Source organism: Kogia breviceps, chromosome 2 (assembly GCF_026419965.1).
Source record: "Kogia breviceps isolate mKogBre1 chromosome 2, mKogBre1 haplotype 1, whole genome shotgun sequence".
Taxonomy (NCBI): Eukaryota; Metazoa; Chordata; class Mammalia; order Artiodactyla; family Physeteridae; genus Kogia; species Kogia breviceps.
In genome coordinates this window covers 26309687-26450772 of record NC_081311.1, presented here as the reverse complement: position 1 = coordinate 26450772, position 141086 = coordinate 26309687, and the positions used below count along the sequence as shown (strand labels likewise).

Sequence of the window (141086 nt, the reverse complement as noted above, 5' to 3'; positions counted from 1 at the left end):
CACCCCAAAGGCTTGCTCCCCTTTCCAAGGAAGAATGTATTCACTCTCTGTTTGAATTCCTCCAGTGACGGACAACCTCGAGACACCCCTTCCACAATGAAAGCTCTTACAAAGAACCAACAGAAATCTGGTGGGTAGAGCTTTGGCCTCTACCATATTCTCCTGTGTATGAGAAGCACATCCCCTGAGTGAGGGAGGCCTTTACGAGCCCAGGGCTTCTTCCCTAAAATCCCCTGTCCCTGACATTTATGATTCAGGGACTTGGCAGTGGACTTACCCCAGAATTTTGCACTGGGAGTCTGAATGTTTCCTCCACAGGTGACCAGTTTTCCTTAATTGCTGTGTGGTAAATTCCTCTCAACTGCAGCATACTGGGATATTTATGACTTCTCCTTGCACTAGATCTTCAACAATGAGGTCTTTCTTGAGAGAGAACCCATAGGCTCAGGGCCATAGGTTATTTCTCACTATTTACATTGAGGCAAGAAGAGGGTGACATGGGGGGTAGGGTGCGGCATAGTTTTCAACAGTTTGTAGAATAGGGTCTAGAGGTGGTATGGGCAACATCTCAGAATTGCAGGTAAGAAGTGGAACGAGGGAGCAGGCCTCCAAGAACTAAGCATTAAGGGTGGTGTGGACTTCTAGCCCACCTGGAAAAAATGGCAGTGAGTCACTTGACACATGGGTGCCCTGGCTGCCTGGTTGTGAATTGGATGTTGTCATCGGACACTCTCCATATGTGTGCCTGCTGCAGGGCACTGAGCAAATGGGCAGCTCATGGCCTAATGGATAGGGACTCTCCAACCACACCAAATGCCATCTCTACCAGCTGCAGCTCCCCGGGCTCCACCCATCAGATCATAGGCTTAGAGTCAGTCCTCCAGCAGCCCGTGTGGTTCCGTGCCCCAGTGGCTCTGCTGATTCCTCTGCCTTGATTGCCTGCCGAGCCTCAGAGTCTCACCTCCTCTGTGCATTCTTCCCTACCCTCTCCAGAGGGGGTATGAAGAGTAATGAATGATGCATGTGAGATGCCAGGATGGTGCTGGCATAGGCTGCTTTCGGGCACTGATAGCTATCACGATATTTGTGTTCCTTTGGGCCAACCTCACTCCCATGCACTTAACGCTCTCACTTGGAATTTTAACTAATTGTGTCAGGTTACAGGCTGCATGCCCAAGTAGCCTTGTGCCCCTGGAGGACATGAAATATTAGTCATTTTTTATTTTTCAGAGCGTAAGACGTTACCTGTTTCATTCATTCACTGATTCATTCATTCAACTAATAATTACTGATGTCCTTCTAATGCTGGCCTCTATTCCAATGCTGGTGATACACTGGTGAACAAAACAGACAAACTCCACCCTCTTGGAGCTAATAACTTAGTGGGGAAAGAGACAGCTGACAAACAAGAAATCAATAAATGTGAGCTGTTGATAAGTACTATGAAGGGAAGTAAAACAGGGTGAAGGGGATAGGGCTTGTCAGTGGGGGTGAGGGGGCATGGCAGTTTTTATAAATGGAGGTGGTCAGTGAAGGCTTTGCTGAGAAGGTGACATTGAGTGGAGAACTCAAGAATGTGAGGAGGCAAGATCTGGGGATATTTGGAGCAAGAGTGTTCCAGGTAGAGGGAACAGCCACTAAGGCTGGAGCCAGAAGATGCTTGTTTCAGGAAGACCAGTGGGCGAGTGGCTGGAAAGGTGGGTGAGGGGCAGAGCAGGGCGTGGTGAGGTCAGAAAAGCATGAGTGAACAGGCCAGGACATGACGCCCTGTAGGTGCTCTGCCTCCGCTCAAGAGATATCTGCCGAAGGAATGAATGATGGATGGATGAATGAACGCCAAATGCCTGGGCTGTCAGGGGCTCTGAGTTTTACAGGGGAGCCCTGTGGGCTAGAGGCTACTGGGCTCTCTTCCTGGAGAGGCAGGACTTGAATCATGCCCTAAAGGAGGGGTAAGCAAAGCACAGGAGGGAGGGTAGACACCCCAGGGAGGAGGTCGCTATGAGCGCAGGTAGGGAGATAAAATTGTGGGGGACTTGTAGGGGGACAGCGAGGGTAGCTCATCTGGAGCTCGGGGTATGTGTGAGAGCCCATGATTGACAGGTCCACAAAAAAAGATTTGAGGTTAGACCAGAGCGGCCTTCAATGACAGGATAAACAGTTTGACCTTTCGTGTCCCACAGCAGCGGTGCCTCTGCAGGCATCTGAGCAGGGGAACTGAGTTTTAGAACAATGGCTCTGAGCATTAAGGGCCTGAGCCGCCCGGCAGTGGTGGGCAAGGGGGCCAGCTAGGAGGCAACAGGAGGTCCAAGTGAAAGAGGGGGCGGAGTGGGGGGATCAGGGTGCAGGTTGGCCCCAGCCCTAGGAGCAGGAAGGACCGTGGCTAGGCTTCCACGTCCTGCTGCTCAGGCCGTGGGATGGAAGGCGGCATCAGGCCTGCTCCTTCCCTGCCAGCCAGCCGCGGCCCCGGAGTCAGCAGAAAACCCTGGCCCTCGGGAGGAGGCGGCGCAGAGCCAGAAGCTGCTGAGGGAGCACTGGCAGCAAGATGCCATTGTACGTCTGCAATCAAGATACTTCAGAGGAAATCAAAAGCACCAACTGGGGAAATGATGTGTGCACTCTCTTCTCTCTCTCTCTTTCAAACACACACACAAACTTCTGCCTCCAAAATGGGTCAAGTGAAGGCTGTGGGCGTGGGCTGGGGAGGGAGGGCTGGAAGGAGAGGAGGCCCAGGGCCCTGAGGAGCCTGGGCGCTCGTGCCCACTCACCCTCCTGGCATAGGGGTTGGCAGCAGCTGCAGGGTGGGGTGGGACGTGAGGATAAATATACACCTCCCCATGCATATGGATAATGCACACAGCTGCCCTGCCTGCTTTGCGCTCATTAGGACCAACTGTTTCAGGAGCGGTGGCAGGCGGGTGGGAGGGGGTGATGTGCCCATTCACAGACCGGGGGTAGGGGGGCTACTTGCAGCTGTGCAGACACCTCCCCCCCGGGCCTGGATCAGCATCCCAGCCACTGGATGCCCCTTCCTCCCTCTTTTCCTTCCTCCCAACCTGCTGCTCTGGCAGATCTGGAGGTCTCAGGGTAGGAAAGGGGCCTAGGGAGTGAGTCAGGATGAAATCCAGGCTGAACCCACACCAGAGCTGGGGGAGTTGAGGGGAAGCTTGGGCTGTATTGCATCCGCTGGCCCCGGGGATGGGCTGCTGCGTATAAGCCAAAGCTCCTTATCCCTTTCTCTCCAAAGGCCATCTGTAGCATCCAGGCAGGAAAAGTGCTTCGGCCCTGTCATCTGGAGGCTCCAGGGAAGCCCCCATTCATACTGGAGAGCCCTGTGCCCCCAGACAGAATCGGAGGGGCTTGGGAGTGATGTGCCAGCATGATGGCACAGGATTCTGCCTTCTTGGCGGCAAGGGAAGCTGAAGAAAGGAGGCTGGTGGGCACCAGTTCTCCAGAGCAGGTCGTCCAGGAGGGACAGGGGACTGGGTTGGGGATGTGAGTGTTGACAGCCCGGCCCAGGGAGAGGTCTGGCTGATGTAATAGGCAGGGCCACCAAGTATGGCTGGACAGCTTGTGCCCAACACAAAGCCACCAGGCTGAGGGACCCTCAGCTAGTGCCACGGCTTGCACCCCGGTGCGGGACATCCTTTCCCATATGGGTCAGCAGTGGCCCGGGTGGCAGGCTTGTCCAGTCTTAGGAACATGCATTTCGTTAACAAGGCAAAGAAAGACAGGGCGGGCATTGTCAGTGTGTGACTCGGCAGCTGGCCCTTCCTTTCTTTCGCCCCTCCAGCGTCGTAAGTGGGCTCCCAGAGCTGCTGCCCCTTCGCCGCAGCCCTCCCTCTCCTCCTTTTGGGCCAGGGCACTGGTTGGGGCTGCAGAGCCCTGGGGGAGAAGGGAGGCCCAAAGGGCGACTGCTTCCCCAGCCTCTTTCCTTTGTTGCCGGGGTGGAGCCAGCCACCACCTGCCCCCCCTGCTGGTGGCCTCTAGAGCAGCAGCCACCTCTGGGCTCTGCAGAAGGGTCTGGTGGATCGTGAAGGGGCGGGTGGCAAAGTGAGAGGGAGAGGTAGGCCTCTGGCCTGGTCTCCAGGAGCCCCGCTCCACGCTGCTCCCTGCTGTTCGGGGCCCTGTGTTTAGTCAAGATGGTGCCCTGGGGAAAGATGGTCTTTCTAACTGATGAGAACCCAAGCTAAGCCATTTCCTAGCTGTGTGATTCTAGGCCAGTGACTTAACCTTTGAGAGCCTTGGTTTCCTCAACTGGGAAAGGGGTAGAAATGGTTAACCTGTCGGACTGCTGAAGGGATCCAGTCAGTGAATGAGTGACAGGAGTAGCAGCTCCCGGAGCTAAGTGGTAGTTCTGCCCCCAAGCCTCGCAGCTCTCAGCTTCAGGTATCCACACAAGTTATCTCACAAAACTTGCCCCTCCTTGACTCAGCCTGCTCTCTGCATTTCTGTCATTAGGACTTCATTTCTTTAGCGAAGGCTTTTTGTCGCTGGGACACTGCTACTCACTCTGGGAAAAGAAACCTCTCCCTGCTCCTGTGTGCAGGAGGATTCCTCGGCTCCTTTTCTGAGCTCAGAAGCCAGAAGGGGAAAAGGTATCATGGTATGAGCCTGGGGCCCAGCAATCAAACAGGCCCAGGTGAAAATTATGATTCTGCCCCATTCTTCTCGTGTGATCTTGAGCAAGTGATTCAGATTCTGTGAGTCCGATCCTCAAACTGCGTGGTAATGGCTACAGTTATCCATGTTGTTACAAGGATTAAATAAACGATAACTGCCAAATGCCTGGTACAAGTGGGTGCCCTGGTCTGACCCTGCAGGGGCCTGGTTGTTGGCTGTATCCCCACATACCCATGTGTGTCTGGTTCTAGACACACACACACACACACACACACACACACACACACACACACCCCACACACACACACACACGACACAGTGCTGGACCAGCAGATTCACTGCAGGGAGCAGGAGCTCTCCTTTTCCCTCTTCCCTGCCCGGCTCCTGTGCTGCAGCTTCTCTGTGTTCTGCAGTGTTGGAAAAGGAAATTACTGAACAGATTGCAATTAAAGGGGGAGGTGGAGGGGAGAGAGACAGAGGCCCTGAAATGCAGCTTGACTGAGTGCTAAACTGTGTTTTTGCCTGGAGCCAATCAGGAGCCTCTGACAAGAGCCTGTTCCCACTTACAAATCTAATTGCAGGAGGTGTGGCTGCAGCGGCCCTGGGAGCCCCAGAGAGAGGAGGGGGCTGCCAGCGCCGCCAGGAAGGCTGTTGGCCCTTGCAACATGTGGGAGGGAAGGTGGGAGGACGGAGGTCTTGGGGCCTGGGAAGGCCTGGACTCCAGAATGTCTGCCAGTTATTATAATAGCTACAAATGATTTAGCACCTACTCTGCACTGGACATCCGTAATTTCATCTAATCCTCTGAGAAACGCCACAGGGTAAGTGATTACCTCGTTTTACGGGTGAGAAACTGAGGTGCAGTGTCCCTGTTATGTGCTAGCTATTGCCCTACATCTACCTCTATCGACATTATATCTCTTTTAAATCTCCCTACCACTTTAGTCCCATTTCACAGATGAAGAGGCAGGGAAACTCCAAGAAAGGAAGCAACTTGCCCAAGATCACAGAGCTGATTTATAGATGGGCAAAGATAGATCTCTGGGTCTGACTCCGGAGAACACAGTTTGATTGTATCTCACTGTGCCTTTATGCAGCAGAGCATTCTGGGTAGAGTTGCCAGATTTAGCAAAACAACAAAAACAAAAACTGGGATGGCCAGTTAAATTTGAATTTCAGATAAACAATGACTTTTTATGAGTATTATGTCTCAAATTTTTTTTAAAATTTTGTTTGTGTTGGGTTTTCGTTGCTGCGTGCGGGCTTTCTCTAGTTGCGGTGAGCGGGGGGCTACTCTTCATTGCGGTGCTTAGGCTTCTAATTGCTGTGGCTTCTCATTGTGGAGAACTGGTTCTAGGTGCGCAGGCTTCAGTAGTTGCGGCACGTGGGCTCAGTAGTCGTGGCTCGGGGGCTCTAGAGCGCAAGCTCAGAAGTTGTGGCTCACGGGCTTAGTTGCTCCACAGGATGTGGGATCTTCCTGGACCAGGGCTCGAACCCGTGTCTCCTGCATTGGCGGGCGGATTCTTAACCAGTGCGTCACCAGGGAAGTCCCTATGTCTCAAATATTGCATGGGACATACATTAAAAATGATTGTTTATTTGCAGTTCAGGTGTGAGTGTCCCACCATTTACCTGGCAGCACTGGACTTTCTCTCTCTTCCTGTCTCCAGCTCCCCTCTATTCTGCCAACAGCTTGGCCCGTGGGGCCAGCCAGGCTGGTATGTCTCTAAGGCCACTGAAGTGAGGCTGCCAGAGGGGAAGACAAGCTCTTCTCCTGAGAGCAGAGACCTGGACTGGAGTCCACTCTGCCTCCTACTGGGTGGCTTTGGGCAAGTCTACTCCCCTCCCTGCACCCTCTCTAAAAGGAAAATTCAGTATTAGGTACTAGGTAATTGCCAGCATCCTTGCCAACAGCAGCTTTCCTAACTTCTCCCTTTTTTCTGTCTGTGCAAAGCATGGTACAAAATCTTCGGCTGTGCTGTGAGGACAGAGGACACCCATTGCTTGGGACAGAGACCCCCCACCCCCGGCCTCCGTAAGGAACAGCACTGATCAGAGGAGACCCCTGGTGTGGGCCTGGAAGGCCAGAGACTGAGATGGCTGAGAAAGGGGCCGTTATTGTCTTTGTCCTCTAGAGGAGGCAACTTGCTGCGGCCTTCAGACCTAGGGTCCTGCCCTGCCAGCACTACTGGCTCTGTGATAGTGGGTGAATTCCTTAACCCAGGCCCGTGCCTCAGTTTGCTTAACTGTGAGGTGGGACTAATACTGCCCCATGATGTAGATGAGAGGTCTGGTATGTAGGAGGGGCTTAACAAAGGGTTATTTTTATTGTTGGTGGTGGTGTTAATGTTACATCCTTCTGATGAAAGCAACTTGAGGGATGCTAACCTCTGAAAGGACAAGCACACCGCAGGCCCTCTCCCCTCTCCAGCAAAGGACACGACACTTTCCAGGCTGCCTTGGTTTCAGCTAAATTTTATTTGTTGGATTTTTGACAGACGTCTAAATTATACATTGAATTTTCCACATGACCAAATACCACGTCCCTTCCTTTGACTATCATTTTCAAAAGAGACTATAAAAAAAAAGAACTTTTCGATGAGCAGGCTGAACCCTGAAACCACATGGAGTGCAGAGCTAAAAATAAAAGGAAGTAAGAACTGGCCTCTGAGAAGGAAAGAGAAATCAAAGGAAACTCTGATGGGAATCAAGGGACGAGTCCTGGCGAGGGTGACATGGTGTCACCCTCCAGGCCAGGCCGGATAAGGCGCGGCCGACAGAGAGGGTGGGGCATAGAGTGGCGCAAAAATAGCCACTGCTTTAGCCCGGAAGGGAATAAAGGAATTCGTCAAAAGCCAGGAGAGGGAGAAGCGACAGGGAGGGAGGGACGGGGCAGGACGGCATCCTTCCCGCAGTTTGGGAGCTGCGGACCTTAACCCTGGTACATTTCTACCCGCCGGCATAATCGCTGACTCTCAGCTGTGCGCCGACATGTTCCCCAGCTCAGCCCACATCAATGACACCCTTGTTTCCATAGTAACCAAGGGAGAGTGAAGGGGAAAGGGTGTGCTGCCCTGGGCACGGGGAAGCCATCCAGAAGGAGCCGCACGGGGGAAGTCGGGAGGAGGGGAAGGGAAGGAGTTTTTCCCACAACTGGTCTGAGCACACACCCTGGGGCCCCTGTCCCAGGCCCTGCCTGCCTTCTGGCCCCCAACCCTCTTCCCGGCACATTCAGATGCAGTCGTGCCCAGAGCAAGTCTCACCACTAAGACTCACTGGGAGCGGTTGGATGGGAGACCGGGAGTCCCCTTTCTAGCTTCCAATTCTGTTCTCCAAGTGGGGGAAGCGGTGGCTGGGGAGAGGAAAGGAGTCTTTAGAAGCATTTTGTTTTTACAAATGGGAGCTTTCAAACTCTGCATTTTTCAGGCTCCTCTCATCTACCCTGCGAGCCCCGGGAGGGTTCAGTAGGGCTGAAAGGGAAGATGAAAGCGTGTGACATCCACAATGTCTCTGTGTCTTTAGCTGAAAAGCAAATCTGAACATTCACAGAGGCTGTTATCAGAGGAAGGCAGTGGCTTCTGCCTGCTGGCTGAGGCCCTGGGGGGCCCTTTCAAACAGTTCCCTAAGTTGGTAGTAAAAGAACAAAGATATTTCACAGACCATCCACTGCCAGAGTCCAAGTTCCACATCTCAGTGTTCCCAAATCACAGACCTCAAGGCAGGCATTTTGCCCCTCAGATAACATCCCTGATGCACTATTTGGAGGGGAAAAAAATATTTTCAAGTGCTAGAGCCACATTTCCAGTCTGATAGAAAGGGGATTTCTGGTTTCTTATAATTCTGTTTTGCCTCTGTTCAAAGGGCGAGAGGCGTCTGGGTAAGACAGACAAGCCGGGGGAGGCTGCAGGGGGCAACTAGCTCACAGTGGTTTAAAAACCCTCACCTTCTTTTTGTTTTGCAAGTACTTACAGGTCTGTTCCTGTAAGTACTTACAACCCAGGGCACCTGTCTGGCCTTGTTAATGACTTTCACCCCAGACCACCCTTGAAGCGGACCATGCTTCGGCCTCCTCGGCACAACTTGGTCCAGAAAGGCTGGGTACTCAGGGCCAGGGGCTGGAGTGACCCCTTCAGTTTGCTCACATGCCTTGGTGGGTTCGGGAAGGAACACCTCCTGGGATGTAAAAGTAGCTGCCCTCGCGGGACCCACCAGCCACTGGACAGTTTCTTATTCAGTCTCTGAGAACCCCAGTGCTCAGGCACCAGAACATAGTTCAGTTCAGGAGCCGGGGTTGCTCTGGCCTGCTTTCCCTTGCTTGAAGCCAGGGATCTCTTAAGGCTCAGGGAAGCAAGCTCTTTTTGCAACACGGGGCAGGAGAAGTCGCCCACCATTCCTCTCCAATCAATCACCAGAGGACACATTTTGCTGGAGAGAGGCAGAGGGGACCAGAAGCTGGGGTGACTCTGGCTTCCCCAGGCACGGCCCCTGCAACCATACACACCCACGCTCTTCCCAGCAACAAGCCCTCTCCCCCACGAGCAGCCCACACCACCAAGTTGCCAGCACTGTAAAAATTGATCTCTTCTAAAAATCGATCTGCCTGGCTTTTCTCAGTGGAGCAGGTTCACGGTAAAGCTGCATTTATTTTTAAAATCTGATAGCAGCAGCCTATTGTGATCATTTAAACACAGAATTCTTTGAGCTTTAGAAATCCCTTCTATAGGACAGCCATGGAGAAGCCAGCTAATTTCAGAGTCAGCTGCTCACTGCTCCACTGAACTGGAGAAAGCCTGTTTACGCTAGCCTGAGCCCTCCGTGTGAGGGCTTTTTAGGGACCTTGTAATTTTTCTGGAATTAAACCTCCCACCTCTCCTTACATTCCAGATGTCATTACAGTCAGTAAGACTCTGATTCCCTGTGTAGCTGGCTGTGGGCCGGGGACAGGGTATGTTTCTGTGGTGCGTTGTTTGCAAGAAAGGCTTTTTTTTTTTTTTCTCCTTTCCAAAGGGTGAGGATTACATACAGTCTCCTACCTGCATGACAAGATGGTTTAATCATCTGCTATTCACGCTCCATCCCCCCAAGCCCAGCAGCTTCCACCCAGACAGGCTGCAACCCTGGCTCAGTGGATGATGGTAAAAATCACTGACCAGCACCATCAAACACTGTCTTGGTTTCAACACCATGGGGGAATGTAAGGACAGGTCAGGAAATGAATGACCGCAGTCTAAGCTGCTTCTTGCTCTTCCTCTCCCCAGCACACCCCCACCCCCCCTTTTTTTTGAAAGAAAAAAGCCCACTGGAATTGCCTAAACTGCAATGCAATCTCTTGCTCATTTAAAAGATCTCATTTTCTAATCATGTGCTTTGAGACATTTAATACTATTTCAATTATGCAGAGGAAATAATATAATTCCTTTATTTGAAAAATGATACTGAACCTCAGAGATCATGTTAAATCTACTGCTGGAATGGGGATTCTTTTTAAACTGTGTTGTTCCCTCGCTTCACACAGCTGTAGCTGTACACAGATGGAAAAACATTTGGTCAGAAAGCAGCAAATTAGTGTTTTTCAGGACAGAATTCAGCTCCCGCAGCTCCAGCGTCTCCATTCGTCAAGATTTTATTTCTTCTTTGCATTGACGTTTTTGCAGACCCAGTTCATGCCGTCCTTTGAGGGAAATGGGCAGAGAGAGGCAGCGTTAGTTGTAAGAAAGGCACCACACACTCCAGCCCCAGAGGGGAGAGGGCGAGGGTCCTGGGTCCTCCCTCCTCAACCACCAGCTCAATGGAGCTTGCCTTCCCCAGGGGCCCACCTGGGTGACCAGGGACAGTGACCTCCTGGGGAGAAGGAGGGAGGCCTCTGAGAGCACAGGAGGGAGATGGGAGGGGGAATGTCCAGAGCCCGAACTTGAGATGGGTTCTCAGGAACTCCCTCTGAAAAAATAAACACATCTGCCTGGATCCAAGGCCTGATTGAGGAGCTATCAGGACAGATTCCAGCCATTTTTGGCTTTTTCTAAAAGCTGACCTTTGCTAGGGCATTAAATTCAATAAGCCACCTTTCTGGTGCCCCAGTGTGTTTACAGTGTGACAGTGTACACTTGCGCTAAATTAAATTTCTTTTTGGAAAAACAAACCAACTGCAGTGCATGTTACTAGACACACACTGGGGCAATGTGCATTTATTTCTCTTCGTGCAGCACCAGGGAAGGTTTAAAGGGGCCTGGCCTGGTTCTTGCAGCTTTAAGCACTACCAAGCAGAGGGACTGGGGAGAAGGTTCCCTTAAATGCACAGCGACCTTGAAAGTGTCCTCTCTTAGGAGGCTGGAGAAGGACAGAGGTAAAAACCACACAATACCTACAGCCACTTGGCAGGTGGCATAGTATCTCGTGGATGCCAGGCCCGCCAGAGATGACCTATTTCTCAACGCCCTTTGCAGCCATCCCTGAATGCTCACCTTTCCCCAGAGTCTCTCTGACCCCCAGGGGTGTACAGAGGTCTCAGAAGCCCAGAACAAAATCAAATGAGGCTCCTGCAATGCACCGCACCCCTTTCCCCTGCATGTGTCAGACATGCACATCTCAGGGCATACATGACATTCAGAGCCCCACATTTCCTATGACCAGGGAGCTAGCTGTTGAACCTGAACAGCTGAGACAGCTTAAAGTAATAAACATCAGCTGACACCCTTGGCCATTACGAGCATTAATCCCATAAACAATACATCACTTCAAAACAACCAGCAGGCATCCTATCTCTTGGCTAATCTGACCATAACCTGAATTTACAGTGATTAAAACTCTGCCAGTTGCCATCAGAACGCTTGGGTGGGAGAATCAGATAATCTGATGGCTGTCCCAGAGCATACTTTAGGGCATGTGCCAAGAAGAGGCTGGCCACAGCTGAAGGCACAAAGGTGGACAGCACCTGGCAGCAGTGGGGATGAGGGTGGGGGAATGCTGAGGTGGGAGAAGGTGGACTCCGAATGCATCTCTGATTACAACTGGGTCAGCTACTTACTCTGAAAAGCTGAGGCCAATTTTAAGACCATTTTATGAAAAGGAATAATTTAAAGAGAAGCATGTTTAATTTTAGGAGCTAATTGGTTTCCAGGAAAAAAAAAGATCACCTGCCAGGAGACAAAAAAGATTTTACAAATAAAAGAGGGATGAATAAGATAAGCATCTTCCCTTTGCATTCGAAGCTGAATAGCTCAGCACTTACCTAGCACTTTCCATCTTCAGGAACCCGCACAAACACCATCAAAGGTGCGTACCTCAATATTTCCTCCTCTGTAGAGACTTGCAACATTTTATCAAATCATCTTCTCAGAGAAATCAAGAAGAGTGTTCCCATACTATACGAATGCCATTTTCCCTCTTGTTTTACGGCTGATTATAGAGGGGGGTGGGTTTCTTTTACTTCATGTAACTCAACATGAATGCACTCAAAGAGATAGGAAAAATATTTACTCAGCTGCAGGAGCCCAAAGAAGAACATGGAGGGTGAGGGGCAGTTTTCTCCTGGGTATCTTATGGAGGCAGAGGGGATTTAAATGGGGGAGCCCTGCCGAGGGGCAGTGTCCTCCAGATGTGTGTGAGGGCCCGCGGTGACAAAACCCTTCCAGCCACAGTCCTGCCAGCAGAGGGCGCTCAGAGGTCGGGCCCCCACCAGCTGACCCGCTGGCCCCGGGGCTCTGCAGCTGCCGCCTGCAACCTGGAGTGTGGGAAGCCGAGGAGACTTCAGCTGCTCTGGCTCGGGAAAGCCGCCCTGAGCTGAAGTGTCTGGAGGCTGGGGATTGTGCCTTTCCTGTTATTACCTAGAGGAGAACCTGAGCTGGAGGTGGGAGGTGTTGGGGAGGCAACAGCCAATGACGATGGTAGCTCTTCAATAAAAATCAGGCACAAGCTGTGCCGGGGTGCCCACGGGCAAGGAAGGACTCCTGAGGGAAGGGCCCATGACAGGCTGGCTTGAGGTGGTGTTTACGGAACTTAGCATGGTGGCTGGCCACACACTTGATTTATATCTTTTAAATTAATCCTTGTAACAACACTGTGAAGTAGGAACTCATGGATGAGGCAATGGGGGCACAGAAGAGTGCGTGGCAGAGGCAGGCTGTGAACCCAGGCAATCTAGCCCCAGCATCTGCTCTCGATGACCATTTCTCAGTGACTGAGGGCAGCTGCTCGGGGAGGAGCTCTGCCTCAGGCTTAGAGAGAAGCTGGGGCTCATGCCCAAGTTGGCAGAGGGGGCAATTCCAGTCTTTTCTTCGTTACGACTTCCAGCTGAATACAGGGGCATGAGACGGAACAGCCCTACCCAAGCACCCTGCGTGGCTTTGCTGCAGCTCTGAAGGTGCCAGAGGCTGTTTCTGGCCACTCAGCTCTCAGGATTCCCGGGCTGCCAGGTATCGGCATGTGTGGAATCCTATGTGTTTACCTTGCTCCCCCGGTATTAACTCTCTGCGAGCCCGCCACCTCCAGCGGGATCTCTCTCTTTAGAGACAACATCATTGCAAGAGGAGGACCCTTCTGCTTCTCATGCTTAAATCAGCAGTCACAGCACTCTGGCCTTCATCTGGCAAGCCTTTGATTTTTTTAAAAACAGAGGACTGGGGCTTCCCTGGTGGCGCACTGGTTAAGAATCCGCCTGCCAATGCAGGGGACACGGGTTCGAGCCCTGGTCCGGGAAGATCCCACATGCCGCAGAGCACCTAAGCCCGTGCGCCACAACTACTGAGCCTGCGTTCTAGAGCCCACGAGTCACAACTACTGAAGCCCGCACACCTAGAGCCCGTGCTCCGCAACAAGAGAAGCCACTGCAGTGAGAAGCCTGCGCACCAAAACCAAGAGTAGACCCCTCTCGCCGCAACTAGAGAGAGAGAGAGCCCGCGCGCAGCAACGAAGACCCAACGTAGCCAAAAATAAATAAATAAATATATTTTAAAAACCCCAAAAAACAAAAAACAGACTGAGAAAAGGTGATCGTTTACTGATCCGAAGTAGGTTACGGCTCTGCCTCCAAAGAAGGAAATGAACTCATAGGTTCGTTTAATGGTTGAACCTTTATTGTCAAAAACTGGTTTGACCAAATTTCTGCCTGCGTACTGGATCTTCCTCACAGAGCTGACAATCTTATGGCATAAGCAGTCCTCCCTTTCTTCCTCCACCGCACCTCCCCTGACCAACCTCGCTGAAACTGAATTTGAATTGATTAGCTTCAATTCAATACTAGAGACTGAGGAGAGACACTGAACCTCAAATACTGAGCTTTGTTTGGCTTTCTGGAGAGGAAATAAATTTTACCATGTCATGATATTATTCCCTATTAACTGCTGGGAAAAATATAAGACGGCCCCTAACCATATGGGTGAAAACCTACTGATCACAGATCTCTCCGTTTCGGGATTAAAGGCATAACGCCCTTTCTACGGGAAGAGTGGTCTCCGACTGCACTCCTCTTTTTTTTTTTTAATATCTTTACTGGAATATAATTGCTTTACAATGGTGTGTTAGTTTCTGCCTTATAACAAAGTGAATCAGCTATATGTATACATATATCCCCATATGTCCTCACTCTTGCGTCTCCCTCCCATCCTCCCTATCCCACCCCTCTAGGTGGTCACAAAGCACTGAGCTGATCTCCCTGTGCTATGCGGCTGCTTCCCACTAGCTATATATTTTACATTTGGTAGTGTGTGTATGTCAATGCCACTCTCTCACTTCATCCCTGCTTACCCTTCCCCCTCCCCGCGTCCTCAAGTCCATTCTCTACATCTGTGTCTTTATTCCTGTCCTGCCCCTAGGTTCTTCAGAACAATGTTTTTTTTTTTTTTTTTTTTTTTTAGATTCCATATATATGTGTTAGCATATGGTATTTGTTTTTCTCTTTCTGCCTTACTTTACTCTGTATGACAGACTCTAGGTCCATCCACCTCACTGCACTCCTCTTAATTTGATCTCTCTGCAATGCATCCATCACTGCTTGATGGTTGGAACTGAGCAGTGGCAGCCATGGTTGGGTGGGCCTGGTTTTTAATGCCATGAGGACTACACGGTCACATCAGTAATTGCTTTAAGACGACGGAGCTCAGACCCTTGCTGAGCAATGCAGCCTATCCCATTGTGCCACTGGGCCCCCAGGGTCAAGGAGCAGCTGGAAGCAGCATACATAAAATATTGCTTTGCTATTAATACTTTTTCTGGTGACAAAGGGCACTGCACCAGAAAGGTAGCAGAATCGCATGTCCCAAGCTTGCTTCCTTAGTCTACAGAGAGATCTGAAAATTTAAAAATAAACCTGAGGTCTGACTTGCAGATAAGCAGTTCCATACACACTGGGAGTTGAAAATAACTGATTCAGGCCTAGAAAGAAGTTGTAAATGTCATTTAAAAAAATATATTGAAATTCTGTTGGCGTACTAAGGGAAAGGTCCCCTGGATCAAGGAAAAAGAAACAAAAACAAGAACCTGGGCTAGTGAATGTTTACTGTTCACCTGCAAGGCACTCTGAAGGACAGCTCACACATCAGGGCTCAGACTGGTAGAGGCCCTTTCTGTGTAGGTGAGACCTCTGTGAGCCGGATCATGGCTCCTGCTTGGTGAAGGAAGACAAGGAATGTGGAAGCTATGTGAAAAGAAGGGATGAGCATGAGGTAGGGGCATGGAGAGCGATACCCAGGAGAACCTTCTGCTAGCTCAAAGCTACTGGTGTAAGCATGTCTCTGTTATGACTAAGGTTAGAGACCAGGGTGAAACTGCTGATCTCTGCTTTGAAAGGAAATTCCAATGCAGTGTAATTTTAATTAAACACACACACACACACACACACACACACACACACACACACAAAATGTTCTAGGGAGGAAATGTCTTCAAGCACCTGAACCTACAACAGCCAAGGAAAGCTGTGGTTTGGGGTTCACATTCAGGTCTGCAGGTGGAAGAGGGATTGATTTCTCTATATCTTTCTCTGGCTCTAAGCCAGATCTTTGTTCACTATTTTCCAGACACCCAGGGAAAAGAAGAGAAGAGTCGCAGGCTAGATGTTGGGCACTAGGAGAGGCCCTAGCAACCCTGGCCTAGCCCCAGGGTGCAGAGGGAGGCCGCTCCATGTCTGCAAGGCAGTCTGCCTGCAGGGGCTGCAGGTTTTCCCTCCCAAACATTGTTTAGTTTCTCCTCTTTCTGCCTTCATCCACTTGACATAACTGGGTCTCCTCTGATCACTCCTCTGGACTATGGGACTCTCCATAGCCCAGAGTTTCCAAGATTGATGTTCTCCTTCAGCTTTTAGTGCCATTTACCTATGCTCTGCTCTTGATAGTTTCCCATGAAAACTTGCTTTAATTACGTGATGGGCTGCCTCCTCGTCACCATTAATCAGGCAAAGAAAGACCTGTGCCAAACTCTTTTGAAGCCCTCGAAAGCCCATTTCCACACCCAGAGCAGGGGATTGCCTCTCCTTGTAGAGACTGCATGTATTTGCCATCAGAATATCAGGCAGAACAAGAACGTGAACTCCACCCCAGGAATCACTAACTTCCATAATGTCAAATCATATGTTTAAGCTACTTGGCTAAGGAGAAGTGATCTCCCTTGCCCAACTACTCCAGAGGGCATAGCTCCCCACCTAGTGGATCTGTTCCCTTGACTCACCCACTGGATGGTTATTTATCAGTAGAGGACAGGTCTCTCAAATGCATTTTGATTAAACACACACACAAACACAATGTAAATAGAGACACTGTTTTTAAACATCTGAAACAGTAACAGAAATTCCAGGTCTTTTTTTAACCTCTGTACACTTTCTTTCAGGGTCATTAGGGCTGTGGTGCCAGATACTTGACCCACTTCACATCTGATCATTTTAGCAGCTCTGCCCATTACTGACCAGCTCTCAGTGGGTAGTGGGTGGGGAGGGTGGAATGGGAGGATGAAATAGGAATTTAGGGAATTCCAGTAACTTTTACACAGAATCTCTGAAAGTGACATTTTTCTATTGAAGTCTTTCATTTTTAGGAATAGTTAAAGTCTTAATTAACAAGAATCTTTAAAAGGCCTGCTCCTGAACTAAGCAATGCAGGGAAAGAATTCCACCTAAGTGACTGTTTTTAAAATGAAAACCAAGAAACTGGCTGAGAGGGCAAGAGCTTAGGTCAAAGGTATTACCTGAGAGGGACACGGTCAATCAGTGCCTCACAGTGAAAAGTGTTTCCACGACCTTTCTCCAGTCCTCAGAGGTTACCATTAAAGGACAACAGACAGCAGACTCCCTTCTTAATTAACATTTTTATTAAATAACCTATTTCAAATAATGGTTAAATTCTCTAAATTTATATCATTCTATTAACCATAATCTAATCTCATTAACCTTGAAATCCCAGTCTTAACTACCCAATTCTATACACCATGGTACTATCTCCTAAACTATGTGACCTTCAAACTATTTCTTCTCCACATAAAATCATGATTTTTCTTGCTCACGGTTCTTTACTGGATGTCTCATGATATCATTTCCTGTGAACCTGGTTGCTGAGGTTCCTGATCTGGGAAGAACTTTCTAACAAGATCAAACCATACAGGACTGTCTCACCTGATTCCTGCCTGCCCCCACCCTCTGTCTGTCTGGTAGGCTCACAGCCTCTTTTTTGGCCCAAAGATCCTGTGACTTAAAGGGAACTTCATTTCTATGGCAGCTCAACAGCTGGCAACAAGGAGTCTGTCCTTGTCATCTCTGCCTGGCCGAGCAGGAGGGGTGGGGACTGGAAAGACAATGACCAGAGCTCCCTCCCAACTCCACGCTCCTCTGAGGAAGCACCCTTGACTTGAATGCCATTCCTCTAAGGAGATGACCCTAGTTCTTCCTTTTTATATCTCTAAGGCTGGCTGAAGAAACCAGAGCCTCACTGTTAATTCCAGATTTGCTTTTTCTTTCTTTCGACACTCTGGCCAAGAGTGAAAAAAGATCACAGAGCTGTCAATTCCTAATTTCTTAGGAGTATGCATACAGAATGCATTTCTTTTCTTTTTTTAAAAACATGATTTAATTTGCATTTTTTTTTTTTTTTTTAAATCTTTTGGCTGTGCCACATGGCATGTGGGATCCTAGTTCCCCGACCAGGGATTGAACCAGCATCCCTTGCATTGGAAGCGCGGAGTCCCAACCACTGGACCGCCAGGGAAGTCCCTGCATTTATTTTCTTAAGGCCCCACCTTTAGAGTCCCCAAACTCAAGATGTTCTCTATTTTCTATACTTGGGTTCTAAACCATTTAGAGAGACAGAGTCCTCTTGCTGAAGTGGGTTGTACAAACACAAGAAAGCTACTCTCTTTTCCTGGGCCTCATCCTCACCAAAATAACCTGAGGCCCCATGAGTACCATCTTTGGCACAACTGAGGGAAATACCTTAGGCAGAACTTGATTTTTGTTTAAAAGTGAGAAGCTAAATAAAATGATCAGAGTTTACCTACTCAAAAACATTCTGGGTTGTAACATACTTGGTGGACCAGCTGAAAATCGCCCAGTTAACTCAAAACCTGATAAGATATACATAATCACATAAGTGATTGCAATTTTATAGAGAAGACCTGAGAAGAATAAAACTATTAATGGTAGTTTCTTTCTTGAGTGGGATTAGGGGAAATGAAAGAACTTTTTAGTTTTTAATTTTATGTATTACTTTGATATGATTAAAATGAGAATACATTGCTTTATAACCACATTCTAGGAAAAAAAAAAAAAAGGAAATAGATGAGACTTAACACCTGCCCCCTCCCTAAACCTACACCTCACAGAGACTCGCAGGGCCCCAGCTTCCCTTTTGGGGACACAGCCGAGGTAATCTCTGGCTACTTGGGAGCCTGCACGACACACACATGTGCACCAAGGGCTTCTGAGGGGCAGGTATCAAGGAGTCTGGAGCAGGAGCGCTTGTTCCGTGCTGACTGGTCTGCCCTCAGATCAGAGGCCAAGCACAGAAGGGGCCCTGGCTCTTTGTGTAACAAAGAGGGAAAAACCAGGCAGCAAACAGTTGGAACAGGTGAGATAATTCTAGGAAGTGATTATTTGCTTCAGATAAAAATGGTCAGGCAGTTTTAAGACAAATCAGTGTCAAATGTCTGAGAGAGGGGGAGAAGAGTATTAGAAGGGAAATGGGAAGAGGCTGCAGGACAGTGATGGAGAAGCAAATCTCGGGCTCATCCCCCAACACACCAAGTTCACAGAAAAGCAAACTGGTCGTGCCACCAGAGATACATGTCCTATGGCAATGAGGGGAGATGCCATTTTTCTAGATGCCGTTGATCCCCCAAAGCATCCGAGAGCCGTGCTGTCTGGTTCTCACAGCACTGGGTCACCTCCCTGGCAGGTACACCAGATGTTGAAAATGAGGCGCGTAGAGCACGCTGGGGGCTTCAGAATCAAGAAGTGGTCCTAGGGGGCTGACCCCAAGGGTCAACTGGTTTGAGGCTGCTTGGTAGGAAACATCAGAGGTGAAACTATTGATCATTCTTTGAGCCTTTCAGGTGTCTGGATTACAATCGTTTTCTGCCCTAAATTAAGATCACATGAGGGGGAGCTGCTCTTCGGTACACAGTTCCTCAGTGCAAAGCCTAAGGCTTTCGGCCGGCAGAAGCTTCTCCATGGGAAACCAACCTGAAGTAGCATGAAACAGGCCCCAACCCTGACAGCAGTGGAGACAGCCAACAGAAAAGACAAAACACTTCTAGGATAGCTAGTGCGTTGCTGATGGCTCTGTTACCTTGGGAGTACAAGTATTTAGCATCCGTAATACAAGACGCCAACACAAAACCCCCAGCCCGATCACCAAAGAATCCTAGAGTCGGAAAGCGTTTTTGAATTCTTCCATGCCGAACCTCCTCCCCAGTGAGGTAGCTTGTCACTGGTGGGGGGTAGTTTATCTGTGGTTTTCTTGGAACAGTTAATGATATCGGATTGGTTGCTAAGTAGAAAAGAATCAAACTCCTCCAGGCCTTTCACATCCTGGAATGGTTCATCTGCCCATCAAAGGCTATTTGTTTCATATCTTTTTCTATCTAGATCCCCCCCAACCAATGAGACAGGCTACCTCGGTTGGCTGCCGTGTTGCCAGGTGACCGAGCCCTCCAGTAACCTCACCTGAACGCCCTCTCCCGTGAGAGCCGAGCAAGACTGGATCTGCCAGACTCGGTCGCGGATGGTGTGCAGGTTCAGTCCTTCTGCAATTTCAGAGGCAGGGGCTGCTGTGAGCAGATCCTGCTTATTAGCAAAGATGAGCACTGGCACACAACTGAGCTTTTCTTCTTCCAGTAATTCAGCTAGTTCCTGGATCATTTTGGGAATATATGGGGAGGGGAGGATGAAATCTATGATATATAACCATGCATTTCTAATTAGAAATAAATAAGTTAAGCTGATCAACTAGCAACTTCCTTTTTTTTTTAAAGCAACTTTCAAGGGCAGTGGTTCTCAAACTTAAGCCTGTGGAAGAATCCCCTGGCAAATTCCTGGGCCTGCCCCAGAGATGCTGACTTTCGAAAGTCTAAGCCAGGGTCCAGGGATTTGCATTTTTAACAAGTTCGCCAGGTAGTTCTTTTATAGGGGATTCATAAATCATACTTTGAGAAATACTGTTCAAGGGGGAACGCAAATTGTGGTTAGACATTTAAAACTTACCCAACGTTACTATCTGCAAGTAACTTTCAATGCATAGATACGCATACATATACATATATATGTATGTATATGTACATATACATATATATTTTAAAATTTGAACTAAAAATGACAATTGCTTTAGAGACTATAATTCTGTTTCATCCTCTCTGTCTCCAAAACATGCATGCATGTGCATTATACTTCATTAAACCCACATCCTAAAGTAACTGCATTAGTCCATCTGGCAAGGTCTCTGATTTTTAGGTTATTGGTTGGGATCTAAACTGTATGTTGATTCTGCCTGCAATAAGTACAGGAGAAGGTATATACTTAGCTAAATGTCAGGATCCACCTCTTCCCCACTCAACCCACATTTTAGCTACTTAAGACACTTGGGCTGTCAAAGAGAACTGGATGGTTCAAGAGGCAGATCTCCATCTGACACCATTCACTTCCAAACTCATGTTTAGCATCGCTTCACTTGAGTGATGGTCTAGAAATCATCAAGGTATAGAAGGGAGAGGGGCTGTCTCCAGGAGTCTGGAGAGTTCTCAAACTAATTTCCAGGGAAAAGGAACTTAAACATGGGGACTGCTACCTTTGGAAGGCCACGTGCAGTAGTTCAGGACACAGGCCAAGGACTCCGCAATAAAATGTAAAGGTGCTTCTCCAAAGAGGTCCATGATACTACTCACTTCTTATCAGTGCTCTCAGTCTGGGTAAAATGGTCTATGCCCACAGCTTCTCTATTTAAAATTGCATACACAGATTGCATCGTGTAATCATGTTGACATGCAGTCTGCATTTGAAGTTATACTTGGGTTCAAAGTATACCTATCTCTTCGCTTGGCAAGAAGAGCAGCTTAGTCTTGGCTTGCACATTTCTTCCCATACCTTCTAATTTGTCCAAGTTACCCTCAGATCAATTAAGTTGGTATTGAAAAACGTACACAGAAATGATAAGTGAATTGTTCCTCAGGTTCACTTCTTTTTTTTTTTTTCCTCAGGTTCACTTCTATGTGGCCTGGGAAGAGCTTTTGGGCATGGTGGTAAGTTCCGTTTGCTTATATCTTATTTATTTAATTTGATTAAAACTAAAAGGCTTTCAATGAAAAATTGTTTAAAGAGTTCTCAACCAATTTCTTTTTTAGGCAAGTGGTATTTTGCCTGCTTGCCAGAATGACTGTTTTGTTTAAACTGCAAAGGTTAAACAAAAATACTTCCCTCACTCTTATACATTTACAAAGTAGATTAATGAATACCCAATTATTTGGGAAATACCTCAACGAACAATTTTTTACCTGACCCGTCTCTTCAAATCTTTTTCTGTCTGCGCTGTCAATTACATATATCTGTAAAGTAAAAGAAGAAGGCTACTTCAATAAGCAAATATGGAAAAAGACAGGGCAACTTCTAGGGAAGGAGCAGATGATTCCGAATCAGCAGATTTTTACATTAGCACAGCATCCTGAAACTGAGCTGGTAATTCTTATCTACGGATGCAAAATAAACTAATTAATTAATTAAATGGAGAGGCCCAGAAGATACCTCCAGCAAAGTTCCAAAGTAAGAAGTCAGGAGAGCCAAGCAGGATAAAAATTGATACATTTAACAGGCATTCACTGAACATTCTTACTAGATTTACCCTATTAATCCTCGTTATCACTCTGTGAGTTAGATTTCATTTTTATCCCATTTTATGCATAAATAAACATAAGCCCGAAGAAGTTAAGTAATTTACCCAAGTTACGTTTGGTACATGACAAAATGGGGATTCAAACTCAGGCATACCTGACAGTAAAGTCCCTAGTTGCTCTTAAGCACTCTGCTATACTGTGTCCCAAATTGTCAGGAAGGGATAGTGTTTTGAGGCATTTGCAAATCCTATAGCCCTCGAAGATCATCGTTCTGAAAGTACCATTTTCAGTATTAACAGTATGCTATCTTCAGGCGCTGGGAGGTTAAGATCAAGTACTGGAAATGGCAGGGGCATAGGCTTTGCCAGAGTAAGAGAAGTTTTGAGATTTACCGTAAATTACAAATCCCAAGCTTTCTTTCCCATCACTGAATTTTATTTATTGTATAAACAACATCCTATAACAATGGTAAGGGAAATTAGAAAAGACCAAAGAAGAAAGAAAAATCACCTATAGTTACAGAACCCAAGCACATTAATTATTTTCATTTCCTATGAAAGTTCCCTTCTAATTCTTCTTCATATGGAAATTTAAAAAGAAAATCAGAGGACTTCCCTGGTGGCACAGTGGTTAAGAATCCGCCTGCCAATGCAGGGGACATGGGTTTGAGCCCTGGTCCGCGAAGATCCCACATGCTGCAGAGCAACTAAGCCCGTGCGCCACAACTACTGAGCCTGTGCTCTAGAGCCCACGTGCCACAACTACTGAAGCCTGCGAGCCTAGAGCCTGTGCTCCACAATAAGAGAAGCCACTGCAATGAGAGGCCCACGCACCGCAACAGAGTGGCCCCAGCTCGCCGCAACCAGAGAAAGCCCAGGTGCAGCAACGAATACCTAACGCAGCCAAAAATAAATAAGTAAATTAAAAAGAAAACCAGAGATATCATTTTGTAGTCATTAAAAAAAAACACCAGTTTTTTTTTTTTTTTTTGCGGTACGCAGGCCTCTCCCTTTGCGGAGCACAGACTCCGGACGTGCAGACTCAGCGGCCATGGCTCACCGGCCCAGCCGCTCCGCGGCATGTGGGATCTTCCCGGACCGGGGCACGAACCCGCGTCCCCTGCAGCAGCAGGCGGATTCTTAACCACCGGGCCACCAGGGAAGCCAAACACCAGTGTATTAAATGTTCTCCCAGTTGCTAATCTTAAAAATTATCAAAATTTCAAATTTTCTTTAAAGAAATTAGAATTGTTATTAAATTAACGGTATAATGGAAAAGCTCTTTTAAAAGAACGTATCATTGAAAAACAACAATGAAAAACAATCTTGAATTCCCACCTTTACGTGCCTTAAAATTCTGTTCTACTCTGAAAACTTGCTCTCTTTTGAAAGGAAAAAAACCCCAACAATTAAAATTCCTTTGCTTAAGTTAATGCACTCTCATTTAGAGTCACTAGTGCTGGGACTTCCCTGGCGGTCCAGTGGTTAAGACTCCGCCCTTCCTCGGCCGGGGGGGGGGGGGGGGGGGGCAGGGGGCATGGGTTCGATCCCTGGTCGGGAACTAAGATACCGCACGCCGCGCAGCACGGCCAAAAAATAAAAATAAAAAAATAAAAAAATTTAGGGCTTCCCTGGTGGCGCAGCGGTTGAGAGTCCGCCTGCCGATGCAGAGGGCACAGGTTCGTGCCCCGGTCCGGGAAGATCCCACATGCCGCGGAGCGCCTGGGCCCGTGAGCCATGGCCGCTGAGCCTGCGCGTCCGGAGCCTGAGCTCTGCTACGGGAGAGGCCACAACAGTGAGAGGCCCGCGTACCGCAAAAAAAAAAAAAAAAAAAAAAAAAATAGAGTCACTAGTGCTAAATATTATACCAGGGACCAAGTCCAGCCTTTCCTCACCTGTGTTTCCTTCATGGAGAATCACAGGAGAAAGGATGGATGTGTTTGGTCTCAGTATTTTTTTGTGGCCTTGTTATTGTTAATATTACTCTGACTCAATGTCAATGCATACCACAGAGACACAAAATTCTATACTGTCTGATAAGTCAGAACATGGTGGCATCTTAGTTTTCCACTGGTGGGTGTCACATTATATAGTAGCAGGCATAGTATAAACACAAATGTAGAAAGAAGGAATGCAATGTTAGAGTGAACCTGAATACAAAGGACAGGATTAGAACTATTTGGTAGTCTATAGTGGATTAGGATGATCTTCACTCAGGCAAGAGTGGGACATGATGTGAGGGAGGGGAGAAGGGGCAGGTGATCCCTGGGAGGATATCCTGGGCTCAGATTACAAAGCAGGAAAAAATGTGCTTGGGAGCAAAGGGTATGAGTGAGAAGGTAAATGTAGAAGAGGCTGAGAATACAATTAAAGATAAAGTTAATGGGAATTGCCTGGCAGTCCAGTGGTTAGGACTCGGCACTTTCACTGCCGGGTCCCGGGTTCAATCCCTGGTTGGGGAACTAGGATCCCATAAGCTGCGTGGTGCAGCCAAAAATAAAAAGAAAAGAAAAAGATACAGTTAAGAAATTGGTGTTTGATATGATGAAAAACAAACAGTTGGGAGAGAATAATTAGGAATGGAAAGATAGTTTTAATAGTAGACAAGAAAGATGATGACTGAAATACCAAAGAATCCAGGGGCTGAAAGTCAATAAGAAAGTTTTAACTTTTACTTTAATTACTTGCTAAATTACTTGCTACTTATTGCTTTGACATTAAATTTCACAAGGAACATTTTCATTAAGAGAGTCAAAAGGGGGCTTTTCCTAAACTGTACATAAATTATTCCTATCATTTAGTATTTTTCTCACATAACTTTTATAGAATTTGAAAATTATTGTACAATAATTCCAGGAGGAAGGCTATAAAACAACTGCCCCATTTATTAAAAGGGTCAAGTGAAAAAGTCCTAAGAAAAACCAGTCTCTGGTGATCCCACAAATCTGTTTTTCTATGGTGGCACACGATTCTCCTGGTTACCCCCTCCCCAGTGCTGCTCAGTTTCTTTCTGTTTGCTTGCGGTCAATAGCTAAGGATAAGGATAGCCTCTTTTTCTTCCTTTCTTTTTCTTGTTAATAACATAGGTGTTAATCTCATCATGCAAAAACCAGTTTTTAAACTTTATTTTAATTTTTTAAAATTAATTTTTATTGGAATACAGTTGCTTTGCAATGTTGTGTTAGTTTCTACTGTACAGGGAAGTGAATGAGCTATACGTATACATATATCCCCTCCTTTTTTGGATTTCCTTCCCATTTAGGTCACCACAGAGCACTGAGTAGAGTTCCCTGAGCTACATAGTAGGTTCTCATTAGGTATCTATTTTATACATAGTATCAATAGTGTATATATGTCAATCCCAATCTCCCAATTCATCCCACCCCCACCCCTTCCCCCCTTGGTGTAACTTTTTATTTTATATTGGAGTATTGTTGATTAACAATGTTGTGTTAGTTTTAGGTGTACAGCAAAGTGATTCAGTTATACATATACATGTATCTATTCTTTTTCAAATTCTTTTCCCATTTAGGTTGCTACATAATAGTGAGCAAAAAAATGAATCCAAAAACAGATTATCAAATAAAAAATACTCAGAAAGTATTAAAGAAAGTTAAATATAGTGCTTTTGACTGGTCTTAAAACACTATGGATCTTCAAAAATTAAGTTTCATAAACCTATTCTAAAATAAACTTATAATCCATGGCACTCAGAATGAGAATGATGCTTTAAGCAGAGCCAATTCACACCTTCATTGGCAACTGCTTGGAAATTTTTATTTGGTTGTGGGAGGAAGACCTAGAGAAAAAGATTTTTTCTGGATGGAAGTTCAGCCAACTTTGGATTATCCGGAGACTGATTATCCACCATGCGAATGGAAGGCTCTTTGTTTCTCCTCTTGCTTCTGGTCCTCCTCCCTCCTGCTGCCACCTTTTGGCCATTTTATTGCTCTTAAGTATTTCTCCACCAGAGGGGTAGACAGAGACAGAAGAGATGACACTAAAAAGTGTGGCTTTTTATTGATAGCTTGAGCAAAAGTCTAAAAGGAGGGTGAAACTGACAAATAAGTTTTCTGGATAACCTGTGGTTTTTCAGTTATTTGTACTCTAGTAGTACTGACGCTCAAGTGTGAGTGATATTATAGAGATAATACAAAAGATGGTTGTTTGAGCTCCATCTCACTTGATGTCCTTTGGATATGGAAATGATGGCAAATTACCTTAAATTATGTTGTGTTTAAACACAAAACTAATAATGATAATGTAAATGGAGTTTGGTATTATTAATATTAATATATACCTTGAAAAAAATGATGTGTTTTTATCTATCAAAAGGCTGTTAATTCCTGGCACAAGAGAAATGGAAGACATCCTATCCCCTCCCTTCTATCATATCTCAGGATTAATTTCTTAGTCACTTCCCCCAAATTAATAAAGCTGAAGTCATGTTCTCAGTGTCATCATCCCTGAGAATAACTGCACTTTTAGGAGTTGCTTTGATTCTTTCAAACCTCTAGAGAAACATATAATTTAAAGTGGGGGTTGGTACCCTTTTTCTGTAAGGGGTCAGGTAGTAAATATTTTAGGTTTTGTGGCGCATTCAATCTCTTTCACAGCTATTGAACTTTGCTGCTGTAGTGCAAAAGCAACCATAAAAAATACATAAACAAATGGACGTGGCTGTGTTCCAACAGAACTTTATTTACGGACACTGAAATTTGAATTTCATATAATTTTCATGTGTCATGAAATCTTATTCTTCTTTTGCTTTTTTGTTCAACCATTTAAAAATGTCAAAACCATTCTTAGCTCACGAGACACAATAACAGGAGGCAGGCTGGATCAGTTTGTCGACACCTGCTCTAAAGCAAGACTGTATTTTGGCATTCTAGAGAGAACTGAAAAGAATTAACCAGGCAACGAAATGCATCAAGCCTCAACCCTGCTCTTCTAGGCAGCGTGGAGTCTACTGTAATACGTCTTTTCAACCAACAGCCGAAGACTATTAAATACAGACAAGCAAACTAATGTAACCCATCCACCACTGTCTCTCCAAGCTGCTACAAAACGGGCAGATAGGGCTAAGAGCCCCAAGGCCTTAGAATCTAACCATGGGGACTCAGCTGCTCCTCAAGACTTGTTTAATCTCAAATAGCACTGGAAAATAACAAAAGGTTTGACTCAATCCAAAATATTGTCTGATACTGGCAGCATAATATAGCTGGAGAAAGCTCCTCTAGGGTTACTGTGAACTGATTTTTGCTTGATTGTCCAATAATTCCTAGGTGCTCTCAGCTAATGGGAAGTGTGGAATCCAGGGTCATATTACAACTACCTTGCAGTCTACCCTCAAGATGTTAGAGCTTATGATTTAAAATTACCCTGATCTGTAGACCAGAAAGTTTCTGAGACCTCCTCATGGAGCCTTAAGGCATTAATGTCCTTATATACAGCTCTTTTTTTTTTTTTAAAAAAAAGGAATTTATTTATTTATTTATTTAGGCTGTGCTGGGTCTTAGTTGTGGCACGTGGGATCTTCATTGTGGCATGCGGGATCTTTTTTAGTTGCAGCATGTGTACTTCTTAGTTGTGGCACGCGAACTCTTAGCTGTGGCACGCATGTGGGATCTAGTTCCCCGACCAGGGATTGAACCCGGGCCCCCTGCATTGGAAGTGAGGAGTCTTATCCACTGGACCCCCAGGGAAGTCCTTATACAGCCCTTATTTGGACATTTCTTTCAAAGTACCTAATCCAGCAGATGAACAGATAGAATTGTGATTTCTCTCAATTGCTTGGTTCTTCCCAACTCTTGACTCAAAAAGTAAAGGAGAATCTATAGCCTTTTCTTCCCCCAGTTTTATTGTGATATAATTGACATACAGCACTGTTTAAGGTGTATAGCATAATGATTTGGCTTGACTCTATAGCTTTTGTATATTAGCCTTATAGCCTGCAAATTTGCTGTAATCACTCATTAGTTCCAGGACTTTCCTTGTTGATTTTTGGGATTTGAAAGACTTTTAATGTTCAGTTTTTCTAACACGTAGTTTCATACAATTTAGAGACTCATCTCTACATTTCAAGTATTCGTGAGTGAAATAATATGATGGCTTGGATTTGCTTTAAAATACTTAAAAAAAAAAGTGGTGGTAGGGGAGATGAAATAAGATTGCCAAAGCTGAAATTAAGGAAGTCAGATGATGGGTAGGTATGTGGGGTTTCATTACATTATTTTTTTGACCTCTATATAAATTTGAAAATTTCTAAAATTATATTTCAAAACCAGACACATTATTTGAGATAAGGGAAAATTTTTCTTTTTTCCCAACATTTCTCTTCTGTTCTCCTAGAAGGTATATAATACATTTTGGAAGAATAACTGGTTGAATAGATGGATAAATGGATGGATGGATGTGTCTCATCTTTTTGTTCTCAACCATTTAAACCTTCAACCTGACATAAGGAATATACCTGAACTTACCTTCACCATGGGCCAGAAATATTATGAGCCCATGTGATGGCCAACTTGGTACCTCACATGTGTTTATTGATTTGATGATAGTACAATTTTATATTTTGGTATTATTCCCCATATAAGAATCATGATAAATAAATTCATTACTTCTCATAAACCCTCTATGAAGTAGATGTTCCACCCAGTTCATAGAATTAATAAGCCTCTGGACTTGACCACAATGATACAGAATCATAGAACCTTAGAGTTGGAAGGGAATTAGAAGTTATAGAACTCCACATTCTACCTAATGTTGGAATCCACCTATAACAATTATCCATTTCATTTATTTGGTGCTTTTCTAAGCACTGGGGATACAACAGGTTAAAAAAAAAAAAAGTAAAGTTCCTGTATTCATGTAGCTTACATTACAGTGGGGGAGAAAGGTAATAAATAAAAATATGTCTGAGGTGAGGGACTACACCATGAGAATATCTAAGGAAAAAGAATTCTAGCATTGGAAATAGTGATGACAAAGGCCCGGAGGTGGGAGCATGCCTGTGTTCCAGGAATAGCAAGGAGGCCAGTGTGGCTGGCACCAGGTGAGAAGGGCTTGGAAGAGGAGTCAACAGGTAGGGGGCTTCGTGGACCACTGTAAGAACCTTGGCTTTAACTCTGAGCTGGGAAGCTTATGTTTGAATAGGATCAAAATAGCTATAGTGTTGAGGAGAGACTTGAGGGAGGCAAGGCAGAACTTAGTAGGCTAGTTAGAATGATACTGCAATAATCAATGCATGGGGGGCTTCCCTGGTGGTGCAGTGGTTGAGAGTCCGCCTGATGATGCAGGGGACACGGGTTCGTGCCCTGGCCTGGGAAGATCCCACATGCCGCGGAGCGGCTGGGCCCGTGAGCCATGGCCGCTGAGCCTGCGCGTCCGGAGCCTGTGCTCCGCAATGGGAGAGGTCACAACAGTGAGAGGCCCATGTACCACCAAAAAAAAAAAAAAAAAAAAAAAAGAAGCAGCCACCTGCCAATGCAGGGGGACACGGGTTCGAGCCCTGATCTGGGAAGATCTCACATGCCACGGAGCAACTAAGTCCGTGTGCCACAACTGCTGAGTCTGTGCTCTAGAGCCTGCAAACCACAACCACTGAGCCCGCATGCCACAACTACTGAAGCCCGTGTGCCTAGAGTCTGTGCTCCGCAACAGGAGAAGCCACCGCAATAAGAAGCCCATGTAGCCCCCGCTCACTGCAACTAGAGAAAGCCCGTGCACAGCAATGAAGACTCAATGCAGTCAAAATAAATAAATAAATTTTAAAAAATAATAAATAAATTTTAAAAAATAATCAATGCACGGTAGCAGTGGCGATGGAGTGAAGTGGGCAGATTCTAGAAATATTTTGAAAGTAGAATTGACAGGATTGGCTGATGGAGAAGATGTGGGGAGTGAAAAGGAGCCCAGGATGAGTCCAGTGCTTCTGGATGAATGGGACTGTTACTGAGAAGACTGGAGAAGATTTGGGCAGGGGTGGATGAAGATAGGAATTCGGTTTTGGACATGTTGAGGTTGAGGGGACTTACTAGCCACTGGTGTTCAGGTGTCAAATAGGCAGCTGGCTGTATATGAAACTGAGTTCCAGGTTGGAGATAACAGTTTGGGATTCACTGGCATGTAGGTGGTGATTAACGCCTTGAAATTGGATGAGGTCATCTAAGCAGCGACTTAGAGAAGAAAAGCACAGGCCTGAACTCTGGGGTACTCCAACATTTGGAGGTTGGGAGATAAGGAAAAAATAGCAATGGAGATTGAGGAGTAGCAGCCAGTGAGACAGGAGGAAAACCAAGATAGAATGGAATTCTGGAAGCCAAGGAAAGACAATGTTTCAAGGACAGCACGACCAACTCTGTTAAATGTGCTGACAGGTCAAGTGAGATGAATAATGAAACCTGAACATGGGACTTGGCACTGTGAATTCTCTGTGAGCCTGAATGGAGGGTTCCAAGTGCCTGTGGGGAGAGGAAGTGAAGACAGAGGGCACAGAAAATTCTTTTAAGGAGTTGTAAGCGAGGCTGAGGAATGGGACAGTATCTAGAGGAGGATGTATAGGAAGCCAAGAGTTCTTTGTTTTAAACGAGAGCAACTATAGGATGTGTGCATGCTGATAGGAGTGAGCAGGTAGAAAGAGACACCTAGGAAGCAGCAGCAGAGGGAAGAGAGGGAAGCTGTCTGAGATGCAAGGTGAGTTCTATTGGCAACGAAGATATCGACGTGTTTTTGCAGCTTACTGTCTAGGGTCATAGTTAAAGTAAATTCAAACTTTCAGTTAGAGGTTAACAGAAATATCATGCAACATTTTTTCCTATCCAAGTTCATGAAAGGCCCTGGTTTTATGGTACGACCATGGTGAGTGGCTGAGGTGGGGTGGATGGCAAGCTCGCTGGAGGGGAGGTGAAGGAACTGAGAGGCTGAGGGATTGGAGAAATCATGCACCTGGAGAGTAAAATCTCCAAGAATCCTAAAACAGTAGTCCTAGAGAACTTGGCAGTGAGCTGGGAGCTCAAGTCTCAGCCTCTGCCTGCGTGAATGCTGCGTGAGCCAGGAATCCCAGTGCAGAAGGAATCCCAGAAGCCTGAGGCAGCTTCTACTTCTGGAAAGTTACGATTATAGGAAATTTCTTCCTTATTCTGAGTTAAACCCTAATACTCCCCAAACTGCTCCTTGCCTGGTCCTCTAGAACTATTCACAATGAAGCTAATCTCTCAGACTTAAGATAGTTCCTGAAGCAACTAGAGACAGTTCCAAGCATTTTCTCTTCCAGCAAGGACATCGTCAGGTCTTTCAACCATTCCTCATACATCATGGTTTCCAGGACCTTCACTTTCTTGGTTGCTCTCTTTGGGATATACCTGATTCGTTGATTTCCTTGGGTTGATGGAGTCAATGGCACAATCTTCTGACTTGTCTTCTGCTGTTCAAATCACTATGGTAATTAATAAATACTTTATTTGCCAAGGTGGGTGTGGGCACAACATTGTTACTGAGCAACAGAAAAACATCTTATATAAATTACACAAAGCTCCACAATCTGTCTGCTAGCTCTAAGTTCAGAGTGATGAAGAGCAATGTTACGGCAATGGAATTATTGACAAGAAAGACAATTATAGTGTAAATGTTAGTAAGACAGGGCAGAAGAGATTATGAATTGATGCATCAGAAGGAGTACTTACGAGAATATCAGTGTTTTCAAAATAATTCCTCCAGTATGGTCTGATTTTCCTCTGTCCACCAATGTCCCATACATTCAGTTTAAAACCTTGTGATTGTACACTTTTGATGTTAAAACCCTGAAACAAAAAACACCAAGTTTTACTAGGCTTTGAGATCAATTTCTGACAGTTACATTTACCAGCTATGTTATTTATTAATTCTGAGGTACTCTGCCAGATGTGACACAGATGATACTGAAAACAGTTTGCTCTGATAGGGAACAAAAATGTATCTACATGTGCTTCTGTCACTCAGGTTGGAGTCAGTGTTGATGATGTCATGCTGAGTGCACACACACATGGAACTGCTGAGGATGACTTGGTATGAGAACAGCTCTGCTAAGCAACACAGACCCCCACCCACCCCATGAGTCCTCAGCATGGTGAAATTTAACAGGACATTACATGTAACTAACAAAAAAACAAAGCTGAATCTGCAGACTCAACACAACAGAACAAATGCTAAGTTTAAAAAGAGGCAAGGGGCTTCCCTGGTGGTGCAGTGGTTAAGAATCCGCCTGCCAATGCAGGGGACACGGGTTCGCGCCCTGGTCTGGGAAGATCCCACATGCCGCGGAGCAACTAAGCCCATTTGCCACAACTACTGAGCCTGTGCTCTAGAGGCCAGAGTCAACTACTGAAGCTCACGTGTCTTGAGCCTGCGCTCCGCAACAAGAGAAGCCACTGCAATGAGAAGCCTGCCCACCACAACAAAGAGTAGGCCCCGCTCACTGCAACTAGAGAAGGCCCTTGTACAGCAATGAAGACCCAATGCAGCCAAAAAAAAAAAAAAAGAGGCAAGAGCTACAATCTGGAAGACTGGATGCTATAAGAGCAGCTCAAAATGAAAGAAATTTCCTCATATGCATTGATCAAGAAAAGGAAGGAGCTGAACTCAGGACACGAAGGGGGAGGCTGGTTTGTAACTGGAGTAGCACCCCTCATACAGGTGGTGATGAAAACAAACAAGTGGGCATTTGAAACTGTTCTTTTTAAAAAATTTTTATTTATTTATTTATGGCTGTGTTGGGTCTTCATTTCTGTGCAAGGGCTTTCTCTAGTTGTGGCAAGTGGGGGCCACTCTTCATTGTGGTGTGCGGGCCTCTCATTATCGCGGCCTCTCTTGTTGCGGAGCACAGGCTCCAGACGCGCAGGGTCATTAATTGTGGCTCACGGGCCCAGCTGCTCCGTGGCATGTGGGATCTTCCCAGACCAGGGCTCAAACCCGTGTCCCCTGCATTGGCAGGCAGATTCTCAACCACTGCGCCAACAGGGAAGCCCTTGAAACTGTTCTTTAATAGGTATCTCTGATGAACTTGAAAAGAAAGTATTCATTTTCAGGACAGTGACACAAGGTGGAACTTTGGGGAAGGTAAGCCAATCAGGGGCAGGCAGAAGGGTGAGCTGGGAGTTCATGTGCAGAGAAACAAATTAACAAGACTTTTGGGGTTCGAAGAGAAGGCATTTTATGTGCAAGATTAAAAAAAAATCTTCTTGCAAGAATGACATCATGAAATCAGGATCTGAAAAATCCGATCAACAGCCTGCTCCCACAGAAGTGACATTTCATCCAGAATAGCTGGAGTTAAGTGGGTCTGGGGATGCCTCCACAAACATTTGCCTCTTCTGGCAGCTCCCCAGCACTACTGCCTCACACAGGAGAAGGCACAGGGCAATGGTATGGGAACACTGCCACCCAATTTCCACCGAGGACAGTCACTAGAGGACAACAGGGGATGATGCTTACTATTGCTCCTTTAAAATGCCAATGACTGAATAAATTAGAAGTTTTAGAACTCCTAAGGGAAGTGGCTTAAGCTTATTGTAAAAGCGCACTTCATTCTGACTCATTGACAAAACCCCTTTTATGCGTTTAAAAGTTCTACACTTAACTACAGTAGTAAATGTCAGACCCAGCAACAACAAATTCTTTCTGGAATGAGGGAATAAATAAGTGTAAATCCTAGAATTTGACCATATGTGTCAGCTGCCTTAAAAGTCTGTAAGTCACCAGACCCGACAAATCTACTAAGAAATTATTCTAAGGAAATAATAATGAATGGGTGCAAACATCTAGAGATGTGTATTGTATAAGTATTTACATACAGAGCAACGTAGAAATATGTTCAAGATACGTTATTAAGTGAAAAAGATGATACAAAACAGTATACTCTGTATGAGCCATTTTTACTTTCTATTTTAAATATACCCACCGTATATGGGCAAAGAAAAAAACCTGAAAGGATACATTCTTGAATGTTAACAGTGGTTATGTCTGACTGGGCATTATAGATGATTTCTAGTTTCTCAATTTTACCTATTTATACATTCTAAGTTTACTACAATGAGCATCTATCACTTTTTCTAATATAAAACAAAAACACAATAAAAATGTGTTTTAAAAGACTAAATACAAAACCTTGACATAATAACAGAGTCACCTATAACATAACAAACAGAGCCTGAAAGTTAGAATTGGAGCTTTGGGTCCATAACTAGGATTTCATTTCCCTGCTCACAGTGTGGATGTCCTCATTTTAGTGGTGCTCTTGAGAGAGACAGCCTCTCACTAATACGAAAAAAACCCCTAGCCCTTCTTTTCCTGGCAGAAATCCTGACACACTAATATGTGTTTTCAGCCCTTCTAGGCTAGACTACTGTAATTTGCTCCTCCTCAGGCCATACATTAAATTTGTTCAGAAGCTGTAAAATTGCTCATTTGGTAGCAGTTGAAATGACTTTTCTGCAAAGAGCTGCAAATCAGTAAGACTCGCTGGCCGTGAAGTACACACACCAGCACAGCCATTCAAACCTGACACCAAGCTCTTATCACAGGACAGTGACAGAAAATGGTAAATAACTCTGGTTTTGCTAAAACCTCTAATGCTCAAACGCTTAAAAGTAAGACCAACAGGGCTGCCCCTAGTTAGGAAACCCAAAGGCCTGGCCAAAGGTCAAGCTCTCTCAGGATTTCCTGCAGGGAAGGAGGCCTAAAGAAACCCACTGGAGTTCTTCCAGGCAGGACTTGTCTCCAACATCCATGCTGGGAGCACCACCATCCTTGTGCTTTGCTTGCTTAGCCCTATGAAAGAGGAGGGTCGATGAGGCTGGATTTAAAAATACAGGTAGGGCTTTCCTGGTAGTGCAGTGGTTAAGAATCCGCCTGCCAATGCAGGGGACATGGGTTCAAGCCCTGGTCCGGGAAGAGCCCACATGCCGCGGAGCAACTAAACCTGTGTGCCACAACTACTGAGTCTGTGCTCTAGAGCCCACAAGCCACAACTACTGAACCTGCGTGCCACAACTACTGAAGACCACACGCCTAGAGCCCGTGCTCCACAACAAGAGAAACCACGGCAATGAGAAGCCTGCGCACTTCAACGAAGAGTAGCCCCCGCTCGCCGCAACTAGAGAAAGCCTGCGCGCAGCAACAAAGACCCAACGCAGCCAAAAATAAATAAATTTTAAAAAAATACAGGTAATTTTTTTTTTATTTAAAAAATTGAGGGACTTCCCTGGCAGTCCAGTGGTTAGGACTCCACACTTCCACTGCAGGGGGCGCAGGTTCCATCCCTGATTGGGGAACTGAGATCCCACATGCATGCCGTGTGGCGAGGGCCCCAACCCCCGCCAGCCCCCCCACCCCCAAAAATAATCTAAAAAATTGAGGGAGTCCCCTGGTGGCCTAGTGGTTAGGATTCTGGGCTCTCACTGCTATGGCCCCAGTTCAGTCCCTGGTCAGGGAACTGAGATCCTGCAAGCCACATGGTGTGGCCAAAAAAAAAAAAAAAAGACATATTTGTATTTATTAAGTATAAAAATACACACTAAAAGTGTGTAAAAAAAAAAGTACTGTTGGGCTTCCCTGGTGGCGCAGTGGTTGAGAGTCCGCCTGCAGGTGCAGGGGACGCGGGTTCGTGCCCTGGTCCGGGAGGATCCCGCGTGCCGCGAAGCGGCTGGGCCCGTGGGCCGTGGCCGCTGGGCCTGCGCGTCCGGAGCCTGTGCTCCGCAACGGGAGAGGCCACAACAGTGAGAGGCCCGCGTATCGCAAAAAAAAAAAAAAAAAAAGTACTGTTTTTTTTCCTTTATGCTCTCTCTGTATTTTTCTACATGTATTAATTTCAAAATCAGAGAAGATAAAGCTATTTCTAAAAAGGAATTACTTAGATCAGAGGGAACTGATTGTATCTTGCTATGTACAGACATATAAATTTATATTATTATTTTTTTAAAATTATTGTAAAATATACGTAACATAAAATTTACCTTTTTTTTTTTTTTTTTTTTTTTTTTTCGGTACGCGGGCCTCTCACTGTTGTGGCCTCTCCCGTTGCGGAGCACAGGCTCCAGACGCGCAGGCTCAGCGGCCATGGCTCACGGGCCCAGCCGCTCCGCGGCATGTGGGATCTTCCGGGACCAGGGCACGAACCCGTGTCCCCTGCATCGTCAGGCGGACTCTCAACCACTGCACCACCAGGGAAGCCCAAATTTACCTTTTTAACCATTTTTAAGTGTGCAGCTCAGTGGCGTTAAGTATATTCACTCTTGTGCAACCATCACCGCCATCCATCCAGCCCCTGGGTAACCACAGTTCTCTCCTGTCTCTATGAATTTGACACTCTAAGTATCTCACATAAATGGAATCTCGTGATATATTTTGAAATCTGAGATTATTTTAAAATTGTATAGACTTTTCTCAGTAACAAAACTTACAAATGGACAAAACTCTATCTCCCATTTTGTCTTTCATATTGCTATTACCATCTTCCACGTGTCACACAAGCACTGGGGGCAAGGCAGCGCTCACCTGTGTAGGTGTGATGTGGCTGATGTCTTCAGATGCCAGCTGCTTCAGAAGAGTGGTCTTACCAGCATTATCCAAGCCCAGGAGAAGGATTCTCACCTCCTGGTCTGGCGCACTTTTCAATTTGCGCAAAATTGAGAGTAAGCCCTTGAACAACCATGAAGAACAGAGATTACTTTGGAGGCACTGACTTTGATATTACTGGGTATCAGAATGCCTTCTCCTCCTTGAAAAAAGTTCTTGATTGGAGAGCTTATAGTACTATTTTCCACTTTAATGTCATTTATTCCATTTGCTTATAAGTTTTGGCAGAAATACTTTAGTAAATTCAGCAACTTAATAAATAGCCTGGCTTATTCCTGCTCCTTCTATTAATCCAGCTTAGCAGTCACCCCAAATCTCCTGGAAGTGTGTACTACTAACCAACTCCCATTCCTGAAGCCCGACTGTAGGGAATTGATTTTTGTATTTTTCTCCTTTATACTAGAGTGAAGTTTCTTGTGCATAAGGACTATAGATAGCTTCCATCTCCCACAATGCCTGGCGCTTATTAGACACTATATGATAGCTGTTGAAATAAACAGAATTATCCACCCAAGTTAATGTAAGATTTTAAGGTACTAAGGTACTATTCAAAAGGTTGTAGAAAATTGTACTTGGGCTCTCCTTTAAGACTTTATTTTAGTTCTTGTTTAAGACTCCATCATTCAAAATACTCTATCATCTTCTAACTTTCACATGACCCTTACAGTATAGCTGCACGGTATAGATGATCTATGTTTTTCAGATGAAGAATCTAATACAACAGAGAAATTAGGGAATTGAAAGGTCATTCCGGAAGCAAAAAAACATTAAAGTTTACCCAGGGTATTTTTGACTAGTAATCTAATATTTCTGTTTCTTGTTTGCATTATTCTTTTAATGGATGGAAATAAGCCATGCTGCTTTTTAGCTAAGAACATAAGAAAAATCTTATAAGATAGTTATTTGTTCTGTCTTGCGGCTGACAATCATTTTCCAATGAGGCATGGTTACATCAAGAATCAAAGAATCCCAGAGTTTAAAGGGCATATAATCTAATCTCCCAGCCCAAGTGGAAATTCCTTCAAACTGAGTCTTAGAATTCTATAAAATGGTTATGTTTTTTATCCGCATCGACCCAGGAAATAACTCAAACCAGTCCGTTCACTAAGATCAAATGATAATTCTGTGAAATAATTTTCAAGAGTTGAGACAATGATATGCAAATATGCATAATTATAAGAATTCCCTTCTGCTTCAGAGGCCTTTGTTTACCACTTTTAGTACTGTATTCGCACTGACCACGTTAACCTCTCTATGCCTCAATTTCTGTCAGCAATAAAATGTAATGTTTAGTTTAAGACAGACAAATTCTATCGGAAAAGATTTGGAGAAGAGAGAATGAATAGATTTGAAACAAACAAACAAACAAAAGATTAAGCAAGTCTTTTTTTTTTTATGGCATATTTTTCTTTTGTTTTTTTATCTTCTCCAGCCTTGAATTATTTGACACCATTCCTTTTTAAAACTCTGTTTATGAGCAATCTCCCTGCTTCTATTAGCTACACTGCAATCACTCATTTATAATACCACCTTTCAGAACAGTTAAAATTAGAATTCTGAGATCCTTAGGGGACTGGTGATACAAAAAAGGCTAAGAACAGGCAAAACACATTGTACTACTCTTCCTGAGTTCCTGATTAGATGTCCTCATTATCCTTTCCAATAAAATTCTAAAACAACTGGAATTTATCACATTTGTACATTAAACAACGGTACAGGTAAAGAAAGTTCTTCTCATGCATCATTTACTAGTGTAGACATTGTCAAAGAACGTCTGTTTTCTATAAAATATTTTCAAGGTTCAAAATAAATGTTTTAGGTTTTTCCTCATGTGTCTCTTTCAAAAAAAAATCAGTATATACAAATACTGCTTTCTGCAGGCTGAGAACTTTTACACATTCATTATATTTGAAATTGAATGATTAAAAAACCATAATTTCTATTTGTCTTAAAAGGAGAGAAGCAAAACACAGATAAGAAAGAAAACATTCTAACTACAACTAAACTTTATAAACCTAATAGTATAAAAAAATACTTCTACATTTCCAATGAGCAATTTTCCTCATCAGGAAACAATAACTTCACATGTTGCACCTTTAAATGAAATTACAGAGAAATGGAAAGTTCAGCTAATATTTTCTTCCAGCAAAATAACAAATGGCATCTCAAGCATGGTCTAGGCAAGACAAATGCAAATACAGTACAGCATCACATTAACCCAACTCCTGAGGACAGGGGATCACAGGATTATTAGCATTTGCTAAATAGGGAAGAGGATATTTATAGATATCAGGGTTCTGCCTGAAAGGTACAAAGTAAGCTGATTATTTAAAAGGCTGGACAAAAGAGCAAAATAAGTCTACTCTATGCTTCTATCCATATATGTCTATAGTTAATGTCAAACGAAGGGAGACAGCCATTAGAAGTTAATTTTATTATGGGGCTGAGTTTTGCAGTATAAATACAAGGAAATGAATTTTTAGTGTATTTTTGGTCAAAACATCCATTCATTCATTTATATTAAACACACATAATGTGCTCCAAGTACAATGGTGAGCAAAACAGATATGATCTCTATGTAGGATGTGTACTCCTATGACATTAAATAAAGGCAATTTAAGAAACCAGAACTTTAGTTAATTGTGTATCGTGCGTTATCAGCATGCATGCACACAAGTTATCTGCACCCTGGTGGACAGAAGTGGTCTGACTCAGCCACAAAACATTTAAACAAACTTTTCTATAGGCAAATCATGACTAGCCATGCTGTTGACTATGGACATTTTATCTGCCTCAAAATCAGCTTAAACTCAACTACTGGCTCAACTACCAGCAGAGGCATGGTACACTGACCTAAAATGATACAAACTAGGTCATTCAAAGAAACTAGGGTGGTGGAGAGGGAGAGAGGAATATGTTGGTATATGGAAAATATATGTGACTGGAGGAGCAGCTAAAATTTAAGTATTAAAATTAGTAAGCCAACTGTCAAGTACTTGTACTCCCCATACCTAGCTTAAATGGAACTGCCTTCAATTTACTTTTACCTCACCAAAAAAAAATTGGTGCTGCCCAGTGAGATGTTATTAATTTCTAGGAATTCGTATAGCTTTGTGTGCGTGTGTGTGTGTTTGCAGTTCAGGAAATCCACAAGAGAATCCTTTATTCTGTATGCAGTGAATGGTCCATTCGAAAATAAAAGAACTTTCTAAGATGTTGTTTTTCCATTTATTGTTCAGAACGTCATTTTTATACCTTTGCATTTCTTACTGTTCAAAGCCAAGTCCTGTGATGTACAGGGAAGCAGCTGATTGATTTAAAGTTGGATCATGTGATTCAAAAACCAGTGGCAGCTGATTGATTTAAATCCTGGTCATATAACCTGAGGAGGGGGTGCTAAAAACTGCTTTTTTATCTCTGGCTCAGAATATCATAGTTATAGCTTGGTTTTTCTTATGATTTAGAAAGCTTGAGCTGTCTCTCCTTGGAATCAGCAGGAGAAAAATATAGTATTTCAGGTTCTTTTTTTTTTTTTTTTTTTGCATATTTGTATAGCTTTGATAGGGAGGACCTCACCCAAATTTTGTCTTCTTTCTCCTTATCTCTCTACTAAATAAATACAATGTTTCCTGAGGAACAAAATAGGGGCACCTCCTCAGGAAGAGTGGGTTCACACTTCATCAGAGTCCTAATGAAAAGAACATTATGGGCTTTAGAGTTTCATAGACTTTTATTCAACTTCCCTATGTGTAACCTCTGGCACAGTTCCATCTAGAAAATGGGAACAGTATTTATATCTCAAGAAAAATGCTATGAAGATTAAGTGAGATGATGTATGTAAAGCATGCACATAGAGGGCACTCAAAACAGTAGTTGTGTTTATATTTTTCACTGACAATTTTTGACCGGAAATCATAATCTTGGGAACAATCTTCAAGTATTAAAGATGCTAGATAACTACCACTAGGTTCATATATACAGAATTACTCCATAAATAATTCCTAAATGGAGGACTCATCTATTAAATAACAGTGATTAGTTATGCACAAAAATTACTGTCATCTTAGTATTTCACCAAGGACTTGGTATCCTAAGGCAGGGGTAAGACAGCTGAACCTCTAGGGGCTCAGAGAAACCAATAATAGGTTTTTGTTGCAGTTCTCCAAATTAAAAAAAGAATAAATATGTATTAGTCATAGCTAAAGGACTAAAAAAATAAATAAACCTGGGACTCACTCTTTACTAGCACAGTTACCACAGGGGCTCATGGGATACCAGATGTGACACACTTAATCATACCACTGACCGTTTAAATTCCATGTTCCACTTACAGTTCTAAGAATAGCTCACACTTTTGGAGACAGAAAAAAAATTGCATTTCGGAAATCAGATAAAGAATCCTGAATAATTTGTCCTAATTTCTTATTGTTCATAGTAGGAAAAAAATAAAAAAGAAAAACAAAATCTCTCTTGATCACTGAATACAACAGTCGTATACAACAGTGTTGTATACATTGTCAATTTGTTGTATACAGTGTCAATCTGCACCTGGAAACAGGACAGTGGTTAATTTATTGTGACTTGTAATTATAAATTAAACAATCATGAAATTACACAGTCCACTACATTGATAAACAAACTGGGAAAAGTTAGCCAACTGTTTCTCATTTATGATGCAATCTCTTTCTCTCTTGGTTTAGCATGCCTTTTTTTTTTTTAGCATGCCTTTTTCATTTCAATTCTAGTTATTTTCTGTGTAAATATTTATGTTTGTACTCATTTGTTGAGAAAAACTTAGCCTTTAAATGGACAGCTCATGTATAAACGATTAATAAAAAGCAAACATGTAAAGATCTGTTTAGCCTGAGGTTAACAAAACTGCAATGTAGCAAGTGTTGAAATATGATTGTGGCAACTTCAGATCAAATAATTCTACTTCTTTACCGATCTGACAATGTTAAATCAATTGCAAAAATTTTTTCCTATCAAAATTTACTCATTGGATTATCTAAGCAAATGTACATGTATTTTTTCCTTGTGAACATCTAGCTTTTTCTTACTTCATAAGTCAACAGAAGTGGTTCAACATTTCTAAAAGTCAAAAAGGGTCTGGAGTTGGGGCAGGGAAGTAACTATAAGCTTGAGTGTTAGCTCTTTTCAGCTGGTAAGCCAACCAACCTGCTTTAAACGCTCCAAAATCAATTTTTTCTTTGACTAGTTCTGAAACCACTCAATTCCATTTTAACACCCTCCAACTAACTACAGAGAAATCAACAGGGAACAGAGTGTCAAGAATCAAATACGTCACATATCATAATTTACAATTCGGGAAAGCTTTAATCTGGTCCGACAGAGAAAAGGCTTGCCCCAAGTGAATGGCCACCCTCCAGTTTTAATCTGCTCCAAACTGACATTAAGGCCTTTGGTTCTGGTGTGGTCAGATGCCAAGGAAGGTTGCAATAGGTCCGAAGGAAATACTAAGGACCGGGCAGCAAATCTGCCTCCATCGACATGGATTAAGTATTGAACGGGAAACTGGTCATCACCAACAACCAGACCTTGAAGAACTGTCAGCAAATAAATAACTCGGGACTACAGAAGCGCGCCCGCCACGCAGACACCAAGACGGCGTAAAACCCACTAGGCATCCTTTCCAAGCGGCACCTCTTTGTGTCCTGGGATTTACACCCTTTCCCCCAGAGGCCCGCACATCGCGAGGAAGAGGAGAGCTAGGCTACCATCTCCCCTGGTACCGCCGGCGCGACCTCAAAGACAGTAGCGCTGGCCCTCCCCCCGTTTCTGGCCGGGCACTGGCGAACCCCACTTTTCTACGGCACAGGGAGGCCGATTCCCCGGGAAGATCTAAGCCTGCGTGCAGAGGCTGCTCTCTGTAGCTCCTCGGATCCGCCCTCATCTCATCCCCAGAGTAATGATGGAGCCCTGGCTCCGTACGGGACAACCACGCACCCTTCCACAGCCCCTTCCGGCCCCTTCCCCTAGTTTCGGACCGGTTGCAAGCCCCGCCTTCCTGCCCAGGCCCAGATCTCCCTCCAGGGCCGACACTCGGGGCTTTCCGCCGCCCCCCGAAACCAATCCAGGACCCAGACAGCAGGCTGAGCGTCAATCCATTCCCTCCTGTCTTTAAGCGCAGTGCTCTGCCTTGGGCCTGGGGAAGGGAGGCGGGTGACCGACCAGCTCCGGAGGGACCCAGGCCCCACACTCACCATCCTCCCGCCGAGTCCCTCCTCCTCCTCCTCCTCCTCCTCCTGCCTCCCCCGTTACCAGGGGCAACTTCTGCGGCACCGCCCCCGACGTCCCCCGTACGCACAGCGGAGGAGCAAAGCAGCAGGACGGGGCGGGGCCCAGCACCTCTTTTCCCAATGTGCGCAAGCGCGCCAATGTGCACTCCCACTGCGCAGGCGGGCTGCTGGAGCGGCTGGAGGCTGTGGCAGGCTGGTGGAGACCCAGGGAATGGTGAAAACTCGCCCACGTGGCTGGCGGGGGCCACCCGGCCTGTGATTGGTACAGAAGGAGAGGCGTGGGGGCGGGGCGAGGGGCGGTTCCCGGGCCGAGGCCAGAAGCCAAGCTGCCAACGCGGGGTGCATCTGGTAGCGGTTGTCTCAGTGCTTTCCTCACGGGACCAGGTAAGGGGTCTTGGGAGGAGTCCGCCTGCCACATATACCTCCAGTCCCCACATCCCGGAGGGAGCTTGCATTTCTGTCCTGACTCTGCCCAGGCGGGGCTGCAGCGCGGGCTGGGCTTCCACCTGCCGAAGCCACGTGGCAAGAGAAGGTCTACCTGTGGACCTCTCCTTTACGGCCCCCAGCACCTTCGTGTGCCGGGCTGAGGGGCGGGGGAGTCATGGGTTGCGCACCCATCTCCACACACCTGTGTTAGAATCCGGGCTGGAGGACTCCTGGTGGTGGGAGGCTGCCTGTCGGAAGGCAAGAAGCTGCTTGAGGACTGGCCCTGAGGGCTGGGGTGAGCTGATAGCGGGGGTGAAAGACGTTTTGGGAAGGATAGTTTCGTTGAACTGCGTTGGACCGGTCGGTGAGCCGTCTGCAGCCCCGGAGGAGGCAAAAAGGGGCCTGCACTTACAGGCAAGAAACAGTGGGAGGGATTCTGGGTGCTACCTCCCACCCCTTCCCCGTGCAGAGGAGAGAAAGAAGAGTTGCAACATTTGTGCCAGGTCCTATTCCAGACCCTGGAGACACAGCAGGGGGCTAAATCTGCCCCCGTGGAAATTACATCCTTCCTAGTGAAATGCTTTTCATACTGATAACATTTCATTCTCACAACCCTAGAAATTGGTTATTTTAAGCGATAAGAGTGGGGACTTGAACCTAGTACTTTCTGACTCTTGAGGAATTATTAAACACCATTATTGTATTGTCCATGTTGGAGGAACAGAGTGTTTTATACCTGAGATGTAAATCCAGAAGTTTTTAAGAGCAGATAAAGTGTGGGCATGGATGATACACCTGGAGGTTTACAGATGTGTGTGTATGTGCCTCTTACCTACCTCATTGGGTTCTTGTGAGGATTATATGAATTATTATATGTCAAGTACATAGAACATTGCCTGGCTCGTAGGAAGTGCTATATGGGGCTTAGTTTTTATTTTTTTATTTTTTGGCCGCGCGGAACGGCATACGGGATCTTAGTTCCCTGACCAGGGATCCAACCAGTGATCCCTGCCTGCAGTGGAAGCGGGGAGTCTTAACCACTGGACCGCCAGGGAGGTCCCATGGCTTAGCTGTTGTTAATAGCTTCATCCAGATTTTGGGCTTTGCTGCTTTAATGACTAGCAGGCTTTTCAGCCTAGTTAAGATCATTGGAATGAAGACAGATTTTCCCTGAATGGTCCTTAGCTTTTTATGCATTCAAGTAAAGTATTTTAAAAAACATCTGCTACCTGCGTACCTGCTTCAGATGCTTGGAGAGAAAACTCAGTTCAGAACCTTGACTAAGGAGGTGCAAGGTGAATGGTTAATTCAGAGCATGTACTCTTTCAATCCACCCATCTCTAGCCTGTTGGTTCTTTTGTGAAAGAGGCAAAGCAGACTTCTCTTTCTAAGTTGCCTGGTGTCTAACATCATGGTTGCCTCGGAGTCACATGATTGTACAAAAGCATATACTACCAGGGCCTGCTGGTTTAATTATTAGTCTCATTCTCCAACTTGCTCTAGGCAGCCTTGACACTAGCCCTCGCCATCTCAGTGGTCTTTGTGTCTGAACTTCTTTTATTTATTTAATTAATTATTTTGGCTGCGTTGGGTCTTCGTTGCTGCGTGCGGGCTTTCTCTAGTTGTGGCGAGCGGGGGCTACTCTCATTGCAGTGCGCAGGCTTCTCATTGAAGTGGCTTCCCTTGTTACAGAGCACAGGCTCTAGGTGCTCGGGCTTCTGTAGATGTGGCACGTGGGCTCAGTAGTTGTGGCTTGCAGGCTCTAGAGCGCAGGCTCGGTAGTTGTGGTGCATGGGCTTAGTTGCTCCACGGCATGTGGGATATTCCTGGACCAGGTTTCGAACCCGTGTCGCCTGCATTGGCAGGCGGATTCTTAATCACTGCTCCACCAGGGAAGCCCTGTGTCTGAACTTCTTGAGTCTTTGACTCCCATCTTCCTCTGATGGGAGTACAAGCTATGATATTTTGTTTTTCTCCCTACTTGGGGATTCAAATAGGAAGATCTTGGGTACTTCCCCCGCACTTGCAAAAGGTTACAACAGAAGAGGTTCCGAAGCCTGTTTTCCAAACTCTGATACTGTCTGCCAGAGAAAATCAATCAGCTCTCCCTGGAAGGACGAGCGTTACTTCAGGAGAGGTAGTAGCTTATATCATTCTTTTAACCTTTTCCCTTCCCTCCCTCTCTTTCTTTCTCTTTCTCTTTCTCGAGACAAGCACCCTGTAGTGGATAGAGGATCTATCTAGGTGACCCTAAGCCTTGTAACCTGTGGTGGTTTTTTTTTTTTTTTTTTTGGCACCGCACCCTCAGCAGTGAAGGGCAGAGTCCTAACCACTGGACCTCTAGGGAATTCCTGTCTAAGCCTTGTAACCTTGGGAAAATATGGCCCTAGCTGTTGTTAGATCTTTGGATAAGGAGGACTGGATCTGTTTCCTATTCACATTTATATCTGCCACAGTGCAGGACCACATGTGCCACAAATGCTCACCATGCTGACTCAATCCATGTGAACCTTCCTAGGCATCAGTTTCCTCATCTGTAAGCTGAGATCCCTAATGCCTTTGAGCTGTGACATTCTCTAATCCTGGAAGGAAAGGGAGGTATTGGTTAGTCACCTGTTTGATTTCCACCGCCCCCTGTTCCCTGTAGCGGAACCCTGGATGTAACAGTCACCTTTTTAGGAAGTAGTAGGTATGGTTCGTGTAGGAAGAGGGATCATAACTGTTGAAGGAAACTTAAGACCAGTAGGACTCAGTATAGGAGGGGTAGACAATTTGCAGCTTCGTGAAAGAAAGCTTCTGTAACCAAGGCAGGTTCTTAGTTTGACAAAAAAAAAGGGGGGGGGACATCCTTGATGCCCAGAGAACCCAAGAATAAGTTGGAATACATTTCAGGCAGGCAGTAAGTTCTTTTAGAGGGCAGATGAGGGCTATAGCGTGAACCTTATAGTATGTTAGGGGAGGCAAATTTTACAGTGATAACTGTAAATAACAAGAAAGTGACGATTACAAAAACCCAGCTTGCTTCAAAGGAGGACAGGATGCTATGGGAGTATGTAACAGAAGGGCTTGAGTTTGCCCTGAAGGAGTCACGGAACTGCCCCCATTGGGGGCCATTAGCGTGGGGGGAAATGTTGAGACATAGAATTTAGATTTTTTTCCCTTTATGTTTTACATAAGACAGGAACTGGGCAGTTCCTATCCTGACCTTGGTAATGAAGGCAAAGGTTCTTGCATGATTTAGCAAATGATTACCCCCTCATGGTAGAAATGCTTCCATTGTGAAAGTCAGAGGACTTTCCAATGTTGGATTGTTGGGTTGAGGGTGGAGAGGGTTGGCTGAGAAGTGTGTGTGTGTGTATGTGTGTGTGTGTGTGTGTGTGTGTGTGTGTGTGTGTGTGTGTGTGTGTTGAGGGGGAGGCATAGCATTTGGGACTGTCTATATCCGGTGCGAATGTGGGTCTCTGTAAGCCAAGGCCAGCTCCTTTTCCTTTCTGTAGAGTGAAGGAAAGTGAACTCTTTCCCCTCCTCCCACCCCTGGCTTCAGTTGGGACTGGGTGAAATGTCTTTGGTCTTTGGACCAGCCTGCGGGAGCCGAGTCAGCCTGTCCCCAAAGGTCAGAGCCCGGAGCTTTCTCGTGGGCTCTGTGGTGGGGTGTGAGAGGGGGAAGCCGGAGTCCTGGCAGTGGGCTCTTGCTGCGGGCCGTCTGACTTCCCCTGAGAGGCTGCCACAGAGTCACTGAGCCAGGGCCCCCCCAGGGGTGCTGCGGAACCACCCACCGCAGTGGGCCTCTCCTCCCTCCTGGGGAAGTGGCTCACCGTGAGCCATCAGCTTGCTGAAGTCTCTCCCACCCTAACAGACAATCTAGAACTTGATCGCCTCTCTTGCTCTGCCTCATCTGTTGACTTCTCCTGCCTGCCACCTCTCTGGTGGTTCTTTCTCATCTTTTTGTTGGGTTACCTCTTAAATATAGTGGTTTTTCAGGGTACGTCCTTGCTGCTGCTCTTCCCAGTATTCTCCTTGGAAAACTTTATCTTAAACTACCCGCCACCCCTGTGCTGCTCCCTCACTGTTTTACTTCTAACCCAGATCTCCATGCTGGGTTTTAAGCCTAAATATCCAAATGCTGACCGACGGGACCTCTTTTTTAGCAAATACTCGAATTCTTGTGCTAGGCGTTGAGGCAGTGGTGGTGAGCAAAATGGATGCAACTCCTGGCTTCAAGGAGCTTATGGCCTAGTGGGGGAAGGTGGGCATTAATGTAAAACCACAGAGTATCATGACAGACTGGCATGGCTCTGAAGGAAAAGTATGGAGCTAAGAGGGCTTATAGCAGAGCAGCAGATCTAGTTGCATGGGAGGGAGGAAGGGGGTCCTTCAGAGGATTCTCTGAGGAAAGGAGGTGTGAGCCAAGATATGAAGGACAGGTAGGTGCTTCCTTGCAGGTCACTCAGACTGTCTCTGCAGAGCAAAAGGCTACTATTTTTGGGGGTGGGGGGAGCCCTTGAAATTATTTGCTAATGCACCTGCTTTGAAGGCTGCCGTTTATTCTGAGGTGTACTTCCTTTGCAGCTGTAATAACCCATGGGTCTTTATTGAGGTAGTGGTCTTGGGTGGAAGTTTCCTTCCATTCTACTACTTAGTATAAAACATTTATTTTTTACTAGGTCTGCAGCTTCCATCAGCAATATGTTTCCTTTCCCTAATATGAAACACTGGCTTTGTTTGCTCAAGTCTGTGAGTGCTTTTGCATTTAGATGATTGTATAAATCAAGAAGATAGCTTTTTTAAAAACATGTTAACCACTATCATTTTCACTTTAGCACTGAATTATTGCAAAAATTACTTCTGTAATTTAAAAAGACAATGTTTTCAGAATGAGAAAAACAAATGGCCAGAAACTTATGAAAAGATGCTTAATCTCATTAAGAATCAAGAAAATACAAATTAGGGGCTTCTCTGGCAGTCCAGTGGTTAAGACTCTGCACTTCCCCTGCAGGGGGCACAGGTTTGATCCCTGGTTGGGGAACTGAGATCCATTATGCTGTGTGGTGCAGCCAAAAAAAAAAATTTTTTTTTAAATTAAAAATAGAAAATACAAATTAAAACAACAATATTGATTCCGCCCATCAAATTGGCAAAAAAAGAAAAGATTTATAATACCCATTTTGGTGAAAGTTTGACTAAAGCAGCATTATCATACACAACTGGTAAAAAATCAATTTGTATTATAAAGACTTAATTTAAAACATGTATATCCTTTGATCCAGCAATTCCACTGCTAGAAATCAATCCTAAAGATATAGTTGCCATGGGGACTTCCCTGGTGGCTCAGTGGTTAAGAATCCGCCTGCCAATGCAGGGGACCTGGGTTCGAGCCTCGATCCAGGAAGATCCTACATGCCGCAGGGCAACTAAGCCCGTGCGCCACAACTACTGAGCCTGTGCTCTAGGGCCTGCGTGCCGCAGCTACCCAGCCCAAGTTCTGCATCTACTGAAGCGTGTGTGCCTAGAGCCTGTGCTCCGCAACAAGAGAAGCCACTGCAATGAGAAGCACATGCACCACAACGAAGAGTAGCCCCAGCTTGCTGCAACTAGAGAAAGCCCTTGCGCAGCAACGAAGACCCAACACAACCAAAAATAAATAAATTTTTGTTAAAAAGACAGCATTAAAAAAAAGATACAGTTGCCATATACACAAAGTGATGTGTGTAAGGGTGCTCACCGTAGCAGTGAAAAACTGAAAATAACCCAAATGTCTATCAAATAATGAAATTAAGGCACATGGAATATTATATAATCACTAAAAAGAATGATAGAGTTGTATATCGCAAATGGAGAATTCTCTAAGATGTTAAACGAAAAAAGTAAGTTGTGTATCTGTGCCAGATAGTTTATTGCTCCTTAGCTCCAAATCTACCCTTCTTTGCCCTGTTTTATGATACTTGGTGTTGTAAACATTTTTCCTTTGCCCTCTGAGGTGATTTTAAGCTCTACCAGTAGAGGGCGCTGGAGGAACACTGATGAGGAAGGGGTAGTCTTCCAGGTGCCTGGATGCTTGCCTATTATCAAGTTTCAACAGCACCCCACCAGGCAGCTTCCCAGTGAGTTTCAGCAGCACCCGTGCGGGTGTCTTCCCATTGAGTTCCCTCAGCATCCCTGTGAGCAGCTTCCCAGAATCTCAGTGGCTTCCTGGTGAATTTCGTCAGTCCTCCAACTCAGCTCTCCAGCACATCCAGTTTCCTGCCTGCCAGCCCTTCAGTGGGCAGCAAACTTTGAAGAGGATAGCTTTTTATTTTTTATTATTTTTTAAACATCTTTATTTGATTATAACTGTTTTACAATCGTGTGTTAGTTTCTCCTTTACAACAAAGTGAATCAGTTATACATATACATATGTTCCCATATCTCTTCCCTCTTGCATCACCCTCCCTCCCACCCTCCCTATCCCACCCCTCTAGGTGGTCACAAAGTACAGAGGTGAACTCCCTGTGCTATGCGGCAGCTTCCCACTAGCTAGAGGATAGCTTTTTAAATCTTGCTCAAGGTGTGCCTGCGAACTTGCAATTCAACATATATGGAAAATCCTCAGGTGATTTTTTTTTTTTTCCCCTGGTACGCGGGCCTCTCACTGTTGTGGCGTCTCCCATTGCGGAGCACAGGCTCCCGACGCGGAGGCTCAGCGGCCATGGCTCACGGGCCCAGCCGCTCCGCGGCATGTGGGATCTTCCCGGACAGGGGCACGAACCCGTGTCCCCTGCATCGGCAGGCGGACTCTCAACCACTGCGCCACCAGGGAAGCCCCAGGTGATTTTTTTTGTCAAGAAAAAAAAGACAAATGACACAGTAGTAGAAGATATAGAAGTAAATCTGAAAATTATTCCTTAAAAAAAAAAGGATGAGCAGGTGTTATTTAGTGAAGAGGGGAAGGAATAGCATCCTGGACTAGCATTTACAAAGGGACTGAGACAGATGGTAGCCTCGTGCACTTGAGAAAGTCTCATAGCACTTGAAACTCAACACAAGAAAAGTCAAACTCACTGTTTTCTCCCTTAAAGCCTATTTTTCTATATTCTGTCTCAGCACGTTATTGCCCCAGTCAGAAACCCTGGTATCGCTCGCTCTAGGTATTTGTGATGGGTCAACTGGGCTAGGCCAGAGAAACTCCGCAGGATACTCTCTCTGCTATATTTCCAGTTGGAGGGGCCTCTGTGGGAGAAGCAGCCAATTTGTAACAAACACACACTTACTTTTAGTTATTAGACCAAACACTGATTTAGCTACCTGGTGAAGGGATTTTGCAAATGTAATTAAAATCCCTAAGTGGTTGGCTTTGAGTTAATCTAAAGGGAGATTATCCTGGGTGGCCTGACCTAATCAGATGGAATCCCTTTAAAAAAGGGCTGCCGCCCCCCCTGAGGTTAGAGATTCCAGAAGGGAGGTAGGTGGGTAGATAGATTGATTGGTAGATGGATAGATAGAAAATCTCCTCTTGGTTCTGTTTCTGTGGTTGAGCCCTGACTGATAGAATATTCCTCCTATACCCTATCACTTAGCAAATCCTCAGATTCTGCTGCTTTAAAAGCTTCTCTTCTTTTGATCCTCCTCCCAGTTCTGCTGCATCTGGGTTCATTTGAGCCCCACTTCTTCTTGCATGGATTGTTGGGGGTTTGCTTCCAGCTGGTATCTGCCTCCTGTGAGGTCCTGCCATACCCTATTTACTTTCATATGATTTCCTAGATTGTTCTTTCTTTTTTTTATTAGTAAATTTATTTATTTATTTACTATTTTTAGCTGCGTTGGGTCTTTGTTGCTGCGCGCGGGCTTTCTCTAGTTGCGGCGAGCGGGGGCTACTCTTTGCTGCTGCAGTGTGCGGGCTTCTCATTGCTGTGGCTTCTCTTGTTGCGGAGCATGGGCTCCAGGCGCGTGGGCTTCAGTAGTTGTGGCACACAGGCTCAGCAGTTGTGGCTTGCGGGCTCTAGAGCGCAGGCTTAGTAGTTGTGGCGCACAGGCTTAGCTGCTCCGCGGCATGTGGGTTCTTCCCGGACCAGGGCTTGAACCCACGTCCCCTGCATTGGCAGGTGGATTCTTAACCACTGCACCACCAGGGAAGTCCCCAGATTGTTCTTTCTAAAGTACACATCTCACCTTGTCACTCTTCTTGAAATCTTTTAATGGCTTACTGAAATTTTCAGGCAAAAGTTCAAAAGCCATAGCTTTTTTTACATTTTTGCTCCTCTCAGCATATAGATCATACTTCTTTTGAAATTTTTTTTAGTGGTTGCCCTAGAGTTTGCAATATACATTTACAGTGAATCCAAGTCCACTTTCAAATTATACTGTCCCACTTCACTGGTAGTGCAAGTAACTTATAATGGAGTCTTCCCAGTTCCTCCATCCCATCTGTTGTAGCATTGCTGTCATTCATTCACATATTGATAAGCTGTAGTCACTGGACACTTCGTTGCTACTTTGAATATATTGTTATTATTTTGAACAAATTATCTATCTGTTAACTGTTAACAATTAGAATAAGAAAAATAAATATTTTATTTTACCTTTAATTATTCTTTCTCTGACACTCTTTGTGTAGGTCAGACTTTATGACCCATATCATCTTCTTTCTCTCTGAAGAACTTCTTTTAACATCTTCCATGTCAGGTCTGTTGGTGACCAATTCCTTCAGTTTTGTTTGTCTCAGAAAGTCTTTATTTCTACTTCATTTCAAAAGGATTATTTTGCTAGATACAGAACTCTAGGTTTTTTGTACTTTTTTTCTTTAAACATTTAAAATATTTCACTCTGCTCTTGCTTGCACGGTTTCTGAAGAGAAGTCCAATGTAACTCTTATCTTTGTTCCTCTATAGGTAAGGGATTTTTCCCTCCCTCTGGCTTCTTTCTTGATTTTCTGCAGTTTGAATATAATATGCCTGGGTGCAGATTTTCTGATAGTTGTCCTGCTTGATGTTCTCTGAGCCTCCTAGGTCTCTAGTTTCATTTCTGTCATTAATTTTGGAAAATTCTCAGTCATTATCACTTCAAATATTTCTTCTGTTCCTTTTCCTCCTCTCCATCTGGTATTCCTCTTATATGTATGTTGCAATTTATGTAATTGTCCAAGGTTCTTGGATATTCTATTCTGGTTTTTTAAAATTCTTTTTTTCTCTTTACTTTTCAATTTGGGAATTTTCTTTTCTTTTTTAAAATATTTATGCATTTATTTATTTGGTTGCGGTAGGTCTTAGTTGCGGCTCATGGGCTCCTTAATTGCGGCTTAACAGGCTCCCTAGTTGTGGCACGCGTGTGGGATCTAGTTCCCTGACCAGGGATTGAACCTGGGCCCCCTGCATTGGGGGTGCAGAGCTCTATCCACTGCGCCACCAGGGAAGTCCCGGGAATTTTCTGTTGACACATATTCAGGCTCACTGATTCTTTCCCTGGCCATGTCAAGCCTACTGATGAGCCCATCAAAGGCACTTTCATTTCTGTTACAGTATTTTTAGTTTCTAACATTTCCTTTTGGTTCTTTCTTAGAGTGGCCATCTCTCTGCTTCCATCATCCGTCTGTTCTTTCATGTTGCCCACTTTCCCATTGGAGTTCTCAGCATATTAATCATAGTTATTTAAAATTCCTGGTTTGATAATTCCAGAGTCTCTGTCATCTGGTTCTGATGCTTGCTTTCTCTGTCTCTTCAAACTGTGGGGTTTTGTTTGTTTGTTTTGTTTTGTTTTGTTGCCTTTTAGGATGCCTTGTCCTTTTTTGTTGAAAACCAGATGTGTGTGAAGTTTTTACATTTTTCTGGCGAGGAGTTAGGTTGTGATTACTGTTTGCTAAAGCTGTAGGGGTCAAAAGTTAAATCTCCTCTGGTGTCCTTGTTTTTGTCTCCCCTGTTGTCTTTGGGTTTTTAGACACTTCTTCCTTTTTTTTTTTTTTTTTTTTTTTTTTTTTTTTTGCGGTACGCGGGCCTCTCACTGTTGTGGCCTCTCCCGTTGCAGAGCACAGGCTCCGGACGCGCAGGCTCAGCGGCCATGGCTCACGGGCCCAGCCACTCCACGGCATGTAGGATCTTCCCGGACCCGGGCACGAACCTGTGTCCTCTGCATCGGCAGGTGGACTCTCAACCACTGTGCCACCAGGGAAGCCCTAGACACCTCTTTTAAAATAAGGTCTGAGACTTGCGGTTCTTTCTGTTGTTAGTCAGTTCTCCCTGTTATTATACGGGAGCCCTATACCACCGACAGTGTGAGGAGAGGGGGAGTGTTCTATAGTCCTGTGATTAGGTGCCCCTGGACCTTCACAAGTCTTTCTCAGGTTCCCCTTACTCCCTTTAGGTGAGATAGGAAAGCTAGAATGGGTGGAGTTGGGTGTTTCTCTTCCCCCAAGGCAGTTAGGCTCTGGTGAAAAAGGCTAGGCTCCTTTGAGGGCAGGCCTTGTTAGAAATTGCAGAGGCCTATGAGTCTACTTCACAATGGCCACTTTCCCCATCTCCCTGCCAGAAGCACTAAGGAATTTTTCTCTGATCTTCAGCCTGAGAACCTGGTGGGCTCCTGGAGGTGAAACTCACAAAAGTGTGTCTCCCCACACAGCCGCCAAAGATTAAATCCCCCTGGAATTTTTAACTCTCAAGCTTGTCCACACTGAACTTCCAGCAATTTGTCAATTACAGTTTAAGTTTCCTGTGGTACTTGCCCCAAGGGGTGGGCTTCTGTTCCCACTAAGCTGTGATTCTCTGTACCTGCCTGTCTCTCCAAGTTTGGGGGCAGTGGTTTGCCCTGTGACCTCAATTCTCTGACGGTTCTAAGAAGAGCTGTTGATTTTCAGTCTGTTCAGCTTCTTTTTGGTGTGAGAACAGGAGTGACCATTTCCAAGCTCCTCACATGTCAGACCCGCCTTAGTTTTTCAAGTCATGGATTCCAGAGCCTAATTATAGGCTGGGGTTCTGAAGTTAGGCTGAATCAGAATCCTGGCTCTGTCACTGGCAAGTGCTTGTGTGACTTGGCAAAGTTACTTACCTGTGCCTTGGTTTTCTCATCTATAAAATGGCTTTAAACATAAGAGTATCTCTATCTTATAGGGTTATGGTGAAGATGAATTCAGAAAATGCACGTCAGGCACCAGGCAGTGTCTAGTGTCAAGTAGGAGCTCAGTAGGTGTTAGTGTTGTCACCATCACCATCAGGTCCCCATGTGCACCGTGTGCTTTAAACACTGGCTCTTCTTCTTGCCTGGGGTATCTCTTCTCCATCCATCTGACTTTTATGCATCCTTCAAAACATTGCTTATTTCTTGTTCTCACAAAGCATGTTCAGGATCCCTCATCCATGTTAGATAAGGTGATCTTATAATCTATCATCCAAACTGGAACACTTTTGAGGTTGAGGGGGTGCTTTTAATAACTACCACAGGACAACAAGCCCCGGCAAACCAGGAGACGCAGTCACCTCAGTTTTAGTACCTCTTCTCTGGCTTTCTGCTGCTGCCTGTGTCTGTCAGCAGCATTGTCACACTGCTGTTCTTGTTGACTTACTTGTCTCTCTCCTGTTCTGTAACGCCTTGTGGGCGACAGCCATGGCCCGGGATCTCTCATAGGGCTGGCGTGCACCACACACACACACACACACACACACACACACACACACACACACACTGAAATGAACGTGATCATGCCATTGTCCTCTCCATCTTTATCAGTGATTGTTTCTACTTTCAGTGTGATCCCATGCCTCTTCCTCCTTCAGATAGATCTATCCTACCTTCTGGGGCTTCACTCACATTCCACCCCTTCTGGGAAGCCCCTCCTTGATTTTTGTGTCCCCCCCTTCTCAGCTTCCTCTCATCCCCTGGGCTTATTGTTGCTGTATGTGTTATCTGTTGTTCCACAGATGGGCTCTCGCTCCCCAGTCAGACTCAGCTCCCCAAGGACAGGCACTGTACTGTCCCTTTTCCCAGCCTCGCCCACAGCATGATCAAGCACCGGGCTGGCCACCAGCAAGCACTCAGGAAGCACATGTTGGTGCCCAGTTGCTCAGACTGGTGACCTTTCACTGGACCCTTCCTGAGCTGAGTCAGATGATGCTAGCGGCTGGTGAGAGCCATCAGTCTACCATAGTGGGAGGTGCTAAGGGCCTCCAGGGCAGGCTTTGAGGGCAACCTTCATTCTTCCTCTGTTCCTGAAGTCCACAGTTTTATGTGTGAGCAGGATGGAGGCTGACCTGTCTGGCTTTAATATCGATGCCCCCCGTTGGGACCAGTGCAGTTTCCTAGGGCGGGTGAAGCATTTCTTCAATGTCACGGACCCCCGCACCATCCTGGTACCGGAGTGGGAGCTGGACTGGGCCAAAGTGATGGTGGAGAAGAGCAGGTGAGCGGTTAGGGGAGTGGGCTGGGGGCGCTGGGGCGACGTCGTTGGGTGCCCTAGGGACGAGGTGGAGACGGAAGACGAGGGGCTAGGCAGAGAGCTCAGGGAGGAGGAGGAGCTGAGAGCAGGATGACTCGGGGCCAGAGGTCAGGAGGTAACACTGCCTGTGGTCCTTGGTGGCAGGATGGGGACTGTGCCCCCGGGCACGCGAGTGGAGCAGCTGCTCTATGCCAAGAAGCTGTACGACTCGGCCTTCCACCCTGACACCGGGGACAAGATGAACGTCATTGGGCGGATGTCCTTCCAGGTCCCCGGGGGCATGATCATCACGGGCTTCATGCTCCAGTTCTACAGGTGCGAGCCGGGAGCAAGGCAGCGCCAGGTGCAGCCGCGTGGACCTGTTAGGCAGGGAGCCATAGTAGGATGATAGTAATAGCCGTCTATATGGATCCCTGACCAGCTACCAGGCACTGTGTTAATAAGTTCTTTGCGTGTTATCACCTCATTTAATCTCAACAACCCTACAGAGAGGTACTGTTTTCATCTCCATTTTATAGATGAAGAACTGAGGTTCTGGAGAGGTTATATGACTTGTCCAAGTTCACACAGCCAGGAAATAGTGGTGCCTGGCTGTATAAACTGAGGCAGGCCTCTCAAGAGTGCTCAACGGATGAGCTATTCTAATTCCCTCTTTAAAAAGTACTTATTCAGGGCTTCCCTGGTGGCGCAGTGGTTGGGAGTCCGTCTGCCAATGCAGGGGACGCGGGTTCGTGCCCCGGTCCGGGAAGATCCCACGTGCCGCGGAGCAGCTGGGCCCGTGAGCCATGGCCGCTGAGCCTGCGCTCCGCAATGGGAGAGGCCACAACGGTGAGAGGCCATCATACCACAAAAAGTAAATTAAAAAAAAAAAAAAAAGTACTTATTCAACAATGAATTTAATATATTTTTATAATGTAATATCCAAGTAAAAAAATTGGGACACCCTTTCAGCCCAGTTGGGGGGAGAAACTTTCTCTGTTGTTCCCCCTTTCTCTCTTCCCTCTCCCCCCACTCTCCCCAATGCATTCAGTTACCCAGTTGTTGAGCCAGGCCTTGGGCCAGGTATGGGGAGTATAAAGACTTTAGTCCCTCCCTTCAAGGGGTGCCCAATTTTGTTGAGACCAAGAAGTAAATAGTTACCATCCAGCTTGCTAAGTGGTAGGTTAGGGGTAGAATATGGGGTGGTGGGTGCAGAGAGCGTAGAATGACTAACTGTGTCTCAAGAAGGGCAGGGGAAGGCTTGGGAAGGTTCCAAGGAAGAAGAGATCTCTCAACAGAGCAGGATTCAGCCATGTATGGGAAGGGTAGGGGGTGTGGCTGCTCTAGTCAGAGGGACAGTCTGTGCAAAAAAGCCCAGCTGCATGAAACAGCATGGGAACAGCTTGGGCAGGGGCAGGTAATGTGGTTTGACTGGTGTGCCCCAAACCCTCTTTCCATCCTCCTCTCTGCCTCTCCGGGCCTCCCTCCTGGTAGGACGATACCGGCAGTGATCTTCTGGCAGTGGGTGAACCAGTCCTTCAATGCCTTAGTCAACTACACCAACAGGAATGCAGCTTCCCCCACGTCGGTCAGGTAGGAGACCTGAACCCCAGGCCATCCATGTGGGCTTGGAGCAGGTGGCTATCCTCTTGCCTCCAGGGGAACAGCCCTTCTAAAGGGTTCCAGGGCCGTCAGTCCTCCCTGGGTGGGACCTGCCCTGGGCAAATGACCAGGTCTCCCTTTTCAGGGTTTGGAAGTATTAGGCTGACTAGGAGAGTATCTTCTTCCTAGACCAATTCAACATTCATTCATTCACTCATTCATTCATTCTACAAATATTTCTTGAGTGTGTATTAGGTGCTGGGCATGGTTCTAGGTGCTGGGGATACATTTGAATAAGACATGTGTGCTCTCTAGAGTTGAAGGTCTTTTAAGAAAACAAGCATAGGGACTTCCCTTGTGGTCCAGTGGTTAAGACTCCATGCTCCCAATGCAGGGGGCACAGGTTTGATCCCTGGTCAGGGAACTAAGATCCCGAATCCCACATGCCTCATGGCGCGGCCCCCCCCCCCCAAAAAAAAAAGGGAAAACAAGCATAATAATCTCAGACTGTGATTGCTGCCATTAAGGAAATAAATAGATAACAAGACAGAGAACAGCAGAGGGGCATCTGTGTAGATAGGCTGTTCAGGGAAGTCCTTTCCGCAGAGCTGACATTTCAGCTGAGTTTTGAAAGATAAGGATTTAGCCATGCAAGAGCCCAGGGAAGAATTCCCGGGATAGGGAGCAGCAACATGCAAAGGTTCTGAGCAGGAAGCCGTTTGGTGTGTTTAAAGTACTGAAAGGAGGCCAAGGGGACTGGAGCAGCCGAGTGAGTTGGGGGGAGATCACAAGGAGAGGCTGGGGACAGACCACATGAGCTTCTCAGGAATGAAGCCACATTTCTAGCCTTTATCACTCAAGCCATCGTCCTGCCCTCAGCCAGCTAGGGTCCCCGCTCCCAAACATCTCTCTCCTCCACTAGGCAGATGGCCGTTTCCTACATCAGTGCCACAACCGCTGCGGTGGCCACTGCTGTGGGCATGAACACATTGACAAAGGTACCGTCTGGGGTTGCTGTGGGCATGGTGGCCACGAGGCGGCAGCAAAGTCCTAGGGAAAACTTTTTTTTACCAGGCAGGGGCCGTTTCCGGTCTGGATGAGTTGGGTTTGGCCAGAGCCCAGCCAAGTAGTGGGAAATTCAGCAGGGCTGCGCCCATCTGGTCTTTCTCGGGCCTTTGAGGGAGTTTGGGTTCCCCGACTGGGTGTCAGGATGCGTGGCAATAGCGAGGTCTGATTTCTTGTTCTATCTTCCTGAAGCCCCTTCCACTCCCATCTCCAGGGAGCCTGACCTACTCCCATTGTTCTCTTCTCCCACAGAGAGCCCCGCCCCTGGTGGGCCGCTGGGTGCCCTTTGCCGCTGTGGCTGCGGCTAACTGTGTCAACATCCCAATGATGCGACAGCAGTGAGTACAGGGATCCCTTTACCTCCCTGCAGACCGTGAGGCTAGCAGGGGAAGGGCAAGAAACCACGGCAGTGGGCCGCTCGCTGGGGCTGAGGTGGGTGTGGGGAGGGCTGCCGAGCTGCGCTTCGGAAGGTTCCCTGAGGACTGGCGGCTCCAACAGTGACGGCTGCAGGAGTGGCGGGTGACTTAGGTTTCATCTGTGATGTGTTTTGTGGGTGATGGGGAGCAGGGGTGGGGCCTTAGTGAGATTTGGCCCTGTGGGATTTGGCACTAGCTCATGTCCTTTCAACTGCAACTGTATTTAAGTTGTGGACTCGGCCTACTTCCAAAGCCTTGGGGATGCCTTACAGAATGAAACGCAGCAGAGCGAGGTGTCCAAAGATAGAACAGAACCAAGAAGCTTTGAGGGAGCCAGAGGGGCAGATAGATGTTTTCCAGGCACCACGCTCTAAGCGTCACAGCAGGAAAGGTGAAAGGAGAAACCCGCTGTGTCTCACAGCTCTTGTTTCTTGACTAGAGAAAGTATAGATGTTCCTCTGTTATAAAATTTAATGATGTAGTAGAGGTAAAGTGCCCCAAATAGCACCTGGACTGTAAGAGAATGCTGCATTAAGCATTAGCTACTGCTGCCCCTGTTTCCATCAGTGCCTTCCTCGTCGTCACCAGTATCTATAAGGCACATTTTCTTGGGATTAGTAGCAAATGGAAAGTGATCACAACTGCCCTTGCAGAAAGAGCACACCACAGAATAGTCCTGCATACACACTCCTTGCCTCCTCTCCCCCCCACCCCCCCGCATCCAGTTCCTCCCTCCAATGAATGAATGAGTCCCCACCACCCACCTGGTCTTGGATGGAGTGCTGTCAAGCACTGGCCTGAGACTAACAGCTCCTGTTTGGGAGCCGTCACCGTGTCAGGCACTGGACTTAGCACTTTGCAGGCATTATCTTGTTTAATCCTCACCAAGTCCCATGAAGTGGGTGCCATGATTATCCCCATTTTGCAGATGCGGATAACTGTGTCTTTAGAAGGATTAGGGAACTTGCTCAAGATCATACACTTGCTCTGCAGTTTCCGTATTCAGCCTAGGCCGTTGGGGCCCAGTGCTAGCTCTCTGAGCCTCTGCCCTAGGTCACGGCTGGATACCACTCTCTGGAGTGGGGAAGGGCGCTCCAAGGGCCAGCTGCAGGAGGTGGCTTCCTAGAGCTTGAGCGCTCTGGCCTTGGTCCCCTGGTGTGTCCCATCGCTGGCAGGCTTCCAGCACCCCTTTCCCATATCCAGCACCTCCTGTCTGTGTTTAGGGAACTCATCCAGGGCATCTGCGTGAAGGACAGGAACCACAATGAGATTGGTCATTCCCGGGTGAGCAGAGGCCTGCCTTTGGGGTGGGAGGAGGGAGTTCCCTCTCACACCCTGTCCTGTTCTTCATGGTCAGAGCAGGCCTGGGCTCTACTATAGGGTTGAGAAACCTTCTCCCTGACTCCATCCTCCTTCCCCATCGATTTTCCCTCCATATCTCTGTTCATGTCTTTTCTCCATCGTTTCTGGTCCTGAAGCCATAAAAATGTGGCTGGGTGGGAGAGGGTAAGGTGAGGTCACTCAACCCCTGACAGGTCCATCCCTTCCTCTTTACCAGCTCAGACTTGACCTTGACCCTGACCCTGACCCTGACCCAGCCCTCAGGTGCAGTCTGTGGATACTGGATAAGCTCATTCCTGACAACTTACTCTTTTCTGCCCTCAGAGAGCTGCGGCCATAGGCATCACCCAAGTGGTTATTTCTCGGATCACCATGGCAGCCCCTGGCATGAGTAAGATGGGAAAGCCCTCCCATCCTGGGGGACCCTGGAACAAGTGATGGAGACCTCAACCACACTTTGGCTGGGGGGTGGGACCTCAGCCTCTATAGACATGCTTCTCAGACTGGTTTGCTTGAGTGCCAAGAGCCACGGGAGAGCCACACTGTAATTCCTGGAATGTCAGTGAATCAGAGATTTGGTGGAGAAAGTTATTTTCATTTAACAAATATTCCTTAAGTTCCTTCAGTGTGCTGGACACAGTGTGTCCAGTGTGTCCTGGTTTTGCTGTCAGCAGGGGCATGTTACAGAGCAGGATACAAAACATGCTTCAAAGATAGTTTTGAGAAGGGTGCTCTGGGCCTGCGGTACTTGTCCTCCTGTTGTTATAGGTGTGCAGGTTGAGGAATTTGGGAAGGACCTTCTGCCAGGACTTGGGGGAGGGGTGGGGCATGGCTATGCCTACAGTCTTCCATTCTTCTCCCAAATGAAAAGTATTTTCTGGAACTTCTGGGGAAGGAGGGGGAAATCACTCAGTCTGTGATCTGACGTCGGAAAGGGATCTTGGGGGGAGTCTCACAGCCTTTCCCCTGGTTTCTTTCAGTCCTGCTGCCGGTCGTCATGGAAAGGCTGGAGAAACTGCGTTGCATGAAGGTGAGCGGATTCTCCTTTGCATCTTCCCTGCCCAGAACACATATGTGTTGGGGGCTTTTGGCCGTCTTACCCTTCCCTCTTGCTTCCACCCTGCACCTTACTCAAGTAGGGCCCATCCCGGTACCCGCTGGCTGTCCAGTTCTCAGCCTTGTCTGCCGAGAGCAAGGAGAGCCCCCTCCCCACCCTGCAGAGCCAGGGTTTCCTGCCTGCGGGTTTCTAGCTGGGTGACCGGGGTGGGTTTCACCTCGAAGTATGGAAGTCCCACGTGGGTCTCTCTTTTGTCTGTTTCTGTGCAGAGAATCCGGGTGCTGCACGCCCCATTGCAGGTTCTGCTGTCCGGGTGTTTGTGAGTATCATATTTTCTCGGTTTGGGGGTCTATGGTGGGGTGCCCAAGATCTGTCTTCTTGTGTCACCCCTGTTGGAAAACATGTACTCCTTTACCTGACTTCAAAAGCGCCCGGGCTTTAATGCCTGTGGCCCCTCTGGTGCGCTCTCACCCCTTCTTTCTGAGGGCACCAGGCTGGCACTGTGCACACACTGGAGTGGAAAGTGGAACCCTTGGGGGTCCTTCTGTCCCGGGGTCTCCCCTCTGACCTTAGGTCTTCAGTAGTTTTAGAGAAGAGACAAAAATGATGAGATCATCCCACCACAAAAAAAGAAATGCATTATGTGATGTGATAGAGGGGTTAGCTCACGCTGGTGGTAAATTTACACAGTGTTACATGTCAGTTATATCTCAATACATCCAAAAAGATGAGCCATCGAAAATGACAGCACAGCCTGGGCCCGTCAAGTGTCCCAGCCTCGCACGGGAGGAAAGCACCACGGGTCCTGGCAGCATTCTTAGGTGCTTGCCCTTGACTGGACATGTCCCAGCATTACACATGCTTTGTGAGGCCATTAGGCTAATGACAGCAACCAGAGCTAACACGCATTGGATGTTTACTGTGTGCCGCCACTGTGTCGATGTTTCACGTCTATATTTTCACCTAATTCCCTCAGCCCTCGAGGTCTACATATTGTCATCATCTCCTTTCCCAGATGAAGAGACTTGCCTACGCGTCTCTAGCTGGTAATTGCTGGAGCTGCGATTGGATCCTTAGCAGGTCTAACATTATGCCAGGCTATCTTCTGTTAACTGATTTCCCACTGAGAGAGCAGTTACCATGGGCTGGATGTGTCTCACATGTTATCTCATTTAATCCTCACCGTAACTGTGCCGAGTAGGTACTCTTGCCCTCCCTCTGCTGGCTCAGAGGGAACTTGCCCAAGATTGCACAGCTAGGAAGTGGTAGAGCTGGGACACGAACCTAGGTCTGTTAGATTCCCAAATCCTGTAAAACATGGTCCTGGATCTGCATCCTCTGAGAGCTTGTGAGAAATAAAGACTCTCAAGCCCTTTCCCAGACCTACTGAATTAGCATCACATTTGAACAAGCTCCTCAAGTTCCTTGCATGCCCGGTGAAGTTTGAGAAGCTTTGCCCTCATTGGTCTCCAACGGCTCGGGCATTCAGTGAGTACAGGAGCAGGGCCCTGAGTCCACGCCCCTTGCAGCTTTCCCTATACATCAGGAATTGCCTGTGGTCCTTAGGGCTGCTGCCCACACTCCCTGGTGACTCCATTACCTTCTTCATCTGCTTGAATGATGGGTGGGTGGGGTGTGAGGGGGTGTGTGTGTGGGGGGGCTGATTTTATCCTGTGCTAGAGTGAGTCTCCAGGCATCAAGAGACCAGGAGAAGGGTTGGAGGGAGAGGAGCTTTGGCGCCGGCTCCCCCTTCCTTTGAGGGGCTCAGCGGTGGGTCTGTGAGGTGCCAGACACCCCCTAATGCTTTGGTTTCTCCTTTCTTCCAGCCTCATCTTCATGGTGCCAGTGGCATGTGGGCTGTTCCCGCAGACATGGTATCAGCTGTTCATTCCTCACTTGGTTTTACTGAGCATCCTGTCCCTGGTCTCCTCTACCTGCCTGGTGTCCTGAAGGAGAGAGGGAGGGGCAGGCAGGGAGGCATCTGTCCAAGGACAAGAACCTATCGGTCTAAACTCTGGGCCTCTTGACCCCAGGTGAATGGTAAACTGAAACAGACCTCCAAGGGGCAGAGGATCTGCCTTGGAGAGAAGGTGGGGGAACAATAAGAGGCTTTCTGTCCCTGCTGGTTGAGTTACTAGATCCATCTCCCTGGCTGGATCTGGTCTTTGAAATTGAACAAGAGGGTAGGTACTCACTCTGGCTGATGTTTGGCAGAGGGTGAACGGCTTTGACCTCTCCGCTTCCCTTGCATGTCCTGGGAAGGGCAGAGGGGCTGGGTGAGGAGAGATGATGGCAAAGGGAAGGTAAGATCAGACTGGGGCAGTGGGGTGAGGCGGAGGACTAGCTCCAGGAGACCAGGCATAGCTTGAATAGATACGGAGAAGATGCCCGTTTCCCTTTCCCTAGTACTCTCAGCTCCGTAGTCACCTGCTACACACCTCCTGTGTTCTGAGCACCGAGCTTGTAATCTTGAAGAAGGCTGAAGTTTAGCACCAGGGAGATGAAGTCAGGGCTCAGTAGAAGTAAAAGCAACGTACTATAGTGTACGGAGGTCATTAATAATTCTGATGGAAAATGGGCAAGGGCTTCTTAGAGGTGGCAGCTGAGTTGGATTTTATCTGAGGGTAATTTGCTGCTCGTCCAGGTGGCACACTTATAAGCCCCTTCTCTCTTCTCAGTGAATTGCCAGTTTCCTATCTGGAACCAGAGCTCCAAGACACTATCAAGGCCAAGTATGGAGAACCTGTGCCTTATGTCTACTTCAATAAGGGTCTCTAAATGCCCCACCCCAGCAAGCACCAGTCCATACCCATATTTACCAGCTCCTCCGTAGCCACTGTGGATTCCCATGCCTCATTCCTCTTTGCCAACAGGGCCTGTAGGCCAGGGTGGATTTGGGGGGATGGGGGTGGGGATGGGAGGATGCCTCATGCTTCTACCCAGGCACCTGGGTTTATTGGACTCCAGGGGATAAACGTGAACTAGGTGTGGGGGGAGGCCAAGTCTTCTATCTGCTCTCCTCTAACCCCTGTCCCCTGGAGACCAGGAGCTGAGACCCCCTCGGGGAGATGGTGCTGAGACCTCGGGGTGACACTCAAGCAAACCGTTTGGAAAAGTTAGGAAACCTTTGGGATTCTGGTTCCAGCCAGGATTGAGGAAGGGTCCCTCTTCTCTTCCTCCTCATCGGCTCTCAGGCAAGGGAACCTTTCACCTGTGTAGTTCTGGCTCCTTCAGGAAGGGGGAGGGAAGAGGCCAGGTCACCTTGGGGCCCCTCTTTGCTCTTCCCCACTCTCCTCCCAGGGCCCCCTGGTCAGAAAGCTTCTCTGGGAGCCTTGCTAAACTTGAGTTTATCAGGCACCCAGGAGTTTTAGTGCAAAAAAAAAGGACATTGTGTGAGGCAGCAGAGTTTTGTGGCGCTTCAAGCCCTACCTGTTGACACTGGCTTTGTTCTCCTGCCCCTAAAATCATATCTGATTCTATTTCTCTGTGTCTAAAAGATAAATCCACTGACTGTGAGTAAAAAGGATGTAGGTAGGCATTAACCACATGTGTTAGTGGGTATAATTTCCTGGCTACCTCCCTTCCTCAGCCCACTGGGTTAAACACCAAAGAAAGACTGTTGTGTACTGAATAGGAAAGGGAAGTTTTATTTGGATGCCTCTGAGAGGAAATCAACCAGGACCAAAGAGCCTTAAAGGACACACAGCAAAGCGCAGCCGCTCGCCCTTCCCAGTCTGGCTGCTCTAGGTTATTTCTCAGGCCCTTGGGGGAGAGGGGGCTGTTGTGGCTGACCTGGGGCCATGTCTGTATGAGTTTTGTGTAGCAGAATTTACTGACTGATCAAAGGATATCACTGTGAATTGAATGCATTTCTTGAAAGAGCACAGCGAACTGTCTGCACACTGAGTTAATAAAGCCTGGATGGAAAGCAGGATCTGGTTTTACTTTGGCCTTGGTGTGGAGGAGGGTATCACAACTATAAGGGGAAACTGTCTGGTGCCCTGAGGCCATTGTTCATCTCCCTTATTATGGAGGAAAAATCCACCTGTCTTTGCTTGAGGCTCCAGAGATCTCCCAGTGTGGGCGTGTGTTGCTCTGGAGGAGCGGGGGGCAGGGAGTTGGCAAACCATGGCTCTGGGGTCCAAATCTGCCTGGTATCTGTTTTTGTGTGTTTGGGAACTAAGAATGACGTTTACATTTTTTAGAAGTTGTGAAAAAGAAAAAGAATATGTGAGACCCTGTGTATGTGGTATGCAGAGCCTGAAATATTTACTGTCTGGCCCTTTACACAAAAAGTTTCCCCTACTCTGGAGTAATGGTCCTGAAGAACATGCATGAGGTTCACCGGGAGGGCTTCTCAAAACATGGATTATAGGGCCCCATTCCTAGAATTTCTAATTATGTGGGTCTGGGATGGAGCTGGTGAATTTGTATTTCTGGTAATTTCCCAGTGATGCTGATTCTGTCAGTCTGGGGACCACTTTGAAGGAGCACTGCTCGAAAGAGAAAGGGCCTCCTCTCTGAGGTCAGGATACTGGCTGCAATTTGATTTTTCCCCCATTTAAAATAATAAAATATAATTCACGTGACATAAAATTCATCCTTTTAAAGCGTACAATTCAGTGGTTTTTAGCATGCTCACAATGTTGTGCAACTGTCATTACTCTCTAATTCCAGAATATTTTCATTACCCCTGAAAGAAACTGTACTCATTAGTAGTCACTCATTACCCTCATCCCCCAGCCCCTTGCAACCCCTAATTTATCTTCTGTCTCTATGGATTTACCTATTCTGGACATTTCATGTAGATGGAATCACACACTATGTGGCTGGCCTTCTGTGTCTGACGTTTTTCACTTAGCATAATATTTTCAAAGTTCATCTATTCTGTAACATGTAGAATTTAATTTCGGCTGATGTCTGAGCAGAAAAGTCTGTGTCTTGGAGCTGGCTTCCTTAGGACAGGAGATCTGCCTTAAGCTTTGCTCATTTTCAAAGGCAAATAGGAAAAATGTTACCAGAGCTAGCCAGAGCTTGAAAGCAATTCTGAACTGATGTTCTCTCAAGAATCCACAATCTTCTCCTTTCTTTCCCAGCTCCTTAAGCCTCCTGGCATTCCTCCTCTCTTCATAGACAATTACTCTTTTGGAAAAGTCTGGAGTAGATAGTGGTTGTAGTTCAGAGGCAGATTAAAAATAGTTCACTCAAACCGCATCTCAGCTCTATCTTGTAAGGTCTCTCTGCTTTCTTTGATTTGGCCCCTGTGGGATGTGGAAAGAAGTGATTAGGGTGACTAAAATGCTTTGGTGTGAGAAGTGCTAATCCAGACTGAGCAGGGTGTAGTGTTTGTCCTGTCCAGTAGCTCAGTTCAAGCTCTCAGGTAAAGGGAGAAAAGGAAGTCAGGACAAAATTCCCTTCTGTTTTCCAAATTGAAACCACTGGGGTTTCCTAATGATGATGATATCTGGCATTTTTTAAAAAATTGGAGTATAGTTGATTTACAGTGTTGCATTAGTTTCAGGTGTACAGCAAAGTGAATCAGTTTTAGATATACATATATCCACTCTTTTTTTAGGTTCTTTTCCCATATAGGCCAGTACAGAGTATTGAGTAGAGTTCCTTGTGCTATACAGTAGGTTCTTAGTTATCTATTTTATATATAGTAGTGTGTATATGTCAATCCCAATCTCCCAACTTATCCCTCCCTACCCCTTATCCCCTGGTAACCATAAGTTTGTTTTCTACATCTGTGACTTGACTTCTGTTTTGTACCCTTCTGTTCATTTGTACTATTTTTTAGATTCCACATATAAGCGATGTCATATGGTATTTTTTTTCTTTTTCTTTTTCTTTTTTCTTTTTTTTGAGTGGTTTGAACAAGAGACGTGTATTTTCTTATGTGCTGTAAGTCCATAATCAAGGTTCCAGCGAATCTGGTTTCTGGTGAGGGCTCTCTTCCTAGTTTTTGTCCCAAAAGTCACTGAGGTATAGTAAAGTTCTTCAATCTTTTTATTTTTTCTTTCTGTTCTTTAAAGTAAATCAATTTAAATAATCTACCTTCAAATTCATTAACTCTTTTTTTTTTTCTTATTTCCATTCTTTTGTTAAACCCATCAGAACTTTTTTTTTTCTTTTGTATCAGCTATTGTACTTTCAGTTCCAGAACTTCTAATGATTTTTTTGGTTGTTTTAGTTTTCCTTTCTCTGCTGAGATTCCTCAGATGTTTTCTTATTATTATGTATCTTGTCCTTCAAGATTCATACATACTTTCAATAGCTGACAAAGTTTTTCTTAGCTATTTATTTATCTAAATCATCTTGGTGTCAGTTTATGTTTACTCATTTTTCCTTATTATAATATTTTCCTGCTTCTGTACATTTCTAGTAATTTTTTACTGTCTGCTTGACATTATGTATGTTAACTTGAAGGCTATTTGGATTATGTTGCCTTCCATTAAAGGGTATTAAATTTTTATGTCATATGGTATTTGTGTTTACATATCTGACTTACTTCACTCAGTATGACAATCTCTAGGTCCATCCATGTTTCTGCAAATGGTATTATTTTGTTCTTTTTCATGGCTGAGTAATATTCCTGTGTGTGTGTGTGTGTGTGTGTGTGTGTGTGTGTGTGTGTGTGTGTGTGTGTGTGTGTATCTCACGTCTTCTTTATGCATTCCTCTGTTGATGGACATTAGGTTGCTTCCATGTCCTGGCTGTTGTAAATAGTGCTGCAGTGAACACTGGGGTGCATGTATCTTTTCAAATTATGGTTTTCTTTGGGTATGTGCCCAGTAGTGGGATCGCTGGGTCATATGGTAGTTCTATTTTTAGTTTTCTAAGGAACCTCCCTACTGTTCTCCATAGTGGCTGTACCAATTTGCATTCCCACCAGCAGTGTAGGAGGGTTCCCTTTTCTCCACACCCTCTCCAGCATTTATAGTTTGTAGATTTTTTGATGATGGCCATTCTGACCGGTGTGAGGTGATCCCTCATTGTAGTTTTGATTTGCATTTCTTTAATAATCAATGATGTTGAGCATCTTTTCATGTGCTTTTTGGCTATCTGTGATACCTGGCTTTTATATGGAGGACTTACAACTCCTTGAGGCTGGGATTGAGACCCTGTGCTAAGAAAATAATGTGGCTCCTGCCTAGTACTCAATCTTTTATTCTCCCCTAGGGAGCTTGATTGTGGAATGGATGAAATTCTAAGAAATTTAAGACTGGCAAAAATACTTGTCACCCTGTGCAGCACTTGGGAAAGCAGGATCAAGACAGAGGCAGAACCGATTTTTTTCACTCTACCTGTTTCCCACTTTGCCACCATTTAAGCCAAGAACAAACCTTCTTTGGGCTCAGCTATGGGCTAGACCGGGCTCCGCTCTAAAATGCTTTGTCAGGTTTTTGAGGGGAAATTGGCAGCTACAGGCAGCTGGCTTTTCTGCTGCTGGTCTTCATCTGTTCGTTTATTTTCCCAATATTGATTGAGCTCACGGGCCATGTACAGGGTGTAGGGATTTGTTTAAAAAATGAATAAGACCTGGTGTGCCATACAAAAAGCTAAAAATTTAGTCTGAGGGGTCAGGCAGGCAGAAATTATAGATTAGATACACTGTGTTGCAAGTGTTATGTGAATTCAGAAGAAGAAACCAGGGGATGAGAACTAGGAATTTTAAACGGGAAACTGTATGTGTAATGTGTAAATGAAGTTAAATGTATCGTATAGCACAGTTCATTGGGGATCTCTTAACTGTTGGGTGTGAGCAGAATGTGTGGGATACGTAGTGGCAGTAGGTGAGATAAAGAAATATGCAGGTGTGAAAAAAAAATGCAGGGATGGGCTTCCCTGGTGGCGCAGTGGTTGAGAGTCCGCCTGCCAATGCTGGGGACGCGGGTTTGTGCCCCGGTCCGGGGGGATCCCGCATGCCGCGGAGCGGCTGGGCCCGTGGGCCATGGCCGCTGAGCCTGCGCGTCCCGAGCCTGTGCCCCGCAGCGGGAGAGGCCGCAGCAGTGAGAGGCCCGCATACCGCAAAAAAAAAAAAAAAAGCAGGGATGAGGACACAGAAAGGACCACCATATTGATAAGTTTGGACAATAAATCCTGTAGGTAGTTGAAGTATTTTGAGAGGGGAAGCCCTGAGACGATAATATTTGGTTTTAGGTGGTAGAAGACCCCTGCTGTGACGAGAGAAATTCAAGAGGGAAGAATTAGCAACTGGCAGGACAGCAGGGAGACCGTTTGTATTTAGCCAGAAAATGAGAACATGGATTGAAGCAGTGGGGGTGGATTTCAGAGCTATTTCTGAGGAAGAGTCAGTAGAATTTCATCCCTCGGACTTGGGGTGACAAAGCACTGTGCCTCAGGTAAAGACACTATCTCATAGGAACTCAAATTGACCGAAGATACTGCCTGAGCAGTTTGAGAGCAAGAGAGGGACTCTGGTACTGGGGCTGTGCTTAAAGACAGAAGACATCAAAAGCTTTTTAGATTGCAGTTGTCTTTTTTGTTTTTCCTTTTTACTTTTTGGCCGTGCCACCCACACAGGACGTGGGATCCTATATCCCTGACCAGGGATCAAACGGAGCCCCCTGCATTGGCAGCGTGGAGTCTTAACCACTGGACCACCAGGGAAGTCTCTGCAGTTGTCTTTTTTAAGAGTGCCAGGTTACTTTATAAAAGTAACTTATTTTCCAACACTCCTTGGAATTACCATACCCCTTTCTTTTTCTTTGCTAAACTGTGGAAACCTAGTACTTCCGCCACATTCAAGATGGTGGCACCAGAATTAGACTTTTCAACTCAAGTTTTGGGTGGCCCCGCCCCTGATCAGAGTTACTTCCGCCACTCTCTGCGCAGCGGGACGCATTTACGCCGCCTCGTAGCACTCAAGATGGCCCGGCTTCCTCCTACTTTCCATTGGCTGGATTTCTCCGGTTTTCCGTCTTCATGAGGGGGCGGGACTTCGATTTGATTGACAGCTGTTTTGACCAGTGGACGAAGGGCAAGGGCCAATGAAGCGCTGGAACTGGAGAACCATCCAAGTGTCTGGGCGGGCGTTTGGGCTGGGGCGGGGTGGAGCGGAGCCGGAAGCGGGAGGGGAGAGTGAAACAGGAAAAGAAGGGAAGAAGGAAGAAGAGGGAAGAGGAGGAGAGGGAGGAGGAGGAGGGAGGTGGCGGCGCCGTGGCGGAGGAGCAGGAGCAGGAGGGGGATGGAGAGGAGAAGGCTCCTGGGTGGCATGGCGCTCCTGCTCCTCCAGGCGCTGCCCAGCCCCCTGTCAGCCAGGGCTGAACCCCCGCAGGTAAGGGGGAGGGGGTGTCCGGGCCAGGCTGGGGCCTGGGGGGCGTCGAGGCCTGGCTGGAGGGGGCTGAAGGAATGTTCTTGCCAAGAGTTGAGGGGTCCCGAGAGGGGCACCCGTGCCTGGAGCGGACAGGATCCAAGGGAGCGTCGGTGTTTAGCTGAGGGACACCTGTGACGGTTTTGGTATCACGGAGGTGGCAGAGGCATGGTGCCAAGCGAGTGAGGGGCCTTTGAGACGGCAGTTAGGTCAGGTGGGCTGGGATGACTGTGACTGGCTAGTGGCGCAAGCGGGGTCATGTGGGGCGCATTCGTGTCCTCCAGTGGAACAGGTCTCCAAGGCAGCGATGCCGCGTGTATGTCTGTGCGGGTAGGGGTACGTGGGTTATTGAGCGGGCCTGAGAGGGAGGAGGGGCTGGCTGAGAGGATATCTATTTCAAGCTGGACCTGGGAAAGTTCTAGGGGCCACTTGGCCCCATTTTTACTGGTGTTGGAGGCAGGACTCTTGGAAGGCAAGTGAGATGAAGTAGACTGGGACCTCTCATCATCAGGGCACACTTGAGCTGTAACAAGCTCTTACTATCACGCTGGCTGGACTGGGGAGCCGGTCACTGATGCTGATCTGGGCCAGCTCCGGGTTTTGAGCAAAGGATGGTGCTGATGCCAATACGGGCAACAAATGGAGCACCCCAGTTTTTCTTGCTAAGTGGCTTGTGCTGATTTTAGCGCCGGCTGGCATTTCGAAACCCAAATGGGAGCGTTGCTCCTGGCGCCAGGTTGGGTGGGGTGCAGTAGGGGGAATCACCCCTCCTTCCCTTCTTTGCATTTGGCAAGGCTTTACCATTCTATTTTCTTCAGTTTCTGTTCTCTTCTGTGTCTTTTCAGAAGGGCATATACACACACGCACAGAGCAAGATGGCAGACTATACAGCTTAGCACTTGAACTTTGTGTTGTGGTCAAGAGTAGAAGCAGAATGCCAGCAAAAAGCCTAACCTTTTTTCCTAGGAGTTTATGAGCATCATGTTATGCCCATTAGTATCCTCTATTTAAAACATTAATTTTTAAAGTGAGATGAACTTTATATAACATAAACTGTTTAAAACCTTTTAACCATTTTAAAGTGAACAATTCAGTGATGTTTAGTGCATTTGCAATATTGAGCAACCACTGCCTCTATCTAATTCCAAAACATTTATCACCTGGGGAGAAAACCCTGCACAAGCAGTTCCTCCCTGTTCCCCCTTCCCCCAGCCCTTGGCAACCACCAGTCTGCTTTACATGTTTATGGATTTATCTATTCAGTATATTTCATATAAACGGCATCTTACAGTACCTTTTGTATCTGGCTTTTTTTTTTTTTTTAACCTTTTGTATCTGGCGTCTCTCTCTTAGCATAATGTTTTCAAGGTTTATCCATGTTGTAGCATGTAATTCATTCCTTTTTATGGCTGAATAATACTCCGTTGTGTTTCATAATTTGTTTGTTCATTTATCTGTGGACGTATCTGCTTTTCCCAAAGAATATATTTATGTATATTGGAAATAACATGTGAGAGGAATAGAGCTCACTTTCTGTCCCAGTACATTCCTTCTTCTAGGGCTGGGGCTCTTCTGTTTTAGGCTTTGTTGGGGTTCTTTGTTTTCTCAGTTAAAATCATGAAGTGGCAAGAGAAATAAATTTCCTTTATTAGAAAAGTTACAAAGCTAAGAGATATAGATGTTGAGAGAACAAAATATAGAACAAACTTGCTTTTCTTTTGGACCTGCACCTTTCTGTAAGTATCTTTAAAGGCTGTTTCCAATAACCAGTAATTAACATTGCTAGGGGGTTGATTTAGGAACGGTGCAAGCTTTGGAGCCTTTTGAGGTGGGTGCCCTGGGCCTGTGGACTACATCTCCCCATTGGAGAGCAGTGGTTGGCATCAGGTGGGAACCAGATCCATTTCTTTAGCAGGAAGAAGGATGGACAGTGGAGATTCCTTCCCAGGTCATGGAAGCCTGGGACGTGGAGAGAAGGTTTGGGAGGGGATCTTCAGTGTCATGCCCTAATTGCAGCTTGTGGATCACAAACCATTCTGTTATCATTTCTCTGGCACTTGGGGCACAGGGTGGCTTTTGTACTTTGTTCCATTTGAATGGATGCTAGCACTGGCCAGCAGCTATTATGTGGTTACAGTTTCTGCAGAGAAGTGAAAGTTTATGAAATGAGTAGGCTCTCTTCTTCTGACCCCCTTCCCCCTAACACTCCTAACCCCATCTCATAGCCTGTGTCTTTCTCTCGCCGAGTTCTCAGTATCTATAGTGAGAATTGTGTTTTGAATTTTAACCTTTGGAATGGAAGTTACTCTATAATTATTAACTCTGAATCCACCACGATTTAGTCAATTTAGTTTTTGTTTTGTTTTGGTTTTTGTTGATATTTGGCTTGCAGAAATCAGTGAAGAAAAAAACATTTAGAGACTATTTTGGCTTAGGATGTACTTCAGGTTCTCACTCTCTGTTTCAACAAGTGGCTTCTAGCTAGCTCCGAATTGAGGACTCTCTGTACTCCTTCTGTATTGAAAATTGTATGGGTACCTCACTGCATTTTTTTCCCTTGAAATGTCTCTATCAAGTACAGTCTTTTTTTTTTTTTTTTTGATGGTACGCGGGCCTCTCACTGTTGTGTCCTCTCCCGTTGCGGAGCACAGGCTCCGGACGCACAGGCTCAGTGGCCATGGCTCGTGGGCCCAGCCGCTCTGCAGCATGTGGGATCTTCCCGGACCGGGGCATGAACCCGTGTCCCCTGCATCGGCAAGCGGATTCTCAACCACTGCGCCACCAGGGAAGCCCCAGTACAGTCTTCTTTTAAAAATTAAAATATAGTTAATTTACAATGTGTTAATTTCTGGTGTACAGCAAAGTGATTCAGTTTTGTATATATGTGTATTTGTATGTATATACATGTATTCTTTTTCATAATACAATCTTTTTTTTACACATGCATTTAATATCAAATATATGATATTAGGCAGCTTGCTTTCCCTGGTTCCAGCTGTGCACTGGAACAGTCATTTCTTGCCGTCCTGGCCCAAATAAGTTCATCAGTTTAACTCCATTCTGTGATTAGGAACTTAGACTTAATTTCTCCTATAGGTCATTGCAACTCAGATGTGATTCCTTGAATCCATAAAGAATAAAAAAGCAATAGAGTCTCCAAACAGTAAGGCCTTGGCATTTGTCTCTTCCAGTTAAATTATGATGGAGATATGCGGAGTTTCTCTCTTTCTTTTGTTGGTTAGATTCAACGAGAAAAATCTGACTGTAGTATTTAAAGAGAGTTTTAGGAGAAATGTCTTTTTCAATAAAGTGATCCAGCCGATGGGCTGGGCGCAAATCTGTAGAGATGCAGTCCTTGCCCTTCCTCTTCCATGCTTAAAACTTTGAGTTGGAAGGGGGCCCTGGTTCATGATATGTTTTCTTCCCCCCACACACTCCAGTAGTATACCCCTTCCGCCCCACCTTTACTCACCTCCATTGCCCCAGTTTTCAGTCCAGAAGCCCTGCTCCGCTCTTCTTTCCTAAATACGGCATTTCAGTGCGACCACCCTCATTCCTTGTAGAATAGTGGGATGTGAGACTTTCAGATTCTTACCCTCTTTATTTCACTTTCTTAGCCTGTTTTATACACCAAAGTGAGCAATTGTCTGAAGTTAACACCTGAGTTGCCGTAAATCCTTTGAGTAGAATCCAATAAACATTTACCAAAATGTTCATTCTTTGCAGCAGGCTATTATTATTCCTAGGCACTGGGAACCCTCAAACAAGTAGCAGAATCCCTGTCCTCAAGGAGCTAATAATCCTGTGGGAAAGACAGATAATATACACTGATATGTAATCTGGAGGGATCAATGCTGTAATGGAAGTGCAAGCAAAGGACGGTGCAGCTAGGGCTGGGGGAAGGTGGGGATTTAGGGAATGTTTCATAGAGGGAGAGGCATTTGGACAGGGCTTTCAAGGTTGATAAGGATAAGTAAGATGTCTGTGGACCAGGAAGGGGGAAAGTTTATGCCGGCATGAAAGAGTGAAAATGGAGCTTTTGGAAGTGGCACATAGTCTGTGGTGGAAGCTTTGCCTGTGGGTGTGCAGAGGACTGTGAGAATAGCTTGAGACTTGAAAGGTGAGCTGAAATTAGACTATAAGGGGGGCTTTTATCCACTTGTCGAAATTCTACTGCTGACAGTAGAGCTTTCTGTGATGTTGGAAATCATCTGTATCTGTGCTGTCCATTTTGTAGCCACGTAGCTACATGTGGCTATTGAGTCCTTGAAATGTGGCTAGGATAACTAAGGAACTGAATTTTAAATTAATTAATTAATTAATTTTTGGCTGCATCAGGTCTTATTGCAACATGCAGGATCTTTTGTTGCGGTGCTGGGCTCTTCCTTGCTGCACGTGGGCTTCTCTCTAGTTGTGGTGTGTGGGCTCAGTAGTAGCCCCTTGGCATGTGGGATCGTACTTCCCTGACCAGGGATTGAACCCACGTCCCCTGCATTGGAAGGCAGATTCTTAACCACTGGACCACCAGGGAAGTCCCAGAAGTGAATTTTTAATGGCATTTAATTTTTTGTATCAACTTTATTGAGTTATAATTCACATGCCAAAAGATTCATCCTCTTAAAGTGTACAGAAAATGTTTTTTAGTGAGTCAGAGGGTTGTGTGACCATCACCACTATCTAGTTTTAGAACATTTTCATCACCCCACAAAGAAATCCCATAGCCATTAGCAGCCCTTCCACATTACACCCCCTCCTCCCCCAGGACCTACAATCGCTAATCTACTTTCTGTCTCTTTGGATTTGCCCATTCTGGGCATTCTGTATAAATGGAATCATACACCATGTGGTCCTTTGTAACTGGCTTCTTTCACTTAGCATAATGTTTTCAAGATTCTTCCATGTTGATGTATTTGTGTATCATCGCATGTATCAGTATTTCATTCCTTTTTATGGCCGATTAATATTCAGTTGCATGAATGTACCACATTTTATTTATCCATTCATCAGTTGATGGACATTTGAGCTGTGTTCCCTTTTGGGCTATTGTGAATAATGCTGCTATGGACATGTGTGTACAAGTTTTTGTGTAGACATGTATGTTTTCATTTCTCTTGGATATATACCTAATGGTGGAATTGCTGGGTCATATGATAACTCTATGTGTAACCTTTTGAGGAACTGCCAGACTGTTTTCCAAAGTGGTATGATATTCAGTTTTTAATTTAAAGTAAACAGCTACATGTGACTACTGACTACCTGTTAGACAATGCAGATCTAACAGTTTTCCAGTGTGGAGGTGGAATATAGTCTAATGTAGTGGTGAGGTCATGGGCTCTGGAGGCAGATTACCTGAGTTCCAAACTTGATTCTTCCACTTACTATCCTTGAGCAAGTTACTTTAACCTCTTTGTGTCTCAGTTTCCTCATCTATAAAATGAGAATAATAATAGCATATACTTTAGGGACTTCCCTGGTGGCGCAGTGGTTAAGAATCCACCTGCTGGGCTTCCCTGGTGGCGCAGTGGTTGAGAGTCCCCCTGCCAATGCAGGGGACATGGGTTCGTGCCCTGGTCTGGGAAGATCCCACATGCCGTGGAGCGGCTGGGCCCATGAGCCATGGCCGCTGAGCCTGCACGTCCAGAGCCTGTGGTCCGCAACGGGAGAGGCCACAGCAGTGAGAGGCCTGGGTACCACAAAAAAAAAGAAAAGAAAAGAAAAAAGAATCCACCTGCCAATGCAGAGGACACGAGTTCGAGCCCTGGTCTGGGAAGATCCCACATGCCGCGGAGCAACTGAGCCTGTGCACCACAACTACTGAGCCTGTGCTCTAGAGCTGGTGAGCCACAACTACAGAGCCCACATGCCACAAATACTGAAGCCCGCACACCTAGAACCCGTACTTCGCAGCAAGAGAAGCCACTGCCTAGAGAAGCCCGATGCACCACAACAAAGAGTAGCCCCCACTCGCTGCAACTAGAGAAAGCCTGAACGCAGCAATGAAGACCCAATGCAGCCTAAATAAATAAATAAATAAATAAATAAATAAATAAAAGTAACACGTACTTTATAGGTTTGTTGGGACCTGAAAAGATATATATGTAAAGCTTTTGGAATATACTTAATGGTTATTAAATATAATACTTATCACTGCTATTCTTATTGATGGTCCTCAGGAGTACATTATGGTTGGTAAGTTAATGTCAGCTCTCAAACTAGGTTCAGAAACTGAGATTTGGGGAGTTTGGAAGTGACTTCCTTGATTCTGTTCTATATCTGAGTTTAGGTTTGTCCCTGTGATCTTTTACCTATGTAGGTAACTCTTCATGATGAACCTATGTAGAATAGTGGTTCTCAATTGGAGACAATTTTGCCCCTGCCTGAGGACATTTGTCAGTGTCTGGAAACATTTTTGATTGTCATAACTCAGGAGCACTACTGGCATCTGTTGTATGAAGACCAGGGGTGCTGCAAAATGTCCTCAGGGTAGTTCCCCACAACAAAGAATTGTCCTCCCCAAAATGTCAGCGCCAAGGTGGAGAAACCCTTGTGTGGTACCTGCTCTCCCCTTACCAGCTCCTGCCCAGTATCATGGGATTTGAGGTCAGCCTTCCTATGAAAAGATGTGTGTGAAATAACCTCTGACGACAAATTTCCAGTGGGACAGTTTAAAGCTTTAGTGTCCTGAATCCTGATGTCTCTCAGATTTGTTGACATGTGTTACCAGTCAGTTCATCATCGTCAGCCAACATCAACTGTTTTGGCAAAAGCACATTTTTTTAGTCTGTGGTTCAGTAAGCAGGTGAGCCTCCCTGAGTCACCCCATCTTAAACCTCCTTTCCTCTCACTTTGGTCTGCCTTTGTGGTTTCACTTTAAGAATGTTTGTTTTTGTCCCAGTGAAAGCCTGATAGCCAGTCACTTTCTTTTCTGTGTCCTCCATGGTCCCACCACCAATCTGAACTGAGTCATGTTCTTAGAACTTTTCCCTTTCCTCATTCCAGATCTTGGCTGTCCTCTCATTTTTGGCCTCACGAATGTTAGTTCTCACACACGCTCAGCCTGCAGAAACTGTTAGATGTTCTCAGGTCGCCACAAGGGAAGCTGCCGGTCCTGGACCTTACCAGAGCTGTGTCTGGAGGAGAGCCCTCTCTTCCAGGTCCAGGATACCCCTCATCTGTGGGTGCTGGGCACAAGCTGGCTACTCTGTGGGTAACTTAGATGGCTTTGGATTCAGAATTCCAACAGCCTTTTGAATGCCTGGCCATCCGTACACCTGAGGGCCTCTTTCTTTCTTGCCTTAAGTTGCTGGACTGACGTTTGAGGGACCATCAGGACCAGGTGGAGCAATGACCAGGTGGGTTCATTTCTTGCCCTACCACCCCAACTGTGGGCCCTGCTGGGGCCACCGATCCCCCTGTTACTACACCGACAGAGCAGCCACTGGCTGACAGGGAATGGCGACAGTGGGTCTTGGTGACCTGTCCACTCAGCGGCATACAACAGGCTGAGGTTTGCCAGTGGGCACCTCCCTTTTGGCCCATCCTTTGAAGTTCCACTAGGTGGAGCAAAGTCTGGCCCAAAACCCACATGCAAATGTGGAAACCACAAACAAAGAAATACAAATAAATCCAGAACATTGCAACATGGGAGGTAAGGAAAAGGGAAACAAGTCTCATCCTATTGAATTCTGCAGCTTGTTGATACAATTCCGGGCTTTCCCAGTGTGGGAATTAAAGTAGGTCATCCTCTCAGACTTGTAAGTCTTGCCTGGATGGGGTTTTTGGGGTTTGGGGGATACTTTCGCTTACTCAGCTACATTCCCATAGCTGGATTTATTTACTTTTGGTTTTCATCTTTCCATACTTCCTTCTGTGGGAAAGCAGATGAGCTGTATATCTTCTGTTCCTGGTGCCGTCATCACCCTCATAGAGCCACGGCTCAGTTTTGATTCACGATCTTAGGTGTTTTAAAGAATTTAAACTTGTTTTGGAAGAGATGAGAGTGAATGTAAGACGTTACAAGAATATTTGTGGTTTGGAATTGTGGATCCTTGAGTGAAGTTATCAAAACGTTTCTGTTTTGATTTTTAAATATGGAGCAAGACAGATCTTACATTGTAACACTGTTTTATTACACATTCTTGCAGATCAGAGACATGCGTGGTGCATGGAGAAAATGCGATGCATGGAGAAAATAATCGTATTTTTCAAAATTGTACATACTGCTTTTTGTTCGCCATTTAAAAGTTAATCTTCCTCATCTAAAATTCCACCTGGCAGTTTCACTCCAATCGTATCAAAACCCAACCAAACACAGACACAATGAAAAACACCATAGCTTAGTTTATTGATCAGATTTACACTTTTGTGGTTTATTTGGGAGAAAAAGTTAATATTTGGCTTTCTACACTGGGATGTTGGAGCACGGTAGCTCTTTGGGACTTGAATATAGAGTCGAACAGTGTGAGAAGTTCATCCTGTGTACTTCGTTCTTTTTTTTCTTGAGTCCCTTGTCTTTAAATATGCAAATCCCCTTGCTGCTGTTGCTGTGGGTGGGAGCTGGGAGCGGAAAACCTGCACCGGCCTGATTTCGCATAAGGACCAATCTGGCTGTCTCTCCAATCCCTTTCTTAGACCCGATTGCTGCTTTTCTTTGGGCTTTGAGGTACCTTTTACCTTTTCACATCAGTTTTTAATTACACAAAAACAACACACGCTCATAGCAATGGTAAATAATAGAGAAATACAAAAGTACTTAGAGGAAAAAGTGAAAGTTTGTGGTTTGTTGTGTATTTTTGGTTTTTCTGCTTAGGCTGCAAATTCATAGATATAGTAATATAACTCCTATGTATAAACTTATATCCACACACATAAAATACACAAAGTTGTTGGTATGGGTAGGGTTCTTTATTTTCTTGTATTTGTTTTTAAAGCAAAAATGAGATAATTTATATGTAGTACTTTAATAACATGCACCTTTTTTAAAAACCTTAATATATTGTAGACTTCTTTTCATATTGCATATATGCCTCTGATTTTTTTTAATGCCTGTAATTGCTTTAGACCTGTGATTTATTTGACTATCCCTCCATAAATGAACATACATTGTGTCCAAGGTATTGCCATTTCAAGCTGTGCTGCAGTGAACATTGTTGCACTTATTTCTTTCTGCAGTTTGCTAGATTCCGAGAAGTGGAACTGGGGACTGTGGGATTATAGGGTATGTACATTTGGAATTTGGGGCCAATAGTGCCAGGTTGCTCCCCCAAACGGCTTTATCAGTTCACATTCCCATCAGTAGGGCATGCAAGGGCTCACTTCCCCACACACGTGTGAACATCATTTCTTCACCTGCACCCTCTGCTTATCCTTGAAGATGTGCCTTCTGACTCTTAACACGGGCACCTGGGGAACATTTCAGTTTACTTTCTCAAAAGCCTATAGGTCCCTAATTGGCTTAGCTTCCAGTCTTCCCGTCTGCAAACTGGTTGCTTCCTTTGCTGTGGAGTAGGATTCACACAAGGGCAGTGAGCCTCTAGCCAGAGGAGGGTAGAAATGTCTGCCCATGTGCTGAAGGAAGTGGTTTGTGGTCCCCTGGAAGATGTCAAGCAGATGGCCTGGAGCTGTTGGCCAATTGCTGTGTGGTACACAAGTCTAATTTCATGCAGGAACTACCACCCCTCCGTGGGTCATCCCAGAAGAGGTGCCTGGAAGTGGCATTGCTGAGAGTGCAGACTCTGGAGCCAGACTGCCTCCATATAACCTTGGACTAGTTAGTTAACTCAGTATCCTCATCTGTAAAATGGGTTAATAGCACCTAGCCTGTAGGGTTCTTGTGAGGGTTAACTGAGTTAATACTTGTAAAGCACTTAGAGCAGTGCTTGCCACATAGTAATTACTTGGCAGATGTTAGCCTTTGTTGTTGTTATTAATTATTTTAGCTCTGGGGAACTTTAAGACTTCCTTATTCCCTTACTGACCCAAGGTTTGTTTTCAGTGGAGGAATTTAAGAATATATTTTGGTTCACTCCTTGTCCAAAATGCACGTTGAGTCACTTTCCATATCACCAGCCTTGGTGATCAAATGAGAGGTGTTTTTTCAACAACTGTTTTCTAATAATAATGTATGAAATCATTTATTCTTAGGGCAGGTAAGTTAGGATGTATGCTATTATTCTGATAACACGCACCACTGCAGTCTCTTGAGTGAGGAAGAGTGGGGGGTTGTGGTTCGTCGTTCATTGTGACCACAGTGCTGCCACACGCAGATCTGTCTGCCCTCAGCACACAGTGGACTGTACCGAGCTGAGGGACTCCCTGGGGCTTCTTGACACCTGTCCCCAACCTCCATTTGGTACTTCCTGTTCTGAGGTGAGGATGGTTTCTGAGGCTTTTTTTCTCTTTTTTGTAATACAGCTTTATTGAGGTATAATTCACATACCATAAAATTCACTCTTTTAGAGTATACAGTTTAGTGGGTTCTAGTATATTCACAAGTTTGGACCACCTCACCACTAGCTAATTTCAGAACGTTTCCATCACCCCCAAATTCCCCCTCTCCCTGCCCCATCCCCCAAGTCCCTGGCAACCAATAATCTGCTTTCTGTCTCTATTTGCCCATTATGAACATTTCATGTAAATGGAATCATAGACCATGTGCTATATTGTGAGTGCCTTCTTTCACTTAGCGTAGTGTTTTCAGGGTTCATCCGTGTCGTAACATGTATCACTGTCATTCCTTTTTATGGCCTATTAATATTCCTTTGTATGGTCGTAACACGTTTAGTCCTCAATTGGTGGATATTTGGGCTTTTTCCACTTTGGGGCTATTATGAATAATGCTGCTTTGAACGTGAATATACAGTTTTTGAGTGGACATATGTTTTCATTCTCATGGGTATACCCTTAGAAGTAGAATTGCTGGGTCATATCGTCACTCTATGTTTAACTTTTGAGGAACTGCCAGACTGTTTTCCGTAGTGGCTGCAGCACTGTATATCCCCGCTAGCAATGTTTGAGGGTTTCAGTTTCTCCACATCCTCGTCAATACTGTCTTTTAAAAAATCATAACCATCCTAGTGGGTGTGAAGTAGTATCACACTGTGGTTTTGATTTGTATTTCCCTAATAACTAGTAATGTTGAACATCTTTTTGTGTTCTTTTTTGTTTGTTTGTTTGTTTGGTTTGTTTGTCTGTTTGTTTTTTGGCCACACCATGCGGCATGTAGGATCTTAGTTCCCCGACCAGGGATTGAACCCCTGCCCCCTGCATTGGAAGCTCAGAGTCTTAACCACTGGACTGCCAGGGAAGTCCCCTTTTTGTGTTCTTATTGGCCATTTGTATATATTCTTTGGAGAAATGCCTATTCAATCCTCTGTTTGTTTTAAAGGCCCTTATCTGACTGACAGGACAGCGGTCTTCCCACAGAATCCCAGTGAGTGGACTGTCCAAGGGGAGGTTTTCCTTAAAACTAGACTTTGTCAGGGCTCTGGCACTGTAGACCTAGCCACGCTAACATCTCTTCTCATGACCCTGGACCAATTACTTTACCTCTCTGAGCCTTCATTACTTCTGTGAGCATCTCCCAGAGGCGGCTCCGAGGCAGCCATTTCTGCTGTAAGAGGAAGCCGCCCTTGTGGTCACAGAAGTCTACCATTTCTCGTGGAGATTCATGATGCATGTGCTTTACAGTTAAGCCTCTGAAGAGTCTCACAGTTAAGAAGCGTATATGAATCCCTTATCAGATAAATGATTTGCAAATATTTCCTCCCAGTCTTTTTTTTTTTCACTTTCTTTATGGTGTCCTTTGAAGTACAACAGTTTTTAATTTTGATGAATTCCAGTTTATCTGTTTTTGTTTTGTTGCTTGAGCTTTTGGTGTTCTGTATTTGTTTTAAGGGCTCTGTAAAACTTAATATTATTTAGGGTCAAAAATGGACATTATTCAGAATAGAATCCTTTAATTTTTTTTTATTATGGAACATTTTAAACATTTACAAAAAAAAGAATGGTATAGTGAGTGAACCAGCATGTACCCATCTCCCAACCTCAGCAATTTAGTGTCTTGTCCAGTCTTGTTTTATCTATACTGTATCCACTTTCACTTCCATTTATCCCCAGTGAAATTATTTTGGAGCAAATTTCAGACTTCATATCATCTCAACCATAAATAGTTCTGTTTGAATCTCTAAAAGATAAAAGGACTATGTTCCCGAACATAACCAGCCTCCCATATCACACCCTAAAAAATTGACAATAATTCCTTAATGTTATAGGAGAGGATCTTGTGTGTGAGAATTTAATTTGGATCTAGGGGTAAAAATACTATTAGAAAATTCAGCTAATTATGATAGTTCTTCAGTTTTCGTGAGTAATTAACCCTGTGTCACACTACTTTAAAAAAGTTACTCCTCAGTGACACGCTTTAATCCTATGAGTATCAAAAGTACCCTTCCAACCACAGCTTTTTCTTTTTTACTTGAACAGGTCTAGTGGTGAAGTTTTAATCATGGCAGCCCGCTCCCCCCTTTTTCCCCTCTCAAAACTTTTCTTTTTTTTGGGACACATCCATTTCCAACCTCTGTCCAGTATATAAAGTGAAAGATTAACTTATGACTTTTGCCCTCAATTTCTAGTGTAGGGAGAATTTTTGGAAAAATCCTCTTCTTATCTGAGATTGCACAAATGTTCAGAGAAACCTGGGAAAATGAGGAGACCCTGTTTGCGTATCTTCTCTTTCAGCTCTCCAGGGCCTAGGCTGGGTGTCCCCATCCCGTGTCTGGCTGACCATGCCCTCCCTCAAGGTACAGTATTGGCGGGGCGGGGGGCGGCAGGGGGGGTGTCTCATGGCTAATGAGCAACGCTGCTGAGGGAGAGATGGAACATAGAATTTGGAGGCTGAAAGACACTGTAGAGATAATGATGCTATGAACAGATGTTCGGTAAGAGAGGCTGTGCTGTTTGAAATGTAGGAGATTTAGGGTTGAACAGGCTTCTTAACTGTGGGACCCTTCAGAGGCTTAACTGTAAAGCACATGCATTGTGAATCTCCAAAAGGGTCGGTAAACTTCTTTAACCATGTGAGCCTCTTATCGCAGAAATGGCTGCCTCGGAGCGGTCTCTGGGTGATGCTGATAAAAGTAATGAAGGCTCAGAGAGGTGAAGTAATTGGCCCAGGGTCATGAGAATAGGTGGTAGCATGGTAGAGTGCCAGAGCCCTGACAGAGTCTAGCTTAAAGGAAAATCTGCCCCTAGGCAGTCAATCACTGGGGTTCCATGGGAAGACCTCTGCCTCTTCAGTCAGAAACCCTAGGCCTAGGTCAACTCACACTTCCAGACCAGTATACTGCCCGGCAAGTGGGGATGGTAACTGCCTGGCCCTATCACCAGCTGATATAAGGAACAATGAAAAGGGATGTGAAAGTAGTTTATAAACCTGAGATCCCTGCAAGGATGATGCTTTATTGTGTCTCTCAATGGTTAGTGCCACCTTTTCTATAACACTGGGAATTCCCTGGTGGTCCAGTGGTTAGGACCCTGTGCTCCTACCCTCGAGGGCCCGGGTTCATTCGATCCCTGGTTGGGGAAATAAGATCCCACAAACTGCACGGTGCAGCCGAAAAAAAAAAAAAATGTAATTCTCAATAATACTGAGCACATCTTGCCAAGAATGTGCATCTTGAGAAAAGTGAAGGACTTTGGAATGATGGATATAAAAGATAAGATATTGGCACCTGCTACTTCTTTTCAGGGAGGGACAGTGACTTGTGCTGACTTCTTGCTGTGATGGGGGATGCTTTCTCAAAGGCCCTTCCAGCGTTTTCCCCCTACGTTTTCTGCTTATAGAGTAGGGTCTTCCTGCCCACTTCTGCGTTGCTGTAGTGCCTTCTTCACGATTTGGACCCCGGGTCAGGTGTTTTTGAAACTGCTGTCATCCTGTGTTGCCTCACTGTCTGCGGCCTGGGAATCCAGGGTTCAGGTGTGGCCCATGGTTGGGTGTAATGTGACGAAAGGTCCAGCGTCCCTGCATCTGGTGTGATTCCCTCTCCAGTTTCACCACCTTCAGTCATCATTTTACTTGGGGTGTGGACGTGCGTGTTCCAGAAGTTTCCCCACTCCCTACAGCTTATAGGAGGTTTAAGTTGTCATAAAGTTTTCTGCTGGTATTTTTGACCATGAAATATTAGACCTGGAGTAGATTTGGTTACCGAACAGCCTAAGGAAGGAGGAGGTAATATTTGATAGATCCAGGAACTGAGGGAAGGCCTAGTGCCAGGAGCTGTGTTTCCAACTAGGCCTTATTAAGTTTCACAATCCTTTAAGCAAAAAAGGCGACTTCCAGGTGTTGCTAATAGAGTTTCTGGGGAACGGTAGGCAGAACCAGAAGCCGCTTCATCCCATTCCCCATAAAGGAAAAACTGTCACGTTAGATCTGGGCGTTAGATCACGTCCCAGCTCTGCCTTGAGGGGGAGGCAGTTTTGCTTTTGAGATGGCTTAAGTGCTTCAAATTCCTCAGCTGAGAAATTAGATACCTAGAGGATTTCGCAATCCCTTCCTCTAGCCTTGTGAGCTCAGAGTACCATCCTGGTGCACTCCTTATCTCTTAGCTGTTTTTCAGGTTTCTGTGACCAGAAAAAGTCACCTGCCCAAATGTTTGGGGATTTAGCTGCATTAGCTTCATTTTTACCATCTTCTCTTTAGTCATCAATTTCTTCATCCATGTAACCAGTTTTTCTTGAGGGCCTGCTTTGTGTGAGGCATTACTTGGTATTGTGAGGGACACAGAAATGAGAGTTACCCATCTTGCCCTTAAGTTGCTTATACTATAGAAGAGGAGATAGGCCTGAGAATAAATAACTTTGCTGAATTTATGAGCATGTGAAAGAGGGAGTGGTACTACCAAATGTAAAATAGATAGCTAATAGGAAGCAGCCGCATAGCACAGGGAGATCAGCTCTGTTTTGGGACCACCTAGAGGGGTGGGATAGGGAGGGTGGGAGGGAGATGCAAGAGGGAGGGGATATGGGGATATATGTATATGTATAACTGATTCACTTCGTTATAAAGCAGAAACTAACACACCATTGTAAAGCAATTATACGCCAATAAAGATGTTTAAAAAAAAAGTGGATTTTCCTATAAAATCACAACCAAGATGATCTCTCACTGGAGTGTGCACACTTGCTCTTATGACTTGGCACCCAGGGGGCCCACAGCTGCTTCTAGGGACGTAGAGTTGAGGTACCTTTAATAAAATGACCATGATGTTAGCCCTTACCTTGGGCCTACCACCATTGCACCAAAAGTGGAATGTCTCTCTATCCTGCCCTAAACGTAAATATAAGTGAAAGATGAAATCAGATTTAGTGGGGACCTTGAAGTCTAATTTTCCTAAATGGAGTTCTCTTTCCAAGTTACATGTGAGAGTGTATCATGTAGTTGGTGTGACCTAGGTCCCCCCCCCCTTTTTTTCTTATTCTGATCTTTGGTTTAGGGAGCAGTTTGTGAGGAGACGTGAAGTATTTCTGGGGACAGCCCTGAGTCCCTGAGTTGTAGCTTGCTGATTTTCATGTAATTCTTGGCTACTTGACAGTTTGGTGAACTGTTTTCAGGGCAGGAAAAATGAACCTAGCATTTTGGTATAAAAACAAACAAAGACTGCTGTTGTACTTGATAAAGCTGAAGTTGCAGATCCAGCAACAGCACACTAACCATCAGTGACAGCCCCCCGTCAGTGGTGAGTTTCGGAGACCCCTGGACTCTCCAGAGAGGGCAGTAAATGTTTATCCATGAAGGTGATAAATATCAGTGGTGTGATTGATTGTCAGCAGTAAAGGATTTTCTTGTTAGGGGGCAGAGAAGCAAGAGGCAGGAGCCTTAGGAAGCTGTTGTAAACTGGTTTCAGCTTCCTCTACTTTGATTTTTCTCTCTTTTAATTTTTATTTTTAAAAAAGTTTTTTTTAAAGTTTATTTGTTGTGATTGTTTATGAGCTATTTCTATATATATATATATATTTTAAAATTTATTTATTTTTGGCTGCGTTGGGTCTTCATTGCTGCACACGGGCTTTCTCTAGTTGCGGCGAGCGGGGGCTACTCTTTGCTGCGGTGCGAGGGCTTCTCACTGCAATGGCTTCTCTTGTTGTGGAGCACAGGCTCTAGGCGCGTGGGCTTCAGTATTTGTGGTGCGTGGGTTCCTAGTTGTGGCTCGTGGGCTCTAGAGCGCAGGTTCAGTAGTTGTGGCTCGTGGGCTTAGTTGCTCTGTGGCATGTGGGATCTTCCCAGACCAGGGCTTGAACCCATGTCCCCTGCATTGGCAGGTGGATTCTTAACCACTGCGCCACCAGGAAGCCCTGATTTTTCTCTCTTTTTAAAAGGCTAAAGGGCTTCCCTGGTGGCGCAGTGGTTGAGGGTCCGCCTGCCGATGCAGGGGACATGGGTTCGTATCCCCGGTCCGGGAGGATCCCACATGCCGCGGAGCGGCTGGGCCCGTGGGCCATGGCCGCTGAGCCTGCGCGTCCGGAGCCTGCGCTCCGCAACAGGAGAGGCCACAACAGTGAGAGGCCCGCGTACCGCAAAAAAAAAAAAAAAAGGCTAAGGCTGTACCATTGCCATGGGTGTCTTCTCTCCACCTCCCACATCCCCCCCCACAAAGTCAACTTCAAGATTTATCATATTTTAGTAGTAGTCACCAGAAAGAAAAGATATGCTGGTTACAAATTAAATACACACATGTATGCATTGTACCTCCAGCTGATCTTTGCCTGTCGTTTGCCTTTCTCAGATGCCCCGTGTGCCCTTGTTTCCATGCTTTCAGTCATGCTTGGCCCTGCTTAGTGTGTTCACCTTCTCCCCCAAACCCTACATGATTTTTAGTGAGCCATCTCTTGGTAAAACTTTCTTTGGCCATTTTATCCCTCAATAGCTTCCCTTCTTCAAGCCCTTCATGCATTTACTGCCTCTACTCCTCCCCTCACATTTGTTGTAGGGTGCCTACGTTTGTCTCTGTCTGCTGTCTTTTCTCTCTGTGTAATCGAATAAGTCAAATCCTCCAGGGCAAGACCAGTTCATCCAGTGTTGCATCCTTCTCATCTCCATGGTGTATCCTGGGTGGCTGGATGCGACTGTGACTATCATGTCACAGAAGAGGGGGAAGTGACGGGTATAATATCAAAATACTGTCTCCAGGCGTGTTCAAGCCATTCTGGAGCCACACAGACCTGGTTGTAATGCTGGCTCCACTGCCTACTAGCTGTGTGTCCTTGAATGATTACCTAACGTCACTGAAGCTCATGTTTTTCGTCTGTAAAATATGAGATATCAGCGTAGGTTAGGATCCTCCCTCTCTGAAACATATCACTTGATGTTTAGCAAGTGATTTGCAGTTGAGGGCTGTTTGCCCAACTTGTGGGAAGACTCAGCACAATAGTAGGAGAGCGTCCACAGGTTTTCATGGATGCCTTGTAGAAGAAACAGACCCTGTGACTTGTAGAACTCCTTGTCCTGCTCGGAGCCCAGGAGAGGTGTGTTTTCTTACCTCAGCAGGCTTGCTACATGTCTGCCTTTGTCCAGCCCCAGGACACAGATAATCTAGTGTTCTTGGTTGCTGGCAGCTGAGCAGTCCTTAACATTTCTACTTGGCAAGGTTCTGCAAATCTTTGTTCTGGGCTTGGAATTCTTCCTATGGCATTCCCCAAAATAATTATTTCAGGATGCTTTTATTGATGCCAAGCCTCGCATTCATGACGTGACAATATCTTGGTTTGACTTTGATTGTGGCGCTCCCATTGGTTTGGGGTTTGGGTGAGTATTCATTTCTGCGTTTTTTGAGTCAGAACTCTAGGGCATTTAAATGTGCTTGTGCACAACCCGAGAAAGATAAGAAAGGTCTTTTATTTTTATCTTAGATGTTCTGTGTCTGCCTAGCAGCCTCTACTCAAAACTCCTGGAAATAAAAAGGCTTTAGGTCTGGAGATTATCTCCTGCCCTAGAAGCCTGGCAGTTGCCGTCCTGTTCTGACAAAACCCTCTTTCTTCAGATTCCTTGATTGCGAAATGAGAAACTCAGGGGCCCTCAACCCTAGTCTCCTTTAGCCTCCACTGGCCAGATGACAAGCACTTCACCAGATTAGTTGAGGTCCAAGGCATGGAAGACCTTCCATGCCAGCTTGCTCCTTGTGTGGGGACCCATTGTGTGTTGGGAACGTATGAGAACTTGAGGACTTCCCCAGTCATTTACCTCACAGAGCTCAGCCCCAAAGTGGGTCAGAATGGGAGTCCTGGGGCCCCAGCACCCTGACTCCACCCTTGGGAACACCACTGTCAGATCCGGTATAGGTGACAGTCTTATAGACAGGATTCCGGAGCACTGATCAGTGACATGCATGTCTGCTCAGGGTTCAACTGACCCTCAATCTGGTTTTTGCCTTATTGGTAACTTCTGGTTTAATATCATGACTCCTGTATTATTATTGTAAAGGAAAGAGTCTTTGGAACCAGAGATTTCATTCACATCCTTGCTCTTCCTCTGCCTACTGTGTGATCTTGGGCAAGGTCTCCATATGGTTCAGTTTCTGCAACTGAACAATAAAGATAATAATACCTACATCATGGGATTGTTGTCACATTAAGTGAGATGTTGGTTAAATGAAGTTCTAGCACAGAGGCTGGCTCATTGTCAGTAATAAACAAATAACTGTCTCTCCCTGCCTCCTTCGCAGAATTTAAAGATTATAAATGCGTAGGCTGCTTAGGAAAAGTTGCCAAAAGATTCTTAAATCAAGTACAGTGAAGGAATGAATTCCACTAGCCATGAACATATATGCTGTTACAGTATGTCTTCTTTTTTTTTTTTGAATTAATTTATTTTTGGCTGCGTTGGGTCTTTGTTGCTGTGCGTGGGCTTTCTCTAGTCATGGTGAGCGGGGCCTACTCTTTGTTGCAGTGCGCGGGCTTCTCATTTTGATGGCTTCTCTTGTGGAGCACAGGCTCTAGGTGCGCGGGCTTCAGTAGTTGTGGCACGTGGGCTCAGTAGCTGTGGCTCGCGGGCTTAGTTGCTCCGCGGCATGTGGGATCTTCCCGGACCAGGGCTCGAACCTGTGTGCTCTGCACTGGCAGGAGGATTCTTAACCACTGCGCCACCAGGGAAGCCCCAAACACTGTCTTCTTAAATAGTAATTTAATCCAAAGGATTCCAGCATTACTATCTTTGTGAGTTCTCTGAACTGGGAAAGAGGGGTCTGGGTCAGTGGAAGGATGTCTCAGACATTGCTTGGGGCCATAAACAGGTGTTAAACTGCAACATTTTTTTTTTGAATTTTATTTTATTTTTTATACAGCAGGTTCTTATTATCTATTTTATACATATTAGTGTATACATGTCAATCCCAGTCTCCCAATCTCCCAGTTCATACCCACCCCCACTTTCCCCCTTTGGTGTCCATACGTTTGTTCTCTACATTTGTGTCTGTATTTCTGCCTTGCAAACCAGTTCATCTGTTCCATTTTTCTAGATTCCACATATATGCGTTAATATACAATATTTGTTTTTCTCTTTCTCTGTATGACAGTCTTTAGGCCCATCCACGTCTCTACAAATGACCCAATTTCGTTCCTTTTTATGGCTGAGTAATATCCCATTGTATATATGTACCACATCTTCTTTATCCAGTCACCTGTCGATGGGCATTTAGATTGCTTCCATGACCCGGCTATTGTAAATAGTGCTGCAGTGAGCATTGGTGTGCATGTGTCTTTTCTGAATTATGGTTTTCTCTGGGTATATGCCCAGTAGTGGGATTAAATTGCAACATTTTGACAACATAATCCTGCTTCATCCCGGTTTAGTGTGACTCTTCCTTTTTTTTTTTTTTTTTTAAATTGGTGAATTCAGCATTGAATTAAATTCTACATTGTCAGGCAGATGACCAAAATGGTTTGAAGAAGGATTTGACTTAGCTTTGGTCCACCATGTATGAACCTGGATCGCTTACATAAAAGAACCCTTTTTTCTCAGACTAGCAGAAATTGCTGATTATCCTCTTGCCTCTTAAATCCCCAAACTGACTGCTGTGTCCCTGGGTTATAATATTTGTAGAGCATGGAGAAAAGTGAACTCACCTTCCTGGGAATGCCTGCATTTGCCAATTCAGCTTCTTTTTCTCCTCATCCCCAAATCTTAGCGCTCAGTGAGGGTTGGTCAGAGACTAGGGGCAAGGAAAAGTAGATCAGTGAGAAAGAAGCCATTCTCAGTGATCACTTTGTTAGAGTATATGATGTTGTGCTCAGTGTAATGTTTTGGATTTAATGCTGCCTTGCACAAGGAACTTACAATCTTATAAGAAGATAAAAGTAGGCAAATGCTGATTAGAAACACTGTCTTGAGTAGCATCCATAAAAGGATGATTCATTAGGTTGGGAGGAAATTGGGCAGCCTATGTTGCAATTTTGATAATTTAGATTGAACTTTTCACAAGATTATTTTTGGATTTCTAATAATTTTGTTGCAGTTCCACTTATTCAGAGATGACTGCTGATAAATATTATTTGGAAATGTGGAATGTTTCCTTTGCCCATTAGAGCAAGGGTTCTTGACTGTTTTGCTCATGGCGGTACCTCCAGCACCTAGACCAGTGCCCTGGCACACTGTGGGCATTCAATAGTTGTGGAATGAATGAATGAATAAGTACACTTATGCCATGTACTCTTTCTGTAGAGCTGCAGGTGTCACCTAACTCTCTTGTTAGGTACGTTCAGACCAGAGTTGCCCAGGAGGGGCTGAGGATGCACCTTTCTCCAGTTTGATTGTCAGAGTTAATAATGCTGCGTGTGTTTGGGGATGGTCGGCGGTTGCCAGGGAACTGAGGAAATGAAAGGAGGGCGTTGAGCAGCCTCTTCTCTCTTGTGCCTTGATGTCCAGGCCTGCCTGTCTGGCAGTTCGGCCTGTATGTGAGGGTAGCAGCAAGGCATGGGATAGACTGGATGACCGTGTCTTGAGAATACATATTTGCTGAAGAAAGGCTCCCTAGTCCCCAGACGCCTGCAGCAGCCGAAGCCACTTCACCCCTCTTCCCTTCTGCAAAGCAGTGAGGCTGTGAGTCATTTTTTTGTGAGCCTCCAGGAAATGGCCCAGCTGGCTTGGCTCATTCATTTCCTTGTCAGGAAAGTCGATGTGACCTTGACCGTCAGTAGACCTGCAGCAAGCATATTGTGTGTCTGGCTGGATTCACTAAGTACTTTTGGCAACTCCCCTTGCTGTAAGTGTTATGTACTGCTACTTTATTGTCCTAGGTGGAGGTGACAGATACTAATTTGCAAGAATCATTTCTGAGTTACCTGGGTCTGCTCAGCACAGTGCCGGTGCCACAGCGGCCTTCGATAAGTATACCTGAAAGAAAATTGTTGCAGAAAGTAAAAAGAAAGATGAGATATACTTGCTTTGAGTGACAGAAATATAATTATTAGGAAGTAGCTTTGGGTTGATAAAGTTCCTCTGAAGATTGTTCTCCTTGAGAGTCATTTCTGCAAGTCCAAATCCACACACGGACCTTTGCTAGCGTTGTCTTTGGTAGAGGATTCAGGGCTGGAGGGAGCGACTGTGACCTGCTGTTGAGGGAACAGTGGCCAGATGAGAGTTGGCTTACACCACTGACTGGGAGAAGTCAGATGAGGACGCCAACCTTATAGAGAGCCGTTTTCTCCATAAACTGAGCTTAGAGAAGAAAGCCTGACAAACCTAAGGTGGTGAACTTTTCAGAAGCAAGAGTTGGTTTAAATATAGATGATCTGCTTCACTGGCAACTTGGAGGCTGCGGTGGGACTTGTTGTACCTTTTGTAAGACAAGTGAGGAAAGATGTTGGCACCTGTACATGCAGTTTGTTTATGAAATATAAACTCTCCTGTTGAAGTGAGGGCTTGAGAGGTCAGCGCCCAAGGGAGCAGGTCCTGCCTTTGCTGGGGGAGGGGTGACTCTCCAACCTGTCTCTGTGAATTGCATCCATCCCTAGAGAAAGTTGGACCGACCAGGCTGGAGTGCACTTTTATGGAGCACCAGCTGTGGCAGGGGTGGGGGGAGGAAAAGTTTCTGAGAAACTGACAGCCCCTGGCCTCCTTTTCTTTCCCAAGGAGGAGAAACAATACCTTGGGAGCTGTTAGAATCCAGTCGGTATTCAGAGAAGTGTAGCTCTTTTCAGCCTTAGAGCCTTGATTTATGTACAGCCCAGCCTGCTCAGAGCCGATGGGAGCGGGCAGCGGGCAGCAGCCCCCATCCTCCTCCTGCTGTGGGCTCCAGCCCTAGGTGGGTCCAGGGCAGGCCTTGGTAGGTTTGCAGCACATCCTTCTCAGTATTCCACAGCAGCAGCTGTCTGGAGTTTTTTCTAACGTGCCTGAACTGATGTCATTTCCCCCTTGGCAGACAGCTTCAGCTTTGCTGCGTCTGAGATATGTCACGAGAAAGTGGGGGTGGGTCGGAGCCAGGCGTGGGTGGGGGGGGGGGGTGGGTGGGAGGCGGAGGCTGGGGGTGGGAGGCTGTGGGGGGGAAGCAGTGAGGAGAGCAGGAGGCAGAGTGCCTGCTTGGTCCCAGGAGTCTGTTTACTTTCTCTTCTTTGCTAAGGAAGGCCGGTTAACCGGGACCGCTGAGTACCAGGCCCACCAGGGGAAATGCTCATTCCAAGACCTTAACCTTTAAAAAGCCCTTTGTTCCCAACGTTAGTGTGGACGATGCTCTTGCAGGATGCCTTTCCTTTTGGGTCTTAGACAGGTAATGGAACGGGTGGTCCGTGGATCGGGTTCGGGAAGGGAAGAAGGGTGGGAGTTTATCATCCTGCTGCTTTGGGCGGAGGGAACCTTTTAGAAAATATCTCGCAGTTAAAACAGGCCAGCTCCCACAGAGTTTTCCAGTCTTCCTTTCCTGCCTGGTAGTTGCTCCTTATTCCCAGAGCCACCGTGTTCTTAACCCCCTACCTCCCCGAGGTCTCTCTGGGGCCCTCCGTTCTGATTTTCCATTAGCACCATAAAACCGTTACCAAAGCCTTAGGGAGGAAACAGTTGAGTGAGGCTGGGGAGGGGGAGAGGCAGAGCGGGATTCTTGATCAAACCCCCTTTTATTCCTTCTCCATTTTGATTTGGCTAGTTAGCAGAGATTTCTTCACAGTTCCCTGGTTCTGAAGAGATTCTGAGTTGGGGTCGGGGCCTTCTTTTACAGGGTAGGGCGCCCGGAGGCTTTCTCCTCCTCAGCGTGTGGTCAGGGCTGCGTGACTGAGGGACACGGCCTGAATGCCTCAGAGGGATGGGGGTGGCACTGGCCACATTTTGGCCTTCCTGACCGATTTTTCAAAGCCAGCAGACCCCTGTGGCAGAGACTTGATTGCTTTGCGCACGGCTGTTTGAAGTAGGGGCACTGAATTATAGCCGATAACCTGGTGTGGAATGAGAAAACAGTAGCGAGCGACCAACTGCGGTCTTCTGAGAACACAGCTGTTGCCAACTATTTGTTCCAGGGCTTCTGAGAGCTGGCCACCCCTGCCCCCTCTTTGGTCTGAGAGGCACGTCTGTATCGGAATGCGTAACTGTAACCAGTGGTGGCTGTAAGAGGGGGTGGGGACAGACACACACCCTTTACTGCCTGTTCCTGGGGGAGGAAAAGCCACAGATGTGATCAAACCGGAAGCCTTAGAAAAGAAAGTCACTGCTAGGGACTGCTGGTTTAACCTCACTCTTAGAAAAGTGCTAGAGTCTTCCTTGGGTCGCCTGAAATTCTTTTAAAAGTAAGCTTTTCTGAAAAGCTCCGCACGTTCCGTTACTGCTCTTGTTAATCTTCAGAGTTCCTTTGATGCAGCCGATAGGCAGGGTGTTGGGGGCCCTTTCTGAGCACCTCCTCTGTCCCTCAAGAAGAGCTGTCCTTTTAACCCATGGGCAGAGTAAGCCCTGGTAAGGATCTTGAGCAGCGTTGGAAATAGGGTGGATGAAGCCTCCCATGTTATGTCAGCAGGCGGGGGATAGCGGCTGGAAACTGCCTGATACAGTGGAAAGAGCAGGGCTGGGGAACCAGAAAGACCCAAGTCTATATCCTGGCTCCCCACCTGGGTCTCAGAGGCTGCTTAACTGCTCTGAACCTCATCTTTGAAATGGAAACAATAAAACCTACTGGAAGAGTCATTGGGAAGATTTCACAAAAGAATATTTAAAACACTAGCACCTTGGCTGACTGAGAATAGGCATTTAGCAAAAAAGTAAGGAAACAAGAAGCTAGAGGACTGGTTCCTTTCCAGAGGTGAAGGTTGTAGTGGGCAGGAGCTCTGGCCCTGGGATTTGGTCATTTGACTAAGACTTGGGAGGCCACTGCTTACTGTACCAGTGTAATTTACTGCCAGTCTTGCTCGTGTCCAGTAACCTCTGCTCAGTTAAGTGAAAGGATGCAGAGGTGGGTGGAGTGAAGAACTGGGTTGGTTGTGGGGAGCATCTCAGAGGATCCACAGCAGGTGAATCTTTGTTCTTGTTTCTGAACGGGTTCCTGATAGAGGGTGGAACTAGAGGACCTCTTGAGGCCCTTTCTGCCTTAGGCTTCTGTGATTCAAACTTTGCCTGTAAAAACCCTGAGTATTTTTGGTAACATAATTTTGTATATTTCTAGCATTTCTGTGTCTGACAGTGTAACTGTTTTTTATTGGAGCTATGTAAAAGCCAGCCTTCTAAAGATTACTTGGTGATAATTCTGTTTTTAAGAAAATGACACAAGACATATATGCTGTTAGTCTTTATCATGCATAATATATATATATGTGCTTTCATATATTTTTTCCCTCTTAATCCACATAACACCCCTGTCTTATGTGGTAGTGTGATTCTATTTCTACAGAAGTGCATGCTGAGGCTTACAGTAGGTAAGCTACTTGTCCAGAGTTGCTCAGCTAGCTAGGGAAATGGTAATCGAAGTTTTGTTTGTTTGTTTGTCTGTTTTAAAGCCAGGTCTTTTAATTCCAAAGCCTGGTGTTTTTCTCACTACCTATCAGTGTCTGTGAAAGTGGAGTTGGATTAATGCGTTGTTCCAGTTGGGGCATATTTTCTGAAGGTTGTTTCTAGGTGGTCCAGGTACCCGATGAGACATTTGTCTCTGAGTGCCCTTTTACATACTCTGTGGAAGATTCTCATGCATGCAGCATCTACTGAATAATGCCTCTGCACTTAATGAATGCGAACCGGCACAAAGGATAAATAAAGCGCAGTCCTTACTTCCAAGGAGCTCATACTCTAATGCAGTAGTTCTCAAAATGCATAAAAATCACCTGGGAGTGGGGCTTATTAAAATGTAGATTCAGTAGGTGTGGGCCCAGGGCCCAGGAATCTGCATTTCTGTTGCATTCCCCAGGTGGTCCGGCCCCTTGCGGTGTCTGGCCCCACTCTGAGAGACTCCTCCGCCAACCCCACCCCCACCTGCACTTTAGTGGCTGGGAAATAATTACATGACAATGTGCTAAAGCCGGAAACAGAGGATCCCCAGGGACTAGGACAGCAGAGGGTGGGAAAGCATCTAAATCAGGCTTGGGGGGGCTGGGGGTGGGCACGGAAGGCTTTCCTGAGAAGGTGATATCTGATCTGAGTCTCAAAGGATGAGTAGGAGTTTACCAGACATATGTGTTGGGGAAAGAGCATTCCAGACAGATCAGTTTGGGAGTGTTGTTTTTGTTTTCTCCCGCAGATGAGAAGGGAAACTGTCATCTGTGAGTCTTGGTATTAAGTGTGCCTGAGACAAAACAGGGACCTCGGTTCATCAAGTATTGGTGTCCTTTATGACACTGAGAAAGAGGGAGGCGTGAGGGACCTTCCATCTAATGAGTGTGGCATGAATTCAGTGTCTGTGAAGGGCAGATAGTCCTCAAGGCTGTATTAGTTCTTCCAGTCAACGGACAGTTAAGACAGCCCCCTGGAAGCTAGTGTTGTCTAGAGAACAGTCTTTTTGTGCTTAATAGGGCTGAAGTTCGGAAGAGAGTCAGCTACTGAACTTTTGGGCTATGGCACCATGTGCCAGATTTTAGATACAACACGCAGTTGAGCATGCCATCCCTTCATTATCTGGCAAGATCAGAAAATGAGTTTTCTGGTTAAGAGGGAATCCATCCTGTATACCTAACAGATGGATCACTGATTTTCAGAGAACAAGATTGCAACAGAATGTTCTTGGTCTGCTGATTTGAATGAATTTCTATTTCATGTTTAATTCAGAAGGTATTGATTTTATAATGCTGGAGGATTCTTATGACCAGCATCTATATCTGAAAAGTATTGAGCACCTGTTCTACTCAAAGCATGTTGTGGATACAAAGAGGTATCAATAGACACGCTATCCGTGCACTCACAGTCAGGCAGGTGGTGTAGAACAAGCATGCAGGTGATGGAACGTTAGGCAGGTGGCGGTGGGCGAGTGACATTAGGAATGGAGTGGTACAGTTCAGAGGTGTGGAAAGGTGGCTTTTGCAGGTGGTCCTTTCCACAGTCCAGTGGTCTCAGTTGTTACACTGTAGGTATGTGGAAGGACCAGTTGATGGCAAGTTCTAGTTGCTGGAATGCAGGCTAGATCCATCAAGACAGGAATTTATATCCTGTACCTCGAATGTTGCCTTTCTCTGTGGGAAAATTATCCCCCAAATTGCCCTCACTGATGAAGTGAGATGATCCCTGATACTGAAATGAGTAGTCCCCAGTGAAACTGGGGTGGGTCTGGGGCCCGCTTAGGCAGTGTGCCCTTGCCCAGGTTGGAATGTATGGGTATATGGGTTAGAGGCACAGGGGGCTGTTTGTATTCTTGAAAAGGCCCCTGCTTGGCCTGGTGCTGAATGTGACAGGGCAGCCAGTGTTGAACCCCAGTTACTCCCTGGACACGGGGAAGGCAGCCTGGAGCTGCAAGCATGGAAGCCATGCCTAGGGAGAGGGCAGACGGAATTTGCCAACTTCCAATTTAACCCCTACACTGCTGAATATCAGCCAACGTTGACATGATACTTTGATTATTTTGTCACGACAGCCACCCATCAAGTAGGAGGTCTTATCTCCTTTCACCTGTGAGGCATCAGAAACTCAAGAAGTTATCTATTCCAGATTACAGAGCTAATGTTTGGCAGCGGTAGCTCTGGAGGCCACGTCTCCTCAGTGCTGTCCTGCTGTTGCACGTCGCTGGTACGGTTCCCGCACCAAACCTGCTGCCAGACCTTCTCCCTGCGGCCCTGTTCTCTGCACGGGACTGAGTGTCCCAATCACCGTTACCCTCCTGTGTGTGCTAATTTTAATTAGCCTCTCTACCAGGTTCAGGACAAAGTAAGCAAGACCCTGCTGGAAGGGAACTGGCTGTATATAAATGCAGCAAACACCAAGTAACAGTTGTTTGTACTATCAGAGGTGGAAGCTAAAATTCTTTTTGGAACACTGATTTGTAAAAATCAGTGAAAACTGCAAGCGACAGCTCCATAGAACACCTCAGTTCCCTACAGTCACCTAATAGAAAGGATGGTTCTTGTCCAAGCCCTTTCAAGGTGACTTTTTAAACACCTCCCAACCCCCCAACCATCTCTGTTGCAAGAAGCTGCTTTTTTAGAGGAATGTGCTTGTTTTTCATCACATTCTTGTTATCAAAGCAAAGAGAAACCAGTGGACTGGACAGTAACTTGGTGGAAAAGAAGACTGTATCTGCTGATTTTGAAACTTTTATCCAGGATGGAGCCAAAGAAAACATTCACTTCCTCCAGTAATATCCCATGAGTTTGATCCACCCCCTCCCACCCCTTTTCCTTGAAGAGGTAAATTTTAGTCCAGGAAAACAGAATAATTTGGGACTACTTGGAGAAAAAAAACCCCCAAAACTGTGCTATAAAATTCCTTCCCCTGCCCTGACTCCCTAGCAGCTGGATACCAGTTCCTCCCTAGCACTTCTTGACTCTATTTGTTGCAAATTTGTAGCAACAGTGAGTTGAAACAGCCCTGCATTTTGACCTGGTTTAGCCATTTCTGTTCCACCTCTGTAGCCATTGCTGATGTGGGCAGGGCTCAACTGGACTTGAATGTGGACCTCACAAGAGACATCTGTTGCTAAAAATGGTGATTCAGTCCTAGGTGACTTGCTTGACCTGTCTTGTTCTTTTCACTGAAAGAGAGAGGAGGGGCAGTGGCAGAAAGCTGTATACATTTCAGTAGAGAGGGAGACAGGCTTTGGGAACGGCCCGGAGTGTGACACAGTGACTTCTTTTCCTGCAAGTGGCGTATGTTTTCCTGGGACTGTGTCTCACAAAAGATATTGGTTCCCTTGGGCATTGCATGAAGGAGGATAGAATATTCTTTATTGTTTGGTTCTCTTGCTTAACATACATGCTCTCAGGAGCTTCCACTGAACTGTGACACATGGTCTCATTCTTTTTTTTTTTTTTTAACATCTTTATTGGAGTATAATTGCTTTACAATGGTGTGTTAGTTTCTGCTGTATAACAAAGTGAATCAGTTATACATATACATATGTCCCCATATCTCTTCCCTCTTGCGTCTCCCTCCCTCCCTCCCACCCCTCTAGGTGGTCACAAAGCACTGAGCTGATCTCCCCGTGCTATGTGGCTGCTTCCCACTAGCTATCTATTTTATGTTTGGTAGTGTATATATGTCCATGCCACTCTCTCACTTTGTCCCAGCTTACCCTTCCGCCTCCCTGTATCTCAAGTCCATTCTCTAGTAGGTCTGCGTCTTTATTCCCGTCTTGCCCCTAGGTTTTTCATGACCATTTTTTGTTGTTGTTTTTTAGATTCCATATATATGTGTTAGCATACGGTATTTGTTTTTCTCTTTCTGAGTTACTTCACTCCGTATGACAGACTCTAGGTCCATCCACCTCACTACAAATAACTCAATTTCATTTCTTTTTATGGCTGAGTAATATTCCATTGTATATATGTGTCACATCTTCTTTATCCATTCATCTGTTGATGGACACTTAGGTGGCTTCCATGTCCTGACTATTGTAAATAGAGCTGCAATGAACATTGTGGTACATGTCTCTTTTTGAATTATGGTTTTCTCAGGGTATATGCCAAGTAGTGGGATTGCTGGGTCGTATGGTAGTTCTGTTTTGTTTTTTAAGGAACCTCCATACTGTTCTCCATAGTGGCTGTATCAATTTACATTCCCACTAACAGTGCAAGAGGTTTCCCTTTTCTCCACACCATGTCCAGCATTTATTATTTGTAGATTTTTTGATGATGGCCGTTCTGACCAGTGTGAGATGATATCTCACTGTAGTTTTGATTTGCGTTTCTCTAATGATTAATGATGTTGAGCATTCTTTATGTGTTTGTTGGCAATCTGTATATCTTCTTTGGAGAAATGTCTATTTAGGTCTTCTGCCCATTTTTGGATTGGGTTGTTTGTTTTTTTGATATTGAGCTGCATGAGCTGCTTGTAAATTTTGGAGATTAATCCTTTGTCACTTGCTTCATTTACAAATATTTTCTCCCATTCTGAGGGTTGCCTTTTCTTCTTGTTTATGGTTTCCTTTGCTGTGCAAAAGCTTTTAAATTTCATTAGGTCCCATTTGTTTATTTATGTTTTTATTTCCATTTCTCTAGGAGGTGGGTCAAAAAGGATCTTGCTGTGATTTATGTCATAGAGTGTTCTGCCTATGTTTCCCTCTAAAAGTTTGACAGTGTCTGGCCTTACAGTTAGGTCTTTAATCCATTTTGAGTTTATTTTTGTTGTATGGTGTTAGGGAGTGTTCTAATTTCATTCTTTTACATGTAGCTGTCCAGTTTTCCCAACATCACTTATTGAAGAAGCTGTCTTTTCTCCATTGTATATTCTTGCCTCCTTTATCAAAGATAAGGTGACCATATGCACATGGGTTTATCTCTGGGCTTTCTATCCTGTTCCATTGATCTATATTTCTGTTTTTGTGCCAGTACCATACTGTCTTGATTACTGTAGTTTTGTAGTATAGTCTGAAGTCCAGGAGCCCGATTCCTCCAGCTGCGTTTTTCCTTCTCAATATTGCTTTGGCTATTTGGGGTCTATCATATTTCCATACAAATTGTGAAATTTTTTGTTCTAATTCTGTGAAAAATGCCAGTGGTAGTTTGATAGGGATTGCATTGAATCTGTAGGTTGCTTTGGGTAGTATAGTCATTTTCACAATGTTGATTCTTCCAATCCAAGAACATGGTATAGCTCTCTATCTGTTTGTATCATCTTTAATTTCTTTCATCAGTGTCTTATAATTTTCTGCATACAGGTCGTTTGTCTCCTCAGGTAGGTTTATTCCTAGGTATTTTATTCTTTTTGTTGCAATGGTAAATGGGAGTGTTTTCTTAATTTCACTTTCAGATTTTTCATCGTTAGTGTATAGGAATGCAAGAGGTTTCTGTGCATTAATTTTGTATCCTGCTATTTTACCAAATTCATTGATTAGCTCTAGTAGTTTTCTGGTAACATCTTTAGGATTCTCTAAATGATGACATGATACTTCATGTCATCTGCAAACAGTGACAGCTTTACTTCAAACCGTGACAGCTTTACTTTTTTTCTGATTTGGATTCCTTTTCTTTTTCTTCTCTGATTGCTGTGGCTAAAACTTCCAAAACTATGTTGAATAATTGTGGTGAGAGTGGGCAACCTTGTCTTGTTCCTGATCTTAGTGGAAATGGTTTCAGTTTTTCACCATTGAGGACGATGTTGGCTGTGGGTTTGTCATCTATGGCCTTTATTATGTTGAGGTAAGTTCCCTCTATGCCTACTTTTTGGAGGGTTTTTATCATAAATGGGTGTTGAATTTTGTCGTAAGCTTTCTCTGCATCTATTGAGATGATCATATGGTTTTTCTCCTTCAATTTGTTAATATGGTGTTATCACATTGATTGATTTGCGCATATTGACGAATCCTTGCATTCCTGGGATAAACCCCACTTGATCATGGTGTATGATCCTTTTAATGTGCTGTTGGATTCTGTTTGCTAGTATTTTGTTGAGGATTTTTGCATCTATGTTCATCAGTGATATTGGCCTGTAGTTTTCTTTCTTTGTGACATCTTTGTCTGCTTTTGGTATCAGGGTGATGGTGGCCTCATAGAATGAGTTTGGGAGTGTTCCTCCCTCTGCTGTATTTTGGAAGAGTTTGAGAAGGATAGGTGTTAGCTCTTCTCTAAATGTTTGATAGAATTCACCTGTGAAGCCATCTGGTCCTGGACTTTTGTTTTTTGGAAGACTTTTAATCACAGTTTTAATTTCAGTGCTTGTGATTGGTCTGTTCATATTTTCTATTTCTTCCTGGTTCAGTCTTGGAAGGTTGTGCATTTCTAAGAATTTGTCCATTTCTTCATGGTCTCATTCTTGGTTTCAGATACTGTCCAGCCTATCCTGTGGTTTTCTTCAAGGGTTTGGAAATCCCTGGTTACCCCCAGGCAGTGGTGTGAATACCTGTGACCTCCCACTCCTCGGGGTGTGGCTCTGGAGTGTGGTGGGGAGGCCCAGGATAGACTGGGACAGGCTGCCAACAAAAATAGAATGTGCAATCACTCCCCTGCCTCAGGAGTAAAGTTCTGGGTTGATGGGCCAGGCTCAGGTTGTGCTGGGTTACTGTAAACCTATCATGGCCAGAGAACTTTTGGTAGGTCCCGCAGTCATCATGTGAAATCACGTCGCCACAGCCCTGGCCTAACTCTTGGAGGATCCCTTCATGTTGCTGCTTGTACGGCGTAGTGAAGAGTCACAAGGAGCATGCAGGAGGACTAGCCTTTGGGGTTACTTGACTGTCAGTCACCAGGATTAGTACTTTCTGAAGGTTTTTGCATGTCTGATCCTTTGCTAGGGTAGGTTCATTTGTGAGATTGACTTCATCCTTGTCTCAGGGAATTTACAGAGTGGTTGGGGAGCCCAGGGGACAATCAGGTGACAAGACTGGGTGGAACACAATTCTGCGCTAAGTTGTGTGGTTCAGTTTGGCTGGAATGGTTGTTCGAAACTGGAGGCAATTTTGCCTCCCTCCCCAAGGGACATTTGGCAATGTTTGGACATTGTTGGTTGTCACATCTAGGGGGTCGGGTGGGGTGTTGCTACTGGCATCTAGTGAGTAGAGGCCAGGGATGCTGCTAAACATCCTACAAAGCACAGGACAGTCCCCATGATAAATAATTATCTGGCTTCAAATGTGAATACAGTTGTCCCCCAGTATTCCCAGGGGTTTGGTTCCACAAGCTCCACGGATAGCAAAACCCGAGGATGTTCAAGTCTCTTATGTAAAATGGCTAAGTCCACTTGGCCCTCCTGCATCTGTGGGTTCCGCATCTGTGATTCAGCCGGCCTGGGAATGACCCTGTGGATACCAAGGGCCGACTGTCATGCCAGGGTGGAGGCACTCTGGGCTGAAAACTACTGCTGCCTAGTGCATGGCACTCTGCTCAGGAGGTAGTCACAAGCCACAGGCCTCAGGAAGGGTGGACTGACATGTTTTAATAAAGGGGAAATGGGCGTACTTTTCCCTGCTGCTTTCTAAGCAATAGGTACTTTTTGTCCAGAGATTTAGAATCTTGACATCTTGTTTGCCCCTAATCAGCAGGAACTATGCCTTGTCAAGGACAGGTATAAAGTTAATTTTTTATGGCCAGTAGATAAGATCAAGCCCTTCTGGAACTGACATTTTATCTCTTGCTCTGAAAAATCTGGATTATCACCCCCCAGAAGGTAGGATCTCAGAAGTGCTCAGAAAACTTTATACAGCTTAAAGAACAGTTAGGCTACAGTTATTTTAATAACAGGCCATATTCCAAGCCCGGTCCCTGTTGCTGTGGCCTGGGTTTATTGTAATCTGTTTCTGATAACGTATAGAAAAGGGGGATACTAAATTCCCCCTCTTCTAAATCATGTGGCATCTCTTTTAATTTTAAGGTGTAAGGTCTTAAAATTCAGAAAGTTCTTTAAAGTTATTCAAGTCTTTTGGAGAGAGCATCTGGATCCGAAGATGTTTTAAAATCTTGTGTCTGTTCTCAGGGAGACCATTTTTAATGTAACCCTTTGTTGAGGTAGAAGCAAATGGTTTCCTTGAACAGCGTGGAACTTTTTACTGGCAATAAATCTCTGGTACTAGTCTCTAGACAGGCAAGCACACAAGACAAGTCCTGTTATTATTTCTTTTGCTCCCAACAAAAGCCTGCTGCAGTGGGATGGAACTGCTGAGAAAAAAAACGAGGTTAAATTTAGAACTTTGCTTAAAGTGAGGAAGGTCTCTGAGACACCCCACGTTCTTCACTGTCCGGTGAAACTGGTTAATCTCTTTTAAAGCACAACAGCAGCAACTTAACCTGTACCTTCAATATTTCAGATCCCTTTGAAAACTGTACCTCTTTGTAGGCAAAGAAGTGATTATTTTATTTGATCAAGAGCCATTTTTAGGATATAACAAAGACTTTGATGAGCTGGAACCCAGTCATAGAAAGAATACTGAACTAAAAGTCAGAAGACCAGGGTTTTGACAGTCCTGATTCTGTCATCTGCAGCCTTAGGCCAAGTGTCAGTTTCTTATCTGTAAGATGAGGGTGGTAGCACTTCTGATCTCTTGTAGGGTGCTGGCTGGCAGGCTCAAATTTGAGGCTGGCTGTTGAAGTTTGAAAAGCTTGAGAGTCCTATATAAATGTGTATTATATAAACTGATTAGATATATGTGTGTGTTGTGTATATACCATCATTGCTCCAAATTATGACCCTGAGGCTTTGCCACATTGTAAATTGTTAAAAAGAAAGAAAGAATGAATTCTGTTGATTAGACTGTACTTATTAATTAAGGCACAGAATGAACCTGAATACTTCAGGAAGGTTTTCTGCAACAAGAACTGAGACATAAACTTTTTTTTAACCTAACAGTTTAGTAATTACAAAGTTCCTCAAAGGCAAAGTCCATATCTTATCTGTCATTTTTGTACGTGTCAGCATCTATCATGAAAGTTAGGATAACCCCTAAGCATCCTGTTCTTTCCACTGAAATTTGGGCTTTAGATCCAAAAAACATGTTCTAGCTGAGTAATCAGTCTGAACCTCAGTTTCCTGGTTTCCTGTAAAAAGAGAGGAATAAATAACATGGGTAAGAATGCCTAGCCAAATGCTCGATAAACACAGGCACCGGGCAGAACTTGGTTCTCTGTCGTATTTCCTGAGTGTTGTGGCCGTAGGTTTTCCTGATTCGCTAGAGCTATTCTCCTCATCCAGTGAAAAGGGGCCCTCCTTTTTGTCCAGGTACCTATTTTATATGGCATGTGTAAGATGTTGCTGGAGCCTCAGTGTAGAGAGTTCAGATGTCTGCCATTTATATTTGGCCCTCTGCAGTAGGCCTTAACCTCAGGGTGAGGGGATGAACGGAGTATTACTGAACTTGAGAGCAGGAGGAGCTAATCAGATGCCCACAGGGGCCAGGCAGTGACACACCTGAGTCAAGCAGATGGGGTTACTGGCCAGGAGGGATTTCAGGGAGGCTGCGGTGGAGCCACGTCTGTGGCCCTGCCTAATAGGGCCCTGAGGGAGTGTGGGCCCTGGATTTTCAGAAACTGGAAATCTGAATTTCTCTATGAATCCTTCTCATTTTAAGATGTTGACAGTTAATTCCATTTTTTTAAAAGATTAAAAAAAATTTTTAAAAGGTACCGTGTGGGCATAGAACTCATTAGTGGGCCCATTGTGGCCTACGGGCCAGCAGTTTGCAATCCCTGCTCTCAAGCAGGAGGAGCAGTGATAAAGCTAATGCAAAGGGAGGGACTTGCCCTCATGACCAACTGTGGAGACAAAATAGCAGAATTGCCCTCCTGCTCTGCTCAAGTGCCACCTGCTCTGTTGCATGCTACTGCTATTTTATCCCTTGGCTCCCTGCACCATCCCTTGCTGAAGATGCCATACTTCTCAGTGCATTTATTCTGTGGCAGAAGAAGTCAGTGATGAGGGATTGCCATGATACCTCAAGGTAGAACTGTTTTTCCTTGTAAGTGTCCAGGGGTGAAAGAGAGGCAGGTTAACCCAATGTCCTGAGGCCCTGCAGCTGGCCAGGTCCCACAGGCCTGCATGCACTGGGATGTCGACAAGTAGCCTTTAATAAAACCATGGGATATGTTGCAACTTACGATCTTTGCTCTGGGATTTTCCTACCACGATCAAGTGGCTTTTTCTGAGTTTGTTACTCAGGTTCCTAATAGCAACACAGGAAATGGGTTTTAATTTCTTTGCCAGCTGCTCTGTTTGGGGGCTATTTAATGAGGATCCAGTTGCAGTGCAGCTTTGGCTGTAGCAGTACTGGTATGGATAGGAGCGTACATAACTAACGTGTCACATTTTTAAAAATTTAAGTTTATGATCTGTTATTTGTATATTTTTATGGAATGAGGCAGAGAGAGTATAAATAATTTTATGTGCCTTGATTCTAAGTGGCAGTTCTTGAGGGTAACTGTGTTGGGATGTGTTCAAGATTATAGAAATAGAATATAAGACTATTCCACTTCTGGAGGGCAAGAACTGTGTATATTGTATTTTTTTTAACATCTTTATTGGAGTATAATTGCTTTACAATGGTATGTTAGTTTCTGCTTTATAACAAAGTGAATCAACTATACATATACATATATCCCCATATCTCCTCCCTTTTGCATCTCCCTCCCATCCTCCCTATATTGTATGTTTGTTATAAATCTAGGGCAGTGGTTCTCAAATTTGAATATATGTGAGCATAACCAGGGGAGTATGTATTAAATTGCAATTCTTCAGTCTCTGCCCCCAGAGGTTCTCAATCTACATTCTTAACAAATACCCCAGGTGATTTGGGGCCTATGGACCACACTTTGGGAAATGCATCTCTTTTTTGTTGCCTTTGTTGTCTAAACGTGTTCATTGCCACTTGAGGGCAAATTCACTCATTTGTGAGATGCCCTGATTTGTTCTGATTTACTGTGTTGCTCTTCCTCGGATTCTTAGAGTGTCAGTCTTCTGGAGTCCCCAGAGAGAATTGTTCCAGGGGACCCTCACAGGTTGAGGTAAAGTGACTAAGTCCCTCCTATAGCAGGGGTCCCAGGGACTCCCCTTCAGCTGCACACACTGCAGCCAATTCTTGAAGCAGCAGCTCCCCCCATTGGTTCTAGGCTTTTCTCAAGTGTGTCACTAGTTCCAGGTTTTGGCTTTACCCTTTAAAGTACTTTGCAGCTAGAGGATGGGAGACTGGGTGCTCCTGAGCCCAGGGAGCTGGAGCCTAGAGCCCTTAAGGGGTAAAGTACACTATCAAATCTGAGGGGTGAGCCTGAATCTTACCAGACTGGATTTATTGGCTTGGTTAGGGGAACATGCTGAGGCTATTTGTCCTTTCAGAAAACTATTGAACTCAACAAAACAGCATAAAAATTCTTTCCTAGTATCTGTTGCATACAAAGCAGAATCTTGGTTCACTTCTTAGCAGGGGCTTGCCCTTTTATCAGAAAGGAAGAAACTGGGCTCCTTTAGCTAGTAAAGCTTAAAGGAGTATTTGTCATGTGTAGTATATACTGGGAGGGATGCAAAATTAGAATGTGACAATCCCTACCATCAAAGAAAGGGAGATTAGAATAACACCTAGGAAACAATGGGCCAGGACTCCTGTGGAATCATCCCTCTGCCTCAGTTTACTTTCCTTCATCCCCAACTCTTCTGTAATGTCCTCTCACATTTCAAGATGTGTACCCTTGGGACTTCCATAGCAGTCCAGTGATCAAGACTCTGTGCTTCCACTGCAGGGGGTATGGGTTCGATCCCTGGTTGGGGAACTAAGATCTCGCATACCACCCAGTGCGCCCCCAAAAAATGTGTACCCTTGAACAATTATACTTACTTCCTGCAGCTCTTCAAACAGCCTTAAAACCGTTAGTAGGGGAAAAGTGACTTCAACTTTATTATTGTAAAAATAGAGGTAAATCCACAAAACTTTTAAGAGTATATTTTTTGACCACCTACAAATCATTTTCTAAGGATCTGGACCTGAAAGTGTTGCATTTTCAGAATTTAAAGATTCTATCTAGGGTAGACCAAAAATAGCTGATTCTGAGTTAAAGTTGCTTGCCTGTTGTACAAGGCATATGAGGTATGGCCTCTTTCTGAATTCTCAGTTCTTCCTTTCACATTATTCTTCTTACATTCACTGTACTCAGCCACACTAGCCTTCTTTCTTTTCCTAGAGCACACCGGGTTCATTCCTGCATCGGTGTCTTTGTATACACTTGACATTCCCTCTGCCTGGAACACTGTTCCCACAGGTCTGCTGTCTCCTTCTCATCACTCAGGGCACAACTCAGACATCACCCTCTCAGGGAGACCTTTCCTGACTGCCCCATGTAAAGCCCTTTCCTATTATCCTGTTTTATTATCCTTGTGAAGCTTATTACTACGTTAAATTCTAATTTCACTTGTTAATTTTCAGTCTTCGCCCACTGGAATGTATTTAAGATCTTTTTGTGTTTGTTGTTCTCCAGTTTCAAACAATGTGCCCAGGTGTGAGTTTATTATTGTCTGAAAATTCCCTATCTTTAATCAGTTCTGGAAATTTTTCAGTTATCTCTTTAAATATTGACTCTCCTCCATTTTCCTCTTTCCTTCTTGAGCTTCTTATTTCTCATTTTCCATTTCTATGTTTTCTCTTAATTGGTAGAAGCTGGTTGCTGGGTAATTTTCTCAGATCTGCTTTCCAGTTCACTGATTCTCTCTTTAACATGGTCTAATCTCTGTGTAACCCACCTGTTGAGTTTTTAATTTTAATAACTATTTTTTCTACAAGTTTTATTTTTTCCTGAAATCCATTTGGTCACTGTCTCTTTTTTAGTATGTTCTTTTCTCATGTTTTCCTTTTTGGCTTTAATCATTTGAAACATGTATATGTATTACAGTTTATCTGATCATTCTATTAAGTTTTTTTGGAGAGTCTTATCCACCTATTTGTTGAATTTCCTACATCTTGTTTGTGATGGATTATTTTTACATAAGTTTTCATATTTTGTGTGAGCTCATCTTCAACAGAGCTTTTTCTGTGGGCATCTTTCATGCCCTGCTTGAGGGTAGGTCTCATTAGAGTTTTACATTTCTTCTACCAGATGTCCCATTCTGGGCCTACTTTTTTTTTTTTTTTTTGGCTGCATTGGGTCTTCATTGCTGCTCATGGCTTTTCTCTAGTTGTGGCGAGTGGGGGCTACTCAGCTACTCTGTTGTGGTGAGCTTGCTTCTCATTGCAGTGGCTTCTGCTGTTGCAGAACACAGGCTCTAGGCACATGGGCTTCAGTAGTTGTGGCATGAGGGCTCAGTAGTTGTGGCTCATGGGCTGTAGAGTGCAAGCTCAGTAATTGCGGCACACCGGATTAGTTGCTCTGTGGCATGTTGGAATCTTCTCGGTCCAGGGATTGAACCCATGTCCCCTGCACTGGCAGGTGGATTCTGAACCACTGCACCACCAGGGAAGTCCTGGGACTACTTTTTTTTTTTTTTTTTTTTTTGTGGTACGCGGGCCTCTCACTGCTGTGGCCTCCCCCGTTGCGGAGCACAGGCTCCAGACTCAGGCCCAGCGGCCATGGCTCACGGGCCCAGCTGCTCTACAGCATGTGGGATCTTCCCGGACTGGGGCACGAACTCGTGTCCCCTGCATCCGCAGGCGGATTCTCAACCACTGCACCAACAGGGAAGCCCCTGGGACTACTTTTTGTGTTAAAATTTTGGCTTGGGGATTCTCAGACTATGTAGTAGCACAATTCAGATCTCAAATTAGCTTGTGGAAAAGCTGATGGTTACAGATTATTAGAAGAGATACTTTTCCCCTCTCAATTCAGACCTTTCTTATTGTCACTGTGTGCCAAAGGGCTAATTTTTTTCTAGTCTGCTCTGTCTCTTTGAGGGTCTTCACCTTATATTGGGACTCAGTTCCAATTCCCTGTTTTAGGTGGACCCAGGAAAACAAACAGCCCTTCTTTCCACAGCAACTGGGAAGGCCAGATCTCATTTAACACTGTAGCTTCTAGTTCCCCACCCCCAACATTTTTGGCCCGAGGGCTCTTCCTTGCTTTATTGCAAGCTCAGCTGTGTAATTAAAAGAATACATATATTTCAATAAATTCTTTATTGAATTTGTTATAATATTGCTTCTGTTTTACGTTTTGGTTTTTTGGCTGCAAGGCTTGTGGGATCTTAGCTCCCCGACCAGGGATCGAATCTGCATCCCCTGCATTAGAAGGCGAAGTCTTAGCCACTGGACTGCCAGGGGAGTCCCAAAAGAATATTATTATATTTTTAAAGTTACCTACCCAGCTACATTGCTAGAAGCAGTATCTTTTCCTCTAGAATCTCTTGCTCAACTTGGTAGCTGTAGCATCCAACACAGTGCCTGGCACGTGGGGAAAGGCTATCAATATATATTTGTTGTTTGATTTGTAGAAATGGATGTTTCCATTAGGAACCATTCCCCCTGTAGAGAAGGCCAGAGATGGTGCTCCAAATTCATTCATATCCAGCAGCCAAGAGATTTAGCATCTGTGCTTTAACATCCTGTGAAGGATTTCAATTTTCCTATTTTTCACTTTTAATCTTTAAAACTTCAGCGCTTTCCTAAGGGCATGAAGGTGCTGTTGCCAGTTGCTAGCAGAGTTTTCCAGCCCCATAAATTGGCAAATTAAAACCATGCCCGGGGAACCATTACTGCCCAGTGTCTCTTTTTATGCTGGCACTGTGAAAGTTCTTAACGCTGATTAAATTGACCTTTACAGTGGCTCAGCTAAGAATAGCAACTCTAAGACATTGAAGCTCTTAAGGAAAATGATGTTAGCCCCATAGTTTATGCTGCCGCCAAAGAGATGAGGTAACTTTTTGCGTGTGTGCAAAAGGCATACTATTCATCCTCTTCCACTGTAAATAATGTTCTTTCCAGGGCAGTGTTGGTCTTGCTTCCTGCTTCTTCACACCTGTGCTTTTTGTTTGGTGACCATATGTGCCCCGTTTCTTGGAGCTGGTCACTGCGGTACCAGAGCTGAAGGCACACGTTTAACAAGTGAGGATCTTGATGGTCATCATCACAGTCATTCTGAGGTGAAAGACCTCAGCATAAGAACATGTGTTATTCACCCAAAGTTTCTTTATGACAGGTCTACGTTTCTAGCATATCTGGGCCAGGAGTTTGTGCAAATGAAAACATTGCCTGGGAAAAAGTATCTTTAAAATGCAAATCTCATCTTGTCCCTGCTTACCTAACTGCCTTACCTACTTGTTCAGCCATTTCGTAGCTAAAGGGCTTTGCTTGTACCATTTCCTTTGCCTGGAATGTTCTTCCCACGCCTCTTCCCTAGTTTCTAACTTTCTAACCATCCTGGCAATCTCAGTTCAAGCTTACCCTCCTCACAGCTATCTGGGCCTCCTTGACTAGTTCCTAGTTCTTAATTATTGTCAGCTTTCACCAAATCACGTATTTTTCCTTCCTACAGTTTTATCTGTATGATTACTTTATCATCTTTCATTAGACTTTAAGCTCCATGAGGGTAAAGAGCGTGACTGCTTCGGCCTTTGATGTGCCCATTGTGTTCCCCACCACTAGTTCAGTGCTGGTGCAGGGTAGGTGCTCAGTAAATGTTGAAGGAAGGATTGAAGGCCCTGTGTTCCCCAATGGGACAAACACCATTCTGCTTTTCAGAAAATCAGTATGTGAAAATAATGACCTTTCAAACAAAGAAGAGAGGAAGCCCAAGCATGTTGCCCCTCCTCACTGCCAAGTAGAAGATGTTCCCAAAGTCAAAGAGCTCCACAAGGGCAGGGCCCTCAACTTTTCCCTCAAAGACGAAATGTTGATTTTGTTTGGTTTGGGGCTTTTAAGTGGATTTATTTAAGCATCTGAAGTGTAGAAAGCAAGTGAAGAAGTATAACTTAAACCAAGGAGGCTGTAGCTTAATAGTTAAAAGCTCTGGAGTCAGATGAATTAGATTGGACTGCTTCCTAGCTGTGTGGCCTCCAGCAAGTGACTTAGCCTCTGTTGACCTCAGTTCTCTTATACTACCCTCTTCATAGTGGTGCTTTCAAGTTTAGATGAAGGAAGACTTGTAAGGCATTTAGAACAGTGCCTGGCACATAGCAGGTACTCAGTATACACTAGCCGTATTATTCACCCCAGCTCATTCTGCCTTCACGGAGGCTGCATAGCCATTGTTTCATTCAGCAGACCTTTGTGTGCCAAGCACTGTGCTCATTCTTGGGGTTGGGGAGGGTGATTGAGGAGTCAGAACTCCTGCCCATAGGGAGGGCACGATATATTCTCTCGTTCACTCTTGAGAAGGGGGTGGGTGGGGTGGATATTAACTTCCCACTCTTCAAGACTTGGCCTGAAAAACATAATATGTGTGTAGTGCTTGGAGATGCTTGGAAGAAGAGCAAAGGGTGCTCATAAATAAAGAGTGCTGAGAATTTTTCATATTTGAACTTTCCATTGCATTCTCTCTAGTTCCTTTTTCTATTCTTCATGTGTCTGGAGCAGCCCACATTGCCAGTGAACTTTACTCTTCTGAGAAGTAGTTCTAAGTGAATGCAGAGTGCTGTTTATTGAATGGTCTTTCATGCCCAGCAATAATGGCTCACAGAATAACGTTGATATTGAGAGCTCAGAGAAGTTAAGTCATTTACGCAAGTTACACTAATAAGTGTAGCGTGAGAACTGGGCTTTGAACCCAGATCTGACTGAATCTTTACCATTTGTATCTTGAGCTGCCTGGAGATCCTTGCAAGTCCTCTGGGTGACTTCCTCATACAGGGAATGGTGGAAGAGCATCAAGCAACATTTGCACACCTCTGTTCTTTGCTTTGACTGAGAGGAGGCGTAGGTTACAGGAGCTCTTGCATTGGCTCGAGGCTGCTGTCAAAGGGAATGGGAGGTGGGTAGGCTAATAAACCCTTTGGGTTTAAGGAGACATGAGTGAGCATCTTAGCCAGCTCTAGGGCCATTGAGTAACTTGTCCAGAGTGCAGTTCCTCTGTAATGGCAGAGCTAGGGCCAAACACAAGGCTTCTGGATTTTCCTTTCATACCAGAAGGTCTCTTTCTCTGGAGGAGCTCATGACACTCACATCTCGCTACCTTCTTAATCCTTCATGTCTTCCTTGCTAAAGGTCCATGAACCCACATCTTGTCTTCTTTAACTGCCTGCCTGCTTTCCTTCCTTCTGCAGCAGAAAATGACATAACCAAGATCATCTCAGGCAACTTGGGGACTCTGTCTGTGAGGAGGAAAGCAAGGGATGAGATACACTGGGTAAAAAGTATTTGAGGAACTGAGTTAAATGATGCTGCCACAGTCTGCTGTCCCTGGGAAAGTGGAGGCAGAGCAGGGAAAAAGAGTGGGGTTCTGTTTACTGGGCTTCCTGCCTCGGGGGATGGGAGAGCCAAGAGAAAAGCTGACACCAGTAGGTCATGAGGATGCCACTTGTTTAGATTTCAGACACGTTCCATTTCATGCCTCACGGAGGACCAGTTGGCCGCCCTGTGTTCTGAGCGTGGACCTCATCTGGTGAATTTTCTTGAGGCAGAAGTGTCCCTGGATTCTTTCATGTGTCAGAGTGTAGGCAGCACGGCCTCTTTTAGAAACTATGTGGACAGTTTGAACTGTGCTCTTGTGAGCCAGGCCGGAAGAATGGCATTTCAGGGCCTGGTAAACTTGGGAGAAACATTTTGATGTCCTTAGGAAAGCAGTGTTTTGCTCTGAAGTCAAGAGGGAGAGGGTGTGTTCTAGCAAAAGCAACGAACACAGATCTGCTTTCTCCACATGTGTCAGGCCTCAGAGGAGACATCCCACTGGACAGACACCTGCTAGGTGAGCCATTTTACTTATGGCGGACACAGGAAGGCAAAGATAGGAAGAACTCTGTTTGCAGTACTATTGTGAAACCCTCATTGTCAGAGTCGACAAATGCCTTTCCCATGTTTCCTTCTTCCTAAACCCCTTTACACCAGGGTGTAAGACTCTTAAAGACCAGGAAACACCTGAGGATGTGGTGGAAATACGTACTGAGCCAGGGATCTGGGTTGTAGCCGTGCCCTTTCTTTTGTCCTCGTGGCTTCAGGTGCCCAGCCTCTAGCCCTGTAGACAGTCACTGGAGTGCTTTGTTTGTACCCTTGGCCAAACAGACAGCGTAGTATAAAGCAAGACCCAGAGAACAGGAACCGACCCTGTGACTTGAGTTTCCACTGGCAGACGTCCTCCCGGATGTACACTGTGGGCAGGGTCAGCCTGAGTAGCAGCACATATAATACTGTGGTTTTAGTTTCTTTGCTGAGCAGGGTTTTTTCCCTTCCTAGCTCTGTGCCTCTTGAGGTTAGGGACAATTTCTTATTCATTGTTGTATCCCTCGTACCCAACCCGGTGCTTGGCACAAAGACTGTGTCCAGTCACTGCATGTGTCACTTCTTTAGAACAAAGAAATGTTGAAAGCCAGATCTTCTAGGTCTCATCATATGCATTGTGACCCAGAGGACATTTGAGGCTGAAGTTTAGGTCAGCCAGTGGGGTATTTCATATCTTAACTACGAAATAGTAAAAAAAAAACCTTTCCACCTCCATCCCCATCCACCAGTGCTGTGAATAGAATTTGGCAAAATGCTAGATGGTTACTCAGCGGTGCCCTTTCTGTAGCTGTCCCTGACAAGGGACAGTGTGAATCCTAGATCTAGTCAAGATTATTAAGAGATCATTTGGTAAGCAAAAAAAGATCTAGCAAATTGAAATTGGACTAGGTCACCTGAGCGAGTCACCCCTTTTCTTAAGATTGAAAGAATTTTAGTAGCAAGATTTTTAGCCTTCTTTTGAATCACACTGTAATTAACCTTGAAGATACGTGTTTTGAAGGGAAGATGGACTGACTGACCAGATGCCAATCCTAGAATACATGCCGCTTTCATTATTCTGGGAACTTTCACAGAGAAACCAGATTTATTTAAAATATACAGCCTATTACAGGAGAATCACCACCTTCTTACTGGCTGAGTTTAGGACCAGAACGTGGAGTGTTTCTGCTGAGACATAAAGAAAGCAAGGAGGAGAACTCTGCTCTTTACCAGTTGGCTTTGTGTACTGAATCCTCTTCCCCCTTTAATAAACCATATTATTTTTCTTAAATCTTCTGTTGTTGTGTGGTTCTTTCTCCCTCTCCCCCCCTCTCTCTCTCCCTCCCTCCCTCCCTTTCTCTCTCTGTTTCTTTCTTTCTCTCTCTCTCTTTCTTTTCTTTCAATAAACATTGGTACAAACCGTTTTGGTGGAAGGTGGGCAGGCGATCAGTAAAAGCAGGATGAGAAGAAAAGAGTGTTTAAAAGCTATAATTTAATATGCTACAGTGTTTTTTTATTTCTTTTAGGATAAGGAAACCTGCGTGGGTACCAACAATCAAAGCTACATCTGTGACACAGGACACTGCTGTGGACAGTCTCAGTGCTGCAACTACTACTATGAACTCTGGTGTAAGTCCTTGCCTGGGGATGTCTTGGCATCCCAGGGTCTCGGTTACCACCTCTGCTCATTGGGAAACCATAGGCTGGTCAGCCCTTTTCTTATTCTCTTGGTGATGGTGTTGGTGAGCAGAATCTGCTTCTAGGTTCTAGAAGCGATCTCTCTGTAGAGGAGGAGAGCTCTGGTGCTCTTTGGACACCATGCGCTAAAGACCGGAGAACATGGTCTGAGCCTTCTTAAGAAGCCGTGGTTAGCAGGTCTGCCGCAGAATCTCCTGAATGCTGTTCTCTTTTTTCTTTTTCTTTTTCTTTTTTTTTTTTTTTGTTGTGGTACGCGGGCCTCTCACTGTTGTGGCCTCTCCCGTTGCGGAGCACAGGCTCAGGACGCGCCGGCTCAGCGTCCATGGCTCACGGGCCCAGCTGCTCCGCGGCATGTGGGATCTTCCCGGACCGGGGCACGAACCCGTATCCCCCGCATCGGCAGGCGGATTCTCAACCACTGTGCCACCAGGGAAGCCCCTGAATGGGGTTCTCTTTGATGCCCTCTCCAGGCTGTGCCGAGCAGTGACAACAACTTACATCCTCTCGTGGGCCAGCACAGGTGCCCAGGTTTGCCATCTTTGCAAAGAGAGGTTTGCAGCAGCCAAGCTGCTGTGAATGCTGGCTGCTCTCTGTGGATGGCTGTAATGCCATCTTCTTGTAAGAAACACCAGGGCTTCCAGAATTCCCCAGAGATCATCAAGGAGCTGCCTCTGTTTCTGAGGGTCCCTCTCAAAGGGATAATCTTTTACTAGGTCCTTGCCGACAGAGCCCTCCTGGAGAGAAGGCGTCTAGAGGTTCAGCCCCTTTTCTTCCTTCCCCAGATCACAAACCGAAGTGTCTAGAGGCTTCTCCAGTCTACCTAACCTGTTACTGTCAGTTCAGTGCCATGTGGAGACAGTCCTCATCTTGCCACTGCTTGGTGGCAGCCAGGACTGCTTGCCCCTTCCAGAGTTGCACAAGGGTGGTGACACTGCCGTGGTCTTCAGGGAGTGACCCAGGCTTGGAGAGTTCACTAAAGCCCTTTGTACTCTAATCTTCTTGGAACTCAGACCAACCACTGTAGGATGCTGGACAAAGAAGGGGAGGATGGGAGGGTCCTAAGGGCAGAGAGTTGCCAGGTGACCAGCATGTAGTGGTTCTCATAACTGTCTGTTGCTAGAGGAAACGGTAGACTGTTTCCCCAGAGAATTCTAAGCCCCCATCACTCCCTCCATTTGGAAACAAACTTTGTGCTTGCTGGTCAACCATGCCCTTACCATCACCACCATCTCTTCCCTTTTTCCTCTTCTCCTTTCTGATCTCCCCATTCCCCCCACATCAGTGATATGGTGAGAAAGCAGCTAGAAGGGCTCTTGTTTGAAATGGAAAGGAAATTAGACTCTTGGCTGGGAAGCCTCTCGCTCTAAATGCAAGTGGATCTTGCAGCCAGTGGGAGTGGGTCCTACAAACAGGACCTCTCCTCACTCTTGTCCTTTCCTTTTGAGGACGGGCTCAGGGGTGGTGAAGGGCAGACTCCTCCCCAAGGAGAGAACAGGGTTCAAGATGTCCCCACCAGTCCTGCAAGTATTATATAAGCAGCAGCAAAGGCAGGCCTGGAGTTGTTGCTGCTATTTTAGAAGGGGTGGGGCTGAGGGACTCACTAGAGAAACATAAAGTGCCAGGCAGGTGGACAGTGTGTTTAAATGTTTCAAAATGCAGATAACCACAGGGCTCAAATTCTCCCTCCCACCCCTTGTTAAAACAAAAGTTGAAGCTGGGCTGCCAAAAAGCCACAGAGCTGCAAGCTTGTTTTTCTGGGGCCCGGCCCAAGCGGCATCAGTTGCGGAAAGAATGGAGTTGCTGATGGCCCCCATCTCAGATTGACAGAGCCTCCTGGGCTGTTGGCAGGGCAGACTCAGTAGCCACCAGAATTGGGTCACCAAAGCCAGGGCTGGGGGTGGGGCGGCTGAGACAGGGAGACCCAGGTGGCAGGGTGGCAGGCAGTCTGGGAACCAGGCACTTCGTCCCGAGGGCCTGAAGAAAGTCCAGGGGAAGAGCTGCACAGTGGCTCATCACCTCTCCAGTTGTGGTGAGCCGGGGAATGGAGAAGGCCAGACGCAGGCCAGAGTCTGGACGGGGAGGAAAGACTCACCCCTGTACAAGTTGGCCCATGCTTTCCAAGCTCTGGGGGGACGGAGACTGTAAAAGCCAAACTTCCCCTTGTCTGTGCCCAGAAATGACTTTTTGGTCAGAAGATGCCCAGTGAGTGTTCCGCCCCTCTCGGAATTCTTTGGTTTTCCTCCTTCTTAGGGGCCTGGCCTCGGCCTGATGTGTAGAGGAGGGAGGTCGGGGTCGAGCGTAGGAATGAGCCCTTTCAGTTCTCATCAGAACTGTGCTTTTTGCGCTTTGAACCCTGTTCCCTCTGATTGCCTCTGAACTTTGCCTGAAATGTGAAAGTAATGGGCTTTGAATTATTCTTTTTGCCTCTTTCCTTTGGAAGGAAAAAAAATCTCAGCCAGGAAATCCTTGGCAGGGTTTTTGTCAAAGTACCTCTTTAACCATAGTTGCCTACAGGGAAGGCCTCACGGAAAAGCAAATGCCATTTCTGCCAGCCCACATCCCACTACTTAGCTGAATTTTCCTGTGTGCTGAGGACTGTCTCAAACACACACACACACACACATACCTACACAGAACCCACTTTACACAGACACACAAGCACACACAGACCTTAAGCTTCAGCCAGCGCCCTCACTCCCGTGTCTTTTCAGTCTCTTGTAACGTTAAGCCAGGGGTCATTCCTGGGTCTGCATCAGTCCGGAAGTGAGGGTCCTGTTTACCACTGCCGTGGCTGAGGCTGTAAGAACCTGGCCATTATTATTATTATCATCCCTTGCATTTTCATGGCACTTGTACTTTCAGTCATCATTCAATCATCTATTCAGCAAACTCTTATTCCAGTGGTTTCAGACTTTGGCAAGCATCTGCATTTCCTGGAGGGCTTATTAAAGCACGGATTTCTGGGCCCCAGTCCCAGAGTTTTTGATTCAATAGGTCTGAGGTGGACCTGGGAATTTGCAATTCTAACAAGTTCCTACTGGATGCTGTGGCCTCTTCTGTGTTAGAGCGTGTGGGGAGACAGAATCCTTGCCATCAAGAAGGGAGTCTCTGAGCAGAGAGAGGAGATAAGACAATGTGCCTCACTAGTAATGCAAAGTAGAGAGTGTAGTGTACGTGCCAGGACTGCGATATATGTGCTAGGAGAGTTTGCTTTAGCTGAGGATTCAGGCAGGCTGCATGGAGGAGGTGGCATTTGAGGTAGGCCTTAAAGGGTGGATAGGATTGAAGCACATGGAGAAGGGTAGAATGACTTCCCAGGCCGAGGAATACCAAACACCATCGGTCAAGGCCCCACGGGAAAGAAGAGGGCATGCATCTCATTAACCTTTCCCCTGTAGCCATGGGGCTGGGCTCTGGGGCTCGCCCAGGGGAGATGAGGGTGCTGACATGCATAGAACTCTGCTTTGTGCCTGGCACTCATTAAGGTCTTCACACACGTCAGCTCAGCCCGCTCCAAATACAACCCTGCCAGGTACACATATCCCGTTTCTCAGGACCAGGGGCATTAAGTAGCCGGTCATTTGGTCGCAGCTGAGTAGTGGGGTCAGTGTGCCTCACACAAAGCTACCCCCTTCCTGAAGTCTTCAGTGCCCGGCTGGAAGGGTGGAGGGCCCAGGTCGTGAAAGGTCTCGAATGTGCATGCTTGAGTACTCTGCATACAGATATTAACTCGGTTATCCTCACAATGACCAAGTAGGTAGAAACCATTATTCTCCCCATTTTACAGATGAGGGAAGTAAAGGCAAAATGATCAAGGTCACAAAGCTAGGAAATGAAACTTGCCCAGTCTTTCCGATGAAGTTGCAAGTCCTCTGAAGTCTTCATTTCCCAAATTCAGTCCTTTTTCCACAGCGGCAGTGTCAGGAGCTCCTGCTAAGAGCTATCAGGGGCCAGGGAGGTCACCCACCATCCTGTGGGGTAGAAGGAGAGCTAGTTGACAGTATACTTTGGCTTCCTAATGAGGAATTTCCTGCCAGTTGGGGAGTGGTGTTTTCCCAAGTTTATAGTGAGCTCTGGGGCACATGACTCAGTTCCTACATTGGACTGTGATTGTTTTTAAAAACATGTTTTCCACTTTGCTTAGCATGACAAACGCACCCCACCATGAGGTCACAGCTTTCAGAGGTCAGTGGGGAATGTAATCTGTGGGTAGGTGTGTGTTTGGGGAGGAGGGCATGCTTCTGTCTTTCTCTCTGTGGCTCTTTCAGTAGGTTTTCCTTTTTAAAACTTCCCTCCTTGTTTGTGAAATCTAGTGAAAAGATCAAAAGTTTGTACAACTCCATAGGTACTAGTCTGTACGGTCCCCCTTTTAAAGCTGATGGGACACGGCTTTGACTAGAATAGCTGCCAATAGCATCCGTTTTGTGAGGGTCAAACCAAGAATGCCTTCTGTCTTCCCACATTAACTCCATCAAGTTGGACCAGCCCTTAGGGGCCTTTTCTGGACCTGTGCTAATGTCTTATTACCCCACTAGGCCCCTTCTGTTCCCAAGTTAGTTTTCCCCTAGTTTTGATCCACACTATCACTTTGTGATACTATATTAGAAATGCAAAACTCAGTTCGAGATTTTATATCACGTCATAGAAGTGGTACGTGGTAGGGAGAGTTTTTCTACCCGTGATACCACATGAACAGAAGCAGCTGATGGAATTTCAGTAAACGTGAGTTTTCTGGTGCTGTTCAATATAACTGGGGTAACTCTGCCAAGGGCATGCCTTCCACTTGTCTCATTTCTTCTCCCAGCCTCGTTCTACCCTGCCTCATTTTTCCTTAAAAAAAAAAAAGATCTTTTTATATTATACTTCTAGTTCAATAGAACTCAGGCTTTTTCTGGAATAAGGATTGTCTTAAGAATCTGATGAACATTTTAAATCCTTTGCCCCAGAAAAACCTATATAGATACTGCATCAGTCAGGATAGGTGAGAGGTTATGCTCAGTAATAAGTCCAAACTCCTAGTGGCCCTAAAACAACAGGTTTATTACTCATACTGTATGTCCATCACAGGTTGGATGAGAGCTTTGTTCCTACTTCTTTATCCCCTGGGGCCAGAATGACCCTGAAGTCAGTATCTGGAATGTTACGGCTTGTCATGGCAGAAGGGAGACTAACAGAGGGTCTCACATCAGCAAGAAATGTTCTGGCCTCTAAGTGACATCTGTCACTTCCAATCTCAATTTATTAGTTAGAAGCTGCCCCAAAGTGTCACAATCATAAGGGTGCCAGGAAGTTCAAGCCTACCCACATGCCAGGAAAGGGGAGAACCAGAAATATTTGGCCAACATAAATACCAGTGCCTGAGATTTTTCTTATTAGAAGCCTATTATAGGGCTTCCCTGGTGGTGCAGTGGTTGAGAATCCACCTGCCAATGCAGGGAACACGGGTTCAAGCCCTGGTCTGGGAAGATCCCACATGCTGCAGAGCAGCTAAGCCCGAGCGCCACAGCTACTGAGCCTGCACTTTAGAGCCCGCGAGCCACAACTACTGAGCCCATGTGCCACAGCTACTGAAGCCTGCACGCCTAGAGACTGCTCCACAACAAGAGAAGCTACCGCAACGAGAAGCCGGCGCACTGCGGCGAAGAGTAGCCCCTACTTGCTGCAACTAAAAAGAAAGCCCACGTGCAGCAACGAAGACCCAACGCAGCAAAAAATAAATAAATAAATAAATAACTTTATTTTTTTTTAAAGCCCGTCATAATATAGCTGAGAAGTTTTGCCTTAGATCATATATATTGCAGCATTAAAAGTTAAATTACCTTTAGGTAAGAAACAATTGAAAAAATGACTTGGGAAGTAAAAAATTGTAGAGTTTGGTGCTGATTATCTCATGGGAGAATGTACTTTGAAAATTATAAAATTACACAGAAGTATAAAGGATTGTGAGCTGATGCTGGGCAGTATAAAAAAGTGGTTAGCCCAGAATCTTTTAGACTTGACTCTAAAATACGCTTGGAGCCAGGCTCTTCAGCAGAATGCATTGTGCTTATTTGCGCCGCTTCCTTCGAGTGTGACCCCCATCCCAGGAGGCTGGGAGCTGAACAGATCGTAGGGGCTGGAGGAGATGTTACAGGACTGTAGAGGGAAGCCAGTTCACTCCCAGAGCTCCTTTCTGGCCTCAAAACCGTTCCCTGAGGGCTCCTCTTACAGTGTCCAGTCTCCAGTTGGCGAGCATTGGAAGGAGAGAAGTGCAAGTTAAGTTAAGCAAATGTCAGCAGCGACTCCGGGAAGGACCACAAGGGAGACTTCTGACTTCAGCTTACACTTATGAACTCTGGTTAGGAATGGGGTTTTTCTGTCTGCTGATGGGTAATGGGGAAGAGATTCTCTGCCCGTTGTCCTCCACCTGCTCTCCCGTTGCTAGACCTCAGCAGAAGGTTCAGTTGAATACCGACACGTGCTGAGAACACCAAGGTGTTGCACAGTGGTGTTGCCAGCCTGCCAGGGCTGGAAGGCTGTACTGCTATCCTGCCTTACCCCATAGGGGTGGCTCTGTGGGGAGATTCAGCCCGGACACCCCTGGGGGACAGAAGGCAACACCCTGGGTGTTGCTAGATCTTTCAGAATATTGTGTTCTGGTACAAACAGGAAAAAAAAAATCAGGGGTTTCTTCATTTACAAATCTGTTTGCTGGGAGAGGGAGGCTTTTTTTTTTTTTTTTTAATGAAATTAACTCATTCTGACAAGAGATGTAGAAATACTTAACACATTCTAAACACAAATTTATAATTACAAAGCAGACAATAAAAAATGTACATAATGTTTGTAATGGGAAAAACTTGAAGTTCTTCAGGAATAGAGAACAAATGAAAAATAATCTATTCTCATTTAATAAAAACTCACCTTAAAATTATTCCTCAGATTATTTTTTTATTGAGAAAAAATATTCTTTTTATTTCAAAGAAGTACATGTTCATCTTATCGACAAGAAGCAAAAAACAAGAGCTGGTACCAGAAAATCTACTGTCCTATTGTCCAGGAATAACCTCATGACTAACTTCCTGATCATCCCTCTGGACATTTATATATACTTTTTTCTTAAGCAAAACTCGGGGTCATATTTTATGCCGTTTCGTAATCTTTTTTTTTCATTTAATATTAGAAACATCTTTATATGTCAAATATAGTATTCTGTGAATAATTTTTTAGTGATCCGTATCATTTCATTGTATGAAGACATTCCCAGAGGAATTTTAAAACCTATTCAGAAATATGTTAATTTTTTTAAAAGCCAGCAAAAATAAAATGTCACAGATATTTTTAAGTTTTAACTTACTTTGTTTCCAGTTTTATAATTTCAAAGAAGAAAAATAATTGGGAGAAGAAAATTAAAATTTCTTCTCATAATCCCATGACTTCAAATGTCACTATTTTTTTCCTTCCAGTCTTTTTTTGCCCTATCTGTCTCTATATTTTTTAAAGCAAAATTGCTCGTTCATTAAAAAAAAAAAAAAAAAATTAGAAGTCTTTTTTTGTATACATGTGAAGATTGGAGAGGGGGTCTTATACTGGGGTTTGCCAGGGTTCTCTGAGTATGATCCAAGAGAACACAGTGGGAAATGAGAAGAAACAATCTGCCTGGGGAAGAGGGCGGTAGGCTTCTCCCCTGCTCCTTTACCCCTCTCTGGAGCCAGGAGGAAGAAGGGGAGGCCGCTGATGGTCCCGAGTCTAATGCAGCTGCAGGCCAAAGCGAGGTGGGAGTGCATTGTTTGTGATCGTGGGAGATGGAATTGTACCGGATTATGGCAAGAGCAGAGGAAGTTGTTTACACTCTCCAGGGAAGAAATGGGCCTGAGGAAATTAGAATTTTTCCACCTCTAACTTCAGTGACTCTTGTATGACGGAGGCGACATGGTAGAGAAAAAAATTTTATCAGGTAGCCCCTCCGAGGCCCTCGGCAACCGCAGATGTGGGGATTCATTCTGAGGGGCTCTTCGCTCTTGGTGGGGAGCCTGGGAGCTGTCCTTGTGGGCCTGAGCAGGGCTGGAGTGGGGAGGTGGGCACCAAGAGAGGCTGACGCATTTTCTCAGAGATCTCCTTAGATAGGAAGGGCACATTGTCCTAAAAGGTAAGCATACTTAATGCCCCCCAAACCTAAAATATGGGAAGACCAGCAGTGCTGCACAGATGCCTTGGCATTCTTGCCTTCCCCCAGGAGCCCTGGAGGCACCCCGGAGTGAGTGACCTCTTTTACGGTCACCATTCTTACATTTCTGCCCTCTTCCGCTCCACGTGTCTTTCACTCTGGTACCAACATGAAAATTGATCACAGGTTCTAAATGTAACTTCACCAGGCAAGGGCCAGCAGTGCCAGCTTCGACCAGGTGCGCGGTGTCCCTGGGCCTCCTTGCGCCGAGAGCAGCCCCTCCAGCTGGCATTCATGGTGTGCCCACGCCTCTCTGTCTCACCTCCCTGCCCCCAGGGTTCTGGCTCGTGTGGACCATCATCATCATCCTGAGCTGCTGCTGCGTGTGCCACCACCGCCGAGCCAAGCACCGCCTTCAGGCCCAACAGCGGCAACATGAAATCAACCTGATCGCCTACCGGGAAGCCCACAATTACTCAGCGCTGCCATTTTATTTCAGTACGTACACCAAACCCCACCCTCGGGGCCCAGGACACATAGACTGTTGGCACAGGGGGTGGGCCTCCTTGTCCGCACAGAGCAGGGACTCACAAGTGTGGGAACAAGGGGGTGCACACCTTTAGCGCCGAGGAGCCAATGCTGTGGATGCAGCCACTGGGCCGTCCCAGTCCACACCAGCTGGGTTCTGACTACATCGCTGCTCCTTTAGTTTAGGCAGACTTTTTTAGGCAGGTGGTTGTATGGTGTGTGATGTGAATGAGTTGAGATTTAGAGGTCAGTGGCCTGAAATCCCCCCATTTTGCTTCCTGCCATGTGATACGCTTGAGCAGAGGCTGCTACAAAAGGGGCAGTGGTGGGGGGTAGCGTTGGGACTTCCTGAGAACCAAGAAACTCGGCGACTCACTGAAGGGCACACTCACCTGACTTCCATGGGGTTCCTTTTTTTTTGCCATGCTGTGGGATCTTAGTTCCCTGACCGGGGATTGAACCTGGGCCCTTGTCAGTGAGAACGCCAAGTCCTAACCACTGGACCACCCGGGAGGCCCCTCCCTGGGGTTCCTTACACTGATCTCTCGAGTGGTCGGTGGAGACCCAGAGGTGCAGCCTGTCCAAAGCCATCCTGCAGTGTGTACTACAGACTAAAGTAGTCATAAACTTGGAATTCCACACCTAGAAGAGTTAAGTGCTTAGCACAGTGCCTGGCATATAGTAAGTGCTCAATAAATGCTAGCAGTTACTGTTATAATTAGATCATCTGTGCCTCAAAGCAAAAGATAACTCCCCTGGCATGTTCTTAACAAGCCTTGATGACAGGCCCCTCACCCTTTACTGGTAAGCCACCCGCTCTCGATGCGAATCAGGATGAGGTTTGGTGTGTATTTCCAGACCACCTCCTGCCACACTAGGGTGAGAGGCAACACAGTTTTCCAGCCTCCCAGAAAAAAGCTGTCTTCATGATATACATCTGGAAAGTCTTAACTTAGGGTCCCTGACCCTGAGGCCTATGGGATGCAGATGGAGGACACAGTCTGAGCTAGAAACATGAGACTTGCGTGCATGTGGAAAACAGGTCCCTTCCAGGCAGAACTCTCTTGGCCATTCACCACATTTGCTGAACCCTCTGCCTTAACTCCAGACAAGCAGAAGTCCTTGCCTGTGAAGCAGCTTTAGGGGCTCTCAGTTTTCCAGAAGCTAGAATCTGTCACTCCCAATCTGCCCCCCTTTCTCTGCGAGGTCGTTCACAGCCCTGTGTCCCGCCTGCACTGGAGAGCTGTAGCCATCCCTCGGTGGGTATGCTGGGGGTGGGACGAGACATATGCTTAGTGTGAGCCTGCAGTCTGTCCTAGAACAATTGCCAGTGCAGTAATTTCTCCTCCCTACCTCCCCATTTTAGGGTTTTTGCCAAACTATTTACTACCTCCTTATGAGGAAGTGGTGAACCGACCTCCAACTCCTCCCCCACCATACAGTGCCTTCCAGCTCCAGCAGCAGCTGCCTGCACAGTGTGGCCCTACAGGCGGCAGCCCCCCGGGCGCCGACCCCACCAGGGGCTCCCAGGGGGCTCAGAGCAGCCCCTTGTCCGGGCCCAGCAGAAGCAGCACGCGACCCCCGAGCATCGCTGACCCTGAGCCCTCCGACGTGCCAGCAGACCCAGCAGCCACCAAAGCCCCCGGGATGGAGCCCAGCGGCTCTGTGGCCGGCCTGGGGGAGGTGGACCCTGGGGCCTTCCTGGACAAGGATTCCGAATGTAAGGAGGAGCTGCTGAAAGAGTACAGCTCTGAGCAGGGCGGCGCCCTCCCTGACAGCAAAGACAAGACACCCGGCAGACGTCGCCGCTTCACAGGTGACTCGGGCATCGAGGTGTGTGTGTGCAACCGGGGCCACCATGATGATGACCTCAAAGAGTTCAACGCGCTCATCGATGATGCTCTGGACGGGCCCCTGGACTTCTGCGACAGCTGCCACGTGCGGCCCCCTGGTGACGAGGAGGAAGGGCTCTGCCAGCCCTCCGAGGAGCAGGCCCGGGAGCCCGGGCACCCTCACCTGCCGCGGCTGCCTGCCTGCCTGCTACTGAACACCATCAACGAGCAGGACTCTCCAAACTCCCAGAGCAGCAGCTCCCTAAGCTAGAGCAGGCCCTGCCTGCGCCCGAGAACTTGGCGACGCAACCAGGGTAGGGGAGAACCATGAGAGAAGCATTAAGTGACTGTTCCTTTTTTTTTTCCCCTCTGCTCCTGCGTTTTCCTGCATCTCCAGGTACAGTTTGGGGTGTGGGTGCCTCACCCCCCATAGATACACAGTGTCACGGAGGGCCGAGAAGTTGTCCTGTGACTCATTCCTCATACCCCACCCCGTCCCCCTTTACCTCTTTTCAAGTCACGTGTCACTACCTGCTTGGATCAGAGAGATGTGCGTTTCAGAAGCCCCCAAGGAGGGGATGAGACTGTGCTCTGAGGTGACTCTTGGTGACGGAGTGGATTCATGTTCTGGTGTGAGTTGATGAGAACCTCGCCGCGTCTCAATCAGAGAGGTGGCAGGCCTCAGCCCTGGGTGAAGCCCCAGTGGTCCGGGCATTGTCGCCTCTCGCTGCCAGTGTCTCCGGAGCTGGAATTGGGCTCCTCCTGTGGGAGGATGAGAGCTGACCGGCGATTGCGTGGCGGGTTGGTAAAGGGCTTGTGCTCTCAAACTCCAGGTGACAAGATCGAGGTGGCACGATGTGTCCTGGAGGGGCCCCTTCCCAGCAGGTCCTGGCTGGCCGCAGACTGGTTCAAGTGTGGAAGATTACACCTGCCTTCTCTTTGGTTTTTTTCTTTAAAAAAAAAAACAACAACGGAAGTGAGCTGAAAATAAGAACTTGACCAGTGGGCAGGCAAGAATTCTGTTTTGGAAAAGGAAAATTTGTGGCTTTTTCCCAACTTGGCCTTCAAAGAGTCCTGGCTACAGTTGAGCCAGAAGGAGATGTTTTGTGTGCAGGCTCGGGTGGGGGCTATCTCTGGAACTTCTGTGGGTGAGCAGGAGGCCCTGCGCTGTGGCAGTGGATAGAGGTGCAGCTTTCCGCATCTCTGCCCTTTGATCTGTGCCCACAGGTGATCAGTACCCTCCCCCATCCCAAGCACACGTCTGCCGGCCTTCACGTCTCACTGTTCTCTATGAACAAATGAGGAGTCTGTGGGACCTGAGAAAGGGCAGTCCCGCAGCCTGACTCTCACACAGTATTTTCTCTTGATTCTGAGTAAGTTGTTTTGTTTGTTTTTTCAAAGTGACCATTTGGAAAAAATGCCTTGGTTATCTGTGGTTTTCGTGCCCTTTCCCTGCTCCGCCCCGCCTTGAGTGGGGTGACTAATTTTTGTAGCCTATGTAAAGTGTCTAAGTGGCCCAGGTAGGAGGGTGAAGGCAGCCGTCCTGAAGGACCACAGGATCCTTATTATTGTAGTTTGGCTTCAAAAACCAGGTGAGCTTTGATAGGAATAATCTGAATGGAGAAAGCAAACTGCTGAAACTAACATTCCCTGTCCAGCCCTGTTCATATGAAGAGTTTGGTTCTTCCCCCACTCCTGAACGATGACATTCAGACTAGGCATTGATGTTGTGGTAAGAAAGGAAGGTATATATATGTATATATATGAATACACACGTATATATGTGTATGTGTGTATATATGTATATATATACACACACACACACACACACACACACACAAAATAGACAAATCCAAGGCTGTGAGGTGAACGAGTGTCTGAGTTTGGAGTCCACAAAACCAAAATCCACGTTGAACAAAGTGCAGTCCGTATACAGCGACTTTCTGGATAACCTGTGTGTGTCTGTCCGTTGTGTGTGAGCCCCCAGCCCTGTTTTCCTGTGAATACACTTTGAACGGCAGCCACTCTGCTCACGTTACCCACACGTTTGGAGCAGGCGCAGCCCTCTCAAGGTAATTTATTTTACGCATTTACTGTTTACTGAGCAAATGTCTGACTGGGCACTTGGGTGTACTCAGCAGCGCTGTCGGCGGCAGTCCCCACGTTTGCCAGAGATACTGTGCTCCAAGTAGAGGTTTTACTCTACCCATCACTGCAATTTGCACATTGCTCCGTGGACACTCAGAGGCCTGTGTTCTGCTCCCTGTAAACGGAAACGTGCTCTGAGCCTGTCTGCCTCCCTCGGCTGCTCCTGGCCCTCGGCGTCAGCCCCCAGGGGTGTCCACAACCGCTCGGGACAGAAGGCCAGGGTGGAACCTCAGACAGAAGCTGGACTGGATCTTCAGTGTCAAGCTCGGACTGGCTGTGGCCCAGACGTCAGCCCTGCCCAGAATTGCCAGGAGGGTTTGGCGGCCACCACAGTGCCATAGGGCTTACCTCCCTCTGCTGAGGTCCGGCGCGTGGCCGATGTGTGGCGAGAGTGGGCAGAAGTGTGCCACAGCCCTCAGATGCCTTTCCTGCCACCTTTTGGTTTTTGGTTTTTGTTTTTGTCTCAAACAACTCACTGAAGTGTCTCAAAGGAGATAAGTTTTACCAAAATGAACCCTGCTTGAGTTAACTGGTCGAAGGGATGGATTCTGGTCCTCTCAGGATTCCTTCTCCAGTCAGAGTGGGGAACTGGTCCACGTGTTTACTGCTGGGTTCACTGCAGCATCCAACCCAGAAGGCACGAGAAGAAGAAAACGCAACGGGTGGAGCTGGGCTTGAGTCCAGCGTCACAGTCTGGCCCCTGCTACACGAGGCTGCCCTGCGTGACGAAAGGCGGAAGTAGGGAGCTGAAGGACTCGGGAGGGGGCCGGGGAGATTTGAGGGAGTCTGGTGTTCCAGGTGAACGAGAAGAAAGGGGGTTGGTCGAGGGTTCGGTGCTACAGTCGAAGATTTGCAAATGCTAACACATTCCCATGTGAGGCACATCACCTTTTGTCAGTTATTGTGAATCTGTGTATTTTAAGCAATAAGATTCAGCTGGTCAGACTTTTCTGGGCAGTCTCGGTGACGCATTTCCTTGCTGTGATTGTTCTGAAGACAGAGTGGCTCTAACCACTGTGAGAAGCCCAAATAAAATCGATCCCCGAAACTCGACTGCTCTTTTTCCTTGCAGCGCTTGTTCCTTTTTCCTCCTGCTCAGACTTCGGGGAGTCGCACCTCGAGATTCCTCGCTGCAAGTGCTCTTCCCTTCTCCCCACAGAGGCTGAGAGAAGTTGAGGACAGGCCAGGCTCCTGGGCCGAGGGCAAGCTGGGTAATGGCTGCCGAGGGCACTCTCTGTCCTGAGGCATTTCCACCCAAACCCTCTCTCTGCCAAGAGAATATTTCTGAGTACTTTGTAAAGTCCCACAGACAGGTTAAAATCAGAGCCCCCAAAACAGAAACTAGTTTTTGTCAGAGACTCCAAAGCTAAGACATGACATTTGAAAGGAAGCAAGCCCTCCTGGAGATCTCTTTTATTGATCAAATAGAACTGTGGATGGGCGCTTGGCCTTGGAATTTAACACACGAAGTACTTGTTTTGGAGTCCCCTCTTTGTGCCCAGTACTGTGCTGGATGCTGAGGAGAATGTGGAAGAAACGTGCAAGACGAGGCCCCTGCCCTCTAGAAGTTAAATTACAGTGGAGAGGACAAAACAAACTCATGTGTAATAGCTAACCCGCAATGTGAGGCGGGTTGAGACGAAGTGAGCGGTACCGTTTCAGAGAAGCTTCAGGAGTCGGGGGTGGCCGTCTAGGGCTTGCATTCCAGGCAGGTGCCTCAGAACTGATTTTTAGGTGATGTGGGAGCCACCGGTGTGCCGACATCTGCCATCGTGGGCCCGTGAGCCTTTCCTAAGACTCACTGTCATTTTAGCCTCTGCTTAAGACTGTTCTCTTAGCACTTTGAGTCAGGTGTTAGGTCCCCACTCCAAGGCTGTGGGAAGGAACAGCCTTCTGCCTCTACCCAAGAAGCGGAGCCCAGCACCCAGCAAGACTTCTCTTTGGGCCGCATGCAGGTGGGCAAAGCAGAATGATGAGCATCCTCAGAACCCTCCCGTGAGTTCTGGCCTCCGCAGGTGCAGGTGGAGTGCTCACTGATGGGCCAGGGGATGCTGGCCAAAAGCCTTGTCTTCTGTAGCCCTCGGGTTTGCCCAGCAGGCAGCCCTGTGGCGTCGTGAGAGTCCAGTGTAAGCCAGGCGTGCGCCCACCCCCATCTGACCCTGGGCCAGAGGACACAGCCCCCAGCTCTTCAGTGACTCCAGTGGGATGGTTTCTGCCTAGTTCCTTCTAAACTGTTGGGCTCCTCTAGGCAACCCCAGGGAAGCCATATTAGCATCTAGAAAGACAGTTCTAAAGGACAGTTGTGTTCTGAAGCCACAGGAAAGAACTGGCAGAGGACCTCATTCTTACCTTCTTTAAGCTAATGTCTGAGTGGCATAAAAACAAAATGGTACAACTCTTACAAGCTGCATACCAGAGGCTGTATGTGTATGCTTACTGCCTAGGTCTATAGGGCCCACCCCAGGCTCCTGGGTCACTGAGTTCCTGATTTCTCTAACCAGGTACAGCATTTTCTGTCTCTACTGCCCCAGGTGACCAGGTTGAGGTGGAGACAGTACCAGTGCCATGAAGCACGAACAGTAGCTTTGATGAACAGGAATTTCAAGAAACTCCTCCAGTTTCCTCTATTTTCAGCCAGGGGAGCAAAAACCAAGGTTTAACTCAGGAGAAGGAGCAGGAAGTGGGTTTGGCTGACTTGACTGAACCTGCTGGAAACCCGAAGCTGCTGGGAAGGGTAGTGGGTCTTGGGAGGTGTTTGGGATGCAGTTTCCCTCTGGGACAAATGGCTGGCCTTACTTAAGAGCTGAGCATTTATGGGGCACCTACTGTGTGCCAAGTGTTGGGGATGCAAATATGCCTTAGACCTGGCCCCTCTTTAGAAGAGCTAATGCTCCAGTGAGGAAGAATGAACGGTTTTAGTAGCGCATGGTAAATACCGTGAAGCATGTGTGTACAGGATGCTGTGGAAGAGAATGTAGCCCACCTGGGGGTTCAGGGCAGCCTTCCTGGAACAGGGACTTCTAAACTGAGCTTGCCAGGTGGAGAAAGGTGTAAAGGGAATTCCAGGCAAGCGTTTGATTGGCAGATTATTGAGTGCCTACTGTGTGAGAAGCACAAAAAAGCGTAGGATGCCTAAACCGGGAGAGTGCAGTGTCATGTCTAAAGCTGTGAGCAATTTAATCCCTCTAGGTAACTGCATTCTGGGAAGTGACAGGAGGTGAAGCTGGAGAGGTAAGCTGGTAATAAAAAGATTTTAATTTGTCCTTATTTTATTTATTGACTGTTTATATAACACCAGGTCTCGTGTAAGCATCTTACCTACGTTTTCTCATTTTAGCCTCAAAGCAGCCCTCTGAAGTATGGACTGTAATTATTCCTGCTTTATTAATGGGGATGAAGCATTCAGAGGAGTTAATTCACTAGTCCAAGGTCACACAGCTGGTGGACTGTGGTAGAGCCAAGGATTAGAACCCACATCAGTTGACTCCAAAGCCCATGCAATTAACTAGTTGGCCAGACTAGTTCTTCACAAGCCACGTGAAGAACTTTTAATTTCTTTTCAAAGGAGAGAGGGAACCAGAGAAGGGTACGCTGAGCCAGGGGAGTAATGTGGTGGCAGGTAAAGCAGACACTGTTTTCTCAGGAGCTGTTGTACTTTATCCCCTCTTCACCCCTCTCCCCTTGCCTCATCATAAGCCCCCCAGGGGCCCCACACCCAGCCAGCTGTTACCTACCAGAGCCCCTCAGTGCTGAAGCGGCAGGTGGTACCTGCTTCAGATCAGTGTTAACCTCCACTGGGAGGCTGTAACCCCTTGGAAACATTGTAAAATAATGAGTTGTTTGGACCTTCTTTGTGTCTTTTCCTTGCAAGAGTGTTTTGTTCTTCCTCAGAGGAGACTTTTTTAAAAAGAGCTTCTGTGGCTTGTGAGGGGGAGAAGAGGATTTTTGCTTGATCTGAAGTTTCTCCTCACTGTATAAGCCTGCTCCTCACCACAGTTTAACCTTCCACTGCATGTCTTCTCACCAAGAAGTCTCAAGAAAGCCAATCCCACTAGAAAATGTTACAAAGCACTCCGGTGTTGGAACCCTGAAAAGTTTGTCTTTGGGGTCTCCACCCACTTCCCAGCTGCCAGCCTGCCCTGGCTCCGGAGAGAAAGAGGGGGCAGCCGGCAGGGCCATCTGGAGCTGCAAGTGGGGCATCCCTGGTGGTACTGTCCTGCAGATGGACCCATCTGGATATACCCGCTCTCCTTCCTGACCAAGCTGGTGGCCTTTGGGAGGTTTGTGTAAAACCCTTTAGAGAGGGTCTTATTTTGTGGGTCTGGATATAGGCAACGATAATAAAGCCAGTATTTATCAAGGCACTGAACACAAGGTGTAGGTCCATATTTTGTTCTCAGCAACGCTGTGGGTTGGTGGTGCTATTTCTACACACATCTCAGCCACCCATATTACAGATGAGAAAACCGAGGTTTAAGAAGGCCAAGTAAGTTGCCTACGCTCACTCGGTCTGTAAATGACAGAAAGAAAGCTTGCTCCCGCAGCCTGACCTCTCATCTTCTGTAACTCCCAACAGTGTGGAACTCTCCTGCTCACACAGCCCTTTCTACTTTTCATCCTCACCAGAACCTCAGATGATGGCAGCACAGGTGGTAAGTTACCCCACTTTACAAATGAGGAGCTAGCAGTGAACCTAAGATCCAGAGCTAGGAAGCTGGGGAGCCTGGGGCCCAGAACCTGGGGCCTCCTCCTGCAGGCCTCTCCCCACCCCTCTCTAGCCTCTGTGATTGGGTTCCTGTCCTGAGATGGGTGTTCATCCCTCTGAGCATGACTGGAGAGAGGGTTCCTCATTTGCTGCAGGCTTTGTGGCCACCAGAGGCCAACCAGAACATTCATGGTGGGAATGTTTACACCACAGGGATCAGCAAACACTACCAAGCAAGGTTGTTCCCTGCCACCAGCACCAGAGAACTGGTTGTGCAATGTTTATTTACCATTACATCATTGCCCTGGTTAAGGGCAGTCTGAGGCTCAAAAGGTGACTGTGGGGTCTGGATGAAGACCTTTCAGCTTTGCCAAAGATCTGGAACTCCTTCTGCATAAGGAGTTAGAGTTCTTTTACCACTGGACCAGTTAGCCAAGTGCTTAGAGCATCTGACTCACTCCTACTGGTCAGGTTGACGTGCAGCCAGAAGAACACAAGAGGGCTCAGAGTCTTGAATCCCAGAGATGCGGGGGTGGCAGCATCCCTGGGGGTCACCACACCCATTGCAGCCCAAGCAGGTGCTCGGGCACACGTGCGATTCCACACCAATGAACAGAAGCTGAGGGCTAAAAGGATTTAGGTCGGTGGGAAAAGCCCGTCCAGGCAGGGGAAGGGCAGTTTGGGCAGGAGTCAGAGTTCACGAGGTCATTTCCTGAAAGGATGCCTCAGCTTTGTACTCTCCCCAGCTAGACACCCAGGCCCTTCTGCACAGATGCGGAAGACCTGTGAGGGAGCACGCTGGCTCCTCATCCTGCATCACTGAAATCCCGGGTTCTGGTCCCAGCCCTGCTGCTAGGACGCTGGGTGACTTAGGGCAAGTCACCCCCCACACGCCTGCCCCCAGTGGCCCTCAGGTTTCTCATCTTCAAAATGAAGGGTTAGCCTCTCATTTCCCTGCCATTCAATGGTCTGAATCAAGGAGAGTGGATGTTTCCTTCCCAGTTACACTCATGCACTGCTTCTACAGGGGACGTTGATCTCTTCCTCACTAGTCCGCAAAATGCCTTTCAGATTCTGAGCAAATTTGGAGAAATTAACTCTCCTCCAGCCGGTCAGGTCCCCTCTGCTCTGAGCTGAGGGTAGCTTGGCTCTAGACCAGCGAGCAGCTGGTGGGGACAGAGGAACCTGGGAGAAGGAGGGAGCCACCTCCAGTTTAACCCCTTTCTCATCAGCTCACTGTGGTGGCAGCATCTCTGTAGGCTCCCCGTGATGGGGAGGCTGGGGTCAGCCACAGCTGCCCACCGACTCCTCTGGGCTCTTTAGCAAGGCCTTAGGGTCACGGGCCGGTGAAGGCCAGCACTGAGTTGGGGGGCAGTGGGGAATGGTCAACTACCCCTGGATTAGCAAAGCTCTTTGAAGGAAGAAGAGGCTGCTGCGGTGGAAAGCCTTGGCCCTCCCTCCTTGCGGGGGCTCCCTTGATTTCTTCTCCCTGGAACTTGGCCAGGCGGAGTCTCAGGCTTGCCCTGCCGGCCCGTCCAGACCCTCCTCCAGTCAGAAGGGAAGGACCAGGTCGCTGATGATCTGACCCTGGTCTGGCTGGCGCCGGGGAGCTGGGGTTGAGGCCTCTCTCTAGGCTAAAGGGCAAGGGTCAGTTTCTCCCAGGGCGTCTCAGGACACCTTTCATTTGCGGACTGGCCAGTGGCCAAGGTTTAAAGATGTCGGTTTTAAGGTTTGAAGAAGTCTGGGCTCTATTTTCTAGTGAGACATTTACAGACTTCCTGGGGTTTGGGGGTGGGGAGCAGGGGCAGAGCCTGGGCGCTTCAGCGGGAGGCTGCCGTGGAAGCCCTTTCCTGGCAGTGTTTACCCCAGTACAGAATGAGGAAAAGGAGACCTACCAGTCTTTGGGAACCAAGACGAGAGGGATGGGTAGTTTGTGGGTTGAGTTTATGGATTGTAGACACTTCCCCAAAGCCAAAGCTTTGAGGTGCATGCAGCGATGAGTGCATCAAAGCAAACATGAGCTGCTTTGCTTTCAACATGTAAACTCAGTCCCGCCACTTCTTGCCATCTCCACTGCTGTCGCCAGGGTCTAAACCACCAGCATCCTGCTGCCCGGGACCAGCACAACCTCCTCCCCAGGGCCCCCACTTTCATCCCTCTGCAGACCAGTGTCTACTCAGCAACTCGAATGATCTTTTAAAAATATTAACCAGACCTTTCCATTTGAATGTGTAAACCCTCCTGTGACTTCCTCTCATACTTGGAATAGAAACCCAAACTCCTTCCTGCTACTTAGAAAGACTCCCTGGGACCTGGCCCTGCCTGCAGTCTGACCTCATCAGGGACCACTCTTCCCTTCACTGGCTCTGCTCTAGACTGAATGACCTCTCCTACCTTGAGAACTGCTCACCTGCTGCTCCCTCAGCATGTGACACCTTCCCCCTCATCTTCACGCCTTCCCCAATCAGTAATTCATAGTGGCCACCCCCCACCTCTGCCATTCCCCTCACATCACCAGCACCTAGTATAACTGACTCCAAAGCACTTATGAGTCTCTGAAATGCTCATTTGTCAGCCCTCACTAGAATGTAAGCTTAATGTTAAGACCAGGGAGCCTGAGGGTCCAGGGACAGTGAGTGGGTGGTACATAGTAGGTGCTCAATAAAATACTCTTTGAAAGGATGAGTGAACAAACAAACGAATGAGCAGGGACCTTCTGGAAAAAAAAAAACCACAACTGTTTATGCACAGCACTGCCAGGGCTGCAGGCTGGAAAAGAAGGCAGAGTGGGCGGGGAGGGGGGAGGAATGGTTGGGGAAGGTGGGGGAGCTTCTCTAATTCCGTGCTGTGGGGTCACACAGGGTGGAGTCACGAGGTGCTGCCCTCGGCCTGGGCGTCCTTCCAGGCCTGGCGCACCTTGATCTTCACTTTGAAAGGATCGATCTGTAAGACTAAACCGGGGTTGCCCTCCAGAGAGGGTAGCTTCCCATCATCCGGGATCTCCAGGTCGAACCTCTGCAGCAACCAGGCCATGAAGAGGAAGAGCTCCTGGCGGGCTAGCATCTCACCTATGCAGGAGCGGGGTCCTGCTCCGAAGGGCAAGTAGCTTAACGATGGCGAGATGAGCTTGGTCCCCGTGGGGTCCAAGAAGCGCTCTGTGGACATGGGGAGGTGTCAGTCAGAGCCCAGGGCAGGAGTAAGCAGAGGAGGGGGGGGCAACATGGTCCTGCCCAGGGGGCCCCAGTCTGAGAAGGTGGACTGCCTTTCTTGGGGGAGGGGGGCCCAGTCTGAGGAGAGATACAGCCCTGCTCTCAGGTAGCCCTTAATCACACAGAGGAGATGGAATATTCAGGACGGATGGAAAGAAGGCATATTAACAGGTGAAAATGCCACCATCCAAGGGGAGAGGGGGCTGACTTCACAGGAGACATATGCCTAGAGGGCTTCTTAGAGGAGGAGATTTGCAGTTGGTGGAAGGAGAAGGTGGGAACCCAGCTGTGAAGAATCTGGGTAAGTCTAGCGTAGGGCGGGGGTGTCAACAGGTCCACGTAGTTGCAGTCAGGAGTTTGCTAGTAGCAAGCTCAGCAGAGGGGAAGTGGTTCTGGAAAAGTGGGCACAGAGGTGGCTGTGTGGCCAGGGAGCAGGACAGAACAGGGACTCACCGGGCATGAACAGGTCGGGCCGGTGCCACTCCTTCTCACTGTGATGCAGTGCCCACAGATTGACCACAACATCTGTGCCCTTGTCAATGGTAAGGTCACCAATGCTGCCCCAGGGAGGGAGAGGAAAAGAGGGTCTGGAATATTGCCCTTCCCCACCTGCTCAGCCCCAAGCCTCTGCGGTCCCCCACTTTGGGGAAAAGAGCCCTTTACTCCCTCATCTTTTCCTCAGCTTCTACCAGGTGGCCTATGAATCCAGCCCTCTCCTCCTGACAAGCACTTAGGTATCAACACTTGTGGGCCTGTCAGGGCCCATGGGTGTGCATGTTGAGCTGGTGCCTGTGTGTGTGTATATGTGCTGTGGCTATTGGATTGGGTAGGAGCATCCCACACCACATGTCTCCATGTGGCAGCAGGCAGCTTCTGAGGGAGGTCAGGTAGATCTGTGGATTAGTCAGTGGGTGTCGGTGGGTGGTAGACACATTGGTCAATAGGGTCATGGGTAGGATGATTGGTAGTCAGTGGTTGACTGTAGCCAGCTGGGGGTGGGGTGGGGTGATGGAGGAGGGACCAGGTGGGCTGGATGTTACTGGGAGGGAAGGCACACCTGGAGTCAACGATAGCCTTGTGGGGGATGAGCGTGGGCGACACAGGCCGGATTCGAAGCACCTCTCGGATGGTGGCCTCCAGCAGGACGAGGCGGTTCCGGTCACTGATAGTTGGTGTGCGATTGAAACCTATATTCTGGTCGACATCATCCTGGATCCTCTTCTTCAACTGAGGGCCAGAACAGGGTGGATGTTACCAGGGTGTTTAAGCCCGGGAGAAGCAAGGGCTTAGAAGAATCCTACTGTCACATCCAGAAGAACTGGCCCAGACCCTTCCCAGTGGTGGCTCTGCGAGCCCAGGCTTTGTTTCCAGAAGACGGGGCAGCTCCACCCAAGGGCCAGAGCCAATCACTGCTTGGGTAAGGGGTGCGGCAGCCCAGTCATCCTGCAAAGAAGTCCTGAGGATTCTTCCTCCCTCTCTGGAGCACAGGTGAGTCTGGCTGGGGTCAAGAGTGGTTGGGAAGGCTGGGGTAGGGAGAAGCTCACTGGAGGATAATGTAGCAGGAAGGCCACAATCCACTTTATCACAGAGGTGGTGGTTTCCACGCCGGCCCCAAAGATGTCCCCTATGGTGGTGAGCATGTGTCTATCTGAAAGCAACTTTGAATCCTGGTCTGGTCCAGCATTGTTATTGTCTGCGTTCACCTTGGCTTGGATCAGTATGTCCAGCAAGTTAGTGATGGAGTCACCGGTGAAGTTCTCCTGGTTGGGTGAGATTGGGAGACAGTGATGAGGAAGGAGCCCCATCTGCAACCCCTGCCGTACTCTCACCCCAGACTGTAGCTACAAAGGCTTCTCCCACTTGGAAGTGAGGGAGTGGAGTGAGGCTAGTCAGGACCCATGAGCTCGTGGAAGTAGGAGGAAGCACTGGGCCCTCTTTAAATTTGGGGGGTAGACAAGTCCCTTCTAGGATCCTCTTCAATTCCTCACTTCTCCACGCCTATTCATCAGTTAAGTCCGTTTTTATTGAGCACTTACTATATGCCAGGCTCTCTGCTAGGCGCAGGAGATCCTACAGTGTCCAAAATGGACCCAACCCTGCTCTCATGATGGTTTCCACCTAACTCATCATCTCTTCTGCTCCATCACCTACCTTACTTTTTTCAAGGATTTCACTCAGCAATTCGTTTCGCATTCGAACACAACTCTTTATCTTTTGCAGGGCTTTGCTGGGGAATATCTGCGAAGTAGAAATGTCAAATCCTACCTTTCTGTCTCTGGAGAGTTCCCACTCTAACCCCAAACTTCAGCCAGGATGGAAGGCAGGTTAGGGACCCAGAATGGGACCATCAGTGACAACTAGGACAATTCCAAACAAGGGAGAAAGGAGTCACCCCCACGTCCCCTTCCCCATTCAATCAAACATCCAGCACTGATTGAGGGTTTACCCAGTAGTAAGATAGACTTGAGTCTCAAGCCTTGGTTAAGTTCCTTAACTTCTTGAAGCCTGTATTCTCAACTGTATGGGGATAATAAAACCCATTTCCAAGGGAAATGCATGATTAATGCTTGTGGAGTGCTAGTACTGGCACATGGCAATTGGTGAATAAACGAGAGCCATTATCATGAGTATTCAAATGCATAATTTAAAAGCTAAACCAATTTCTGTAGAGGAGCAGCAAGGTTTTTAAGAGTCAGAGGAGGTAGAGGTCACTGTGGCTGAGATGGTCAGAAAAAAAGGTGGGTCTGGAGCTGAACTGAAAGAGGAAAGAAGAACTGGGGGTGCTGTCAGGGTCTGCTGAGATCTGACAGTGGGGCCCGGCCTCATCCTCACCTTGAACCCAGGGAATATGTCTGACAAAATCTCCTTGCCCTGAGCCTCCAGGATGCCATCATTGAACTTGTATATGGCCTTCAGGGCAGGATCCTCATTCTTGAAGGAGAAGTTGAAGCAGATAAAGCTGATTATGTTGGTCACCGCCAGAGAGAGATGCTCCGACAAATTTATGGACTCTCCATGCCGGGTGGCCAGGGAGTCGCACAGTATACTGGCTTCCCGATTAACTGAGGGGAGAGAGGGGCATGAGAGAGGGGAATTGAGCTGCCCCTCACCCCCTCTCTACCAGTTCCATCTTAGTCAAGGATAGAGAGCAGATGTCCAGTAGATGGCAGCGGTAGCCAAGAAAATGCTAGATGGAATCATCCAGAACCCTCTCCCCTCCCAAACCTCTTCTCCCTCCAGCAGCCCAGGGCTGGCTGAGCACTCACTGATCTTCTCTAGCTTCAGGTTGCCATCCTTGAACAGGGCAAAGGCGTTCTGTGCCAACTTCCGATGCAGCTGCCAGACTGCACCGTGGTCGGCGAAGGCGATGCCCTTTTGGTTGTCTGACAGGATGTCTAGAGTCAACTTTGGAAAGCAGGAAAGGACATAGGAATCAGACACCATCCACCTGTCCTAGCCCTGGGGAAGAAGGCAGGTATCTGCTGTTCTGCCTTCGTGTGGGACCTCCCTGCCCCACTCTGGCATGACTGTAAGGCCTTGGTAGGACAGAACCTATGGCCTCACACTCCCAACTCCATCAGAGAGACAGAGCGAGGAGAAAAAGAACACTGAATTAGAATGCAGCGGTCCTGGGGTTCAGGTCAGTGACAGCTGACCTCTGGGCCTCTTTTGCTCATCAGTTTCTGACCAGGGGAAGGTAGCTGTGGATGGAATGAACTCTAAATTGCACCTATCCCGGGAACAGGAGCAGAGACCGAGGACAGCCCAAACCCCTGCTTTCCCTGGGCCCTCTGGGGGCGGAGGCTGCTAAAGGCACAGCAGCTCAGCTGCCCTTAGTTTAGCCTTCCATTGCCAGGTTGTGTGCCCACCCCAGGGCCGCATCTGGAGAGTGGAGATTTCTTGTCCACCCAGTCTGGACTTGGACCAAGCTGTCTCTTCCCAGAGGCACCTCCCAAACCATAAAGCTCCCAAACCTCCCCTCTTCTATCCCCTGACCTGCAAACCCCATCTGACTAGCCTCCTTCTTCCTCTTTGTTCTGGAGAGAAGAGCTCAGCAGAGTTGGAAGGGGGATAGTTGGCCCACAGACCTGGCTGACTGGTCCAAGGTAAAAAGAGTCAACCCTTGGTCTGGTCAAAGATGAGCAGCCAGGGGGCCTTGCCCGAGATGTTCAAGGGAGTTCTCAGCAGCCGGGTGCTGCAGTCGGGGGCTGGCAGTGTTGCTGGATGGTTAACTCCCACTCCCCTCTGCCCCCCAGGAGCAAAACAGAGAGCTCAATAGGCTGGCTCATCAGCATCCTCCCTCAAAGTGCTACCATGGGTCAGCTCCCAGCAGCTGGAGCAGCTGGAGCAGCTGGAGAAAGCTCCAGGAAAATAGCAATCCCAGCCCTCCAAGAGCCAGGGGTATTTCTCCCTCACAACTTTCCACGGAGGACAGCAATCACTCCCCCCCCTTTTCCATGTGAAGAACAGCATTCATCAAGGCTGTTGATTGAGCACTTCCTGCACTGGGCTAAGTGCTTTATATGCACTATCTCAGTTAATTATGGAAGTCTAAGCTCAGAGAGATCATCATCCAGTTCACGGGAGAGATGACTGTTCTAAGGGCTCCCTGACGCTCTCAAACCACCACTCCCACCCACCCCCCACCTGCTGGGAAGCCCAGAAAATGAAATCTTCCTTTAATTCTTCCTGCCTAGTTTAGAGGCTGGATGGGGTCCAAGGGGTCACTTCCCACCCACAGCCCCGGCAGTCTGTTTTTGGAAGAATCACAGGTTGTTGGAGCTGGAAGTGTCATTCCAGGCATGGCCTTGCCTGGAGAACTGAACATCCCCAGGGAGTGGTGAGAGGAGAGGGATGATAGGCACTGCTTACCACTTTGGACCGCCCGGAGAATTCCTTGCCCTTCTTGAGGAGCACCTCCCTGGCAAGCTGGTAGTGGCCAATCACCACAGTAGTCTTGGAACCCAGACGAAAAGAATAGATGGGGCCGTATTTTTCCTGCAGCTTGAAGAAGTTCACGTGCTGGTGGCCACGTTTGGGGAGGAACGGCAGGCTGCCCACCAGGGGCAGGGATGGGAGGCTCTTGGGGTACTTGGCACCAGAGCCCGTGGTCTTGGGCCAAAATAAATAGGCAAGGGTGAGCAGCAAGAGAACCAGGAGCACCCACATGGTGGCCGGAAGGCGGCAGGCAGGACAAACAGCTGTGGAGTGGCTTCAGCCACTCTAGGGTGCAAGGAGGCCTTTTTAAGGGCTGCCCTGATCTTCACCTTGACTTTATGTTATTGCTCGCCTTGTGGAAGTTTATCCTGGAGCACAGCCAGGCCGGATCCCTCTCCCAGAATGGTGAGAGGAGTGGAGGCCTTCTTCAAGAGCTGGCTGGACTCCAGGGCAAACCCCTAGGGGAGGGGCTAGGTAAGGGGTGGACAGCCGGTCCCTCTCCCTCGCTCCCTGTCCATCAATGTCTCCAGAGTGCGCCAGAAGCAAATGATATCTAGGTCAGGAATCAAGGCTTGGGATTTTCCATGCTGCAAAATCACAATCAATGGATAGCTGACACCGTCAGGACTGTTATAACCA

At 46.5% G+C, this 141086-nt stretch overlaps 4 protein-coding genes and 1 long non-coding RNA gene across 13 annotated transcripts; 3 read left to right on the top strand and 2 right to left on the bottom strand.

The window, feature by feature from the left end:
* Positions 1-10011: 10011 nt before the first annotated feature.
* On the bottom strand, positions 10012-43000 carry ARL3 (ADP ribosylation factor like GTPase 3). Its single transcript, XM_059054170.2, has 6 exons — positions 42752-43000; positions 36447-36590; positions 31601-31717; positions 21580-21630; positions 19760-19945; positions 10012-10291 (listed from the first exon to the last, which is right to left on the bottom strand). The coding sequence occupies exons 1-6, from the start codon at positions 42752-42754 to the stop codon at positions 10244-10246; spliced, it is 549 nt and encodes a 182-aa protein (XP_058910153.1). The 5' UTR covers positions 42755-43000; the 3' UTR covers positions 10012-10243.
* Positions 42938-64998, top strand: SFXN2 (sideroflexin 2). 7 transcript variants are annotated; one of them, XM_059054169.2, is made up of 13 exons: positions 43098-43171; positions 45211-45350; positions 55387-55571; positions 55752-55922; positions 57081-57179; positions 58111-58186; positions 58506-58591; positions 59893-59953; positions 60335-60401; positions 60991-61040; positions 61337-61386; positions 62894-62941; positions 63746-64998. In XM_059054169.2, exons 3-13 carry the CDS (start codon positions 55411-55413, stop codon positions 63843-63845), a joined length of 969 nt encoding a protein of 322 aa, XP_058910152.1. In that variant the 5' UTR covers positions 43098-43171; positions 45211-45350; positions 55387-55410; the 3' UTR covers positions 63846-64998. The 7 variants fall into 7 exon arrangements, with proteins under 7 accessions (XP_066880881.1, XP_066880886.1, XP_058910152.1 ...); XM_067024781.1 differs by having other exon boundaries at positions 43104-43171; positions 55410-55571; XM_067024780.1 differs by lacking the exon at positions 45211-45350 and having other exon boundaries at positions 42938-43171; positions 55410-55571.
* A 5163-nt stretch (positions 64999-70161) lies between these two features.
* On the top strand, positions 70162-128643 carry WBP1L (WW domain binding protein 1 like). Of its 3 annotated transcripts, XM_059054147.2 has the most exons (5): positions 70182-70368; positions 83143-83204; positions 114770-114872; positions 123424-123585; positions 124982-128643. In XM_059054147.2, the coding sequence occupies exons 2-5, from the start codon at positions 83190-83192 to the stop codon at positions 125716-125718; spliced, it is 1017 nt and encodes a 338-aa protein (XP_058910130.1). In that variant the 5' UTR covers positions 70182-70368; positions 83143-83189; the 3' UTR covers positions 125719-128643. The 3 variants fall into 3 exon arrangements, with proteins under 3 accessions (XP_058910126.1, XP_058910130.1, XP_058910128.1); XM_059054143.2 differs by lacking the exon at positions 83143-83204 and having other exon boundaries at positions 70162-70368; XM_059054145.2 differs by lacking the exons at positions 70182-70368; positions 83143-83204 and adding an exon at positions 92938-93158.
* Positions 128644-129618: 975 nt separating this feature from the next.
* LOC136793512 (uncharacterized) lies at positions 129619-135509 on the top strand. The gene is made up of 3 exons (XR_010838842.1): positions 129619-131875; positions 132172-132247; positions 135162-135509. It is a non-coding gene; the product is annotated as an uncharacterized lncRNA (long non-coding RNA).
* CYP17A1 (cytochrome P450 family 17 subfamily A member 1) lies at positions 135105-140678 on the bottom strand. Its single transcript, XM_059054175.2, has 8 exons — positions 140382-140678; positions 138776-138914; positions 138342-138571; positions 137661-137747; positions 137054-137269; positions 136567-136736; positions 135963-136066; positions 135105-135455 (listed from the first exon to the last, which is right to left on the bottom strand). Exons 1-8 carry the CDS (start codon positions 140676-140678, stop codon positions 135169-135171), a joined length of 1530 nt encoding a protein of 509 aa, XP_058910158.1. The 3' UTR covers positions 135105-135168.
* Positions 140679-141086: the final 408 nt, after the last annotated feature.

Bases quoted from the DNA above. Each gene is read 5' to 3' on its own strand.
- ARL3 (XM_059054170.2), bottom strand. The intron at 31,718-36,446 runs GTGAGCGCTGCC...TTTTTGTTTCAG, and splicing joins GCCACATCACACCTACACAG to GGTTTTAACATCAAAAGTGT. The intron at 19,946-21,579 runs GTAAAAAATTGT...AAAATGATCCAG, and splicing joins GATTTGAAGAGACGGGTCAG to GAACTAGCTGAATTACTGGA.
- WBP1L (XM_059054143.2), top strand. From the start codon at position 70,279: ATGGAGAGGAGAAGGCTCCTGGGTGGCATGGCGCTCCTGCTCCTCCAG. The intron at 70,369-114,769 runs GTAAGGGGGAGG...TATTTCTTTTAG, and splicing joins CCAGGGCTGAACCCCCGCAG to GATAAGGAAACCTGCGTGGG. The intron at 114,873-123,423 runs GTAAGTCCTTGC...CCCTGCCCCCAG, and splicing joins CTACTACTATGAACTCTGGT to GGTTCTGGCTCGTGTGGACC.
- SFXN2 (XM_067024780.1), top strand. From the start codon at position 55,411: ATGGAGGCTGACCTGTCTGGCTTTAATATCGATGCCCCCCGTTGGGAC. The intron at 57,180-58,110 runs GTAGGAGACCTG...CTCCTCCACTAG, and splicing joins GCTTCCCCCACGTCGGTCAG to GCAGATGGCCGTTTCCTACA. The intron at 58,187-58,505 runs GTACCGTCTGGG...CTTCTCCCACAG, and splicing joins GCATGAACACATTGACAAAG to AGAGCCCCGCCCCTGGTGGG.
- CYP17A1 (XM_059054175.2), bottom strand. From the start codon at position 140,678: ATGTGGGTGCTCCTGGTTCTCTTGCTGCTCACCCTTGCCTATTTATTT. The intron at 138,915-140,381 runs GTAAGCAGTGCC...TGCTTTCCAAAG, and splicing joins TCTCCGGGCGGTCCAAAGTG to TTGACTCTAGACATCCTGTC. The intron at 137,270-137,660 runs GTAGGTGATGGA...TCACCCAACCAG, and splicing joins AAATCCTTGAAAAAAGTAAG to GAGAACTTCACCGGTGACTC.